Source organism: Mastigoproctus giganteus, chromosome 1 (assembly GCF_048544385.1).
Source record: "Mastigoproctus giganteus isolate SK-2022 chromosome 1, ASM4854438v1, whole genome shotgun sequence".
Lineage (NCBI taxonomy): Eukaryota > Metazoa > Arthropoda > Arachnida > Uropygi > Thelyphonidae > Mastigoproctus > Mastigoproctus giganteus.
The window spans coordinates 248,123,059-248,245,330 of record NC_143575.1 but is presented as its reverse complement, the minus strand read 5'-3'; the positions used below and the strand labels follow the sequence as shown (position 1 = coordinate 248,245,330).

The following is a 122,272-nucleotide window of genomic DNA, read 5'->3' as shown; positions in this document are numbered from 1 at the left end:
TTCAAGGGCTAACCCTTTCAATGTATCAACCATAATTAACGAGCTATCCGTTACTGTAGTCATCGTCCAGCATAACTTGTCCAAATGATAGTTAAAAATTAATGAGATAGAGGGCCATAAATATAAAAGGTATTTTTGTTGATACATTCCAATTTAGCAGTAAGCTGGCGAGATGACTGTTAGCCAAAGTCATCTCGCCAGCTTACTGCTAAATTGGAATGTATCAACAAAAATACCTTTTATATTTATGGCCCTCTATCTCATTAATTTTTAACTATCATTCGGACAAGTTATGCTGGACGATGACTACAGTAACGGATAGCTCGTTAATTATGGTTGATACATTGAAAGGGTTAGCCCTTGAAAAAGTCCCTTTCAGTGTATCTGATCGCCTATAATTAACTTTTTAATTGTACATTTGTATTGCTTATTTTATGTTATTTTTGGCATATATGTATTTTTTCCAGGCTACGTTTAGCACCCGTATAGGTTTTTGGTTTTTTTTGAGTAGCTATTTTACTAGCTTTCATTTCATGTTATACATTACAACTTAACTCAAATATATATATATATACACACACACAAACACATTCACACACACAGTTCCTAAATTACACCAACAAAATTATAGGGATAATTCTATATATCAAAACCAGTAAAAAGTTCATATAAATATATGTACGGTTCTAGAGCTAAGGCTATTGAATTATAAAAAAATTATAAAGTTTTCAACAATAAAAAATGTAAGGCACCATTTGAATAGCATTAAACTAAAGGTAGTTCATAATGAGAAACTACTAATAACTAGAAACTAATAATGATAAATATGAGAAACAAGTAGGTGTAACTGTACAGTCCAATGTCAATGGTATAGAGAAACTTTGTGAAAGAAAAGCAGTGATTATTCCAATGGTTATCAATGGTTAGAACATGTCTCAAATACTACATAGAGGTTTGTAAACCTCATTTTAAGAAAGATATTGCTATTGGAAAGGGATTTCAAAGAAGAGAACATGATTAGCTGGGGAGACACAAAATGTTATCCTTACCAAGAAAGATAAGTTAGTAAATTTAAACATCTTGAAACTAGCCACAAATGTGATAAAACTTAATTGGAGTGTTTTAAGGATTTCAAAGGGTTGAGTAACCTAAATGCTAATGCCATCTTTCCTCTTTTTCGAACTACACACACAAGGGGACATGAATTTAAATTGAACAAGGATGGTTGCAAAACAGATGTGCAAAATTTTTAGGAACAAAAGGATGGTCACAAAATAGATGTACAGAAATTTGCTACTAGCAAGAGGGTAACTGAGTGTTAGAATAAACTTCCACTTAATGTTACAAAAGTGGTTAGTTTGAATAAATTTAAAGAATGAATGATAACTTAACAGAAGGGATAGGCGAATTAAGTGGATAAAATGTAGTTTGGGAAGGATGTTATGTGGTTGTTCAATGGAAACAGTTAAGAAAGAAAAAACTCTCATATAGCATATGGCAGAGGTCGGCAACCTGCAGCTCGCATGTGGCTCTTTAGCTTTTAGTCCACATGAAGCACAATTCGAAATGGAATTAGAGGACTTAAAAATCAAGGACTTGTGTAGTGCAAGATTAAAATGCCTTAAAACTGAAATTGAGGATTTGGAGAGGCAAAAGGCTGCCCTTCTACACAAATGGATGCGATTATATATGTTACCGGACACATAAATTTGAAAATATTTGCATTTGGACTTCTCTCAGTTTTTGGTTTGATGAATTTCTGCTGGCAAATATTTTCGAACATGAACTGTATTAAAAATAAATCAAGAAACCGTCTGAACAATGTGAGTCGCCCAGCATGTTTAAAGATGAAAATTACAGCATGCTCTCCTGATGTTGAGAGACTTACTCAAGAAGTTCAGCAGCAAAAATCATACCTAACTAAATTTTTGTTACATTTTTTCAGTATTAATAAATATATATTTTTTTTTACTAAAACACCTTTCTACTCTCTTCCATTTCTTAAAAAAACTCCTCCCTCTCCTCCCAGCTTGAGCTGAGGTGCGACTCTGCTGATTCTCTCTTTTTTTTAATTAGATCAAAAATGGCTCTTCACTCAAAAAAGGTTTCCAACCCCTGGCACAGGGAATAACAGTACAATAAACTAATCTACCTTTTCCAAAACTAGCCTCCCTTTCCTGTGATAAAGTTATTTTTTGTTTATAACTATTTCCAAAGTGGAAGATATATATTTTTTTTTTCTGGTGCAGTATAATCTTGTCCCCTTCATTAGCTTTCAATACCAACTGCCAATGACAAACATACCATTGCCCACAACATCAACAACATGGGTGTGCCAAGCCCATACTCACCAGATTTTTTTTTTTTTTTGGTAGTTGTTGGCGCATAGGCTTCTGTGGCCATAATGCACCTCCCAAGGTTTTTGCAGTACTCTGATCCAAGCCCGAGGCGGGAATCGAACCTGCGACCTTTGGGTTGCCAGGCAGGCACTTTACCCACCTGGCTAGCCCCGTCGGCTCTACTCACCAGATGTGAGCCCCTGGGGTCACATCTGGTGAGTAGAGATGCAAGAAAGCAAGCTTATACAGCATCAGCCAAAAAAAAAAAAAACTTCCCATTTCACCCGTCCATTCGCTCCAAAAGTTTGCGCATTTCCTCCTCGAATTTATTTAAGCTATCAACTTCCACGACAGATGGAAGTCTGTTTCAGCAATCAACCACCTGCTGGCTAAAGGCAAATTTCCGCACATCTATTCTGCAACTGCCTTTCCTCAATTTCAGTTTAAGCCCCCTCAGATGCATAATTTGAGCAAGAGGAAGAATCCCATCAGCATTGAGCTTGCTCAAACCATTCAAGGCCTTAAACACCTCAATCAGATCACCGCACAGGTGCCTAATCTCTAGATGCTGCAATCTGCAGAACTTAAGGCTTTCTTGGTAAGAGGTAACCTTTTGTTCCCCTCACCAATCTCATTGCCCTTCTCTACACTTGCTCCAGCAGCTCTACATCCTTCCTAAAATGAGGCCTCCAGATCTGTATACAGTACTCAAGGTGTGGCCTTCTTCATTAAATTTATTCAAACTGCCTCACAACGCCAAATGGAAGTTTCTTCCAACAATCAATTACTCTTTGGCTGAAAGCAAATTTTTACACGTCTAGCCTGCAGCTATGCTTTTTCAGTTTAAGTTTATGTCTCCTTAAGCACATTGTTCAAGAAAGAGTAAAGGATGCCATTGGCATTCAGTTTACTCAATCCTTTTAAAGTCTTAAATGGGGTCTCCTCACAGGTACCTAGTGCAGAATTTGAGTATTTCTTGGGAGTATCCTTTTATGCCACTGACTAATCTGTTGCTCTTCTTTGCACCCATTCAGAATCCACATCTTTTTAGAATGCAGTAGTCAAGATGTACCTAACCATTGCCTCATACAATTGGATAATCATCTCCTTGTCCATGCCAGCAAAATGCCTGTATATCATTAACAGAATCCCATGAACTGTCCTACAAACTGTCTGAACTGCTGAGGATTTCATGTACATTCTACAAAAAAGTCCAAGTTCAAAGGAAGTTGTTCAGAATTGGTTAAGGCAATTAAAGACCTGATGCATCAATTTATGTCACATGTCCCCCTTAACCAAAAATTTTAAATTAAAGAAAAAGAATGCAGGGGCATTCTAAAAAAAAAAAACTCAAAAGCCTGGTCATCATGCCCCCCCTTACAATGATACCTGGATACCCCACTGTTTGAAACAATGATATATGTGTTTACAAATTAAATAAAAATACCAATAATAAGAAATTTTACAGAACACTGACAAAACCCTGCAATTCAGCAGAATTTAGGTGAACACACTGCAGAAAACATGCCTATTTAATAAAAGGAATCTAAAAATAATAATTTGTATAAACTATCCAGGTACAATAACTGGCTACTTCCATATCTATAGAATATATGAAAGTGAAAGTTAATAATTCTTAACAGGTTTAAGAATATAAACATATACGAAAAAAAAAATGCACATTACTATTATTAGCAAATTGGGGTTTCCTTCAATCACTCCACATGCACTGCTAATTATGTTTTGCTATGTTTGGTTCTTAGCACCTAAAATTAGTATTATTCATAGTTTAATTGATTAGAAGATGCCACGGATTAAAATATGAAGGATTTCAATTTAAAGAATAAAATCAAACAGGAAAAGCGCAAACTTCTTAAAATGCTTAATACTGTGCTATCCAGATTTCGAAGCTTCTCTGGATAGCACTAAATTAAAACATTTGAAACCACGAAGCAAACACTTTCGTGCTGTGGACAGTTAATATTCTTATACATAGGCATATGTTCAACATTAATCATTTCGTATAAAATTATGAAATAATTTCATAATTTCAAAACTTCAAGTTTGATCAATTTAAAACGATCTAAGAAAAGGATAAACAGATAAATGATTGGAGCCTACTTTACAAACAAGAGGCTAAAGGCTATTATTTACATTCATTTGTCATTTTGCTTTCCTCGGTTTACGAAATAAATATGGGAAAAATGTGCATTTAAATCAATATATGTAACACCTACAAAAAATAACTCGGTATTATTATAGCTGAAATAGTTACCATGACGAATAAAATTTCCAGCCTGCTGATAAATACCTAACATTCACTTTTATCAATGATGTCCAGAAAGTTTATTGTGGAAAGATATGCCAGCTGAAATGCTTCTCCCGAGCAGCGACGTGCATGGCCGCTCTGTCAAAATTGACTTGTCACCAAGATGAAAATGTTGCTTAACTTCTTAAAACAGGAACAACAAAAAAAAAAAAAAAAAAGGATGCGTTGTCATTATATTAACAAGGTGCATGTCACTTCAGCAACATATCATTTCATATATTTGATACTGCTACATCAAACTATTTTTTATATCAACGCATGCTGAAAGATCCGTTTCACCATATACATGTACTTGTATATAGTGTACTGACCTTCCCGAGGTAAACATCAAAAAAAAAAAAAAAAAAAAAAGATAACGTGTCTTAATATATCATATATCACCTGACACCTAAAGACATTCCCAACTCTAATCTGCTGTAAATTCAGTATTCATATTGCAGTTTGGTAGGGTATAGCATATACAACTGCGCATTATTTCATAAAAACACACCCAAGAGTATGCGCTTGAACTCACAAACAGGAATTGTGAAACAGATGATTCACCTTCTTTATCAGATAAACGCAAATAATAACTGCACTACTAATTTGAAACAAAAAAGGCCACACAACTGGTAACCTACAGATGAGCTGGTGCAGTTTTCCTTTAATTTTATTCTTGACATAAATCTCTATTCCAACAGTCGGAGTTCAACTGCATTTATATAAGAACCTCTTACAAACATTGAATCTTTATTTTATCATGTATTTATTGTTGCACATAATAAATTGCATGTTGTTATTCAGGGCGCACACAACCAGACTTGATGAAGCAAACACACAAAAACATCAACTACAACATCAACAAATTTGTTTTCATATAGCATTATGGCAGAATCCTTCGTGTTTCGAGAAGGGGCCAACAACATAGGAAAGCAAGGAAGAACGATTGTGCGATGGAGTGGAAGGGTGGTTAATGCAGAAGCATAATATTTAAGAATGTGCACATTTGGAAGAGGAGATACTCCTTTATGATTAAACTGGTTTATGATTAATAATAAATTTATTATTATGAAAGAAAGTACATCAATTCACCACTTACTCCTTCTTCATATAGTGTTCATAAGCGTATTGTATTTTTCCAAACAATTCTTCCCACATATAGATATATATGTATAAACATACATATATATATAGATATATATGTATGATCTAAACTTCTTTACTTTGAAACATTACTCTTCTTCTGTTATTACTTATAAAGATTTGAAGTTATCATTTACTAAAATTGAAAATAACTCTCAAATTCCATCTCAGACAGAAATTGAAAGTTTATTCCAGGGGCTCATATCTGGTGAGTATTGGCTTGGCACACCCAGGGTCCTGGGTGTACCAAGCTGGATATCATCATTCTTCTCTTTCTTAGTGATTCCTATTCAATTGACTCTCTCTCTCTCTCTCTCTCTCTGAGTAATTCAGAAATTTTAGGCTGGTGCAGCATAACCCTCAGGCTTTCTGTGCGCCATATAGCTAATAATAATAATAATAACAATAATAACAATAATATTATTAATATTAATAATAAAATGGGTGGAAAATTAACGGGCTTTTTAACACTGTCGAGGATTGCATAGGGTTTTTTTTTTCATAAAACTTTTTTTATTATTATATATTTTTTTTAAATCTTGCAATCTCGCTGCCAAATTCTGTGACCTGAATATCCGGGAATCGTTCCAACTATTTAGCATTATGCAAGAAAGCAAGCTTATGCAGTACCAGCCAAAAAAAAACGTTCCAATTCACACCTCCATTCGTTTAAAATACCTGTCCAGCTGAGCCTTAAATTTATTTAGGCTATCAACTTCTACGAGAAGGGTGGAAGTCTGTTCCACAGACCAACTGCCCGCTGGCTAAAGGCAAATTTCCGCACATCTATCCGACATCCGTCCTTTCTCAATTTGAATTTATGCCCTCTCAGGTGATTATTCTGAGCAAAGGGCAGAATCCCATCGGCATTGAGCATGCTCAAGCCATTCAAAGCCTTATACACCTCTATCAGATCACCTCGCCGATGCCTAGTCTCCAGACTCTGTAATTTGCAAAACTTAAGCCTTCCTTCGTAAGAGCAACCCTTTGTTCCGTTCACTAATCTTGTTGCCCTTCTCTGTACTCGGTCCAGCAGCTCTACATCCTTCTTGAAATGAGGTCTCCAGACCTGTATACAGCATTCAAGGTGTGGCCTAGCCAATCCCTTATACAAAGGAATAATCACCTCCCTATCCCTGCTAGAAAAATTCCTATATATCATTGACAAGACACCATGAGCTACTTTTGCAGGCCATCTGCACTGCTCAGAGAACTTCATATCTGCCTGCACAATTACCCCAGGTCCTTTTCATTCAATACCACTGTCAGTGTAGTACCACAGAGTTGATACGTTGCTCTGGGGTTGCTGTTTCCCACATGTAGTACTTTACAATTGTCAATGTTAAACTTCATTTGCCACCTCTCAGCCCATCTGCTCAACCTTTCCAGATCCTGTTGCAGCAGCATAGCATCAGTAGTGTCCTTGACAACCCTGCCAACCTTTGTATCGTCTGCAAACTTGGACATTAAGCTTGATATACCATCATCTATATCATTTATAAATACAGAAACAACAATGGACCCAACACTGAACCCTGAGCAACTCCATTAATAACATTAGTCCACGTTGAGCAGTGTCCATTGATTACCATTCTCTGTCTTCTGCCACTCAACCATCCCTTTATCCATAGCAGCAATTTGCCTCCAATGCCACACTGCTCCAATTTGTGCAGCAGTCTTCCAAGCGCAATAGTATCAAAAGCCTTTCTAAGATCCAAATATATAATATCAAAGTTATTCCCTGCATCCAGTTCTTTTGTGACTACATCATAGTATCCAATCAAATTGGTCAGACAAGACCTGGCCTTAACAAAACCATGCTGTGTCTGAGCTATAACTGAATTCTTGTCCAGATGATCCTGCAGTGCTTCTTTAACCAGTGCCTCCATTAATTTTCCTGGTACCGAAGTTAAACTAACAGGTCTATAATTACTTGTGTCAGCCTTTGATCCTCCTTTGTGAATTGGGGTTACATTTGCACATCTCCAGTCTACGGATACCTCCCCTGAGTCCAAAGAAGCTCTCATAATTATGGCTAGGGGTTTGCTTACTTCCTTTGCTGCCTCCTTTAATATAACTGGATAGATCCCATCCACTCCGGGTGCCTTTTTTATGTTTATCCTCAACAATTTCTCCTCCACTTTCCTCTCAGTTATTAGAATAGCATCTAGCTCATTGCCAATGTTTACTTCACCTACGACATTTCCCTTCCTGAATAACTCCTCATGTGTGAATGTAGATGCAAAATACTCGTTTAGATTGTTAGCCAACTGAGCAGGATCCTCAACTGTTGAACCATCAACATCCAGTGGACCAATCTAATTCATCCCTTTCCTTCTTGAGTTTAAATAGGTAAAGAACTCTTTTCTGTTTTTCTTTGCATCCTTTGCCAAGGATTTCTCATAATCTGCCTTTGCCTGCCTAATCTCCATTGTGACTTGGTTACAGACCAACTTATATCTATCATAGGCTTCCATGTTACCCATTAATTTGTATGTATCCATGCATTTTTCTTCTCTGCCATATGTCTCATTAGTTCATCTGACAACCATTTAGGCCTGAACCTTGAACAATATTTCTTGGTTGGTATGTAAAGCCTGGTAGCTTCCAAGATAAGTTCCTTGAATGCTTCATATTTTGAATTTGCTCTTGGTAACATCATCAGTTGGTCCCACTGTATAGAATTTAAATACTGTCTCAGCCCATCATAGTCGCCTTTACGAAAGCAAAAACCCTTCCCTTTACCTCTGATGGTAGTTACCTCCTTGAGTAAATTCCACTTCAGCACACTGTGATCACTGCCACCTAGTGGTTCCTTTATCTGATGATTCTTAATGGATGAAGAATCACTACTGATAATCAGATCAAGGGTATTACTCCCTCTAGTTGCCTCCCGAACATGCTGGTGTAGAAAACAATCATCCAATAAATCCACAAAAGCCTTGCTAGTGTGTGAGTGACCAACCCAGAAATTCCAGTCAATATCTGGGAAATTAAAATCCCCCATTATAAGACTCTTTGATTTACTGACCCATTCTATTTCCCTGTACAGTATCTTATTATACTCATCAGACTCATTAGGCCTATAGCACACTCCTACTCTCAATTTTGATTTACCCATGCTTATGTCACACCAAACTACACTGCCCTGTCCATCGATGTCGACTGGCTTCACTTCCTTCGATTTTATGTTTTTTAACTAATAGCATAACCCCTCCTCCCTTCCTATCCTTTCTGTAGACGTTGTACTCCCCAAATTCCAGTTCTGCATTCCTTATATCTGTGTGACACCATGTCTCTGATATCCCAACAATATCTGCCTTTGATGTTTTGAGCAAAACCTCAAATTCATCAAATTTATTTACTAAACTCCTAGCATTGGTGTACACGCAAGTATACATGCACCTGTTCTTTTTCTTAGCTACCCTAACAGAACCCATGTGTTTACTTGTACCGCCATGACTTCCAGCAGTCTCTGAAATATCCTGCATATTGTTTTTCAGGCTTCTTCTCATTCCAATAGAAGCAGTGCAAGAATCTCTTTCACCTCTGCCAGTGGCTACTGTTAATCTATTTGTCTTTGTCTCCCCCCAAGCTAGCAGTTTTCCGACCCATCTAACACTGCCTCGATAGCATCAGCAAATATTCTTGCACCCTTTCTATTTAAGTGTATTCCATCCCTGTAGAAGCAATCTCTCCTGTTAACAAGTACAGTCCAGGCTGAAAAAAATTCTACCCCTTGAGCCTTGCACAATCTTTCCAGGGCCGAATTGATCGACAAAGCTCTCATCATATACTCCCTCCTATCGTGTCTGGGCAGAATTGCAGACACTTTCAAATTGAACCCTACTTCACGGCTTTTTTTCAACAGTGACCTGTACTTGTTAAGTAATTCCGCTGGTCTCCTACTCTTAATATCATTAGTGCCAACGTGTACAACTATATCACCTTTTGTGCCCTTAAAAGATGATATCCGCTCTACAACGTCATCAACCTTTGCCCTGGCAGACATACCCTGGTCCTGTTCCACCTATCCCTTTTACAAAGCATGTTCCCCGTTTCCCTGACAGTAGAGTCACCAACAACTACTAGTTCCTGTGGGACAAGCGCATTCTGCCTTGGGGGCTGCCTCTGTGTTGAAAGATGACCAAGTGCAAGCTCTGGCGTTGATGTGGGCAGCTGAGAGCTTGATGGGCCCTCAATTTATTTCCTTCGAGAGCATCCACCCTGTCCTTCAAGGTCTCATATAGGCCCATAACAACGCTGAGTTGTCGCCTAATTTCCTTGCACTCCTTGCATCGTGCACTCACAAAGACATCCCCCATGGCAGTATCATGTCCCGTACCTGAATGCTCCGCAAACATCAAGCAAACAGTGCATCTTAAAAGGCTGTGATTCAGAGGGCAACTGCACCCCTCAGTTCTCCCCTGAGCCACAGCACTCCCATTAGCTTGAGCCTTTTGCTTTGCTGCTCTGGTTTGAGTCATGATTTCGATTTAATGTCAATAAAATTACAATTTCAGAACAAAATTAAAACCTTAAACTTGTATCCTAACACAGTTATAACGCTATATTTATATTTCAGTATCGAGTGTTATCTACGAGTTCCCTTTATATAACTTCCGTATCAAGGTATGTATTAATTATTTGTTACGTTTGTATTCTAAGTCGTTATATATATATAGTTAAAAGTACAATTTAATTGACAATGAAGTTTAACAAGATTAATAGATTTACTGATTAATTGACAATATTATATTATGCACTATACTATACTATACAACGCTAATGCTATCGAATTCGGGATATGCTGTATCGTGTTACAATAGCGGTAATTACGAACGGTACTTCTACGGACTCTTTTAAGTATTGATTAACTTCCAAATCTCGCTGTCTCAATTTAGAATAAACTAAGGATCCGGATCCTGACTAGGTCTATAGCTACTTATAGATAATAATTTGATATAACAATTGGTTAATAAATTGGCTAAAAACCTCTCGTTCAACGGAGCTGCAATTTGTAACACGTGGATTTGATACCGTTACCGATACTAAGTAATACCCACAAAATCTCTATCAAGTTAAACTTTAAACTAAGTATCGTAACTACGAATATAAAAACTATCTAGAAAATAAGTAAATATGCCAATTTAAGCTAATAAAACAGAAAAAACTTCTCTTCTCCAGGAGCTGCGAAATAGCTGCGGCCGCACACGCTACCCTCGAACCCAAAACCTATATAGACATATCCTAATCAATGCCTTATACAAAGGGATAATGACCTCTTTATTCCTGCTAAAATATTCCTTTATATCCTTGATAAAACCCCATGAGCACTCCGATCAGCCTTCACCACGGCTCAAAGAAGTATTGTTCCAACTGATCCTTACATTTACTATACTTTCATCGACATCATTAATAAATGCAGAAAACAACAACAGGCCCTGGGGGAACTCTGCTAATAACATTAGTCTGAGAAAAGTATTGCCCACTGATAATCACTCTCTGCACTTACCACTCAACCTTTGCCATAAGAAGATAAAGGGGATGGCACAAGCCACAAGAAGAACTTTCCCTTGATGCCACACTGCTCCAATTTGTGTAGCAGTTTTTTATGTGCAATAATATGAAAAGCTTTTCCGAAATCTAATTATATAACAAATTTATTTTTTGTATTCAGTTCCTTTGTTATTTTGTCACAGTATCCAATGTGATTGGTCAGACAATATCCCTCTTAACAAATCCGTGCTGTTATTACAGTATGCTAACATTCCTGTCTAGATGGTACCACATTACTTCTTCAACCAGTGACACCCATTATTCTTCCTGGAACAGGTTTCAAACTAATAGGACCTAATTACTCATATCACTCTCTTATTCCCTCCCTTTGTGAACTGATACATTTGCATCCCCACTTTCCATTTGCACTCTTATGGGAGGAAAGTTCCACTTTCCTGCCATTTATTACCAAATAATTTACCTACGTGTTAAAATTTGATACAGTTTTGGCATCCCCATCCCTAAAAAGTTCCTTATGTGTAAATGTAGATGCCAAATATCTATTCAGTCATTTTATACAGTTAAACCATTCACATATGAATGGTTTAACTGTATAAAACTCCACTAATAACATTAGTGGAGTTCCAACCCTGAGGAATTCCACTAATGTTATTAGTGGAGTTCCTCAGGGTTCAGTGTTGGGTCCATTGTTGTTTTCTGTATTTATAAATGATATTGATATGGTATATCAAGCTTAATGTCCAAGTTTGCAGACGATACAAAGGTTGGCAGGGTTGTTAAGGACACTACTGATGCTATGCTGCTGCAACAGGATCTGGAATGGTTGAGCAGATGGGCTGAGAGGTGGCAAATGAAGTTTAACATTGACAAATGTAAAGTACTACATATGGGAAACAGTAACCCCAGATCAACGTACAACTCTGTGGTACTACGCTGACAGTGGTGGAGAATGAAAAGGACCTGCGGGTAATTGTGCAGGCAGATATGAAGTTCTCTGAGCAGTGCAGACGAGCTGCACGGGTAGCTCAAGGTGTCTTGTCAAAGATATACAGGAATTTTTCTAGCAGGGATAGGGATGTGATTATTCCCTTGTATAAGGCATTGGTCAGGCCACATCTTGAGTACTGTATACAGGTCTGGAGGCCTCATTTCAAGAAGGATGTAGAGCTGCTGGAACGAGTACAGAGAAGAGCAACAAGATTAGTGAATGGAACAAAGGGTTGCTTTTACGAAGAAAGGCTTAAGTTTTGCAAATTACAGAGTCTGGAGACTAGGCATCGGCGAGGTGATCTCGTAGAGGTGTGTAAGGCTTTGAATGTCTTGAGCATGCTCAATGCCGATGGGATTCTTCCTCTTGCTCAGAATAATCACCTGAAAGGGCATAAATTCAAATTGAGGAAGGACGGATGTCGGATAGATGTGAGGAAATTTGCCTTTAGCCAGTGGGCAGTTGGTTTGTGGAATAGACTTCCATCACTTGTTGTTGAAGCTGATAGCCTAAACAAATTTAATGCTCAGCTGGACAGGTATTTCGAACGAACGGAGGGGTGAAATGGGAGTAGTGGTGGTGTTTTTTTTTTTTTTTTTTGGCTGATGCTGAATAAGCTTGCTTTCTTGCATCATATGCCTCTACTAATGCTGATGCTAATATTGAACCCCAGGGGCTCACATCTTGTGAGTATGGGCTGGGCACACCCAGGGTCCTGGGCCGGATTGGTGATTGGAAATTTAGGTGAGTTCCTTTTACTTCTCTCTCTCTCTCTCTCTCAGGGTAACTCAGAATTCTTTTTTTTTTGGCTGGTGCAGCATAAGCCTCAGGCTTTCTTGCACCATATGGATAATAATAATAATAATAATAATAATAATAATAATAATAATAAATTTGGCAGAACAATGGGTTCCATCCCCTCCTTCTAGCCTTTACATGAGGAATGAAGGCTGTCAATAAATAAATGAAAGTTTTTTTCCTCCCTTATCGGGACAGATGATGGTATTATCGGGAAGCGGGACTTGAAATTCTAAATCGGGACGGTCGTCCACCCTGCTGTACAATATTTGATTAATAAGTGGTTCGGGAGAAGTTTTTCAGGGATAATAAATGCGGCTTTAATGATATTCTAGTTCATATTCTTAGAGGGCGCAACGTGTATGATTTGGTAACTGTGTCGCACAGAGTAGTGCTATGTCGGTAGCATGTTATTTGTTGTATAATATGCAATCGTTATCAGCTGCTTTTAGGTGCTCGAGGCGCTTCTGGGTTTGTGATTTATTTTTATTTCTCACATTCAAAAACGACAGAATTGGTAAAATGCAGTTGAAATTAAATATAGATGTAAAAGCTTCTAATGTATTTCAACCTGCACCTGAGCACCCAAAGTTAAAAATCGGCGTGTATCAAATTGCTTCTAAGTTATGAGTCTGGTGTAAGAGAATAGTTTCCAGTTTAAATTTTGGTAAAATATCGGGTAAAATATGCTCCAGATTATGGGTACACCTCCGGAGGAAGTGGCTTCTTTTGATTGAATTCGGCCCGAATTACTGGCCTAAACTAATCTAACCTTTTTTCACTAGCGAAAAAAAAAAAAAAAAAAGCTGGATATCATCATTCTTCTCTTTCTTGGTGATTACATTGTAATTCTCTCTCTCCCAGGGTAACTTGGAAATTTTTTTTAGCTGGTGCAGCATAAGCCTCGGGCTTCCTTGCACTAATGGCTAGTAATAATAATAAATGAAAGTCTGTTAAACCCACACTTCTTTTGCTTAAACTCGTCCCGGATATGGCCATGCCCAGGGGCTCACATCTGGTGAGTATGGGGTTGGCATACCCAGGGTCCTGAGCTGGATATCATCATTCTTCTCGTTTTCTTTCTTGGTGATTTCCTTCTACTCTCTCTCTCTCTCTCTCTCTCTCTCTCTAGGTCACAAGGTAAATCAAAATTTTTTTTTGTTTGGTGCAGCATAAGCCTCAGGCTTCCTTGCACCATATGGCTAATAATAATAATAATGCCCACAATGTGGTGACAAGGTGTACCCATAACTGGAATTCAGCCAAATATTGTATCGTTAACTGGTAGTGTAAGCTGAATTTATAATATTTGTCAATATTAAGGGTACAATTCATTTTGGCATTCAGCAGTAATCAGTAATGTCTCCGCAGTGGCTTTTACCGAACATTGCTTTCCTGGGGGAAAGCTGTTATATTGCAAGTTTTAATAATTTGGCTTTTTTAATTGCTTATGAATAAGGGAGTGACTGATTGCTAAATATGGTCTTACAGAAGGCATAACTTAGTAGTGTGTCTGATTTTTATTTTTGAAAAATAGTTATGTCACTACAGCAAATTATCTGATCAATTGTTGAACGTGTGCAGGTATTGACTGTGAAGAAATAGTTATTGTTTGATGCAGATTTGTAACACCAGAGGAGACTTCAAAATACTGTACGTATTTATCTTTCACTGTATAAATGTGGGGGTGATGTCCAGATTATCGGTACACCTTGGGTACTTCAGATTATGGGTGTCACCATGTTGTGGGCATGGCCAAATTCGGGATGGATTCAAGCAAAAGAAGTGTGGTTTTTTTTTTTTAATAGACTTTCATTTTTGACTAGTGAAAAAAAGGTTAGGTTAGTTTATGGCAGTAATTCGAGACGGATTCAAGCAAAAGAAACCACTTCCTTCGGAGGTGTACCCATAATCTGGATTTTACCGAAACAGGAATAAACATAAGACAGTACTTTTCACAGGTAACGGGAAACTTTATATTTTTCCATTTTTTTATACAAATATTTAAAAAATGTTTTAAAGTATTGCCTAGATGCTTAGGGTAGATACAAGTACATAAATAAACTAGCATTGTTCTCTGTCAGTATGATGGTTTTGCTTATCACTCCTTGGCGCCTCCATAGCCAGGTGGGAAGGAGCAGCAGTGAGTAGCACACGCTTTTTGATTAGACCGGGGTTCGAGCCCGTCACCACCAAATACGGAGGATGCGGAAAGGTCAGGAAATGACCACCGCATATCCTGGAGCAATATGGCCTTAGTTGCTAATGCTCCTAAAAACCAAATAACACAGCTTATCACTCCTTAGTTGCCCCTGCACCATAAAAACCAAACCAAAAGCTTATCACTCCTTTTTAGAGGTTTCAGTTCAGTTATCATAGATGAGGAATTCTCAGAGGATTTTTTTTTTTAACTAGGATGGCATTTAACTAATCTCAGGCCAGAGGGAATAAGGTCTCCTCTTCCCTATGAGCTCTGAGTTTTTTTAGAATGCACAACATGCAAATTGGCCTGTGAACACTCTCTCATGCAGACATATGTTGGACAATATTGTCTAAGATGCTGAAATACTATCATCTTTGGTATCATGATGCAATCAGACTTGAAGTGCAAGCATGTGTCCAGGAAGGTGCATGGTGGCTTATCAATGATTTACCACACCTTTGCATTTGGGTAGGAGGCAATTGTTTTATTTTATTATAGAAGTCAGTGGTGAAACTACATTTTGAATATTCTGTCTGGGTTTAGAGGCTACATCTAAAAAAAATTATTGAACTTCTTGAAAGGGTCCAGAGACTTAAAAAAAAAAAAAATTGTTATTCTCACCTGACAAGATGGGCAACATGTCCAATGAGAATAAAGGGATGTCCATAAAAGGAGAAACTATAAAAAATGTAGGTTTTGGGCTCTTGGAGGAAGGGGGGGTATCTGATTGAAATAAGGAAGAGGGAGAGAATAAAAATGAATGTGAATTTCTATACTAAAATGAATATGACTGTGTGTGTGTGGGGGGGGGTTAAATATAAACTGTTGTGGAAAGCTAACTGACTGGGCCTGTGGAAGTTTGTTTGGCCTGTATGTTGTCAGCTATTGGAATGTGTACTACCTTCCTAGGTGGTTGAAGTTGACAACCTGGAAAAATGTAAGTTATGCATTTTTTATATGCTTTTCCCACTACCTTGTTGGTTGTGGGAAAAGCATATAAGAGTAGATACTTGTGTACTTAGGTTTGTTTAACTAAGAGATACTAGTTTAATGTATCCCTTAGTTAAAGTTTATGTTAGTTTAATGCATCAGTTAAAGAGCTTAGGATTCAAGCTCTGTATATTAGTCCAGTCCTTCAGTGTAGATGACATTGAAGTGTCTGAAAAGTTCAGTGCAATGAGTGATCACAACAGCAATATTCTCAAGCACATTCTCCCAAGTAGGATGTGCAGATCCATATTTACTATATAGTACTATCAAAGCCAGCACGTATTCTGTGGATCAGGGAGCCATACTGAGCTCCCTGATATAATATAAAATATAAAGTTTCTATTGAAGGAAACAGCTAAGGAGCATTTTTTTTTTTTTTTTTTGATGATGATTTCAACTGTGTCCAGGACAAAAGAGAAGAAAAGACAGTTGCCAATATTAAAAATTATAAAAAATGCTATTTGTATGTGGGCTGTAAGTTGGGCTGAAATTGCTGTTGTTAATTTAGACAGGTTCAAAGGTGACATCAAAATGTATTACATAACAGTGGCAAAATGGATATTATTATTAGCACTGGAAAAATGTAAGGAAGAAAGTTTATACAGCATCAGCCAAAAAAAAAAAGAAAAAAGAACCTTTTACCCGCAGCATCGTTATGCAATTTAATGAAAATTAATTAATCAGTCTTTCAAATTTCTTCAAACTACCCACTTCCACAACACTAGGAGGTTTATTTCAACAATATATTACTCTCCAGCTAAAGACAAAGTTCCACATATGTGGGCTTCACCCATCTTTTTTACAATTTAAATTTGCCCCCTCATGTACCTTTATTACCTCAGAAAGGGTAAAGACACCATAAGCATTTAGTTTATCAGCCTTTTAAAGTTAAGCACTTCAAATAGGTCACCACATTGATGCCTAGTTTCTAGATACTGTAGTTTCAGAACCCTGGTCTTTCTCAGTAAGAATAACTTTTATGTTACCAACTGATCTTTTTGCTCTACTCTTTCCATAAACATGAACTTCCTAAAATGAGATTTCCAGATGTGTCTATATTATTCAACATGTGTGACGTAACTATTGCTTTATACTGAGAGATAGTCTCTTTGTCCCTGCTGGAAAAGTTATTAATATTAGCTATATAGTGCAAGGAAGACACAGGCCTTTTCTCCACTATCCATAAAAATAAAATAAATCATTAAATAAAAATAAATAAAACAATAAAATTATTTAAAATTTTTATTTAAAAATAGAAAACAACCTATATGTTTCCCTCTTTAGGTATCCAGCTGATCTCTGAATTTCCCCAAGCTGTCAGCCTGAACCACCCAAGGAGGTAATTTATTCCAGTAATTAACAATTTTCTGGTTAAAAGAATATTTCCTACAATCCAGTCTAACCTCTTTCCCCATAATTTGAATTTATGATCCCTGGTTATGCAATCATTTATAACAATTAACATTTCCTCCTCATTCACACCGACCGGGCTAGCCGGGTGGGCAAAGTGCCTACCTGGCAACCCAAAGGTCGCGGGTTCGAATCCCGCCTCGGGCTTGGATCAAAGTACTGCAAAAACCTTGGGAGGTGCATTATGGCCACAGAAGCCGATGCGTACCAAAAAAAAAAAATCCTCATTCACTTTACTTATACCTCTCAGAGAATTATACTCCTCACTTAAATCTCTAGTTGTTAGTTTGTTATTTGGTTTTTAGGAGCATTAGCAACTAAGGCCATATTGCTCTGGGATATGCAGTGGTCATTCCCTGACCTTTTTGCATCTTTCGTATTTGGTGGTGAGGGGCTCGAACCCCGGTCTATCAAGAAGCGTGTGCTACGCACTGCTGCTCCTTCCCACCTGGCTACGGAGGCGCCCTTAAATCTCTACCAAGGTGCCTAGTTACCAGGCGCCTCCGTAGCCAGGTGGGAAGGAGCAGCAGTGTATAGCACAGGCTTCTTGATTAGACCAGGTTCGAGCCCATCACCACCAAATACGGAGGATGTGGAAAGGTCAGGGAATGACCACCGCATATCCCGGAGCAATATGGCCTTAGTTGCTAATGCTCCTAAAAACCAAAAAACTAACTGCCTAGTTACCAAGCTCTTTAACCTACATATTCAAAGTCTTTCCTTATATGAGTGCCCTTTTGTCAATCTTGCCATACATGTTGTCTGTCTTTGGACCATTTAAAAGAAACTCAAGTCTTTTTTTTTTTAGATGCATTCTCCATACTTGAACATAGTGTTCCAAGTGCACATAGTATTCCATGTTTACATGCATGACAATTTTCAGCGTAATTTTCTTTTCATTATACATTTGTATCCAATACCATTTAAATTAGCCTGTCTTGCTGAATTGGGAATAAATTTGCTTGTTTTTATAAGCTCATCTTAAAAAAATATTTTTTTATATGTTGTTATATTCTGCAATTCAGATGTTTTTCTATTTTTTTACTCCTATTAGGCCAAATTACTATGATTTTATCATAGATGTTATCTGTAAAATAACATATCACTTAAATGTTTTATATATATATATATATATATATATATACATTCATTTACAGTAATATATATATATATATTACTGTAAATGAATAAAAATTTCTTCTTTGCATTTTATAAATTAAATTCCAGTAAGTAGATTTGTTTTAAACACTTGAAATGTGTACTATTTACAGAATTTAGAATGTTAATATTTTCAATTTGTGGCATTGGTAATGTTTGTTTGTCCCTCTTTTTCCCCTTTAGCTCTCTCGAATGGTGTGTACACAGCCAACAAATAGTGAACAGAGTCTTATTAAAATATTACAAGAGAAATTTCCTAAGGCAAATGAAATTAAAGTAACTGACATTTCAGGTAAGGAAAACGTTTGCGGATAAATATTTTTTTAACTGAATCAGCAGTAATTTTCCCTTATTTCGATATATGAGAATAGTTATATGAGTAGTTATTTCAGTGTGATCATATTTTAAAGGAGGGTTGTCAAACATGTAGGCTGCATGTAGCTCCGAAATGTTTGTTGTGTAATCCAAGCTTGTCAGTTGTATCACCTGAGTGGCACAATTGACAACATTTGGATTACACAACACATGGTAGAACCTTGATAAAATTTCAAGGTTCTACCATGTGTTGTGTAATCCAATATGAATTTCAATAAAATTCCATAAATAACCAAATCACAGGCAACTCCCATATAACATGGTACTTCTACAACATGGTTTTGTTCTAACACAATTAATAAAGTGCAGCAATCCTTGCACAATACAGTACTTATATGACATGGTTAGAGAATTGTGGCAACCTCTCATAACACGATATTTTTGAGCTTTTGTGAGGGGGAAAACTCTGCTATTATGTTGGATGTAATTTTTCAACATTTCCATTCTTTTTTGTGAATCCCCGCTTTTGGCTTGCTAATCGTTATGCAAAAAAAAAAAAAAAAAAAAATTATTGGAAAATTCCTGTGTTAGGTAAAATTCTGTGCTTGTTGAACTTGTGGAAAAATCTAGATTTTAAAGTTTTATTACTATTGGATAACGTGCCAGGCATCCAAAAGATTTAAGCCATCCAAACTAGTACAACTAATGTTCCTACCACCTAGTACAACTTCTAGGTGGTAGTAGGAACATTAGTTGTACATCAAGGCATTATATCTACCTTTGAAACTCATTACATCAGAAAACTGTTACAATGGATTTTGAAAAAAATTGAATTGAGGGAAAATTGAAGTGATCCACATTTTTCAATTGTTACTGTATTGGAATCATAGCTTTATCACTCAATGAAGTAAAACTGTCAACATTAAATGCATGTTGGCAAAATGTATGGCCAGAGTCAGTTCATTCAGGAAATATGGTTGAACCGACAGAAAATGGAATCCATGCGATAGTAGAACTTGCTAAGTTGGTAGGAGGAGGTTTTGACGATATAACTACTGAAGCCCTCGTGGGTAGCACAGTTGGTAGAATCGCCATCATCCCCACACCAGGTGGAAAAGACAAGTTTGAACCCTGTCGATGACATGAGGAATTTTTATGGGTCTTTTTTACAACATGGCTGAGTTAGTTGGGTGAGGGTAGTATGATTTTTTTTCTCCTGGAAACTCGGATTTTTCTTCAAGAAAAATAGAAAATTGACCGCAGAACACGCAATTTGAACACACAGAGCAATGTAGCTTTAGTTGGGGATGCTCCTAAAAAAAAAAAAAGATATGATTACTGAAGATGCCCAAGAATTACTGGTAGAAAAAGAGGCTGGCGAAGTGGATTTGGTGGTAATGGCATCGGAGGCAAATCAAATCAATTCAGAGGATGATAGCACAGATGAAAATTCTGAACTTTCAAATTTTACACTAAAAAGTATACAGAAAGGCATAAAGTTAGCCAAGCAAATGGAATCTTATTTTTTTAATTCAGGTTCAAAAATGCTTAGTTCCATACAATGAAATTACAAAGGTCTATCAAGCAAAAGCAAACAAACCCAGATTACTGATTTTTTAAAGAGAGCAGAAGCTACACAAAATCTAGAATGATGTATTTTTGTTAGTTTTCTTAACAAAATGGTGTATTTTTGTTAGCTCTTGGAACTCACCCTTTTTGTTTGTGCCCAAATACGGAGGATGCGGAAAGGTCAAGGAATGACCACCGCATATCCCGGAGCAATATAGCCTTAGTTGCTAATGCTCCTAAAAACCAAAATAACAAATAACCCTTTTTGTACTGGTTCTTAGTCCCGTATAACACAGTTTCGCACTACACAAGATTTTATTGGAACTTAACTACTGTGTTATACGAGAGTTACCTGTATTAAGGCTTGCTTACCTAAGTTGTAAAAGTATGGTATTTCATCATTATATACGTGGCATTAGCAAGCTGGGTTGACTGCGTACTGCATTGATGCGAGTTACCTCAGTATTGTACTACTCTAAATAAAAAGCACTGCTCCAGTGTTATTTATTTAAAATGTGTGCCTTTACCCACTTGAGTTTTTTTTTCATCCGCTGTATGGGTAGTGGCATACACTTCAAATAAATAGCAAAGTATTTCTCCGTTGGAGCAGTGTTTTTTATTTGGTGAATTAATTCCACAATATGAAATCACTAAGTAGCAAACCTAGTTTGCTTGTTGCTATGTACAGAATGAGGCTATTCTCCTTCTTGCACAAGAATATTTTATAGTTCTTATAGCATGAGGCTTTCATCCTAAATTTACTTGAGCCTTGCTTATGAATTGTCTTGTTTGTGTATTCTTGCCTAACAGTCAGTATGCTAAAATATGATAATTTCTTTCAGTAATGCCACATTGATGTGCACATCAGTGTGGTATTGCTAATGTATCAGTGTGATATTACCAATGTGTGCATGCATGTGTAGCTTACAAGCCTTTCTGAGTTTAGCATCATTTCTGTTCACAATAAATAAGTTTTAAGACCTTTTATATGCTAACGAAGATTAAGTTAGCAATTTTTATAACTCTGGAAAACTGATTTATTGGCATTTTTGAGAGGAGATCAAATAAAAGTTATGGCTTATGGACTAGTAGATAAATTCTGGTTTTTTTTAAGCATTGATATATCTGGTGATTAGATAATTTAAAGCTGATCAGAAAAATTTTGTCAGTTTATAATTTAATATGTTAGAACCTGTTAAATCCATTAATTGGAACTTTGCTCTTGTTGGATTTTGGAAAATTCTAGATGTTTGTTGAAACCTAATACTGTACAGCTCTGGACTTAATTACCATATTTTCCGGCTTATAAGACGCAGCATACAAGACGCACCCTAGTTTTGGCCACATATTTTGGAAAAATATATATATATTTCTCCAAAATAATAAAAATAATATTTTGGAGAAAATAATAATAATAAAATTAAATATGGTAATATATTTTTCTCAAAATAATGGTATATGCTTGGGTAAATGTTCAACCAATAATGAAATGTTTGTTTCTGAAAAAAGCTGATAGAAGTAACGTAACAGAAATTCTTACTCACCCTAAGACAAATACGGGCGTCACTTTCTCTTCGTAAAAGACGGTTGGAATTGAAAAATCCTGATCCAGTCTAATTAGCCCACTATACCATAAAAGCATGAGATCATAGAGGAATACCATAAAAGTGCGAGATCATATTATAGAGGAAGCAAACACATGGGAAAATGAAACAAGTTTTTACTTACGTCTGATTGTGAGATTCATATCACGCAGATTTCAACAAATTTTTCCACGAAAAAAGATTACTAGTATGTATTGTTGCCATAGATTGTAACCACTGATAATTGTTAAAAATATATTTCAACGGATAAATCTTGAGTAAAATTGGTATGAATTTCAAAGGGAAGCTTTCAGAACTCAGTTTACCGGCACTGCGTCATCGAAAATGCATTGCCGGTAGTCTTTAGGCCTACTCTGACATTGACCATATAAGACGCAGGGTGATTTTCCGAGTATTTCTTCACGAAAAAAACTACATCTTATAAGCCGGAAAATACAGTATCTGGGAGGCTGAACCCACAACTTTCTTACTTGTGGTTGCACATGCTATGCACTGGACCATAGCTTATTTGGCTTGAATGTAACTATGCATTTGTGATTTCATGTGGCCTGCTTGCCACCATTGAAAAATGTGGCTTTTAAGCTTGTTAAGCATGTGATGTATTTACTTGATATAGTCCTTTCAGATCTCCCTTTTAAGGACCACTACTATGTTCAAGGTGTCTGAAAGATCTGAAATTGTATGGGAAATACTTTACATGCAAAATTTGTTTTGTATGTGTACCCTCTATCTAAAAATATGTTTGAACTCTTTGCAGTATTTCTGCTGTAATGGATTTGCAGACTTCTTCGGTTCTTTGTTGAAGATGATTTGTGTTAGAAAATTTCACCCTAAACTTATGGCTTTATGTAGCCTTAACATGCTAAATCAAGTTGTTTAAATCTAATGATCTGGGAGCCCACTCTACTGGTCCCCATTTTATCAATCCAACATCCTGGAAGTGTTTCATCTAGCCAGTGATGAACTGAGTGCACATAGTACAGGCAGGCCTCGCTTAACGCGAGTTCGATTAACACGGTTTTCAGTTACCGCGATTGGAAAAAATGATACCACTTTTTACTTTACGCGATTCAAATTTCCAGTTAACGCGATCTTTTATTTCTGATAGTTGAAAAAGATTCAAATCGCGCACTAAATGTCTGACTGTCAATAAACAAGCGTTTGTCCGCTTCCTGCCTCAGTGTGTTCCATCAACTAAGTAGACGTGTTACTTGTTTGTCTCCACCTAATAAAGTCACGTGCAGACGTATTTAAAAATTCTAATTTTCTACCCCTGTTAATTATGGATAAAAGAAAGAGTGAAAAACAACGTGATTGTAATAAAAAAAAACAAAAAGTTATTACTTTAGCTGATAAACTTGAAGTTATTAAAAAACATGAACGTGGTGCAAACCATGCGAAAATCGTAAGAGATCTAGGATACAGTGAGTCTACCGTACGAACTATCTTGAGCCTTAAGAAAAAATATAAAGAGAAAGGTAAAGTTTCATCATCTTCTTTTGTCTTACAAAATACCAGAAACAGAACTCTAATAATGATTGAAATGGAAAGTCTTTTATCAATTTGGATAGAAGATTGCAATCAAAAAAGAATTCCATTATCTAAGGACAATATTCAGAGCAAAGCTATTAACCTTTTTACTAAGCTCAAAGAAACAAAATATCAAGGGGAGACTGAAATGTTTGTTGCTAGTTCAGGGTGGTTTGGACGTTTCAAAAATCGAGCACGACTGCATAATGTTAAAGTAACAGGGGAAGCTGCTAGTGCTGATGAAGATGCTGCAGCCAAATTTCCTGCAGAATTGCAAAAAATCATTCAGGATGCTGAATACGACGATCGGCAAATATTTAATGTAGACGAAACGGGCGTATTTTGGAAACGGATGCCAACTAAAACTTATTTGGCTGCAAATGAAGCATCACAACCTGGGTATAAAGTCTCAAAAGATCGACTAACACTTTTATTAGGAGGTAACGCTGAAGGTGATTTTAAATTGAAACCCATGCTTGTGTACCGTGCACAAAATCCTAGGACTTTAAAAGGATACAGCCATCGCACTCTTCCAGTCATTTTTCGTTTAAATAAAAAAGCATGGATGACCAAAGCCCTATTTGAAGACTGGTTTACGTCTTATTTCTGTCCAACAGTTGAAGCCTATTGCAAGAAAAATAATCTTACTTTTAAAGCTCTGTTGCTTTTAGATAATGCACCTGGACATCCTTCTGCACTTGGTGACTTAAATGAAAATGTGAAAGTTGTTTTTTTACCGGCGAATACGGCTTCGTTATTGCAACCCATGGACCAGGGGACGATTGCAACTTTCAAGGCTTACTATCTCCGCAGAACCTTTGCACAGGCACTTGAAGCTATAACAGGAGATAATGCAATTTCTGTACCAGAATTTTGGAAAAAATATAACATACGATTGGCCATTGAAAACATTCATGCAGCATGGGAAGAAGTGACAGCCAGCAATATGAGAGCAGTTTGGAAGCATCTTTTACCCCGCGCAAACGATTTTACTTTCTTCAAAGATGCAGTTCAAAAAGTTATTGAAGACATAACTAATATTGGTAAAGAACTTGGTTTCAAAGGCTTGGATGCGGCTAACGTTCGAGAATCACTGAATTCGCATTTAGAACAGCTAAGTGACAATGATCTCCTTCAAATAGAGCAACAGCGTGCGCACGAAGAAGCTGAAGAAAAAGAGTGTGAGCCAGATGAAAATGTTACCTCAAAGGAGATAACGGTAAAAGAACTAGGCAAAATCTTTCGTATCACAGAGAACCCTAAACAAAAGGTAATGGATGTTGATCCTAACATCGAAAGAAGCATGTTATTTCGCCAGGGCCTAGAGAAGCTTGTTGTCGGCTATCGGAAATTGTATGATGAAAAAACGAAAGCCAAAACTGTTCAAACGACTGTGTTCAAATATTTCTGTAGCAAATAGTTAGTTTCTCCATTATATATTTTGAACAATAAACATTTAATTCTATAATTTTTATTATCTTTTACATGGCATGCAGTTAAAAAGTTATTTAAAAGGTATTATTTAAAAGTTATTTAAAATTCTTTATGGACATTCCAGAAGGTCAAGTACCAATTATAATTTTTCCTATTGGTTATGATATTCGATTAATGCGTTTCCGTTTTGCGCGATTCGCTCGCGGGACGAATTAATCGCATTAATCGAGGCCCGCCTGTATAACAGAGCATTGTCTTGAATGAACCAATCTGGCTTTCCCTCCAAGAATATCAGTTTCTCTCATCAACTCACCCCTAGCATTTGTAAATAATTTTCTACACTCACAGTGCCAATAAACCACTGTGAGTGTAGAAAATTGTAGTAAGAAAAATTAAGAAAATAAAGTAAAGCAGAGTTGACTAATGACTTTTGTATCCCAAATGCCATACTACACTATTATTCTCTAGGCTCCTTGCTCTTTGCTACCGAAATGCCAATGTGAATTTCTCGTGAACGTTATCTGTGGTTCTGTTTGTTAACTTCTTAATTTACACAAAATTTGCTTCATCCAAAAACAGTGCATCACATAAATATTTTTTTAAAAAAGATAATTTTTGTCTTGTTCATTGTTCTTGGGGAACTATTTGCATAGTTCTAATCACTAGTCAGGATCATCTTCTGTGAGGTGTTGCAATAGTAGCATTTTCGTGTAGTTCAAATTTTTTGTTCTTTAGAATGGCATTACTCTATTTCTTTCAGGGTAACATTTATTGAATTTATTTTCCATAATTCTGTGGAGCAGTTATAATGTCTACATAGAAGAATAATCTCTGTACATGCTTGTAAACTTAATTCAGTCATTTATAGCTATCCTGAAATAGAAGAGAGAGAATTAATTTCTTCTTGTTCAAGAGGAGTGTTTCCATTTACAATGGGTTTCCTCAGCCTACAAATTATTTTTTCGTAGGAATTTTTTCCCACCATAAAGTACGGTTTAAGGTGTCTTGGTCAGTTAAACCTCAGACTGTCATGCACTCCGTACTACATCCATCCATGTCCTCCTAGGTCTTCCTCTTCTTCCTGGAAGTATCCATTTCAGGATAGCCTTTGGATATCTGGTTTCTGGCATCACCTAATTTTTTAGAATACTAAATATAATAAATGGGATCTTAAGATTACATTTCAAATCAGGAAGTCTCTTACATGCCCATACAACATTAAATGCTTTTCTTTGATAGTATCAATAGAATTAATTTTCATTATAAATTAAAAATTAATTTAATTATAAATTATTTTAACCAACTTCTTATGGTTCAAGACTTTTCGGACACCTTGAAGTGCTCGAACTACTCTAATGAAGGATTTCCAGTTTTTTTTTTTACTTTTGATGAATTAAATAATCATTTTACAGGGCTTATTAAAGGATAATTTTTGATTTTGATCTTGAATTAATAATGCAAAGGTCTTGGATTTAATATTATTTCATATATATTGAGAGAAGTAGTTTAAATAGTTATCTTCAATAGATTAAATAATCTATTATTGGTATTAAACCACTTCTTTATTATTGCATTCCAAAGAAATGGAGTACGCTACCAGGCTTTTACTTTCTCTCTCTCTCTCTCTCTCTCTCTCTCTCTCTCTCTCTCTCTCTCTCTCTCTCTCTCTCTCTCTCTCTCTCACACACACACACACACACACACACACACACACACACACACACACACACACACTAGTACTCAAAAAATTGCATCACCTCATTTTTAGAATACTAAATATAATAAATGGGATCTTCAGATTATATTTCAAGTCAGGAAGTCTCTTATCTGAGGTATTTTCCAGGAATAACTGCATCCACTTAAGATGTAATCAGAATAAATGGAAATTGTTTCAAAGACCTGCTTAAAGGAAGGGGGAAACCTTTCAACAAGACAAAGGAATAAAAATAAGCTTTTACCCTTCATCCATGCATGGCGAATAATTGAGAGTATAGTAGGAGAAGATTACCCGAAGCTTGATGGGGCTTTTCGTCTTCAAAGGGGAAGCAAGCACGTGTCGAAGGTGGTATATATAGCCCTGGTACATTCCATTGTTGTATTTTGTGCCGGGGCTATATATAAAGCCTTTGACATATGCTCGCTTCCCCTTTGAAGATGATATAGATGGGAACCCTCCATCAAGCTTTGGGTAATCTTCTCCCATTATACTCTCAATTATTTGCCATGCATGGATTTAGGGTAAAAGCTTATTTTTATTCCTTTGTCTTGTTGCAAGATTTTTTTTTCCCTTCCTTTAAGCAGGTCTTTGAAACAATTGCCATCTATTCTGATTACATCTTACGTGGATGCAGTTATTCCTGGAAAATATCTCAAGTAAGAGATTTCCTGACTTGAAATATCTTAAGATCCCATTTATTATATTTAGTATTCTATTTTTATTTTTGATTTGGTTAAATTTCAAAACCTTGATTTAAATTCAAAATGAGGACTCAGCTTCTCTACAAGGGAAAATCACAATAGTTTAGCATCTGTCCGATTTTACGAATATTAGCAGGTCTCGATCACATAAGTTGTCTGTCCAACACGTCTAGTAAAGTTTCGAGACAACAGGATTCCCATAATGTTTTTGTACAATCTCATTTTTTAGGTTGTTTATCCTTATATACTGGCAGCTAATCTTTTAAAAATAGCTGAAAGAACATAAGTAATAACAATACACACATGAAACTATTAATTGTAGAAAAATTTACTTTTATGCCTTATGAGTAAATATACAATGAAAAATGAAATAAGTACTTTATTAAAGAAGTGGTGATTTTTTCAAAGTAATGAAAGAAAATGACGAAGCAGTGATTTCCCCCCCCACATTACTTTGCTTGTACTAGGATGACAGGCAGCTATATAACCAAAAAACCACAACAAAACACACTAATATTTTGTTGGCCACCCCTTGCTTTGATGACTGCTGCCACAAGCATGTTTAACTGGTTCTGTCAAACAGGGCCCCACGCTCATATGGTCTAAATAATAATATCATCTACATTTCTATTAACAAGCCTACTGCCGTCTTAATGACCCACATTATTATCACTCCAAGAGCGCTTGTGCAAGTCGCTTGAAAATTGCTAGAAGTAGAGTTTATACTTCATTTTCAATGTGTATGTTTTGTGGGATATTGAACATAGTACATTATTTAAAAATGCCATTTTTATGTTATACTCACTTTCAGTAATATCTGTATTGTTTTTAAATTCTGGAAGTATAGGAAATAATAAGTAATGACTGCAGTTGTTAAATGATATTGTTGATTAATGTATTAAATATTATTCATATTTAAAATTTTTGTTCAGTATAACATAAAATTATTTATTAGTTACTGGAAAATTTGGAAAAAATTAAAAAATCATTATTATAAAAATACCCCGTTTTAAACAGGATCCCAAGGCCCGTAAGTAATTCTTGAACAGGGACCCCTCCCCAAATTTTGGGACTGGCCCTGACTGCTGCACATCGTTGTGGCATTGACTGGATAAGGTTCTGAATGCATTCCTTGAAAATTTCATGGTACCAAACATGGATTCTCTAAATGTTTTTGGTTTCTTTTGCATTACTAAAGCATCCATTTTATTCCAACAATTTTCAACTGGATTGAGGTCTGGACTGTTCCCAGGCCATGTTATTGTGTGAATTGATTTATCATTTGACCATTTTTGCACCTATGGATAGTAAAGACAGCGAAATAAATTATATTTATTTAAGCAAGAGTGCGATGTTTCATAAATTTAAAACTTTTGCTAATTTTATGAAATAGTACTTACGGTTTGGCTCTATGACATGGAGCAGAGCTGTCCTGAAAAATTAAATTGGCAACATCCTCATAGTGATCCTTAATTATGGGAAGTAATTTTGTCACAAGAATGTTCTTGTACACCTCAGCATTCACTGTATCCTTCACAAATTGAAGATGACCAACTCCTCTATATGAAATACAGCCCCATATCATTTCAGATGCAGAATGTTTCATTGTGGAGACAATGCAGTCAGGATGAAATTCTCCCCCTTCTCTTTATCTAACAGTCTGCTGGCCGTCCAAATCAAAATAGCACATTTCCACTGATCCTCAGACCTATGGCATGCTCTTTTGTCTACTTAGATGCTGGTCTTCCATTTTTTTGGTAAAAAAAGTGCCTTTTTTCTTGGGTGATGTGCTACTAATCCCAATGAGAAAAGGCATCTATGTATTGTAGCAGTACTCCTCTAGTCGCCTCCTCCCATGCTGTTTTGAGATCTGTTGATGAGGGTTTTTTGTTTTAGACACACAGACAGACCAAAAATCTATCCTATTTAATAACCTGCGTTTCAGAAAATATTTGTGAACATCTATTTCCTTTCTTTCTGTTTAGACTGCCAGTTTCTAATATTTTTTTGAAATAAACATGCCACTGTTGACTGTGGCATGTTTATTATAGAATTATGGTGAATCCTTTTAGCAGTTTCATGCATAGAATGTTCCTCTGCATTCAGTGCAGCAGCCAAACTTTTTCTACGTGGTGTTAATTGTGAAAAACTTAGCCATTGCAGTAGCACAGAGTACTCAGCTTGTGGCATGTGCACTGTGTTTATACTGCTGCTAGGGTGATGCAATCATGTATGGCACATGGCATCATCTAAAAGAGTTTGCTGCGCCTCTGTAGCCAGGTGGGAAGGAGCATCTAAGGAGCAGTGCGTAACACACGCTTCTTGATTAGACCGGGGTTCGATCCCGTCACCACCAAATACGGAGGATGCAGAAGGGTCAGGGAATGACCACCGCATATTCTCGGAGCAATATGGCCTTAGTTGCTAATGCACCTAAAAACCAAATAACAAACAATAAAAAAAAAAAAAAAGGGTTTGCTAGAGATGGATGATACAATAGAGTAATGCTATTACAAAACATATATGTAATATTGCCAAATTTCACAGAAATTTGGTTTGTGTGTTTGTTTGTTATTTGGTTTTTAGGAGCATTAGCAACTAAGGCCATATTGCTCCAAGATATGCAGTGGTCATTCCCTAACCTTTCCGCATCCTCCGTATTTGGTGGTGACGGGCTCGAACCCCTAGAAATTTGGTAAATTTTGCAAGTGATGCAATTTTTTTGAGCACCGTTGTATATCTATGGCTGCTTCATGATGAATTGACTCTAATGGAGATTGCATAAAGTGACTATAACATACAATAAAGTTTATTTTATTGATAATATGGTTTTGTAATAATATGCTTCAAATTAGGACTTTTTTAATATTGTTTTTTAGGTGGTTGTGGGTCAATGTTTGAAATTTTAGTGGAGTCTGCTGAGTTTCAAGGTAGAAGTAGGGTTCAACAGCATCAGTTAGTTAATGAGGTGAGGTTAATGATTTGTTTGATAAAAATAAATAACCAGGGTGTGAGATTTCACATACATACAGTGAAATCTCAAACAGTGCCTGTCTAGGATTGTGTGATTCTAACACAAAACTGTTTGATATGCTGCGTTTTTCTGGAAATTTTTACTGTCCACAACAGCTACATGATACGAGGAATTATATTCTGGTTACAGCTCTTTATTTGTAGCTTGCAAGAATTTTTATTAATATAACCTCTAAAATGGTATATATTTTTGCCATTTCTAAATCTTGATGGGCCAAGACTAATCAAGTCTTTAGACTAAAACAAAATTATTTAGGAACATCTAAATTAGATGTTCCTAAACAATTAATGAAATTAATGAAAAACAAAATTAATGTTTCTCAAAAATGTTGTCTCAAGTGAAAAGTTTTGCTCTGACATCCTAAAAAACAAAATTAATAGGCTCCTTCCTTTCTTGTCAGCATAGTTCTAACAGTGCTCCAAACTGTGTTATAAAATTTGCTAGCATGTATATTATTGACCCTTTCCTCTGTCTTCAAATACTGCAAATAGTGACTGACTTATTAGCTTTTTTTTTCCTGTGCCAATAATCTCTTATCCTAGGGTCTTCAAGGATTAATGCCATATCTTCTGCATATTCTCTCTACTAAAATATTTCAGAGATCTTTTTCTTCCTTCTCTCACTCAGCAAGTCTTGCCGTTTCACTTTTCTCATGTTCATTATGAAAAGGGGGAGTTTCCACTCTATCTGTTCTCTAGAAACACTTTTTTAAGGCTCTAGTTCCATCATTTGCAGAGGCCAGTTAGATTGTTAATCACCTCAAACACTTCTTGCATTTCTGGTGATGCAGTTTATTTGTTCTTTGTAGATAGGATCAGGCTCATCTATAGTCCATATGTTCTGAGGATATCTCGGTGAGAGGGGGGGGGTGGTCATTTTTTTTTTTTTTTTTTTTTTTTTGCCTTTATTCTTAGCATTCTTTTATATGATGTGAAAATCTGAGCAATACCTTCCACATCTGAAAAAGCCTAATCAAATAACCCCATTAATGAACCATTTTTCCTATCTTAACTGTTTCAGAGGATGTAGTCATTAATAGAATAGAATAGAATTCTTTAAGAAAAAATTCCATTCCAACTTCTGCTGATTGAGACAACTTATTCAATCAGTTCATGAGAATTAAGAGTATTCTTCGTTCCATATTAATCGGTTAAAAATTAAATAATTGAAAACTAGCTTCTCAGAATTTGTTGCTTCTCAAATCCCTCTGCCTTCCTGAAATATTTAACCTCTCACCTCTCTCTCCATGTGTGGTGCTGAAGTCTGGTTGGAAGTTGTAAAATTGAATCTTACAGAGCATCTGACAGTGGAATTTCTGATGTTGCAAAGGACTAAATGAAAATATGCTTTTATCCCTCATACCATCCCTAGATCAGAAATGCACTGTGATTTCAACTTGATCCCCATTGTTAAACTAATTGAAATAAAAATCAGTTCTTTTGGAGAAATGCTCTCAGGTTTATACCAAACTCGTTCCATCTGGGATAAGTTTGGATGGCATTACCACCTAAACAAATCAGACAAAATTTTTCTTGTCCAGCTGGCAATAGAATATCATTACTAGATCCTCTTCTGTATTCTTCTCTTAGACTTGTTAATTGGCTAATCTTGCTTTATTCTTCTGGATCAAAGATATAAGAATGAAATTACAGAACTTATTCTTTCTCTTTATTTATTAATTCAGATCTCTTTACCTTTTATCTTCTTGGCTTCCTTCAAATGTTTTAGTATCATGATTATATGTGGTTACTATTTCTGATGTTAAAATGATGTGTGCATGTGTTAAAATTTAACTTGACTATATGTTAAATCAAATTTTGTACACGCTTTTATTTTATTATTATTACATCCAGTTTGTTTTCCATCAGAAATAACTTTTTTTTTTAATGTTTAGTAGTTTAAGTGGTAAGGTATTCTTTTTGCAGCTTCTGTTCTTTGACACAAAGGTATTACTTAGCTTTCTATTTAGCTTTATTTACATTTTAAAATCCTATCCTTTGATTGGCATCTGAATTGTTAATCTGCTTCTCAAATAACGAATAGGGCAAATAAAAATTTTGTTAAGTGGTTATTGTAAAATTTGATAATAAATAGTCACCATTTTTGTTTTGTTTTGTTTTTTTATTTGGTTTCATAATGGAAACATTTAGTTTAGAAGTTAAGTGTATGATTTTGTTTTTACTACATATTTTTGAAGTTCTTAGTTAGTTCAATATTCTTTTAGTGGACGCTATTATTATCTCCTTAACAAAACTTTCCATCTTTTTATCTTATAAAAAAAAGAAACGGATTAGTACTTTATTGAAATCATGGTTAATCGCATTCTTTAAATAGTGGATTTTATAACAACTGTATGTTTTTTCATTTTTTTTACAGGCTCTACAAAATGAAATCAAAACTATGCACGGGTTGAGAATATTTACATCTGTTCCTTTATCAAATGAAAATCAAACATAGAAAGAGCAGAATTTAATTTTAATAGGTAGGGTTGTTATCCTTGCACTTGGTTCTGTGATAGCGGTTTTAGTGCAAAAGAATAAATGTGAAATAATGTACTGTAAAAATAAATATGGGCATCTATTTTCAATACTTCATTATACAGTAATATTTTCTTAACATTAGAATTAATCAAAACCACTAGTCTGGTGCATTCACCAGGCTACTGCATGAATGTGAATTTAAATCAGCGACATATACTGATTGGCATGGGATTTTGGAAATGGGATATTGTTAAGTGTTTCTCCTTCCACGTACAGTGTGCTGGATCTCATTAGAGCTGATTAGTTATTCCCAGTATCAAAAGTACTTTATTAGAATAAAAATTAATGAAAATTGGAAATTTTAACAAGGCTGAACGTACTTCTTGCTTTTATTAAGGGGACTAAGATTTAAAAAAAAAAAAAAAAAAAAATCTGCACATGGAATAGCTCAGGCATCAAACTCATGATCTACTTTTATGTAGTTTACAAAATGATATTTGCCCAAACTAGGGCAAGTTAAATGAAAACAGGATTAATTTTTACCAATAACTTATTGTATTTTTCAAAAAAAAAAAAAAAAGTATGCCAATGATTAACTAAATGTCACCGCAATTTGGACCCCCTATCCCATTTATATACCATATTTATTTATACCCTGCTCATAAAGGTCATTTGGTTGTTGTTGGCGGCACAACTGTTTGACAATTTCCTGTGCTTCATCAGTATGAAATTAACATTGTGCTAGATTATTTTCCATTCTTTCAAAACCATAAAACAAAAATCTGGGTTAAAAAAGACGTACAACTGATATACAGCTCCCTTGCCACATCATCATCATCAACTGCTGTACACCATCCAACCAACAGTATCTGCCAAGACAACATTTTTCTTTGACAACTATGTGAGCTTATGTTATTTAATGGGTTTTTTTGTTCAGCAAACAGGCAAACTAACCACATAACACAGCTACAGACAATATATACCAATGCCTCATAGCCTCAGTTGTTTTTGCTTAATCTACATCCCAGTTTTTTTTTTTTTTTTTTTTTTTTAATTATTAACTACTTTGGTTTTGGTATATTACCAAAATGGTATGTTTTTTGCAGATTACTGCTTTTGTGCCTTGTATTATTTTTAAATACAAGGTACTGCCTAAATGTAGTACCTTACATTTAAAAAAATATATATTAGTAACAATACAATGCTTTTCAACAAGTTCATTCCATTTTTAGTGAGGTGTCTCATTATCCCAACAAAGGCGAAACGGTGTCAAATAGTTCTGTTTTCCTATGATGTCATTTTATTTAGAAGATACATTTAAATTTTACATTAACCATGCTTATCCATAGTAGTATGTTTTTTAATTTTTGTATTTCACTACTAAAGGCCTTGAAAGGAAAAAAATCATTATGAGCAATAAATTGGGTCTATTGAGGGCACATACTGAATTCGCAAATGTGATTGTTTGCTGATTCAACGTCTCTCCTCAATAGACACAAATCTGCAACCCACAACAGCAACATATGTCAATGTAATCATCTGTGATAGCCACTGTTCCTAAACCAATAAATTGTTCCAAATTAAAAATGATCACAAGCTGTGGCCATCAAGCCTCAGAGGGAATAGGAAGCAAGAAGTTGTATTTTCTAGATTGCGGATTGGGCATACCCACCTAACTCACAGTTACCTACTCACATGGGATGATCCTCCAGTATGCAGCAACTGCCAAACTCAACTCACAGTAAAACATCATATTCTTCATTGCCCATTATACTTAAGAGAGCAACAAGCAGCTTTCTCTTCAGATCTGTGTTCCTCTAATCAACTTACTTTACAGAAAATTCTTGGAGACAAACCAGATATAAATGATCTCTTTACCTTCCTGAGACCAATAAACAAATTCCATCTAATCTAAATCCACCTGTTTATCAAGCCTTTACCAAATAATATTATATGGCCTTAGTAGCCCTTGCACCAATAAATCAAACAAACAACAACAACACTGTATGTTCCTAGAATATCTTATGCAGCTCCTATGTTAGTGATTTGCCTGTGCATTATACAGTATCACGTGTCACATTGACCTCATCAGGTGTCTCTTTTTTTTATTTTTTAACTTTTTTCTCTATATTGCAATCAGCAAGGGTTGCATGACTTTTTACTCCAGAAAACTGATTTTTCATCTGAAAAAGCCAGCAAACAGATCAAAGATTACACACAGTTATAGACATGATATACAATGTCCTGTGGCCTTAAATGCTTTGGTGCTTAACATAACTAACCCAGAGAATACGTAGACAATTATTTGTGATCTAGGTACTTAAGACCACAACTTGATATTGCTCTTTTCTAATACAACTCCTTGGCCTTAGTTCATTGCATTTTGAATCTTTTTAATGTTAGATAACGTGAACTTGAGAATGGCCGTGGATAAAAGCTGTATTTGAAAAGTGCATCATCAAGTGATCTGAAATACTTAGAGAAAAATTAACTTAGAGTACTTCAAAGAGTTGAAGAATACATCGAGAGTGCTTAGTATGCAAGTAGGATTGCCTGGTATGGTAACAGGTAAATAAGTTAAGTCATTAGTGATGGCAGAAGGCTAGCCGAGTGGGTAAAGTACCTGCCCGGCAACCCAAAGGTCGCGGGTTCGATTCCCGCCTCGGGCTTGGATCAAAGTACTGCAAAAACCTTGGGAGGTGCAATATGGCCACAGAAGCCGATGCGCCAACAACTACCAAATCAAAAAAAAAAAAAAAAAAAAAGATGGCAGAAGCCTGAGCAGTTCCACTGGCTGGGTCATTGATAGCAGCTGGAGTTGTGAATATTAAAATTGGGAAGGAAATTTTTTTTCACTGTTGAGAAAGTTAAATTGAAGAAGGCTAAGTTTAAAATGTTTTTGAGAGATATGTTGAATTAAGAAACAATGGGACAACAAATGAATTTTGCAGAATGTCGTAGAGAGTTTTAGCCAGAAGTTAAAAGGAGGATATTCCAGATAAGGAAGGGTGTTACTTTGTGGTGTGCATTGTTATTCTTTTAACTAGAGAAATGTGTGCCTGGCAGACTAGATGGAAATCTATGTTATTGAGATTGAAACAGATCACATATACAGTTAACCCCCACTTTATGATATACATCCCTTCCAGAGACACCATTGTATTATGAAAATATTGTAATGTAGACTCAATAACACATTGTTTTTTGGTAATTTGTACCAAGACCTTGGAAGTTGAAAATTTCTTCTTACTGCAGTTTACACAATGTTGTACGTACATGAATTAAGAACAGCAAATTTAAGTCAAGCACAACACAAAAAATCACTTCAACTAAAGGATGCAAAAACAAAAAAACAGCCAACACGTTTACAAATGCTATTGGCTGAGAGGAAGGACCACGTGGTCTGGTCAGAGACCATTGTAAATCGAAATAAGTAGGCACTGGTTAACATGATTGTTGGTTAATAGAATCAGCTGCTTTATAGAAACAAATTTCAAAAAACCAATTGAAATCATTAAAATGCACTACCCTTTCATCATATGTTCAGTTATAAGAATCAATTTTGAACGCCTTTGTGATATTTTTCTAAAGCACATTTCTGGAGGTCAATACCATAAAATAAAAACAATTTGAAGTTTCCAGTTTATTGGGCTTTTCTGTTAGCGCAATCTATTATAAATGGATAGTACTGAGGCTGGAATAATACTGATAGCTGGAATTCTGTGGTTTTTATGTTATGGTGAAATGTGTTTCCCCTTTCTCTCCAATCATAAACAAATTTTCAGAATCTTCTCTTCATCTCTATTTTTTTAAGCTTTGTCAACTTGTTACTCCGTATCTCACTTGCGCATATTGTGCAACATTTGCAATTTGTGCATGCCACATTCTTTGTTTTTGATCACTTATCTTTTTTACTGTTTTAAATTTTACACCCCATCCCCCAAAAAGTCAGTGAACAGAAATATCAGTTCATTTGTATATATATTACAGTATTAATAAAGCTATATATGTAAGCTTAAATTTATTTTAATTTGCTCAGTGATTGCCGTTTACTACATATCGTATAGTGAATGGTATTTTATTATGAAGAGTCCATCGTAAAGCGATTTGATTGTATGGTGATCCAATCGTAAAGCTCCACTGTATTTGCAAAATAAATTGGAATTCTTCAGGCTTAGTTTTTTTTTTTCAGATGAGTTTATTAGCTTAACTATTCATGATGTTTGATGAAAATGAGGTAGAAGTAAAGGTGAGTTGTAGGAGGAGAAAGCAACATGTATGAATTAATAAAATTTTTACATATTGTGTACACAACAGCCCTCGTGGTAGCACAGTTGGTGTAATTGCCATCCTCCCCACACCAGATAGAAAAGACCCGAGTTTGAATCCCGTTAACAACCCCAGGGGCTCACATCTGGTGAGTATGGGCTTGGCACACCCAGGGTCCTGAGCTGGATATCACCATTTTTCTCTTTCTTGGTGACTCCTTTATTTTTCTCTCTTTCTTTCTTTCTTTCTCTCTCTCTCTCTCTCTCTCACTCACTCACTCATAGTAACTTGGGAATTTTTTTTGGCTGGTGCAGCATAAGCCTTGGGCTTCCTTGCACCATATATCTAATAATAATAATAATAACAGGAATTTTTATGGGCCTTTTTCATAACTTGGCTGGGTTAGCCTCACATGAGGTAGTGCTTTTTTTATCCCAGAAATTCGGTTTTTATCCAGCAGACAAATTGACCACATTTACAGACAATATTACAGCACAATATGGACTTTGCTGATGCACCTAAATCAAATGTACAAGATATAACACTCCTTAACATAGGTTGCTTTGGTAGTGTTTACATTGTTGGGATATCAGAGACGTGGTGTCACACAGATATAAGGAATGCCGAACTGGAATTTGGGGAGTACAATGTGCACAGAAAGGATAGACAGGATAGGAAGGGAGGAGGTGTTATGCAGTTAATAAAGAAAAACATAAAATCAAAAGAAGTGCAACCAGTTGATATAGATGAACAGTGCACTGTTGAGTCAGTTTGGTGTGACATAAGCACTGCGAAAGCAAAAATAAGAGTAGGAGTGTGTTATAGGCCTAATGAGTACAATGAACAATTGTACAGAGAAATAGAGTGGGCTAGTAAATCGGAATGTCTTATAATGGGGGATTTTAACTTCCCAGATATTGACTGGAACTTGTGGGTTGGGCACTCACACACTAGTCAGACTTTTGTGGATTTATTGGATGATTGTTTTCTGCAGCAGCATGTTCGAGAGGCAACCAGAGAAAGTAATACTCTTGATCTGGTTATCAGCAGTGATCATTCATGTATTAGGAATTTGCAGATAAAAGAACCACTAGGTGGCAGTGATCACAGTGTACTGACGTGGGATTTACTTAGAGATTTAACTACTATCAGGGGTAAAGGAAAGGGTTTTTGCTTCCGTAAAGGCGAGTACAGTGGTCTCCGACAGTTTTTAAATTCTGTACAGTGGGATCAACTGACGATGTTACCAACAGTAAATTCTAAGTGGGAAGCATTCAAGGAATTAATCGTGGAAGCTACTAAAACGTTCATACCTATTAAGAAATATTGTTCAAGGTTTAGGCCTAAATGGTTGTCAAATGAACTAATGAGACTCGTAACAGAGAAGAAAAATGCATGGGATGCATATAAATTATCAAGCGACTCAGAAGCATATGACAGATATAAGTTAATCTGTAATCAGGTCACAAAGGAGGTTCGGCAGGTGAAGGCAGATTACGAGAAATCCTTGGCAAAAGATGCTAAGAAAAACAGCAAGGATTTCTTTACTTATATAAATTCTAAAAGGAAGGGGATGAATCTGATCGGTCCACTTGACATCGATGGTTCGACTTGATGATCCTGTGCATTTGTAGTGATGCAATTGCCCCCGCCCCCTTGTACCACGTGATCCGTGGACTTTAACCAGCGGTGTTTGCAGGATCGACACCCAACGAACCCTCCACATGGGCCTTCAGCGTAGGTGCCTGTTAAAATAGCCATGCTTATGGCCACCCATTGCCAAAATTTTTCAACTAAACGAAGTCATTCAACCAGTGAGAACTTAAAAAAAAGTTTTATTTTCCGGTGAATCACGTTTTCGTGTGCCGTGTAGATAGTAGATGAGCATACAGCGAAAAAGCGGGGAGGAACAATGACCTGGTCCAAATAAAAACTGGCAGTGCCTTGAGATCGGAGATATTTTCTTGGTACTTTTTTGAGCCCGCCTCTCCCTAAACCATATGAAGGCTAAAAACTACTTATTTATTGTGGCTGTTAAAGTACAAGTATAGTGGTGTGTATAATCATCCAGGTATGTTTCAGAGGATGATGCGCGCTGCCATGTTATACTATTGTTCAAGAGTGGTTCGTTCAACACGAGAACGACAATATTGCTGGTGGCGAATTCAAACGACGGATCTGTTGAACATGACATATCTGGCGTTTGGATCCACCAACACGCACTATCGCAGATGCACGGAACGCAATTCTGGCTACAGAATAACATATTTGCTGCAATATTAAGAAGTCTTTATAGTCCGTGCCTCACCCTGTGTGTCGATCTTTGCGGCCCCACTATTAGGTAGGTGGTTAGGTTTTCACTTGACAGTGTATGTACGCACGCACACACACACACACACACACACACATATGGACTGACGCAGTTATTTTCATAAGCACACTTTGGTAATTAAATATTTCGTCTTTTATATCCTGCCAAGACGTGTTTAAATTTTTTAGTATTAGCATTAGAATTAACAGTGGCAAATGTTGCAAGAAAGCAAGCTTATATTGCATCAGACAAAAATAAAACGACACCTCTCATTTCACCTATTCATTCCATCCATAGTTTGTCTAGTTCTTCCTTGCATTTATTTAAACTATCAACTTCCACCACCCGTTAAGTCAACCACCCGCTTGCTAAAGGCAAACTTCCGCACCTCTGTTCTGCAACTGTCCTTCCTCCATTTGAATTTGTGCCTCCTCGTGTGCAATTTGAGCAAGACAAATAATCCCGTCAGCATTGAGCTTCCTCAATCCATTCAGACTTCAAACACTTCAATCAGATCAAGTCGCAGGTTCCTAGTCTCCAGATGCTGGTTTGCAGAACTGAAGCCTTTCTTACCCCTTTATTTCGCTCACAAATTTCTTTCCACGTTTATGTGTAAGTGTTTCAGCAGCCCTGTATCCATCGTAAAATGAGGCCTCCAGATCTGTATGCAGTACTCAAGTGTGGCCTGACCATTGCCTTATACAATGGTATAATCACTTCCTTATCCTTGCTGGCGAACTTTCTGTATATTTTTGACAAAATCCCATGAGCTATCCTGGCCGCCTGTATGCATTGATTGCTCAGAGAACTTCAAATCTGGCTGCACAATTACCCTCCCTGTATTTCTCATTTTATATTCATACAAGTTATTCAGACAGGATAGAAGGGGGAATCATAAATCCCCCTCCTGTCCTTTCTGTATACATTACTTCCCATATTCAAATTCTGCATCCCTTATATTTGAGTGACACCACGTCTCTGCAGTCCCAACATTGTTTGCATTTGATGTCTTGACGAGTATTTCAAATTCATTAAATTTATTTTCTATATTTCCAACAGTGGCGTAGCTACCATGTAGGCAGGAAAGACAATTGCCTCCGGGCCCGAATATGTTCTTTGCCTCCGTGCCCGAAAAAGGGTAGCTACGCTACTGATTTCCAGCATTGGTATACATGCATCTGTTCTTACCCTTAGTGACCCCTAACACAGCACACGTATTTACTTGTTTCACGATAACCCTCAGCAGTTCTTGATATTCCCAACGCCTTGCTTTCAAGGCTGCTGCTTATTCTAATAGAAGCAGTTCTATAATCACTTTCACACCTCTTCTTGTGGCTATTGTTAATCTACGAGCTTTCTAATGCTAATGTGGGTTTTACCTAATTTTGCCTTAAATTGAGGTTTTACCTCAATTTAAGGCAAAATTGAGGTTTTACCTCAATTTAAGGCAATATACTCCCACCCCTTATTTGTATTTGCGTAATAACTATAGAACAACAGTAACGGTTATTTGGGTGTGTTCCTTCCCATCTAGCTAATGGCATTGGCAGAATTTTTCCACCTCAATATTCTATAGGAGATATGGCCACCCCTAATTTCGATGCAGACTTTGCACCGCCTGTCCATACTTAGAACAATGTTGTTCATAAGTTCTTGCGGTAATATCATCCATTCCTCTGTCAGCGCAATCTTCAGCTGGTGAACGTTTTCTGGGGGTATGGACGTGCCGCAAGGTCGTCTCCCCAGAGCGTCCCATATGTGTTCGATAGGATTTAGATCGATGGAACGGGCAGGCCAATCCATACGAACATAACACTTTCCATGAGCAGCAGCCTGGAAAACAAGATGCAGGATATTTCAGAGACTGCTGGGAGTCATTGCGGTACAAGTAAACACATGGGTTGCTTTAGGGTAGCTAAGAATACGAACCAGTGCATGTATACTTGCGTGTACACCAATGCTAGGAGTTTGGTAAATAATTGATGAATTTGAGGTATTGCTCAAAGCATCAAAGATGGATATTCTTGAGATATCAGAGACATGGTGTCACACAGATATAAGGAATGCAGAACTGGAATTTTGGGAGGACAACGTCTATAGATAGGATAGGAAGAGAGGAGGGGTTATGCTATTAGTTAAGAAACACATAAAATCCAAGGAAATGAAGCCAGTCGACATCGCTGGACAGTGCAGTGTCGAGTCAGTTTATTGTGACATAAGCATTGGGAGATCAAAATTGAGAGTAGGAGTGTGCTATAGGCCTAATGACTATGATGAGTATAATAAGAAACTGTACACGGAAATAAAGTGGGCCAGTAAATCAGAGAGTCTTACAAGGGGGAATTTTAATTTCCCAGATATCGACTGGAATTTGTGTGTTGGTAACTGACACACTATCAAGGCTTTTGTGCATTTATTGGATGATTGTTTTCTACAGCAGCATGTTCGGGAGGTAACTAGAGGGACTAATACTCTTGATTAGATTATTAGTAGTGATTCTTCATGCATTAAGAATCAGCAAATAAAGGAACCACCAGGTGGCAGTGATCACAGTGTGCTGAAGTGGGATTACTCAAAGATGTAACTACCATCATGGGTAAAGGGAAGAGTTTTTGCTTTCGTAAAAGCGACTACGATGGTCAGAGACAGTATTTAAATTCTATACAGTGGGACCAACTGATGATGTTACCAACAGCAAATTCAAAATGAGAAGCATTCAAAGAACTTATCTTGGAAGCTACCAGGCTTTACATACCAACTAAGAAATACTGTTCAAGGTTTAGGCCTAAATGGATGTCATGTGAACTAATGAGACATATGGCAGAGAAGAAAAATGCATGGGATGCATATAAATTAACACGTGACACAGAAGCCTATGACAGATATAAGCTGGTCTGTAACCAAGTCATAAAGGAGATTAGGCAGGCAAAGGCAGATTATGAGAAATCCCTGGCAAAGGATGCAAAGAAAAACAGAAAAGAGTTATTTACCTATGTAAATTCTAGAAGGAAAGGGATGAATCATATTGGTCCACTGGATATTGATGGTTCAACAGTTGAGGATCCTGCTCAGGTGGCTAACAAACAAAACGAATATTTTGCATCTACATTCACACATGGGGTGTTATTCAGGAAAGGGAATGCCAGAGGCGAAGTAAACTCTGGCAGTGAGCTAGATGATTTTGTAATAAATGAGAGGAACGTGGAGGAGAAATTGTTGAGGATAAACACAAAAAAGGCACCTGGGGTGGATAGGATCTATACAGTTATATTAAAGGAGGCAGCAAAGGAAGTAGCAAACCCTTAGTCATAATTATGAGAGCATCCTTGGACTCAGGGGAGGTACCCACAGACTGGAGATGTGCAAATGTGACCCCAATTCACAAAGGAGGATAAAAGGCTGACACAAGTAATTATAGACCTGTGAGTGTACCTTCTATTCCAGAAAAATTATTGGAGGCACTGGTTAAAGAAGCACTGCAGGATCATCTGGACAAGACTTCAGTTATAGCTGGGACACAGCATGGTTTTGTTAAGGGGAAGTCTTGCCTGACCAATGTGATTGGATACTATGATGCAGTCACAAAACAACTGGATGCAGGAATAACTTTGATATTATATATTTGGATCATAGATACTGTTGCACATGGAATCCTGCTGCATAAGTTGGAGCAGTGTGGAATTGGAGGCAAATTGCTGCTATGGATAAAGGGATGGTTGAGTGGGAGAAAACAGAGAGGGATTAACAATGGACACTGCTCATCGTGGACTAATGTTATTAGTGGATCCCTCAGGGTTCAGTGTTGGAGCCATTATTATTTTCTGTATTTATAAATGATATTGATGATGGTATATCAAGCTTAATGTCCAAGTTTGCAGACGATACAAAGGTTGGCAGGGTTGCTAAGGACACTACTGCCGCTATGCTGCTGCAACAGGATCTGGAAAGGTTGAGGAGATGGGTTGAGATGTGGCAAATGAAGTTTAACATTGACAAATGTAAAATACTACATATGGGAAACAGAAACCCCAGAGCAAAGTATCAACTGTCTGGTACTGCACTGACAGTAGTCGAGAATGAAAAGGACCTGGTGGTAATTGTGCAGGCAGATCCGAAGTTCTCTGAGCAGTGCAGACAGTCTGCAAAAGTAGCTCATGGTGTCTTGTCAATGATATGCAGGAATTTTTCTAGCAGGGATAAGGAGGTGATTATTCCCTTGTATAAGGAAATGGTCAGTCTACACCTTGAGTACTGTATACAGGTCTGGAAGCCTCATAATCCCCAGGGGCTCACATCTGGTGAGTATGGGCTTGGCACACCCAGGGTCCCCAGCTGGATATCACCATTCTTCTCTTTCTTGGTGATTCCCTTCTCTCTCTCTCTCTCTCTCTCTCTCTCTCTCTCTCTCTCTCTCTCTCTCTCTCTCTCTCTATCAGGTAATTCAGAAATTTTTTTTTTTTTTGGCTGGTGCCGCATAAGCCTCAGGCTTCCTTGCACCATATGGCTAATAATAATAATAATAATAATAATTTCAAGAAGGATGTAGAGCTGCTGGAACGAGTACAGAGAAGGGCAACAAGATTAGTGAATGGAACAAAGGGTTGCTCTTACTAAGAGAGGCTTAAGTTTTGCAAATTGCAGTGTCTGGAGATTAGGCACCGGCGAGGTGATCTGATAGAGATGTATAAAGCCTTGAATGGTTTGAGCATGCTCAATGCCGATGGGATTCTTCCTGTTGCTCAGAAGAATCACCCAAGAGGGCATAAATTCAGATTGAGGGAAGACAGATGTAGGATAGATGTGCGGAAATTTGCCTTCAGTATTAGCATTAGCATTAGTAGAGGCATTTGATGCAAGAAAGCAAGCTTATGCAGCATCAGCCAAAAAAAATAAATAAATAAAGTAAAATAAATAAATAAAAAATAACCACTTCCACTTCACCCCTCTGTTCGTTCGAAATACCTGTCCAGCTGAGCCTTAAACTTATTTAGGCTATGAACTTCTACGACAAGGGATGGAAGTCTCTTCCATCTACCAACCACCCGCTGGCTAATGGCAAATTTCCGCACATCTATCCTACATCTGTCTTTCCTCAATTTGAATTTATGCCCTCTCAGGTGATTATTCTGAGCAAGAGGAAGAATCCCATCAGCATTGAGCATGCTCAAACCATTCAAGGCTTTGTACACCTCTATCAGATCACCTCGTTGGTGCCTAGTCTCCAGACACTGTAATTCGCAAAACGTAAGCCTTTCTTCGTAAGAGCACCCCTTTGTTCCATTCACTAATCTTGTTGCCCTTTTCTGTACTCGTTTCAGCAGCTCTATATCCTTCTTGAAATGAGGCCTCCAGGCCTGTATACAGTACTCAAGATGTGGCCTAACCATTGCCTTATACAAGGGAATAATCACCTCCTTAACCCTGCTAGAAAAATTCCTGTATATCATTGACAAGACACCATGAGGTACTCTTGCTTCCCGTCTTCACTGCTCAGAGAACTTCATATCTGCCTGCACAACCACCCCCAGGTCCCTTTCATTCTCTACCACTGTCAGTGTAGTACCACGGAGTTGATACGTTGCTCTGGGGTTGCTGTTTCCCATATGTAGTACTTTACATTTGTCAATGTTAAACTTCATTTGCCACCTGTCAGCCCATCTGCTCAACCTTTCCAGATCCTGTTGCAGCAGCAGAGTGTCAGTAGTGTCCTTGAGAACCCTGCCAACCTTCGTTTTAGCCAGCGGGTAGTTGGTTTATGGCACAGACTTCCATCTCTTGTTGTGGAAGTTGATAGCCTAAATAAATATAAGGCTCAGCTGGACAGGTATTTCGAACGAACGGAGGGGTGAAATGGAAGTGTTTTTTTTTTTTTTGGCTGATGCTGCATAAGCTTGCTTTCTTGCATCACATGCCTCTACTAATGGTAATACTAAAAGCATATCATCAGCTGCAGTGCGATGGGGTGTGGCGTTATCATTCATAAATACGAACTCGGGGCCAATGGTACCTCTGAACAGACCCACAGAGGGAAGCATTATCTGAGTACAGTAGTGTGCACCGGTTATAGTACTGCCTTCCAGTATCTGGAGCTGTGTACGTCCATCCAAGATAACACCACCCCCAGACGAGAACACCTCGACCGCCATATCGATCCCTTTTAGTGATGTTTGAGAGGTGATATTGTGTGCTAACCTCTCGCGAGATTAGCTGATGTCCAGAATCGCTGCTGAGACTGAATCTACTCTCATCAGGAAAGAGTACCTTAAGTAATATTTGGTGGTTGTAACCTTTAGAAATAGTGTTGTTCCATAAGTTTTCACACCAGTGTAGTACTGTAATGTTTTTATAGTAAATTTTTAGTAAGAGTTTTTATTTAAATAAGTACTGTACTCTTTGATCCAGAAAGTTTATTAAACGATAAATGACTTGTAGCTTTCGTTGTTAATGGACCCCTTCATCGGCAATTTTAACAGGATAAAGACGTTAGAGACTTAATTTTAACGAATACAGAGTTGTGCGTGCATGAGATTAAACATTCAACTATTAGGTTGCTGCTCATTGTTGTTTCACGGACGTGTGTTGTTTTGCTGCTAGCGTTTATCCAGTTTCATGATAGTTGCCTCTAAGACTCCTGTCTTAGCCTTGTGCATTGCAATCGCGGAACACTTCTGGTCTGCCTATCATGACCTTAATCCCAAGCTCGATTATGAAGTGATTGACCAATTCCGACAATTTCGATTTCGCCTCTGGCTAGAGTCACCTAACATCTTGTGCAAATCAAGAACTATGAATCGCTCCAAGGGAACAAGGCTACACCCTATTCTAGAGGCAACTATGTTGAAACTGGATAAATGTATGCCCCGGGGCCCCTCAAATAGTGAGCATGGGCTTGGCGCACCAGGGTCCTTAGCTGGATATCATCATTCTTCTCTTTCTTGGTGATTCCTTTCTACTTCTCTCTTTCTCTCTCTCTCTCTCTATCTCTCACAAGGAAACTTGGAAATTTTTTTTGGCCGGTGCAGCATAAGCCTCAGCCTTCCTTGTACCATATGGCAAATAATAATAGTAATGATAATAATAACGCTGGCAGCAAATCCACACACGTGCAACAACAATGAGCAGCAACCTAGTAGTGAATGTATAATCTGATGCACGCATCACTGCACGCACAACTCTGTATTCGTTAAAATTTTGTCTCTCCTGTTAGATTTGCCGATGAAGGGGTCCATTTAACCCCAAAAGCTACACGTAATTTATCGTTTATTAAACCTTCTGGATCAAACAGTACAGTACTTATTTATCGTCATGGAATCGAGTACTACAGGCCCATTCACCTACAGTTATTATTATTTTTTTAATAAATATTTTTATTACGTAACAAATCATGAGGTGGCGTGGTTTGTCAAAAGCTAGCAATATGGAGTGCGACGTGGCGTGATGTTCCGATATAATCATGTATTGTTTTTATAATATCATTTCTTTGACAGAACATGCCGTTATGTTGGTATCCGTGTGTATTGTTATTGAAGTAATGTGAATAATTTATGTAAAATGGGCTTGGGACATACAGAGGAAGATAACAATCAGAAAGTAACTGAGCATAAAACTATGATACCTGAAAAAAAACTGAACTACTACGATAAACTCATTTTAGCACCAATGGTTAGAGTGGGTACTTTACCGTTGAGATTACTTTCGTTAGATTATGGGGCAGATATTGTATATACAGAGGTAAGTAATCTTTAAGATAACAAAATAAATAGATAAAAGAAATATCAATTACAGACCTGTGTTTCGAAGAAAATAACGGAGTCACTGCTTAAAGAAGCACTGCAGGATCATCTAGACGACACTGCAGTATAATTCGGTTACAGCATGGGTTTTAAGGGGAAAATCTTGTCTGACACATTTGAGCAGTATGGTATTAAGGCAAAAAATAATTTTGGGTAAAATCACAGATCTTGAGTACTAGTCCGTATTTCGGCAAACGGATAGGAGAATCTTTACCCCCACTTGCCACTGTTTTTAAATTGGGAACTGGTTTTCCGAATTTAAAGCAGTGGGATGGGGGTGATAAACACCCTACCTAAGCTAAGCACCCCCCCCCTCCGTGATGACACAATAATCAGAACGGAAACGACTTCACAATAATCACCCAATCAGAACGCGACCGTATAGATGATAGATGCATAGAGAGGCATAGATGCAAGAAAGCAATCTTATGCAGCATCAGCCAAAATGTCATTCCTCATCAAAATTTCCCATTTCATCCCTCCATTCGTTCCAAATTCCTGTCCAGCTCAGCCTTAAATTTATTTAGGCTATTAGCTTCCATAACAAAAGATGGAAGCCTGTTCCACCAATCAACTACCCGCTGGCTAAAGGCAAATTTCCGCACATATATTCTACAACTATCCTTCCTCAATTTGAAACTGTTTCCCCTCAGGTTCTTAGTCTGAGCAAGACGAAGAATCCCATCAGCATTCAGCTTGCTCAACCCATTCAAGGCCTTATATGCCCCAATCAGATCGCCTCGCAGGTGCTTATTCTCCAGGCAACTGCAATTTGCAGAACTTAAGCCTTTCTTGGTAAGAGCACTCCTTTGTTCCCCTCACCAAACTTGTCCTTCTTTGTACTCGTTCTAGCAACTCTACATCCTTCCTAAAATGAGGTCTCCAGACCTGTACACAGTACTCTAGGTGTGGCCTGACTATTGCCTTGTATAACAGGATTATGACATCCCTGGCCCTGCTAGCAAAATTCCTATGTATCATTGACAAAATTCCATGACCTGCCCTGGCAGCCCATCTGTACTGTTCGGCAAACTTCATATTTGGCTGCACAACCCCCAGGTCTTTTTCACTTTCCACTTCCCTGAGTGTAGTACCGCCCAGTTGGTACGTTTCTCTTCGGTTATTTCTACCATATGCAGTACTTTGCATTTGTCAATGTTAAACTCCAGTTGCCACTTCTCAGCCCATTTTCCCAACTGATCTAGATCCAGGTGGAGTAGCATACTGTCATTACTGTCATTAACAACCCTGCCAACCTTTGTGTCATCTGCAAACTTGGACATTAAACCTCATATATCTTCCTCAATATCATTGATAAATATGCAAAACAACAATGGGCCGAACACCGAACCCTGGGGAACTCATAACATTTGTCCACGAGGAGCAGTGTCCATTGATTACCACTCTCTGTTGTCTCCCACTCAACTATCCCTTTATCCATGTAGCAGCTATGTTAAATAACGAAGAATACGTTAAAAATTTTTAAAAATAGTTATCCCTTTACAGTAGCCAAAAATCCACCGTCCATACTGTTCTGTGATCCCAGCGCCCATGAAGACATGGAAGACTACCGTACAAATTGGAGCAGTATAGTATTAAGGGCAAGTTGCTACAGTAGATAAAAGGTTGAGTAAGAAAAGAGAGTGGGAGTCAATGGACGCTGCTCTTTGTGGACTAATGTTATTAGTGGAGTCCCCAAGGGTTTGGTATTGGGCCCACTGTTTTGTATATTTATTAATGATATTGATGGAATTTGGGCATTGCAGTTGATTAATGATATTGATGTATATTGGGCATTGCAGTTGATAAGTTTGCAAGTTTGCAGATGATACAAAGGTTGGCAGGGTTGTTAATGCAGTAATGGCGGTGTACTACTGCAACAGGATCTAGAAAAGTTAGGCAGATGACTCAGAAGTGGCAACTGAAGATTAACATTGACAAATGCAAAATACTGCATATGGGTAGAAGTAGCTCCAGAGAAATATACCAACTGTGTGGTACTAGGGTGGTAGAAAATGAAAAAGATCTGGGATTAATTGTGCAGTCAGATATAAGGTTTTCTGAGCAGTGCAGACAAGCTGCCAGAGCAGGTTATGGGGTATTATCAATGATACACAGGAAATTTGCTAGTAGGGAAAATTATGTGGTTATCTCTTTGTATAAAGCAATTGCCAGGTCACGCATTGAGTACTGCGTACAGGTCTGGAGGCCTCGTTAGGAATGATGTACAGTTGTTTGAGTGAGTACAGAGAAGGGCAACAAGATGGTGTCCTGTTACTAAGGAAGGCTTAAGTTCTGCAAATTGCAGCATCTGAAGACTAGGCATCTACGAGGTGATCTGATTGTAGTGTATAAGGCCTTGAATGGGTTGAGCAACCTCTATTCTGATGGGATTCATCCTCTTGCTCACATTACAATCTGAGGAATGACAGTGCAGAATAGATGTCTGGAAATTTGCCTTTTGCCAGTGGGTAGTTGATTGCTGGAACAGACTGCCATCTGTTGTTTTGGAAGTTCATAACTTAAATTCAAGTAGAAACTGGACAAAATTTTAGAGGATGGATGTATGAATTTTTTTTTTTTTTTCGGCTGATGCTACATAAGCTTGTTTTCTTTCATCACATGCTTCTACTATTACTATATAGGATTAAAATCAGTTTTGTTGAGATGCTTCAGCAGGATTAAGCATACCATTAGCATTAGTAAAGGCACATGATGCAAGAAAACAAGCTTATATAACATCAGCCGAAAAAAAAAAAAAAAAAAACCCTTCTCATTTCTCCCATCCACTCACTACAAATGTTTGTCTCGTTCTGCCTTGAATCTATTTAAGCTATCAACTTCTACAATGGCAGATGGAAGTTTGTTCCAGCAATAAACCACCTGCTGGCTCAAGGCAAACTTCCGCACATCTATCCTAGATGTGCGGAAGTTTCTTTCCTCAATTTGAATTTATGCCCTCTCAGGCGATTATTCTGAGCAAGAGGAAGAATCCCATCAGCATTGAGCATGCTCAAACCATTCAAGGCTTTATACACCTCAATCAGATCACCTCGCAGGTGCCTAGTCTCCAGACATTGCAATTTGAAAAACCTAAGCCTTTCTTTGTAAGAACAACTAATAACTCTACTAATTAGCATTAGTAGAGGCACACGATGCAAGAAAGCAAGCTTATACAGCATCAACCAAAAAAAAAAAAAAACTCCATTTCACCCATCCATTCACTCCAAAAATTTGTCTAGCTCTTCCTTGAATTAATTTAAGCTATCAACTTTCACAAAGACAGGTGGAAGTTTGTTCCACCAATCAATTACCTGCTGGCTAAAGGCAAATTTCTGCACATCGTTCCTCAATTTGAATTTATGCCCCCTCTGGTTTGTAATCTGAGCAAGAGGAAGAATCTCATCAGCATTGAGCCTGCTTAACCAATTCAAGGCCTTATACACCTCAATTAGATCACCTCACAGGTGCCTAGTCTCCAGACACTAATTTGCACAACTTAAGCCTTTCTTCATAAGAGCAACCCTTTATTCCATTCACTAATCTTATTGCCCTTCTCTGTACTTGTTCCAGCAGCTCTACATCCTTTTTAAAATGAGACCTCCAGACCTGTATACAGTACTCAAGGTGTGGCCTGACCATTGCCTTATACAAGGGAATAATCATCTCCTTATCCCTGCTAGAAAAATTCCTTAATTTTTAGTTTTATTAATTAATTCTGTAGTTTTATTAATTTAGGATTTTATTTTGAAAGCCAAGAACTTTTATAGGCTAATAATACTTATAATATTGATGTGAATAATTGGAGTAATTGGTATCACATTCAAATCTTTCATTCTTCTGCATTAAAATTAGTATCAGAATGAAATCTTTAATTCTCATTGATGGTACACTTTTTTTTTTTTCCCCCTACCAAAATTTATGGTAGAAAGAACTATGACCTTCTACATGTTTGTCACTACCACGGATTTTGGTACTAGTGTTGATCCAGCATCTATGACATCTTCCGTGACATCTTCTAAATCAAAAAGTGGCATAGCATGTGATACAACAATCATGGGGTCTACCAATTAGAAACCAGTTAAGAACACATAGAAGATCATGACACCTTCTAGTGGCATGAAGCTCTGGCCCTGTACCCAGTACTAGAACTTTGCCTTAATCTGTTACTGTGAAGTACAGGGCAGAGTTTATTTTCATGTCATCATAACTGACACACGATCCAGTGGTTCCATGTGTATTTCTCACTTAGGCTTGGGTCATCTTCGCTTGTACATGAACATCTCTTGATTGTCTTTGTTGTTTGTGCTCCGGAAGGCTAGTATCCTTTGTTATTATAGTTTATCATGAGTAATTGTGATAAAAGTGAATATTTTTATAGTTAATGACATTTGTAAAGATAATGAGATTGTATTCATTATGTTCAAGGTTTAGTTAATTCAACAAAAGTATGCTGTTTGCCTTTTGAGTGATTGCATAGCTTATTATCTATAAAAAGATCTGAATAATTTGTTCATTCGGTAGTTGATAACATACATACTGCTTGTGTTTTATTTTGTTAGGCAATTTAATGTCCTGAATGCTATACTAAACAGTCAGTTTTAAGAAATGGACAGCTTTGGATTATTACCAATATTTCAAAGATATTTTTCCTGGAAGCTGGTCAGTATCCATTGCATCAGGAGGAATAAGATGAGAAACATTATCAAAAGCAAATCATCATACTAGGGATTTAGTATTAGTAGTGAAAATGATGCAAGAAAGCAAGCTCATAAAGCATCAGCCAAAAAGAACTTTTCTACATCACCTGTCCATCCCCTCCAATAATTTGCTTAGTTCTTCCTTGAATTTATTCAAACTACCCACTTCCACAAAAACAACAGATGAAGTTTGTTCCATCAATCAACCACCCTCCAGCTGAAGGCAAACTTCTCTACATCTGTCCCGTAACCATCCTTGCTCAATTTGAATTTATGCCCCTTTATGTGTGTGTATTCTGAGCAAGAGGAAGAATACACCTGAAAGGTGATCTGAATAAATACTTTATTCAGATCACCTTTCAGGTGCCTAGTCTCCAGATGCTACAATTTGCAGAACTGAAGCCTTTGTTAAGCAGTATGAGCAAAAATTAATTCTTGCAGAACTGAATTTAGGGAATAAATGTGGATTTTTAGTATTTATGAAGTAGAATATGAACTAGGCTTCAGAACTTTCATGGAACAAAGAGACAGCTCCATTTTACTTCCTGTTATTAGCACTGTGATAGTCATTATTCACCTGATAAAAATTGCACGTATATTATTGAATATACATACTGAAAGTCTCAATTACAGGAGCTCATGCTACTAACCCCATTGAAAACTTTTGGAAAAGAGTGAGGGTGGCATTCAAACAAATGAATAAAACTTCAAGGTTAATGTTATTTGGATGAATTTATGACAAGAAAGATATGGTAAAAATATTACATTCAGCTTCCTGTAATCTTATTTGCTACATAAGGGAAATCCCAATTAACATGCTGTGCTATGTTGTTGTTAACTCTCATGTGTTAGCTGAGAATAAAAATTTTGTAGACCTTTGGACTATTTCATTGCTCGTTTATCCAATTTAAATCATATAGGTCAATTGTTTTCTCAAATTATTTGTCTTATTTAGCATTCATTTTCTAAAATATAACTTTCAAAAGCAAATAATGTTTCATTTTACACTCATTGTTGAGTTAATTTTTTTTAATGCTCTTTAGGAAACATTTTATTTATTTATTTTTTTTCAAAAGTAAAGAAAAATCTTTATGTTGGTGTTCATTGCATAATGATACTTGTTTTAGAAACATGCTTTCAGAAGTGTATTAATTAGTAATAATAATAATAATGCAATATTGTTTTGGAGGGGAAAATGCTGCAACTAAACACCATTAAAATTTGGGCATGTAGCTTAAGTGATTGGAAAGATTCATTGTGGCATGAAAATAAGCTCCACCCTATATTTGCAAGTAAAAGATTACCAATACTGTACATATATAATAATTATAACTAATAATATTATTAGCATTAAGTATTTATAATTATTACATTTGTTCATTCTCCTCTCCCAGATTCATGTTATTCCGTTATCATAATTGGAATAAAAGTGCTGTATGTGTAGTGTAGTGAAGTGAAAGGAAATACATTAACATGTGCAAAGTAGCAATTCAAGAGTACATTAGCCAGAATATAACACCAGGTGAAATGAAAGAGGCTAAAATTTAGGACAGGATGTGAAATCCAGTATCAAGACATGAAACAGTAAAATGAAATAAGCAGAATAAAAGTAACTGATTAATCAAATTAAACACCATTATATCATGAGGAAAATTATTGCAACTACAATAAGTTGAGCTTGTTTGGTGCTACTGATGCTTTTTGGTCATTTTGAACTTGTTTGGTGCTCTTAACAGCTTATCTTGTAAGGTAGCAGTAGCACAAGCAGTATAATAGTGTTTAATTTAACACTATTATACTCATTCATAACACTACACTACTCATGTTTTATTTAAATAATAAATATTAAAAAATAAAGTAAATTATGTAAAATAAATAAAATAAGTATAATAAACAATTCCCCTTGACTACTCTAACAGTGCAACCTGTTAAGAGTAGTCAATGGGAATATATGGCTTCTTCTATCCAGTAAGCTACTAATTTTGCCTTTTTCAGCATGTTCATATTTGTCAGACTATTTCAACCCCTGCTGCATACTAACCCTGTTAACCAGCTGGTATAAATTGATTTATTTTTAAATACTTGCATAACTAGTTGACCTCGACCATTGTCATATCTGCTGATTCTCAGGATTTATGACAGAGAATCCATCCCTTTAAACTTATTTGACTCTTCTTCATCACACTGGGTTGGTACCATATAGTTTCTCTGTCTTTTTTTTTTTTTTAAAAACACCATTTATTTGTGTCTTTATCTTTTTTGCAAAAGATAACTGTTAAAATTGGAATTTTAAAAATATTCTGCAAATTTTTTTTTCTTAATTTTGCTAAAGAATGTAGCCATGGTAAACACCTGAGAAAAATAGTTTGCCATAATTATTCAAGTTATCTGTAAAAAAAAAAGGTGCAAATTTTATTTTACAGGTTTTCATATCCAGTGTAATAACACATACATTACCCAGGGATGATATCCTTTCTCAATATTATTAAAGATTTGTTTTCAAAGAAAACAAATTACACATTTTCATCTCCTAGCTCATGTTGCCAATAGGCTAGAAATATCAGCCAAAACACTGCCTTATCCTGTCAATAAATTAGTAAAAGCCACCATCCTTACCAAAAGACCAATGAGAGACAAGCAGAGAGACAGCACACACAAATGTCAAAACAAGTTGATGTAGTAGAATAATGTGGGCTGTTTAATACATGAAAAAAAAAACAAAAAAAAAAAAAACCAAGTTTACATGTATTGTCGAGGTGATTTATATGCCAGTACTATTCAAAGGAGTGTTACAACTGAAATATTTAATACACTCATAGCAAGGACTGTTATGACTTTATGAATAAATTTGATAAATTATGGACGCCAGCTGACTACCTAATTTTTACGATCAACGTATTTCCTTGCAGCAGGTGAAAGTTTGCCAGCCCCACATAGAATTCATAAGTAGTAATCTATCCAGCTGGGTTATCAGAAGCATTAAGTTAAATATTATTTAACATTAACTTTAATATAATTGTATTTAGAAAACCTGTTCATCATCTAATAATGCTGTTTGGAGAATGAAGTTTTTTGAACCAAATTGAAATGAACCAATTTTGCAAAAAAAAAAAAAAAAAAGAAAAAAATTAGGCAAGCTAATTTTTAAAAGTATATGCATTTTATCAGTGAAATTTAATTTATAGTGTAGTATGGACTTTAAAAAAGTTCCTGCTTTTTCTGAAAAATCTTTTTTTCTGCTGAGAATCCTGCTTTCTTTTTTTTTTTTTTTTTTTTTTTCTTTTTTTTTTGCAGAAAACCTGTTTCCCCCCCCCCCCCTCTGCATTGGCCAAAAAACAGGTTTTCTGTAATACCCATTTTCAACCAATACCCAATCTCCAGCTTTTTGAAAGTCAAACGTTAGCAGTTATGCACTGTTAATGCATTTTGCATTTACTTTTCTATAATAATAATTTATTATTTATTTTCTTATTCTGTACAGGAATTAGATAATGATGCTACCATTGTAGTGCCATTATCTGATTCCTGTACAGAATATGAAAACGAATAATAACTGAAAGATAATATACAGTAAATGCTTAATGAAAAAAGAAATATTTAAAATTTGGTTTACTAAATTCTAATAATAAATATATATAAATATCTGGTATTATTAATCATTTCATATCTAAATAGCTATATACGATCATAGGAGAAGATGAGGGCAGATAAAAAAAATATCTAGATTTGGTTCTTTCTAAATTTAGTTGTAATGTTCATGTACTTATGCTTATCCAAAGTGACTAAATAAACTTACATAACTTGAGTGGAGTCTGGCCTACAAACCAATTTCTAAAAAGTGTTCTTGTTTATACTCTGGTGCAAACACCAGGTCAGAGAAATTTACAATTATTTCAACAGTGAATACAGTCATTAACCATATTTAGCAGTTACGTGACAGGCTTGAACCATGGTCCACTCAAATGTGTGTACATTACTGCACTTTTGGGTTTGACCACTTGACCACCTATTTTTGTATTTGGTTGGTTAGACATTCAGTGGTGGCTGAGTATTGTCATTTCCCCATTCATAATTTACTCAATAATGGATTGTTTTTAATGATGCAAGTGAGAGGTTGCATCATTACATCATATTCATTGTTCGTGTTCACATATAACAACCCCGTGCCGTCACCTTTGGTTATTTTATACACAAAAAATTTTAAGATATCTGATAACAAAATGAATAGTTCTTAAATGAACTCCCCTGTATGTGGTGTCAGACCTGGCACCATGTAGTTTTGCCACTGTATTCAACTTTAACATCTCATACTTACACAATTTGGGCACTTCCATAGCCAGGTGGGCAGGAGCAGTAGTGTATAGCATAAGCTTCTTGATTAGACCGGGGTTCGAGCCCATGACCACCAAATATGGAGGATGCGGTCAGGAAGTGATCACTGCATATCCCCAGAGCAATATGGCCTTAGTTGCTAATGCTCCTAAAAACCAAACAACAACAACTTACACAGTTTGATAAATAATAAAGTATGATACATGCATGTGACCACAGTCATCAAGTGTGAACTAAGAATCTAAAATTAAAAATAGGCTCTGTGTAATTTTTTTGCAAGATTCTTACAGTTTAGAAATATTGTAAACAAAGAAAACAAAAAAGAAACTGAAAATTAAACAAAAGTAAAAAAAAAAAAAAAAAAAAAAAACTGACTGAAAATACTCCAAAACAAAGGTGAATTCTGAAAACAAAAAGTAAAAAAATAATAATAATAAAATAAAAAATATATATAGATGGAGTAGAAGCAAAATACAGTACAGGCAGTTGTCAATATATGTCATTCTAAATTACATCATATTTAATTTAAATTCTAAATATAAAAACTCACTTCTCTCCCTTTGTCAAGATGTATTGAAATCTTAACACAACATTGCCTGCTTTTGACAGTGCATCTGGCCATCCTTTTAATAATATTGAAGATCTGAATGGCAACATACAAGTCGTTTTCATGCCAACAGATATTACCCCTTTGTTGCAACTGATAGACCAATGGGTGATAAGTTACATTTAAAGCCTATTATTTTCAGTAGATATGTGACTAACTGATCACCAAGATGGACAGCTAGGACTTTCCTGGAGTGAATATAATATTAAGAAATACATACATGTATAATATTGTGTTGTAATTTATGCTATGATGAATGGCATGCTTCCCTTTGCATTGCCCAAGAGATTGCCTGACTCCAAAATCTAGTTACAGATTGTGAATTAACTTCAAAGTGGACATTAGTAATGTAATGCATTATGCAGTTTCTCCTGGAATTGCACAGTGCTGGGGCTGGAGTAATCAAAGAGGATCTAAGTTGTAGCAGCAAAGGATAAGAGTGCAGGAGGAAGAGAAAATGCAGCCAGCACCACAGATAAAATAGCTGACCAAAAAGGATGCCAGAACCCTTCAATTTATTCGAGAAAGGGAATGCAATTCTCATGAATGAAGCCTAAACATGGAACAGATTGAGTGATCTTTTACATTGCTTTAAAGAATTATATCAAGAGAAGAAACAAAATTTTGTTCATACTTCTGTCGTGGGTTTCTTAAAATGTGAATAATTTGATGTGACTAATACAATTTATATAATAAATGTTTACATACATAGTACAATATATGCATTTTTTTTATTGCTTTCCTGTTTTAATATTGATTTGTTTAATTTTCTTTTTTAATGACCAGTTTGTGAAGTGGCAAGTCCAAAAATTTGACAACTATAACACATCTTCCCTTAAATGTACATATGCAAAAGCATGCCTGATATTATGTAAATTAATATACTTCATAATTTAATAGATAGGAACACATTACCAACATAACTCAGTGGCTACCTGTATTATATTATGCAGTGAACTAGAAAACACAATTTCTGACAAGTTTTTCACTCTAAAATACAGTGTAAATAATAAATAAGTTTTCTCTTTATTAAAGAAACCAGTTCAAATATCTAAGAGCAGATATACTATCTGAATAGCGCTCTTTAAGAAAAATTAGAAGCAAACAAGCTGCATGAAGCTACATATTTTCAACTATAATGACTTGTAGTTGAAATTTATTCAAAACAAACATTTTAAGATGTTTTCACTTTTGATTTATAATAAAGCTTTCTTCCAATTTTGTTGTAAAGCTCTTGCTAATGCTGAGTTTTTTTTTTTTTTTAATAATTTGGCATGGCCATATAGGATCAAGGGAGTTTAAAATTACAGTGATTTAAAGAATACAATATAGTTTTATTCAAAATTATACTGTATTCCTATAATAATTTTAATTTTTTTGTGAATGATGATTGTGTTACAAAAATACCCTTGTTTATTGGATAGAGAGTTTGATCTAAATGATTTAAAGCATTTTGAACAAACTCTCTCTTTGGTTTAATGATTACTTATGTTTGATTTAAAGTATTACTTATGTTAAAGCATTTTCTGTCCCTGCATATGAAATTCTTTAAAGATTTATTAGCTGTTATTTTCAATAGTTAATAAGTAGTGACAATTCATGAGTAATCAATAAGAAAATTAAATAAATCAAATAATCGTTTTCCTCATTTTTCAGGAGCTGATAGATTTTCGCCTTCTTAAATGTCAAAGAATTGAAAATCGTAAGTATCTCTTTCTTACTTAACAGAAAGATGAATTTAAAACTTTGGCAGCTAGATTTAAATGGAAATGGATAAGCTCCTAGTTTTTATATGTTGTATATGTTTTAAACTTTTAGCTGGATACTTGATCACTATTTCAAACAAAAACGTTCTCATGATTAGTCACTAACAAATTGACTATTCTAAAGCATGAGCCATTTTTAATAAACATACATTGAGTGGAATTAAGCAAATGGAATTAAGTGGAATTGGCAAAGGACAAAGCCCTATAACAATATTATTAAGCAGGGATATTAAGATGATAGTTGGATGACTCGAGCATATTGACATGCTAATTGAAATGCACCATAGAATAAGAGTGTGTGAAAAAGATAATACAAAATAGATGTTAACTGTAGAGCATGGGTTTAAAGAAAATCTGGAGAAATGCCATTAGTATTAAAATGGCAGAAATACAAGGAAGTCAAGCTTATTTTCCATCTGCTGTATAAAAAAAAAATAAAATAAATAAATTCTTTATTGCTAATAAGTACAGGACATGTACTAGAGACAATAATACTCAACACGGCGACATGGCCAGGAGTTTTACATTATAAATGAAATTAATTGGCAAAAAGGAAAAAAATTACCGTTACATGGAAATCAAGAGTTACAAACATGTAAATTGTAATAATGAAAAATGAGGACTAAACGTCATATGGAGGAAATTATCCCAGTTCCACAGATGGAATCCACTCGAGGAGCATGTGACGGTATTTGTAGTCGGTAGCTAATTTCTGAAGGTCGACTCCAAGACGGAGTAGTGCCTGAATTTTGGGGAGTGCCTGGGCAGGTAGGAACCGACTACACAGTTTCAACCGGTTGTATTTGAGGATTAGTGTGGGCTCTGACCTCAAGGATGGCGTAGGATTGTGCCACTGACAAAAATCCCAGATGTTTGGGGCGTTTATTACTCCTGTGTACATTTTTACTGAAGTCATTAAACGCCTGCTGTCAATTAACCTCCCCTTAAATGTCCCCTTATATTTTATCTACTTTGAGATATTTATTTAATTCCTCTCTAAATCTCATACATAAACTCTCTTGAGTGTACATGGTTAGGTGATAACTTGTTCCAGTAGTTGATTACTCTCTAACTATAGGCAAATAGGCAAATTCTCTTTGATTCTGTCTACAGCTATCTTTCCACATTAATTTGAGTTTGTTTTCCTATTTGTGTCATCATAGAAAGAGAAAATATGCCCCGTCATTAAGTTTGCTCAGTCCTTTTAAGACCTTAGACTTGATTAAACTTGATTAGATATTCCCACGCCCTAGTTCCAGACTTACAAAACTGGAGTTTTTTCCTGTAAGAATATCTCTTTTCATCCATAACTAGTCCTATTGCTCTCTGTTGTACCCTTTCATGCAAGTTAATATGGCGCCTCCATAGCCAGGTGGGCAGGAGCAGCAGTGTGTAGCACATGCTTCTTGATTAGACCGGGGTTTGAGCCCGTGACCGCCAAATATGGAGGATGTGGAAAGGTCAGGGAATGACCACCGCATATCCCTGGAGCAATGTGGCCTTAGTTGCTAATGCTCCTAAAATCCAAATAACAAACAAGCAAGTTAATATTCTGTCTGAGATGGCGCCTTGAGATCTTTGTATAATATTCAAGATGTGGTCTGAACATTGAAATTTAACAAAAAGTCTTTTAACATAAGATGATTTTAGAGTTTTGATCACTATATAAAGCACTGAATAGGATTCTTATATACAATCTTTATATCTTGCAGTAGAACGAACAGAACAAATGGACGAATGTAAAGGACAGAAATTGCAATCACTAGCTTTATGAAGGGACCAGAAAGCATGATATCTGACTGTGCATGTATTTATTAGTATTTGAATTTTAGATTTCTGTAATATTAATTTATTTCCAAGTTTGTGTCATATTAGTGATACCTGTATTACTAGATTATAACAATCTTAATATTTTTGGTCAATATACCATATTCAAAATTAATTGATTAATATACTGCTTGTTTGGAAGTTTTTTATTCTAATTTTAAATGTAACCTTAGGCCTTCTGTCACTGATACAATTTCTTTGGACAAAATTCTTCAAATTTTCTAAAAAAAATTTTTGTGCTGATATGGTATCTGTTTCAATCAAGACATCAATTCAAGAATTATAAATAATTTTTTTTCTTTGCTAGGTATATTGGATACTATAGACTTTATAAGTCATGATCAGGCTGTTGTCTTTCGAACTTGTGAAAAGGAAAGAAATAAAGTTGTTCTTCAAATGGTATGTTTTTTATTATTTGGCAGGCAAAAAAATTAAAGTTTTCTTAAGAATAATTCAAGAATTATAAATCATTTCATTGTTATTTCATAGTATACTGTTATATTTTTAAAATGTTCTGCTTTAGTTAGGCATTCCTATATTGTCATTTTTCATACAGAAGAGATTAAGCAGCATCATTCTTAACACATTAAATATTGGTGTGTTGTTTGTAATTTTCATTTTATTAAATTGAATTCCTAGATATTGGAAAAAAAATAAATAAAAGGTATCTGTTTGAATAAAAAGAGTTAGACATCTTACAAAACTGTTATATTCCTGCATATGCCTAAACTTGCTGAGTGAAGTTACTAGTAGCCAGTACCCTTGAAACTTGTGATTGCATATTGGCTTAGGTGAGATTGTATGTAAGATGGGTTTATTGAAATTGGCTCTTTAAGGGTGAGTGACAGAATAAGGGAGTTTAGTAATGGATCCAAAAATGTGTCTTGAACTTGCTCTTTTATAGCGTCAAGTAAAATTTCAGCAAAGCAGTTCAAATGAGAAAGTAAAACATAGAATAACAAAGAAGGAAAATATAGGATAATATTTTTGATGAATTTCAACAGTTGACTATGCATGAGAGAGAAATGGCCTACTTCAGGAAGCTTGTGCACTTTGTGTTGGGTGCTCTGAAGTTCAACACTTCTAAGCCTCAAGTCAAACTTCAAATTTTGCAGAAAATTTTAAACTTCTATTAGGCAAATTCTAGGCATATCTTTCAAAATTGTTGGACACATTTTTCTTGATGTCTTCAGGTACCACTAGTACCTGAAAACATCAAGAAAAATCTGTCAAACATTGAAAAAAATGAAAGAAAAGCATGAAGCTATCTTCTCCATAATATTAACAAGAAATTATGCTATCTGACCTGTTCTCATCTGCTTCCTGGTGATATCCTTTGTCTTGGCATTTGAAGAAATATATGCATATTCCTCAATTCTCAAGTGATAGCTAATGTACTGTGTGTAGAACCAAATGTCTGAATGACTAAGTTTCAAATATTTGTGGGTCAATGAAGTGGAGTAAGTGAATTTAGTTAGAGAAAGTAAATTGAAAATAATTAAAATAAAATTAGTCCATTACTGATGTCAGTAATAGTCTGTTAGTATATCCAGCTGAAAGTAAAGAATAAAATATAAATTTTATTGAACATAATGTATCTGTAACATAAGGTTCTCCTGTAAACATCAAAACACAGGTTCACAGGAACTTCATGGGTTATGTGGGTGCACTAACTGGAAAAGTTGACAGATATCCATAGATGTGTTTTATGAAAAATTTATTTTCTTCCTGGATTTCAATCAAGTACACATTACATTTTTCCAAAAATGGACCTATGAAATTTATCAGAAAGTTCAAAGCTGCTGTTAGGCAGCTGTGGTTCTGTTCATATTTAGCTCAGAAACCAGCATACTCAACCTTCTATGGTCTGGTACTCAGTATGCTCTCTGGTTTTGGCTTTGTTTTTTTCTATTTGAGAGTGGAAACTTTTATCTGTTTTTTTAAAATGTTTTATATTAATCCTCCTAATTGCTAAAAAAAATATTGCAAATGTGCAGCTTACTTGAAGATTAATTTTTTTTCATATAATTTTCTCGAAATGTATTAGGTACAGGTGCAGCTAAGGGTAGGACATCTGTTCTGGGTGCAGCTTGAATGAGAATAACTGATACTTCCTATATTAGAGTAAGCCTGTATATTCAGCTTGAATTGACATCATCATAATCAGTGACTGTTAGTTGAGCAGGAAATACCCAATATATCAATACTTGTATTCCAAATAAATATCCAATATTTTTCGTATTGTATTGTGTTGTATATGTTGATTGATATCAGTTGGCATCTACTTAATTTTCACCATTATTTGTTATCAGCTGTAATTTTTTTCATCCTCTTTTATTTTGTGAAATGTGGAAGGAAATGTGTTTACGGCTCAAAGTTATGACATCCTCGAGGTGTTATTGGGCTTTGTTGTAGGTGTTAGGTGACACAGACAAGGGATGCACTTCTAAGGACTTTCTCTTGTGAAAATATGTCTAGAATGCCTCTCTGTAATTTAAGTAACAATTTTTATAGATGGCAGAATTTCTCGACCAAATCTCTTTAAAGGTGAGAAAGGATCCAAATTGAAAGTAAAATACAGTTCATACATTTTTTAAGTTGATAATTTAAGTAAGTAACTTTTACCAGACCAGTAAATGTAGTTAGAAAGAAAGTGCTGTTTCTTCAGTTATGCAATTTGAAACATCTGAATTATGTAACAATTTGCACAGGAAGTACATTTCTGGCGACACCCCCCCCCCCCAGATATACCTGTGTCTGCTATTAAATTAGAGGCAGATCTAGGTATATGTGTGCCTGGGGAAGGTCTATATGCACTCCCTAACAGTGATATAAGTAAAAGTTGGTCAAATGGAGCAGCTTGAGAGAAAGTGGATGCAAAACACACACACAGGTTTGTGTGAACTGAAACAGGGCATACTTTTAATGACTTGTCTGGCACATAGTTGGAGAGGACAGAGTGGTTATCAATGGGTACTGCTCCTCTTAGACTAATGTTATTAGTTCAAGAGGAGCAGTACTCATTAATAACCACTTTTTCATCCTCTGTAGCAGAGTCCGTCAAGATTGAGTACTGGCCCATTGTTGTTTTCTGTGTTTATTAATGATATCGATGAAGGCATATCAGGCTTTGTCTAAGTTTTCAGATGATACAAAGGTTGACAGGGTGGTTAATTATAGTAATCAGGGTATGCTACTGCAATAAGATCTAGACAAATTATGTAGGTGAACTGAGAGTGCCAATTGGAAGTCTAAAATTGACAAATGTTAGGTACTTCATAATTTCTAAAATGTCTTAGGGTTAGTTGCGCTGTCAGATATTGAAGTTCTCTGTGTAGTACAGACAGACTGTAAGGACAGTTCTTGGGGTTTTTCAGTAAAATACAAGAATTTTGCCAGCAGAGAAAAGGTGATTATCCCATTTTATAAAACAGTTGTTAGGCCTCATTTTAGTAAGGACGTGGATCTGTTGGAATGGGTGCAGAGGAATAGCAAGATTAGCGAGAGGAACAGAATGGTACTGTACTCAGTTCTGCAAACTGCAGCACATGGAGGCTATTACCCTTGCCAGAGATCTGATCAAGACTCCTGCAAGGAAATCTGATTAAAGTGTGTAAGGAAGTGTTTTCTGATTGAAGTGTGTAAGGTAGTGTTTGAATGGATTGAGTAAGCTTAGTGCTGATGGAATCCTTCCTCTTGCTTAGACTATACACATGAAGGGCTTAAATTCAAACTGAGGAAATATAGTTGCAGGGTAGATGTGCAGAAATTGCCTTCAGCAGTTTATCATTGGAACAAACTTCGATGTGGTGTTGTAGAGGTGTGTAGTTTGAATAAATTCAAGGAAGAACTAGGCAAACTAATTAGAAGCAATGGACAGGTGATATGGAAGGTGTTGAATTTTTTTTTTTTTTTTTGGCTGATACTTTTAAGTTTCTTATGTAGCTATGCCTCTGGCATCAGATCATTCCTGAAAAATGAAAAAAAATTGTTTTTTATATATGCAAAAAGTACAGTTGAACTTGGTTATAACGAGCATCAAGGGGCCAACAAATTTCCTTGTTGTAACCATTACTCATTAGCATTAGCATTAGTAGAGGCATATGATGCAAGAAAGCAAGCTTATTCAGCATCAGCCAAAAAAAAAAAAAAAAAAACACCACTCCCATTTCACCCCTCCGTTCGCTCGAAATACCTGTCCAGTTGAGCCTTAAATTTGTTTAGGCTATCAACTTCAACAACAAGTGATGGAAGTCGGTTCCACCAACCAACCACCTGCTGGCCAAAGGCAAATTTCCGCACATCTATCCGACATCCGTCCTTCCTCAATTTGAATTTATGCCCTCTGAGCTGATTATTCTGAGCAAGATGAAGAATCCCATTGGCATTGAGCATGCTCAAACCATTCAAAGCCTTATACACCTCTATCAGATCACCTCGCCGGTGCCTAGTCTCCAGACTCTGTAATTTGCAAAACTTAAGCCTTTCTTCGTAAGAGCAACCCTTTGTTCCATTCACTAATCTTGTTGCCCTTCTCTGTACCCGTTCCAGCAGCTCTACATCCTTCTTGAAATGAGGCCTCCAGACCTGTATACAGTACTCAAGATGTGGCCTAACCATTGCCTTATACAAGGGAATAATCACCTCCTTAACCCTGCTAGAAAAATTCCTGTATATCATTGACAAGACACCATGAGCTACTCTTGCAGCTCGTCTGCACTGCTCAGAGAACTTCATATCTGCTTGCACAATTACCCCCAGGTCCTTTTCATTCTCCACCACTGTCAGTGTAGTACCGCAGAGTTGATACGTTGCTCTGGGGTTACTGTTTACCATATGTGGTACTTTACATTTGTCAATGTTAAACTTCATTTGCCACCTCTCAGCCCATCTGTTCAACCTTTCCAGATCCTGTTGCAGCAGCATAGCGTCAGTGGTGTCCTTAACAACCCTTCCAACCTTTGTATCATCTGCAAACTTGGACATTAAACTTGATATCCCATCATCAATATCATTCATAAACACCGAAAACAACAACGGACCCAACACTGAACCCTGAGGAACTCCACTAATAACATTAGTCCACGTTGAGCAGTGTCCATTGATTACCACTCTCTGTCTTCTGCCACTCAACCATCCCCTTATCCATAGCAGCAATTTGCCTCCAATGCCACACTGCTCCAATTTGTGCAGCAGTCTTCCATGTGCAACAGTATCAAAAGCCTTTCTAAGATCCAAATATATAATATCAAAGTTATTCCCTGCATCCAGTTCTTTTGTGACTACATCATAGTATCCAATCAAATTGGTCAGGCAAGACCTGCCCTTAACAAAACCATGCTGCGTCTGAGCTATAACTGAATTCTTGTCTAGATGATCCTGCAGTGCTTCTTTAACCAGTGCCTCCATTAATTTACCTGGAACAGAAGTTAAACTAACAGGTCTATAATTACTCGTGTCAGCCTTTGATCCTTCTTTGTGAATTGGGGTTACATTTGCACATCTCCAGTCTATGGGTACCTCCCCTGAGTCCAAAGAAGCTCTCATAATTATGGCTAGGGGTTTGCTTACCTCCTTTGCTGCCTCCTTTAATATAACTGGATAGATCCCATCCACCCCAGGTGCCTTTTTTATGTTTATCCTCAACAATCTCTCCTCCACTTTCCTCTCAGTTATTACAAAATCATCCAGCTCTCTGCCAATGTTTACTTTACCTACATCATTCTCCTTCCTGAATAACTCCTCATGCGTGAATGTAGATGCAAAATACTCGTTTAGATTGTTAGCCACCTGAGCAGGATCCTCAACTGTTGAACCATCAATATCCAGTGGACCAATCTGATTCATCCCTTTCCTTCTTGAGTTTAAATAGGTAAAGAACTCTTTTCTGTTTTTCTTTGCATCCTTTGCCAAGGATTTTTCGTAGTCTGCCTTTGCCTGCCTAATCTCCTTTGTGACTTGGTTACAGACCAACTTATATCTATCATAGGCTTCCGTGTCACCCATTAATTTGTATGTATCCCATGCATTTTTCTTCACTGCCACATATCTCATTAGTTCATCTGACAACCATTTAGGCCTAAACCTTGAATAATATTTCTTAGTTGGTATGTTAAAGCCTGGTAGCCTCCAAGATTAGTTCCTTGAATGCTTCCCATTTTGAGTTTGCTGTTGGTAACATCATCAGTTGGTCCCACTGTATAGAATTTAAATACACTCTCAGACCATCATAGTCACCTTTACGAAAACAAAAACCCTTCCCTTTACCTCTGGTAGTTACCTCCTTGAGTAAATCCCACTTCAACACACTGTGATCACTGCCACCTAGTGGTTCATTTATCTGAAGATTCTTAATGCATGAAGAATCACTACTGATAATCAGATCAAGAGTATTGCTCCCTCTTGTTGCCTCACGAACATGCTGATGTAGAAAACAATCATCCAATAAATCCACAAAAGCCTTGCTAGTGTGCGAGTGACCAACCCACAAATTCCAGTCAATATCTGGGAAATTAAAATCCCCCATTATAAGACTCTCTGATTTACTGGCCCACTCTATTTCCCTGTACAATATCTTATTATACTCATCAGAGTCATTAGGCCTATAGCACACTCCTACTCTCAATTTTGATTTCCCTATGCTTATGTCACACCAAACTGACTCGACACTGCCCTGTCCATCGATGTCGACTGGCTTCACTTCCTTGGACTTTATGTGTTTCTTAACTAATAGCATAACCCCTCCTCCCTTCCTATCCAGTCTATCCTTTCTGTAGACGTTGTACTCCCCAAATTCCAGTTCTGCATTTCTTATATCTGTGTGACACCATGTCTCTGATATCCCAACAATATCTGCCTTTGATGTTTTGAGCAATACCTCAAATTCATCAAATTTATTTACCAAACTCCTAGCATTGGTGTACACGCAGGTATACATGCACCTGTTTCTATTCTTGGCTGCCCTAACACAACCCATGTGTTTACTTGTACTGCAATGATTCCCGGCAGTCTCTGAAATATCCTGCATCTTGTTTTTCAGGCTTCTGCTCATTTCAATAGAAGCAGTGCAAGAATCACTTCCACCTCTGCCATTGGCTACTGTTAATCTATTAGTCCTTGTATTAGTCATTATATCAGTGATCAGTTAAATCTACCTCCTATATTTTTTTATTCTCAATAACTTGATAAAAAAAACAAAAGAAATATTAGAGAGAAAAAAATAATATTAGCATATATCTACATATTATTTGTATGATATGCTTGTATAAACTAAAACACACTTAATATTAAACACAATTTATTTGTCAGTAATTTTGAAAACATACACTTAATACTAAACAATTTATTTCTCTGTAATTAAAAACAATACTAATTAATAATAACGTGATTTCCTGTTTCGTCAGCATTGTAGATAAGACATCTAAAATCTTTGAAATCATTCCTGATTTCTGCTCAAATGTGGCTAATCCATTCATTTGCCATTATTGGATCTGCAGATTGAGATTCTCCACTAATTTTTGCATAAACAATGTTATATCAGTTTTTAAATCTATTCAGCCAATCGTTGTTGCATACAAAATCGTTACTTCCAAAATGTTTAGCATATTTTTCTGCTTGAGCCTTCAAGATTGGACCATCTGTTGAAAATCCAGCACTTTGTGTAGTGTGAACCGTTGAAGCAGTGCTTCATCGATGTTTGTAACCTCGCATGTTCTAAAAAAAAATTTTTTTTTTTTTTTTTTCCAGTTATGTTCTTTTCCAGTGTCGATATGTAAACATATTTATCCTTCCACAATGATACTCTTGAAGAGGAGGACAAAGAAAACTTTTTACACACTTCAACATTTTTTGCACCATGTTTGTGACACTTTTAACTCACGAATAATTTCAACTTTTTTGCAAATCGAGAGACATTTTCTTTTGGTAGTAGACATGTTTCTGAAGGAAGGGATTGTTTTTAACTGATTTTACTTTAAAATGACAGTAAAGTGATCTGCATACAAACAATTATTGTTTCAAAAATTCTTAGAAGTCCCAAAATTAATTTATAGTTCAGTGAATACACGACAATCTATTAATAGGATAATGTGACCATTGAAATTACAAGTGGAATGCAAATGCACTATTGTATAGCCCCATCCCCGAAAGGACAAGGTTAGGTCATAAACCGGCCCCTAATCTGATGCAGGTAGTCATAAAAGCTAAGTTGCCCCTTTTATTTTTGTCTATTCCAAGAATTAGGTTTTTTCAACTACTTGAGCAATTAAAAATGTTTCCATGTTTGCATAGTTACAAAAATTTGTACAGAATATCCGTGTAGTACACTCATTATAACAGTGAGTGATTGTATGGGAATACGCATAAATTAAAATCATGACTTTTTGCCCATTACAGCCGTGATCTCGTTATTTCCTTGCTCATTATAACCAAGTTCAGCTGTATTATTAATTTTTATTAATAATACAGCTGAACCAAGAAGTTTTATTTTCAAAAATTGAACAATGAAATTCTGATCAACCATGTTGTATAAAATATATTAGCACCTATTTTAGTATTAAAATAAAAAAATTTGCTACAAGTAGACCTTTATATAGTGGAGTGTATAGAAGTAGGTGAGTCACCTATACTTGTAGTAGGTGAAGAAACAACTCTTGAATTTTGTATGTGTTTTAATAGATATGTGTGCTACGTGTTAATTTCTTTTAATAAAATTTATTGTTAATATAGTTAATTTACATGTTATTTTTTGTATATAACATTAATTAACCATTTTTAATATTTTAAACATTATTATTATCTTATTATTATTATTTCTTTCTTGTCATAATGGGTTTTGTTCCCATCCCATGACTGGTACTATGTGTGGTTATGTCTGGTTACTGTTATTGGTCGAGGAACTCTCTGACTGTCCTATAAGTCTTCAGGATTGAGAATTTCTGGAGTTCCATGTAAGTGTTCACTGAAGGGCCTATTGCTGCCTGCTAGGTTCTTGTAGGAGCTCTTTGCCACCATGCCAATGGTTGACATGGTGATTGGGATCATCATTGTGTGTTCTGTATGCCACATTTCTTTGACTTCCTGTCTTAGGTTTGTGTACGTCTGATCTCGTAGATTTTCTGGAGGTTGGTGGTGTTGGGCACCTCTGTGTCAGTCAGGTAGGTAGCCCTTTCCTTCCTGTCGATTAAGATTGTCTGGTCTGTTGTGCAGAATCATCTTGTCTATTATTATGATGGAATGATCCCAGTATAGTTTAAGGAAGGGTCTCTAGTAGGCTTGAGGTACTTGTAATACGGTATACACTTTCTTTGATAAAGTAGTATTTTGAACTAGCTTCTGATGACCTGGTCATGTCTATAATTAAATTTTAATTCAGCACATGAAATTTAAAAATTTCATGTGCTGAATTGTTTCGGGGGTCAGGTGGCATTGTTGACATGTGTGATCTGCCACTCTGGTCCTTGGCATTGCATTTCACCTGTAGTTCTTTGTGTTGATTACCTGGTCTTGGATGGCAATCATGAGCCATTTGTTGGAAGCCATCTTATCTAAGTAGTTTTGTTGAAGGTCATTGTAGTGTTTGCCATGGTGTGCTTTCTTCACCCAGCTTTGTTTTTCTGTCTTCTGTCTGTGTGAGTGGGGTCTCCTTGTTAAGGTTGAGTGTTGTGTGCCATTTGTCTGTCTTTCTTTATGGCTTGATAGATTGATGCTGTACTTTCCTGGACGTAATTCTACAGGTTCTTAATTGCTTTCTTCTCTTGTTCAGTGAGGTCTGTAAAACAACCACTGCCTTCTTTTCAGTCTATGGTTAGTCTCTTGTTGGCTGACTTCAGGTGGTGTTGGCGGCTCTTGGTCATCATTATCCTGGTTGATCTCGTAATCTCCTCCAGCTCTGTTGGTTCAATCTATTATCCGAAAGAAATATGTTAGTACTGGTACTGCATAGGTGTTTATGGCTCTGACCATGTTTCTACCATTCAGCTTTGATTTTAGCAGTCTCCTCAGAGGTCTGTGATGGTTTTTCTCAGTCAAGCAGGACTTGATCTCCTTGTGTTCTAACTGGTGAGCCTGCATCATCCTCAATTATTTGCAGGTTTCTCCCCTTCTGTCATGGCTTCAATCTTTTCACCAGTATTCAGCTGGTAGTTCCAGCTGACTAGGATTTCCTTGATGCAACCTTGGGTTCTTGCATTTGTATAGGCCAAATTCCATCCTGATATTAGTGCTGAACCAACCCTTTGTGATCTGCAATAGCTGTTGGAGTTAATTAGCATAAGTAGTGGCAAATGATGCAAGAAAGCAAGCTTAGCATTAGGTGAGGCATATGGTGTAAGAAAGCAAGTTTATACAGCATCAGCCAAAAAAAAAAAAAACCTTCCCATTTTGCTCATCTGGTCACTCCAAAAGTATGTCTAGTTCAGCCTTAAATTTATTTAAGCTATCAACTTCCACAACAACAGATGGAAGCCTGTTCCAGCAATCAACTACCCACTGGTTTATACAGTATCATTGGAGGTAGATTTTTTTTTATTCATCAATAATATATACAGAGAGCCTATCTAAATGGTCAACATCTTCCGCTGCCTGACTGTCCTTTTGAGTAAAACATATTTTTCTTGGGCACGTATCAAGTGAATTGGGATAAATATCTCCTTTCTTCATAATAATGAATTATGAATTCATCATTATGAAGAAGGAGGTATTTATTTTTTTTTATGCATATATATTTTTATAAATCTTTGTAGCGTGCACCAATTACCAAATTATTATACATCTGCTGTGAAAAGTTATGAACTCGATACTTGTTGCCCATTGCATATTTTACACGACAAGCCAAGGGATCAAAAAATAGCGAATTGTTGAGAGATACAAGAAACATCAGGCAATTAGCAAAATATACTTGCTGAATTATCACTGATGGACCAGACTCTTCACTTTAGTATTTGAAGTCAGATCTCAGACCTTACTGACTCTTAATAGTTTTGCATGTAGGAATAGTTTTGTTTTTAAAACTTTAAGTGACTAGTTGGAAGTAATTTGTTATTCATTATAGCATAATGCAGTGTTTCTCAAACTTGAACTCACAGGTCACACAGGCAATAGTCATGTCCTACCCACACATTTCTGTTAACAGTGATTAAAGTGAAACAATGATGCAAGTTAAACACAGTACGGTTAGAATCACCATACTATGCTTGAATTGTCTTTTCACAACACTAGTGGGGAATGCTCCATAGCTTGAGAAGCACTGGAGCAAGAATTAGTATATTGGAATTTGATATCTTGGATTTTTTATTTGTAGGGTACTTGTGATCCAGAAAGAGCATTAAAAGCTGCAAAATTAATGTAAGTAGATGTTATTATTATTATATATATATTTTTTAAATAAAATATACCCAAAGAAAACATTTACTTTTTACTCCAAGAATTTCAAAAATAGAAGCATTTTGATTACTATAGTAGAGAGTTGATAATCCAAACTAATTGGGAGCAGGGATAGTTTGGACTTCCGATTTTCCAACTTATCAAAAGTATTGTTCTGGAGACTAAAAAAATGTTTTAGTAAGTTTAGAAATAACAACGCTAAGTTGTACTTATGTATTTTTATCCATAGGTAACAAAACAAATTGAACTTTCAGCTACAATAAACACATATTTATAGGCTTTAACGATAATAATTACTTATTTTTCGCTGCCAGATTTCTCACTCTTTTCATATATAAGAGTAGTTGAGTTGGACAGCATTTTGTTGCTAGCCATCACAGTCTCTAGAGTGATGAATACCTCAGCATGCATAGGCCCAGTGTTGATGTCATTTCTTCATCGTCGTCTTTATCCATATCATTTTCAGGAGCTCCAGTTTCTTTTACATTCGCAATTTCATTTCCATTTAAAACAGGAAACCCTGTAGCATCAATATCATTTTCCAGCCATGCCCTTGCATCACCTTCATTGCAATTGTCAAACCCAGTGATTGTCTGAAACAAGTTGATCATCTCATTCAGTATTTGTCCCTCATCTTCAGTTCAATTCTGCTCATCTCCTATGGTTTCTTCTGCAATAGGCCACAGTTTTTTCCAAGCAATTTTTAATTCTGTGCAGTGAGTGATTCCCACATGTCAGCTAACATATAGCCAGCTGTCCTTGAGACTGAGCTTTTTCAAAAAAAGCTACGATTCTTTCTTCGTTGTTTTCTGCTAAAAGTAAAGATGCAAGATTTATTTTTTGTTAAACTTTTCGATGACTCCCTTGGAGGAGTGAGGTAATGTTTGGTGGAAGAAACATGACCTCGAACCAGTCTTCTATTTTGTTTAATGATTCCACCAAAGGATGTGATGGTGTGTTGTCTAGGATAAGCAAGATCTTGCCCATTTTGCCTTCTCGTTCATGATACTTTTTGACACTCAGAATAAAATCATTGGTAAACCAATCGGTAAAGACTTCTGAGTTCATCCATGTATTTTTTTGCACTTTATAACTACAGAGAGGCAGGAAACATTTTTAAAACAATGGGGTTTCTTTGATTTTCCTGTCAACATCAATGGCAAAACATGAGTCCCATTGGCATTAGTGCAAACCATAGCTTAACTCACTCTTTACTTACTTTAAACCCAGGAGCAGCTGTTTCATTGCGAGATGCAAGAAATTTCAAGGCAGTGACTTCCAGTTCATTTCAGTCTTGTCACTATTGTATACATCATCATTAGAATATCCTTCAACTTTCCATAAGATTGATAAACTTTTTTTAAACGATTCTGCTGCAGCAAAATCACAAGATAAAATTTCCCCTTTGAAGTTCTCTAATGCCATGCTGTGATTTAAATTTCTTTAGCCAGCTGTACTGACTTAAAAATTTGAGGGACTACCTAATTTTTTTGTTAAAATCCAGCGTCTTTTCACACGACAAAAGTCCAGATATGGGTTCTCCTAAACTTCATCTCTGTGTGAACCACAAATAAATAGCATCTTCAAGGGATAGGTCATTAGCTGTTCTCATAGTTTTTTTCTTTTTTTGTACCATCATCTGAATCAAATTTCGATGCAAACTAAAATTTTTTTCCTTGTTGTTTTTAATGTCTGTTATGGTTGACTTTCTTACCTCATAAAATTTTGCTAAGACCTGGTTTTTCTTTTTGAAAGTCTGTTTAAAAATTTCTGCTTCCTTTTAAAAGATGAGGAAGACAATGCCGTAACTACAGTATGGTAAAATAAAACTCTGTAAATAAATGTTCAGAATCTTCTCTTCATTCCTATACCTAAACTTAAACTTTTTACTCTGTATCTCACATGTGTATTGTGTTAGTTGCAATTTCTGCATGCCACGTTCTTTGTTATTGATTGATGCTGATCTTTTTTTAAATTTTACAACCCAAAAAAAATTCCGATTTGACTCTAGATTTTAGCATTAGCATTAGCATTAGTAGAGGCATATGATGCAAGAAAGCAAGCTTATTCAGCATCAGCCAAAAAAAAAAAAGAAACACACACCACTCCCATTTCACCCCTCCGTTCGTTCGAAATACCTGTCCAGTTGAGCTTTAAATTTGTGTAGGCTATCAACTTCAACAACAAGTGATGGAAGTCGGTTCCACGAACCAACCACCCGCCGTCCAAAGGCAAATTTCCGCACATCTATCCGACATCCGTCCTTCCACAATTTGAATTTATGCCCTCTGAGGTGATTATTCTGAGCAGGATGAAGAATCCCATTGGCATTGAGCATGCTCAAACAATTTAAAGCCTTATACACCTCTATCAGATCACCTCGCCGGTGCCTAGTCTCCAGACTCTGTAATTTGCAAAACTTAAGCCTTTCTTCGTAAGAGCAACCCTTTGTTCCATTCACTAATCTTGTTGCCCTTCTCTGTACCCGTTCCAGCAGCTCTACATCCTTCTTGAAATGAGGCCTCCAGACCTGTATACAGTACTCAAGATGTGGCCTAACCATTGCCTTATACAAGGGAATAATCACCTCCTTATCCCTGCTAGAAAAATTCCTGTATATCATTGACAAGACACCATGAGCTACTCTTGCAGCTCGTCTGCACTGCTCAGAGAACTTCATATCTGCCTGCACAATTACCCCCAGTTCCTTTTCATTCTCCACCACTGTCAGTGTAGTACCACAGAGTTGATACGTTGCTCTGGGGTTACTGTTTACCATATGTAGTACTTTACATTTGTCAATGTTAAACTTCATTTGTCACCTCTCAGCCCATCTGTTCAACCTTTCCAGATCCTGTTGCAGCAGCATAGCGTCAGTAGTGTCCTTAACAACCCTGCCTACCTTTGTATCATCTGCAAACTTGGACATTAAACTTGATATCCCATCATCAATATCATTCATAAACACCGAAAACAACAACGGACCCAACACTGAACCCTGAGGAACTCCACTAATAACATTAGTCCACATTGAGCAGTGTCCATTGATTACCACTCTCTGTCTTCTGCCACTCAACCATCCCCTTATCCATAGCAGCAATTTGCCTCCAATGCCACACTGCTCCAATTTGTGCAGCAGTCTTCCATGTGCAACAGTATCAAAAGCCTTTCTAAGATCCAAATATATAATATCAAAGTTATTCCCTGCATCCAGTTCTTTTGTGACTACATCATAGTATCCAATCAAATTGGTCAGGCAAGACCTGCCCTTAACAAAACCATGCTGCATCTGAGCTATAACTGAATTCTTGTCTAGATGATCCTGCAGTGCTTCTTTAACCAGTGCCTCCATTAATTTACCTGGAACAGAAGTTAAACTAACAGGTCTATAATTACTTGTGTCAGCCTTTGATCCTCCTTTGTGAATTGGGGTTACATTTGCACATCTCCAGTCTATGGGTACCTCCCCTGAGTCCAAAGAAGCTCTCATAATTATGGCTAGGGGTTTGCTTACTTCCTTTGCTGCCTCCTCTAATATAACTGGATAGATCCCATCTACCCCAGGTGCCTTTTTTATGTTTATCCTCAACAATCTCTCCTCCACTTTCCTCTCAGTTATTACAAAATCATCCAGCTCACTGCCAATGTTTTTCCGGGATAGATGGTAAAAAATTCACGAATAATTGATTTCTGGTTAATCCAAAAATACATTATAGAATAGTAATACTTATTCTAGTTATTACTTGAATTTTATGATTTCTGGTTGATTTTATTTTTAAAATGGAGTCTTGAAGTGTCCCGGTTAATCCAATCCCGGTAACTCGAGAGTCTGCTGTATATACATTTATATTAGTTGCATATTACTACTATATAGTATAAATAGTAGTAATATACAACTGTTAAGAAGCAAAATAAGCAGAAAAAAAGAAAATAACAAAAGTTATCATAGATAACTTTTGTTTTTGCATATTTGCCATCCCCTGATTCAACCGACCTCTTGCTAAAATTGCCTTCCCATATCTGAATACAGTGTTATTTACTTATTTATTTATTTATTTTTTCCCCTCAGTCCCAGTTCAGTTCATTAGCGCCATCGTGGCCAATCTGGCCATGGAGGAGTTAGAGGACAGGGTTTTTAGTGGATGTCAGTTTCCCATAAAGAAATGGAAAAGGTATGTTGATGATACCTTTACCGTGGTCCAGAAGGGGAGAGAGGATAATGCACTCCATTGGCTTAATAGCTTCTCCCAATTTATACAATTTACCTCAGAGGTGGAAACAGGAGGTACCCTTCCTTTCTTGGATGTACTGGTTTCTAGGGTAGGCCCTAGGCTCAAAACTTCTGTGTTTAAAAAACTATGTGCAGAGGCCAGTACACCCATTATAGTTCAGCACAAGCTGGGCAGCATAAGAATAGTGTAGTGAAAGCTCTACTAGATAGAGCAGGGTCACACTGCACCACCTCTGAGGACAAAGAATGTGAAATTAGACGAATCACAGCAGACCTTAGAAAATGCGGATACCCCCAGAGGATCATAGACAGATTTAGTAGAGGAGTAGAGTCTAACCGTCAGGAACCATTTGTTCCTGTGGCTACCGCATACATTCCTTACTATCCGGGCGTTACTGAGCATCTCGCTAGAGTTTTGCGGGGTTATAAAACATGCTGTGTGCAGCTTCCCGGGCGGAGGTTGCACACAGTGTTGTCTCAGGTAAAAGACCCAATAGAAAAGGACCTGAGTAGTGGAGTAGTATACAGGATAAAATACCCGGATTGTGGGGAATGTTATGTGGGCGAGACAAAACAACGGCTCAAGGATCGTCTGGGGGAGCATGCAAATGCTATAAAAACCGTTGATTACAATAAGTCTGCTGTGGCCGAACATTTTTGGGAGAAGCAGCATCAAATTTCCCCAGATGATGCGGTTATCGTGGATCGAGTGCATGGGTTCTGGAACCGTTAATGGCTCGAGAGCCTACGAATCTGTTCATCCGACCACAATATTATGAATAGGGACAGAGGTATGCGTATTCATCCTCTGTTTGAAACTATCATCCTAAGTACGGATGAACGGTTCTGCTTAACACGTTCCCGAGCTATTTCCGCTTCCAGTTCAGACCATGCGCCGACTGCACCACGTGTATAGGTACCGTGAGCCTGTTATATATGGACGTGCTGCAGGAAGTTTTGTTACTGCTGAGGAAGGAAGCCGATGCTTCCGAAAGCTCCAGAGACTTTTATTGTTTTTATCGCTTTTAATCCAGTTTATTTTAGTGTATTTTATCTTAAGGATTTTATCACAGTTTTAATGTTTTTACATGTATATAATTTAATTTAATATAATAATAGTTTTTGTAAATTTTTATTTTATTTTAATATGTAAATATTTTAGTTACAGTAAATACTTATTCTTATGGTTGGTGTGTGAGCTGATTTAATGCTAAAATATAATTTATTTCAAGGCTTTAAAGTTAGAGCATGCATAGAATAGGCGCTTCCGTAGCCAGGTGGGAAGGAGCAGCAGTGCGTAGCACATGCTTCTTGATTAAACCAGGGTTCGAGCCCGTCACCACCAAATACGGAGGATGTGGAAAGGTCAGGGAATGACCACTGCATATCCCCCGAGCAATATGGCTTTAGTTGCTAATGCTCCTAAAAACCAAATAACAAAATAAAAATGCATAGAATAGTTGTTTTTCTTTGCTTAAAAATTTTGCAACTGTGTTTTCTCTGAAAACTGGTTTTTGGAGATGGTAGGTTGACCTCTGTCATTCATTTTATTCACTTATATTTGAAATTACAACAGTTTCCTGCTTCTCCAAATCATAAAATGTGAAACAATTCCTTGATCCTTGTTGTTGTTAGGCTAACATTAATAGGTAATAGTTATATTTAATGATAGAAATGGTAGTGTCCATGTGACATTTCTTATTCTTTTATTTGAAAATAAAAACTGGACTTTGAAATTATAAAGACTAATGCTTTATTTTTGTTTTGTATTTCTTACAAGATGTATTTTAATATTCTGTTATGAATTTTCAGTGAAAATGATGTGGCAGGTATTGATCTTAACATGGGATGTCCTAAAGAATTCTCTTTGAAGGTATACTATATATTATCCTAATATTCTAAAGAATTTTTATCCTAGTATATTAAAGAATTTTTATCCTAATATATTAAAGAATTTTTTATCCTGAAAATATACCTCTTTAAAAGTATGCCATTAATTAAAATTAAAATGATTATTCTCAGTGCTTTTTTTGTAAAAAAAATAGGTGCCAGTACTCATTCTTTGTTATCAGGAAAAATTGAAAATTAAAACGATATGAAAATCTTAAAAAAATTTTTTTTTCCCTGATATTGTTACTTTAGTACTAATTCTTTTAGAATAAGAACAACAAATTAAATATATTAACACAGTTTATTAACCATAAATTTGTTATTCAAGTATATAAAAAAATAAGTAAAATGTGAGTAAAATAAGTAAAAAATAATAACATAAGTAAAAATAATTTCATAATAAAGTTTTTGTAGAATATTCCAAATTTTTAATAAGTTCTCATCCGATACTCTATGCCGACTTCTTTTCTTCCTCTTTGTGTGTGTCGGTTGCTGAATGACATTTCCGAAGCAGCCACGAATCGACATATTTTGCTGGATCGAAGCAGATCAGCGGTGGGCCTACAATTTTAAGAAACAGTAGTAAAGAAACTTTTTGTCATCAATGAAGTGCTGGTTGGACTGGCGATCAGGTTCATTTGTGAAAATCCTCGTTCACATTCACTCGATGAAATTGGTATCATACTCAGAGTGTCCATTAAATACTTCAATTCTTCCGAAACCTTCTTATCAATTAGGTATCCCCGAAATCCACAAATTGCATCTCTTTCATTTAGCTGTAACCTAATTGACAATTTTCTAACTTCATTTTCACCAATTGCCAACAATTCATGTTTAGAATTTGTTGTCCTCGTTTTCCTTCTCTCATCATCGGTATTGTCACTAGTTCTTAAATTTGAATTTTTTCTTTTTTCTTTTTTTTTTTTTTGAAACTGTCCAAAATGTCGGTGTCATTTGGATATTCAGGTACTGTGACCGCGTAAACAGAGATAGGGAAAATTTACTGGAAAATGTGGATAACGCACTTCCGCGAAATAACAGATGATTATTTGTCGGGATAAAAGAATATCACTCCCTCCTAATTCTTGGATGGGGTGCTTACAGTTGATTCACAGTGGTGTCCAACCTACGGCCTGCAAGGAAAGTGAACTAAAACATCATTTTAAATTTTGTTAATTATCAAAAAAATTTTCTCATTAAATGTTTTGTTCAGTAAATGTAATTGTGTATTGTACTTAATAAAATTTTCGAATATTTTCAATTTTACTTTTACATGCAACAAGTTATGGAAAATGTAACACACTAAAGAAATCTAACTTTGAATTTTTTTGAATATGGCCCCTGTACGGGAAAAGGTTGGACACCAGTGCAGTAGAAGGCGGGTCAGAGCCCATTGGGAATACACCTTGATCTGTTCACTCTTGACAGCTCGACTTCTCCGTATGTGGGACAGGTGGTCGGATAGGTTTTACCAGGTACCACTAAGTTGTAGAATGGTAATCCCTTTAGTTCTCTTAATTCGTGCAGCAGCAATAATTGCCTAAATTGCCTGAAGGCCAGAAATGCGAACAGTGCTTACTGAGTTAATTCTCTCCTAATCTGTTCACTATATGAAAATTTCTTCGCTCAGTGGAAACTATTTTAAATGTAACTTCCAAGGGGCATTCAAAATAATTTGCTATAAAAGGACTTCGTTAACCAGAGGTCCAACTGGAGTAATTTAGAATTATAAAAATGGTTATACAGTTTTATATAGAAAATATCTTAACAATAGACAGTAAAAAATGTAAATTTAGTTAAATAATTTTAAGCTTATTTGAATAGTAGGTAAACATGTGAAAAAAATTTATGGAATATTACAAATTTTGAAGTGCACTGCATCTAAATGTCACACGTTACTGTTAACTGTTAATAAAAGTGCTGGTATGCTGTACCGTTGCATACCTTCCCAAAAAAGCACTGATTATTCTTCTCCCTTACTTTATGAATCAAGTGTAATTTGAACCAGAGGGAAACAAAGAAGGATAATTGTTTTAACCCTCTCTAGAATAATCTTTGAATTCTCAGCAGAAGAGAGAGGTATTCAAAGAATCCTTTCTTTTCTGTTCTAATCCAACTGTCCTTTGTTCAACAAAGGACAGTTGGATTGCTAAGGATTGACCATATGAGGAGCATTTAAATGTGGACTGTTGAGCCTTTTACATGTTAGGGGTGACTTTATCAAGGTGTTCAAAGGCACTTTAAAAGAATAAGCTTAATGAGTGAGGTAGGTATATTCACGCTGGCAGGTAGAAACTAGAACAAGAGGGCATGAATATAAAATTTTGGGAAGCAACAGAAGATTTAATCTCATGAATTTTAAATTTGGGCAGGATGTTGAAGATCATTGGAACAAAGTTCTGAAATTGGATGGTTACTTTTTAGCAATAAGGAAATTGATTGATTGGAGGTGGTTTTTTTCTTTTTTAGCTGTTGTAATGAATAAGTTTACTTTCTTGCACCATTTGGCCTGATTAATATTAATACTTATGAATAAAAATGCATCTATACTAAGTAATTGAGGTGTATTGAGTGAGAGACTTGCAATGAATGCTTTAATTTGTGATGAGATAAGAATAAGTAATTATGAGTGTGTAATATATTGAACTTACTTAATGCATTTTCTTGCACTTTATAAATACCTTATTAGCTTTCATTGTGTTCTTAAAGTAGTCAAATTTATTAACTAACTTTACATGTGAGATATGAATATAGGTAACATTTCATTGCAGTTTATAACTACGTTTTGTTCTTTTTTTTTAGGCATGTTATCATATATGCATAAGTACTTGTTGTCTTCATCATGTATATCCATCTGTCTGCATGTTCCAAATTGACTCCCCGTGTACAGACTTTTATGAAATTTTATATTTTTTATCAGCACTGTCTGTGCTTGTTAACAGCTTGTTAAATGAAAAGGGTGCAAGAATCTTTGCTGATGCTATTAAGGCAGTGTTAGTTGGGTTGGAAAACTGCTAGCCTTTGGGGCGGGGATTCACTGACTAATAGATTAACAGTAGCCACAGGCAGATGTGAAAGTGATTCTTGCACTGCTTCTATTGGAATGAGCAGCAGCCTGGAAAGCAAGTTGCTCGGGATTTCTAGAACTGCTGGGCATCATGGAACAAGTAAATGCATGGGCTGTGTTAGGGTATCTAAGACTATAAACAGGTGCATGTATACTTGCATTTACACCAATGCTAGAAGTACAGTTAATAAATTTGATGAATTTGAAGTGCTGATCAAGACTTCAAATCCAGATATTGTTGGAATTTCAGAGAAATGGTCTCACTCAGATATAAGGGATGCAGAATTTGAATCTGAAAAGTACAATGTATACAGAAAGGACACAGAATGCGGGGGGGGGGTATGCTCTTAGTTAAGAAGCACAAAATCTAATACAGTGAATCTAGTTGACATGGATGGACAGTGCAATGTTGTGTCAGTTTGGTGTGCCATAAACACTGGAAAGCAAAAATGAGGGTAGGAGTGTGTTAATGGGTTATTGATTATAATTAACAACTGTACAGAGAAATAGAGTGGGCCAGTAAATCAGAATGTCTTATAATGGGGATTTTAACTTCCCAGACATTCACTGGAACTTGTGGGTTGGTCACTCACGTAATAGCAAGACTTTTATGGATTTATTGGATGATTGTTTTCTACAGCAGCATGTTCAAGAGGCAACCAGAGGGAGTAATACTGTTGATCTGATTACTATCAGTGATTATTCATGCATTAAGAATCTGCAGATAAAGGAACCACTTGGTGGCAGTGGTGACAATGCACTGATGTGGGATTTACTTAAAGATTGAACTATCATCACAGGTAAAGAGAAAGGTTTTTGTTTTTGTAAAGGCTGACTACAGTGGTCTCAGACAGTTTTTAAATTCTATACAGTGGGACCACCTGATGATATTACCAACAGTAAATTCTAAATGGGAAACATTCCAGAAATTAATCATGGAAGTTATGAGAAGAAATGCTGTTCAAGGTTTAGGCCTAAATGGATGCCAGATGAACTAATGAGACTTGTGGCAGAGAAAAAAAAATAAATGGGATGCATATAAAGTATCAGGTGACACAGAATCTTATTGTAGATATAAGCTAGTCTGTAATCAAGTCACAGGAAGTTAGGCAAGTGAAGGCAGACTATGAGAAATCTTTGGCAAAGGATAAAATGAAAAACAGCAAAGACTTCTTTACTTAAGTAAACTCTAGAAGGAAGGGGATGAATCAGATTGGTTCACTTAATATTGATGGTTCTACTGTTGATGATCCTGAGCAAGATAATTCCAGGATAATCTAACAAGGATCTTGAGGATTTTGTAATAACTGAGAGTAAAGTGGAGGAGAAATTGCTGAAGTTAAACATAAGAAAGGAGGCAGCAAAAGAAGTAAGCAAACCCTTAGCCATAATTATGAGAGCATCCTTGGACTCGGGGGAAGTCTCCACTGACTGGAGATGTGCAAATGTATCCCCAGTTCACAAAGGGGGGATCAAAGGGGTGACATGAGTAATTACAGACCTTCTAGTTTAACTTCTGTTTCGAGGAAAATAATGGAGTCACTGGTTAAAGATGCATTGCAGGATCAACTAGACAAGACTGCAGTTATAGTGCAGATACAGCATGGGTTTGTTAAGGGGAAGTCTAGTCTGACCAATTTGATTAGATACTATGAAATGGTCATGAAGGAACTGGATGCAAAAAATAATTTTGATATCTATATTTGGATTTCATGAAAGCTTTTAATACTGTTGCACATGGAAGACTGCTGTACAAATTGGAGTAGTATGGCATTAATGAAAAGTTGCTGTTATGGATAAAGGAATGGTTGGTTGGGAGAAGACACAGTGGTAATCAGTGGACACTGCTCTTTGTGGACTAATGTTATTAGTGGAGTCCTCCAGGGTTCAGTGTTGGGTCCATTGTTGTTTTCTATATTTATCAGTGATATTGATGAAGTGGAGAAGTTTGCAGAAGGTACAAAAGTTGGCAGGGTTATTAGTGACAGTAATGCTAGCAAGCTACTGGAACAGGATCTAGAAAAGTTGGGCAGATGGGCTGAGGGGTGGCAACTGAAGTTTAAAATTGACAAATGCAAAGTACTGCATATGGGAAGGAGTAACTCCATAGTAACCTACCAACTCTGTGGTACTACACTCAGGATAGTGGAGAATGAGAAGGACCTGGGAATAATTGTGCAGTCAGATATGAAGTTTTCTGAGCAGTGCAGGTGGTCTGCTAGAGCTGTTCATGGAGTCTTGTCAATGATATACAGGAATTTTGCCAGCAGGGATGGGGTGATTATCTCGTTGTATAAGGCAGTGGTCAGGCCACACCTTCAGTACTGCATCCGGGTCTGGAGGCCTCATTTTAGGAAGAATGTGGAACAACTGGAATGGGTGCAGAGAAGGACAACGAGATTGATGAGGGGTACAAAGGGTTGCTCTTACCAAGAATGACTTGAATTCTGCAAATTGCAATGTCTGGAGATTAGGCCGTTGTTGAGATGTATAGATCCCTGAATGGTTTGAGCAATCTCAATGCTGATGGGATTCTTCCGCTTGCTCAGATTTTGCACACCTGAGGGGGCATAAATTCAAGTTGAGGAAAGACAGTTGTACAACAGATGTGCGGAAATTTGTCTTTAGCCAGTGAGTGGTTGATTGCTGGAACAAACTTTCATTGGTTGTTGTGGAAGTTGGTAGCTGAAATAAATTCAAGGAAGAACTGGACAAACTTTTGAAGCTAATGTGATGGGTGAATTTTTTGATGGGTGAAATGAGAAGGGGTTTTTTTTATGACTGATGCTGTATAAACTTGCTTTCTTGCATTATGAGGCTCTACTAATGCTAATTTGGTTCACATGGAAAAATTTGTTGAGCTAACCTAAATTTCATTAAAATTGAACAAATAGAAGTTTTGCTATTATTATTTCTTTTTTTCCTTTCAATTAGGTTTAATGCGGTATTGTTAACTTTAGGTGGCCTGTGCATGAATTGCCTGTATTGTTATGTATGACTTGTGAACATGGTATTGCTTGAAAAGAGATACATATACGTAGAGAAAAAAAAGAGACTTAAAAGTATATGTGAAGAGCAACAAATATTATACAGTTGTAATTAAACCAAATTACTAATTTTTGAGAATGGAAAACTAAATAACTTTATTAAGTGTTCCATAAAGTTATAATTTTAGTAATTAATTGAAAAGAAAACAAATTCAATTAATTTTAAGGAAAAATAAATGTGCCTGAAATATAGCAGGCAGTGTATGTTCCTGAATTGTAACAGAAGTACGTTATTGAGTGTTTAAACATTATTTAATAAGAAAAAGTTCAATTGATATCACGTTTTCAGTGTGTTTTGTTGGTCTCTGGAAAGCTTATTAGATCAATCATACCACCTCCCCCAACTACAAAAATCTATTCATATAAATGAAAGTATATTTTCATATTACTCTAGAACAGGGGTGGGCAACTTTTTTCATCAGCGGGCCGAATGAAATTTTCGTATCATGATGCGGGCCGAATGAAATTTTCGCATCATGATGCAGGCCGGAATAGATTGAACAATTTAATTAAAAAAATCAGAACCTAAAAAATGTTATATTACTTGAATTACCAAATTATTAATGTATTTTTAAAAAAAGTAAATACAATATTTAAATTTGTCAGAGCTCTATCTGTTTTGACAAAATTTTCAAAGTATTTTGTTGCTTACGCAAACCACATTTTAAATTTTCTGCTTCAATTTTCATTTGTTCCGGTGAAAATAGCTTATATTTTACGAAATGTTTTTTTTGAAAAATGCCTTTTTAGATTATATTCTTTAAAAACGGAAATAGTTTTGTTACAAACCAAACAAACAGCTTTATCGTCTATATTTGCAATTAAATATCTGAATGTCCAATTATCATTGAAAATGCGGCATTCGGCATCAATTTTTCTTTTTTTTTTCAATTGGCTCATTTTATGGGCTATAAATTATATTAAATTAAAAATTGTAATAATTAGAAAAGGCATAAAACATAAAATATCTCGCACCAATATTATTTTTTTAAATAAGAAGTCAAACCCAAAGGAACTTCGTTCGATTGATGCTACAATAATAATTAGGAAATAACTCTTTGACGCTGCGTAGAATCACTTGGTTACTGTTGTACTGGCTGCGATTCCCGATTGAACCGAATTAAGCCGAACGTTTACGGCGAGTGTAGTCAGGTATGGATTTTCTATATTTATGCATTTACTGAGGGGGCCGGATTCAACATCGTCGCGGGCCGGATGTGGCCCGCGGGCCGGCTGTTGCCCACCCCTGCTCTAGAATGAAAAGTTGGATTGGGGCCAAATTTTCAACTTATGTTCTGTTGGTCCTTGGGAAAATTTCTCGTCCAGTTAATGATTTTGCAGTCCTTGTTTCCTTCCCCTACAAAAATTGGCATAAATGAAAGTATGTATTTGCATTAGTTCACAAGAAAAATGTGGATTGTTATCCAGTTTTCCTGCATGTATTCTGACAGCCCATGGGATGGTTTTAAGTTAAATTCTGATTTCATAGCATTCTCTCCTCAGTTTCCCCCCTACGGAAATATTGCTATAAACTTGGAAGAGGAGCTCTGATCCATTTCAAAATTTCAGTGATTACTTAGAATATTTTATGAATCATTATAACAAATTTTCATGTCAGTGGGTTGACTTACGGTATTTTGTTATCAATCATGAATTATTACTATTTGTTAATGTGCCTGAAATGTAACACACTGTGTACATTAACTAACTTGTTTAATTTGAATCCCATATGCAATTCATCTGAATCTAGTTTCTTGAAATTTTGTGTAGAAATAAATTAAAAAGTTGACATAGTAGTAGTAAAGGCAAATGATGCAAGAAAGCAAGCGTATATAGCATCAGCCAAAAAAAAAAAAAAAACCTACATAGTTTACCCATCTGTACCCTCCAAGAATTTGTCTAGTTCTTGAATTTATTAAACCCATCCACTTCCACAACAACAGATGGGAGCCTGTTCCAACAATCAACCACCCGCTGGCTGATGGCAAACTTTTGCACATCTGTCATGCAAACTTCCTTCTTTAACTGGAATTTATGCCCCCTCCTGTGGGTAGCCTCAGCAAGTGGAAGAATGCCATTAACATTCAGCTTATTCAATGCATTCAAGACTTTAAACACCTCAATCGGATCTCCCTGCAGGTGCCTAATCTCAAGACACTGCAATTTATAGATCTGAAGCCTTTCTTGGTAAGAGCACCATTTTGTTCCCTTCACCAGTCTGGTTGCCCTTCTTTGCACCTATTCCAGCAAAACTACATCCTAAAGTGAGGCCTCCAGACCTGTATACGGTACTCAAGATGCAGCCTAACCATGGCCTTATATAATGCAGTAATAAGACTACATAGTAGTGATAAATGCTTTGAAAGTTAATAAACTACGCTACTCTATCCATTTGGTGTAATTTTTATTTAGAACAAAGTCATTACTTAGAAGATAAATCTGCAAACATATTCTTTACATCAGCCAAAGCAAAAAACACCTTCAATAGATCACACTATAAGAACTGATATTTTTTGGAAAAATAGTGAGCATTATTTATTTACAAAAATGCTATTTCAAGAGCCACTTTAGTTACAAAGTTTTCAGTTTGGAATACACTATTATTTCAGTCAATATGTAACAAAATATGTAATTTGTTGATATGTAATTATAACAAAATTTCTTTACTGTATCAGTTTCTGTAGTTTACACTGACTACAGTGTAAACTACTGGTACTGGGTTCTAATTAAATGATATTTGATTTCTTCTCCAGGGGGGAATGGGTGCCGCCTTATTGACTCAACCAGAGAAAGTGAAGAAGATTCTCACAACACTTGTTACAAATGTATCTTGTCCTGTAACTTGCAAAATAAGAGTGCTTCCAGAGGTAAATATGTGTACATAAAATAGTTGATATAACTAATATGGAAAGTATGAGACTCATTTCATTAATCTCTGAGAAGTTATCTAACCTAAACTGTCAGCAGGGCTTTCACATTTGATCAGAGAATTTTTTTTTATTAGAAATTTATGTGACTACCCTGCAAGTTTATTTTTATACAGGGGTGTATTAAATACCCTACATGCACACTTAGTTTTGATAAAAAAAGAATATATTCTGGTATGAAAGGGTAATATACCCTACCATTCAGAAACAGTACCTTCAGTACATATTAAACCAGTCTGACTTCAGTGGCAGGGGAAATCATGGAGACAATGAACAAGAGTACTGGATAATTTGATAAAATAGAATTCTAAAAGAAAGCAGCATGGTTTTGTAATGGAAATTCATGTTTAACTAAACAGTAAGCCAATTTTGATAGTCAGTCATGTTCTGGATGTAGGAAATAATTTGGACATCGTTTACTTGAGTTTCAGCAAAGCATTTGACTTAGTATCACATGAGATTCACCGGGGTTCGAGCCCGTCACCACCAAATATGGAGGATGCGGAAAGGTCAGGGAATGACCACCGCATATCCCGGAGCAATATGGCCTTAGTTGCTAATGCTCCTAAAAACCAAACAAACAAACAAACAACATGAGATTCTGATTAATGATTAGTCTTCAAATTGGACTAACATTAAGAAGTGGAATAACATAAGCCTTAAGGACTGGTACTGGAAATTCTGTCATTTCTAATTTTCTTAGATGACATTGATAAAGGGATGTAGGGCATGATGAATTGTCAGATAATTATCAGGAGATTAGTGCAAAACAATGCTTCAGGATGAGAAAATAGTCTTAAGGGATGATCAGAAAAGTGGCAAATAAATGCAGAAAAATGTAAGTTCTTGTGCTTGGGTACATAACAACATCAAAATAACTCATACACTGGTGGGGTTGAATTAATAAAATGTAGATGAGGAAAGGGATGTGGGAGTTGAGTATAAGGTGGACATAAAGTTCTGTGTGCTGTGTGACAGGTGGCAAAGAGGACCCATGGTGTCCTATCAATAATTTATAAAATACTTGTTTGTAGAGAAAAGAGGTCATAATTCCATTGTACAAGGCACTTGTAAAACCACACTTAGAATACTATGTCCAACTTTGGAAACCAAAAAAATAGTTAATACTAAGTTTTTGACTTACCAGTTTCACATTGTTGTTACTGCTATTCACTTAAATAGTATGTTGGATCACCCCTTTGACACACTCCACCCTCCTAGGTAGGCTTCCAATGAATGATAGACTGTAGCAGGTGTAATCCTCCATTCCTCCTGTAGGACTGTCCAGTGGACCTATTGATGTGAGACATGTTGGTCTGCCCATCACCTGGCATTTCCATTCATCTCAAAGGTGTTCCATAGGATTTAGATCAAGATTCTGTTCCAACTTTTGTATATTCATTTTGTAGTTTGTATTCAACAAATGCACAGGTATGGCACAGGGTATTATCTTTTTGAAACACATATCTATACTAAATAGCTGTCACATTGTAGGGAACATGAGATTGTCCTAAATGTTATGGTTGGCATCGCTGTTCGTAGTTCCCTTGGTCCTGGGTCAAACCAATAAAAACAACCTCCCACCAAAACTCTACATCCTTTTTAACTTTGTCATTGGCTGGCACAGTGTACTCCAGACATTCTACTCACCCTGCCATCTGACTGAAATGGAGTGTAGTAAGATTTGTCTCTCCATAGGACTGATTATCACTGCTCTGTGGACCAATTATAGCATTTATTGCACAATGCAAGGTGAGACCACTGATTTTGGTGAACAGTGTTTGGCTTATGCTCCACCACTCTAACATGAAAATTTGAGGCTGTGGAGTTCTGCAAGTATGTGTTTGTACAAACTTGATCTCCTGTTGACATCTGAAACTCCTGGTTGATGTGTTGCAGGGTTGTCTGAAATGACTGCCATACTGTTCTTATATGCTCTAATCATGTTGAGCAAGCTTCTGTGGTCTTCCTTTGCTGGATGGCAGTGGTACTGTCACACTGCCATTTCATGATAGCATCACCAACAGTCAACTTTGGATGTTGTAGGCAGCTGTCAATAATTGCACAAATCACAAATCTACAAGCCAGCAATGTAACATTACGCAATAACACCCTTCTTGAAATCATAGTTTAGCTCTACTTTTTTTAGAAGAATTGGCCATTCTTCCTCACCTGGAGGCACACACACACACACACACACACACACACACACACACACACACACACACACACACACACACACACACACACACACACACACACACATCATGGTAATAAGAACTGGTAACTGTGATACTGCGGGTTCACAGCATGCAATTCATATGAAGTGCTTGATCAAAGTGGGCAAGAGAATTGATCTCATGGGCTTCAAATGGTGATGATTGTTGGGTATCAGTATTACAGATATTGTGAATCTTGTGGGCTGTTCTCAGAGTGCCGTAGTTTAAAAAAAAAAAAAAAAAAAAAAAATGGTGGAATGACTGACCACAGACTCTAACCAGGGGGACAATCATCACTGTTTCCAAGATCATGATCCAATGAACCTTCCTTCCTCCACATAGGCTACAGGAGTAGGTGACCAGTAAAGGTACCCATGCTTACAGTCACCCATTGCCAACGGTGCTTAAAGTTTGAATATGAACAGTATCATTGGTGACTGGAAATGTTACGTTATCCAATGAATCACATTTCCTGCTTTGCCGTGTGGATGGTAGACGGAGGGTCTTGATGGCAAAGTTCAGAGAGGAATCACTCTGGTGTCCTGGTCCACCAGAAACAGGCAAGTGGTAGGAGTGTTATGGCATGGAGGATATTTTCCCAGGAATCTGTTAGAGCCCTCATGCCTCCAGATTGCACTCTGAATGCTAAAAACTACCTATCTATTATGTCAACGCCAGTAGCACAGTGATTATAACCACTCATTGGGTGGGAAAGGGCCAGGTTCAAATTCTGCCAATGGCATGAGGAACTTTTATGGGCTTTTTTGACTCAATGGCTGATTTGGTCACTCTCAGGTGTGGATAGCAAAGTCCAAGGAAACTCCAGTTTTTCATCCAGAAAAACAGACATTGATTAGAGAACTTATCTGCATATTACACATGGGCCGATGAATTCATTCTCAGGTGGCCCTTATATAACGGTTATTTTTTTACCTCATAGTGCTGATCATGTACATCCCTTCATGGTGACTGTCTTCCCAGATGGCACAGATGTGTTCCAGAAGAATGCGTGCTGCCATATTGTTGATATTGTTCGAGAGGGGTTTGCTAAATACAAAAGTGACTTCCAGAGGCTACGCTGACTACCGAATTCTCTGGATGACATGAATTGATAGATCTGGCATTTGGATCCTCCACCATGGACTAGCACAGATTTACAGGATGCAGTCCTGGTGTTGTGATACATCATAGCTCCTGCAAAGTTCAGAGGCCTTATAGAGGTCATGCCTCACCATGTCTGTAGTGTTCAAAGGACTTATAGAGTCAATACCTCACAGAGGCATCTAGATAGCTTTGTGAGGGGAATATATACATTTGATAAAAAAAAAAAACATTCGAGTATAAGTTGATAACAGAGCCTGATATTGATGAATAAGTCATATTTTTGCTTTGCATTTGTATTATATCACAAGAATACTAAACTTATAACCACAGTAAAATATCTTTCAGTACATTTGACTTTTAAAAAATATTAATATTTTATTATGAAATGAAAGACATGGAAAAAATTATCAGCATCACTAGTGAATAGTTCCCAGAATTCAAAAAAACTTTACTCATATTATTTAAAAGCTGATGCACATAAAATGCACTACTTTTCCTTATTTTAATCATAGAATATTTATTTACTTTGTACAAACTTAACCCCTGTTGACACCTTAAATTCCTGGTTGATGTTTTGCAGGGATGTCTGAGAAAATTGTCATGCTGTCCTTTCAAGTATTCTCTGGGCATCCAGACTCAGCTTCTGTGGTCATTCGTGGTTGGCACATTATAGCCTAGGTTGCTGTAAAATCAAATCAAATCAAATCTGTGGTTGTTGTGTACATTGCTGGCCAGTGGTGGCACCATCACACTTCCAATTCATTATATCACTGACAATCTAAAATATTTTAGAAAGATATTACTGTGGATAATACAGTGAAATACAATATGTGGATAATACAGTGAAATACAATATGTGGATAATACAGTGAAATACAATATGTGGATAATACAGCATTGATTGAAATACAGCATGTGGATAATACAGTGTTGATTGAAATACAGTATGTGCATAATATTTTTTTTTTTTTATCCAAGACTCAGCATGATTGCTTTTGCCTACAAACAGAAGACATTTTGATGTAGTCAGATTTGAAAAACAGTAAGTTACTTAAATCACTCATTTAACGAAAATAGTTTGACAAAAAACATTCATGCATGATTCTTCATCTGAATGAACACTTTTGTCATCTGGTGCTTTTCCTGTATAATTTCTTGTTGTGAAGGCAAATTTTCAAAACCATTTTGTTCTCGGAATTTGAGCAGAATGCAATGCTGTTTATCCTATATTTTGCTGGCTTTGTTGGAAGAGCAGCATGCAATCCTTTTTAACTCAACACTTACTTATAAAAGATTGTTTTGGAGTTACAACAGCTGCTAGGAGCAAAAATTTGATTCACCGTGATAAAGAAACAGGGACATTCCTTCATGACTTTTAATATCTTTATCAATCTCTTGTAGAGATATCCCATTTACTTAAATAGAGTGGCTGCAGATACTCTGTCCAGTTCTTGAACATATGAGAAAAGTAACTGATTATCATATAAATGATGGTGGAGGTAAATAATATGAATCTTCTGTTCATATTACTTTGCTTCAGTCCTTTGACAATTCTAAACAAGAAAAAATGGTGCCCAGTGTTTAAATAAATAATGGGCTCTGATTGCCCTTGCTTTGTAGTGCATGAACTGTGATAATTCTTGCTCTGCAATGCATGGACTGTGATCATTCTTGCTCTTCAGTGTGTGGATGTGATCATTCTTGAGCATTAAGCTAATATTTTCCAGGCATTTTATTCTGACTAGTTATTCTTCCATTTTACTAATTGTCGAAAAACCTTTTTTAATGTACCATTAGATGGGAGCTACTGTATTGGTTTAAAATAGACAAAGTGGACTCTGATCATTTTACCCCTGTACACTTCAATTTAATGATATGTGTTTATTATTGTTAGTAATAGGTCACAGAATTCTGCCCAGGAGGTTGGTTATTAGACTGCAACTACAACATTCAGTTCAGCATTTTTTTCCTAAAAGAATCAAGAAATAGAAAAGAAAACAAATTGCATTGAATTTGAAGATTGATAGCTGGATCCAAATGTTTATTCAGAGAAGCAACAGTAGCATACAAAACTTACTTACCTGCCAAACAACATGAAAATAAAAACAGTACAACAGTATGGTGCGTGCCTAGTAAACTTTCAAACCATAAGATGGAGTTGTAGGTAAAATTTTTTGATAAAAAGGTGCATCTTATAGTCTGGAAATAAAGTAGCTGTCTTTGAGGCAGTTGCCTTTTCAGTTACTACAGACTTGATAATCTATCTCCAGAGAGTGTGGACTTGGAAAAATCATCATAGTAGCAAGCTGGCATAAGGTATTCATTATACTTGTAGGTTAATTAAGTTCCAACTGCATTTTGTACCAATAAACTTACAAATTTGCATATATATATATATATATATGTAGCATGAATTGTGATCATTAAAGAAATTATAATTTGTTTAATGATTATTGTTTATAATATTGCATGTATGTACATTTGTTTGACGATCACTGTTATAGCTGTTTCGATGAGTGAGCAATTGTCCCTATCTCCCAATATAAAGAATACAATACTTTTAAGATGCAGTGGCATTAAAAAATATATCCTGTATATATTTAATCAAAAAAAAGGGGGGGAAAGTTCTATAATTTTTTTTTCTCCAGCAATGGATTAAAATTATCCGTTTTGTATCTTTGATGTACAGCTCCAGACATTAGCTCCAGAGAAAATTAAAATTGGATTTTTCTTCCCAGTGGGGGACATCTCCTGAAGTTTATAGAATTAATTTAATAAATATAACTATGAGCATGTTAATTTTTAGCATATCTAGTCATTTAGTGATTGGGCTTCTGAGTTTAATGTTTAGGCAGCTTGGCAATTAATGTAATTATGAAACAAAAGCCATTGCCAAAGTAGATAAATGTATTTATTTGCAGTCATGATTCTTATGTTTTTATGAAAAAATTATTGCTTACAAATGTACTGTTATGTAGGTGGAGAGTACCGTGACACTTGCAAAAATAATTGAGAGCACAGGAGTATCAGCATTAGCAATACATGGAAGGACAAAGGAAGAGAGGCCACAACATAAAAATCGCAACCATGTGATACGAGCTGTTGCTGAGGCAACCAACATTCCTATAATTGCAAAGTAAGTTTTAACTTGCATTGCTGTTGCACAACAGCATTTACTATTTCAGGTGATCATATTGTAGTCAGTAAAAATTAAAACAATGAAATATACACCATTTGCTACTACAACTGATTGTATATAATTTTATTCATCATAAGAAAGGTGGTTTGTTTTTCCTTCCAAAATATAAAGTCTATAGCTGATAAACCAATGACATAAGCTTCACAATCACGTCACCAAAGAGCCACTGTCAAGTTTCTTTAATGCTGCAACCTTTTCCACAATACATTGCCCTTTAGTATTAGAATTAGCCATATGGGGCAAGTTTGGCTTTACTGGCCAAAAAAAAAAAGTAGATAAGAAAATACAAATTATGCACTTCACTTAGATAACTATCCAGTTGACCTTTGAATTTCTTCAGATTGTTAGCCTCAACTACCTGGGAAGGCAACTTGTTCCAGTAATCAACAACTCGCTGACTAAAAGAAAACTTCGTATAATCTAGTCTAAACTTCTGCTTCCATAATTTGAATTTATATCCCCTACTTCTGGAATTCTTTATAACTGAAAATTCCACCTTCATTTATTTTACTAATTACTTAGAGCTTTATAAACCACAATAAGGTCCCCTGGAAAGAATCTGGTTGCCAGATTCTTTAAAGGGACCTGATTGTAGCTCTGCAGCCCATATAATTGAAGTCTTTCCTCATATGGTCGCTCTTTGGCTGATCTCACCATGCATGTTACCCATCTTGGGACCCTTTCAAGAAGCTCAATGTCTTTTTTCAGATAAGGTCTCTGTGTTTGGACACAGTATTCCAAATATAGTTAATGTACCACATCACATATCACAGTTTGTAAGATATTTGTTCAGTTATTACTATTTTTAATAAAACTTAAGTTTCTGATAACAAGAAAATGATGTATTTTTGTTAGCTATTGGAACATAACCTGCGGTTTTGTATTGGTTCATAGTCCTGTATAACAGGGTTTTGCACTACATGAAATTTTATAGGAACCTGACTACCATGTTATACAAGGGTTACCTGTACTGTTATCCATGGTTCAGCCTAAGTTGCTAATATCTTTTTTAAATTGTATAGCATCATCTGAAAAGGTGAACCCACTATACATTTAAAAATCTGTGACTCTACCAGGACAGCTGTTTCAGAGTTTACTCTGTCATCAGCTGGTGGGTAAGTTCTAATAACAAGCCCAACTGTGAATAATGTATTTTGTGTGGGTGAACATGTAAGCACTGTATGGAAATAAAAAACTTCCATTTAGACACTTTTATACCTTTTACTCCAGAACTGAGCTGCATTTGCCTTGCACAGTATAATACCACTACTTCATTACTAGTGAAATTGTAAGAATGTACCAGGAGTTAGATCTCATGTAGGTTAAAATCACATTTCTTCCTTAAATAACTTGTTTATTAGGTACCATTGAGAACTGTTAAGATATAATTTTCCTGTTCAAAAAAAAAAAAAAAAGGTGAATAAAAGGATAACAATAAGATCTTGGACACAAATGAATAGATTCCAGCCAATATGAAGTGGTAACGATGAAATAATGATGGAATAGTATAGAAAGAAATATTAATCCAAAATCAAAGGAATATTAATCCAATATTAATTTAAATAAATATATAATTTACTTTCTTTGAATGATCAGTTAATCTTGTTTTCTTTGAAAATCTTTTAAAAAACTGATTATTAGTTGGTGAAATGAAATGATTAATTATTTTCAGTGGTGGATCAGGAGAAATAGCAACATATGAAGATATATGGAAATTTTGTCGTGATTCAGGTGCATCATCTGTAATGCTTGCCCGTCAAGCAGAAAAGAATTGCTCCATTTTTAGAAGATGTGGTAAATTGCCGATTGATGATGTAATCAAGGCGTATCTTAAATATGTAAGTGTATTTTGTTTGTGTTTTTTACATTGCAGCTAAAACTCACATATGCATTGACTCAAATACTGCACTGACTTAAAGTGATTGTCTACCCATAATTGTCTTATTCAAACTTTACTGTATTTTTTTTTTAAATGCTTTTTTCACTATCAGATCAGTATTTTGTCCCTATCACAGATGTCTCCTTTTATCATAATGTGTTTATTATTGACTCCATTTGGATAGCGTTTGAGCATGTGAGATCACCATATATATGGTGATCCCAAACACGAATAAGTTGTTGGAACTCATAGTGCTTCATAGATTGGTTGAGGGGCTGGGAAACCATAATGAACTGTTAGTCCAGGTCTTGAATTTCTCTAGGTTGCAGTTTTCGGGAAATGAATATGGAAGAATGTTATTCCAGAGAATTGAAGTAGAAAGAAAAAAAAAAAAAAAAAAATAGAAGAAAAGCTAATTTACAGTAAGCTGTAAATGGATGTTGCACATGTCCAATTAGTTTAAAGAAAATTTATGGAATTGGAGATGCCAGTTGAGAACAGATGCTTATGGAAACATCTACAGAAAATGCATGCCAGTTTTGCAGCAGAAACTGGTCATCTGCAATAGGGAATGAAGTAGTTTGAAAGAAAGTTGTTTGATTAACCTGATGTATTCTTTAGAACAAAGCCAATGGGTCTGACATATGTTGGAACAGTATTTCATCATAGAGCAGATTTGAGATGTATACAAGGGCTTAGAAGAAAATGTTGGAAGCAAATTCAGAGGAAGCTATAATTGTAATATTTTTCTGCCAAAAAAAGGTTCAAAACTAAGACTATTTCAATAACGAAATTCCTAAATTATTTCTAGAGATCTCGTACTTTTTGTCATTGTCTATTACAATATATGTCAAACAGGAAGAAAGCATCCAAGGGTACCATCATCAGCAAAATTATTGATATGATTTTTTAACAATTGAAGGAAAAATTATTGATGTACAAAATGGAGAAGAGCGATTAAATGAACAGAACTTTAACCCTTTGAGGAGTGAGTTTCCATGAATTAAAGTGAATTCATGGGGTTGAGTTTTCTGATGGGATGACCTTTTGGAGTGAATTTCTTCGTGGAATTTTTTTAATTTGTAAAAATGAAAACTTGCACACGTTTTTAAATATTAATTTGTTCTTACTTTGACTTGATTGCTGAACAGTAGAGTGAAATTGCTGTCAAAAATCAAATGAGAATTTAAAAATATATATAAAAACAAAAATTCATAAAAAAACTCACTATTTTGTTTTTGATATAATAGCCTTGTGCATCTATTTATGTATCACTTGATTCAATTACATCAACTCCTGAATTTGAATTTCACATAGTTTATAATAGATTTCAGCACCAGAAGGTGCTGCAGTCTATTACAAACTGTCTGCAATTATTTGGAAATACAGATAAGTGGCAGCACCTACAGAAGATTTTCAGAACCGTTCTTACATAAATGGATACATAATCTTGAAAATGTAAATATATGTGTGTACTCCTCAAAGGGTTAGGTGTATTCTAGCACTGGTGAATTTGTCTGTATTGTCTGCTACTAGGCTGAAAAAAATCAGCTGTATGTTCAGTGTTACTCCAAAATATGAAATATCCCACTTTCATCATTTATCATAGCGTTAAAAATAGTCTAGTGATTATCATGCTTACTGGTTATGCCAAGTAACAATTTTTTTTTTTTTTTGCAATTCCTGTTACTGCTTTAATGGAAATTTTTTTGCAGTGTTGTTTTCCTCCATTCCTACCTAGTGTGGATCTCAAGCCATGCGTGTGGGATTCCTTTCCTGTTTCTCCTTCTTACCCCAAAAACAAAATAAACATTTGTTTTCAGGGTTTATATGTAATTGGCATTACACTATAAAATTGTTCATGTTCGTTAAGAGGTATTATATAAATTTTGAGAATATGTGATATTGAAGACGGTTACCATTTTTTTAAAAGTTTGGTATAATTCAGGGGTGTCCAACCCACAGGCTGCATGCTGCCCACTCTTTCACACTGGGTAACCTCCGGCTATGTAGGCAGCCTTTAAATGTTATGCGTCCTCTGTTTAAATTTAGTGTGTCACAAAATATAGTTTCACATTGACTTGAAAATATTTGATTTTTTTAAAATGTTCGACTTTTTCTGTATTATTTGCTCATGTTATGTGTATTGGTCTCAGAATTTAGCAATATTATTATAACCATATGGTAAGAATGTTATTAGTATTATGTAATTGTTGAATTTTCATATTTAATTATTAAATGTTAAAAAAAAAATAATTACAAATGTAGATAACAAAAATTAATTGTTTCGAAAAATGCATAATTAGTGGTAAGAAAGTGGTTTGTGGCCCACGACACACTTGTTGTGGCAACCTTCAGCATTTTATCTGTTTTGGCCTATAGGCTAAAAAGGTGGGACATTCTTGGTATGCTGTCATATAAGAATTCATTGAAATTTTACTCTGAGTACTATTTATTTTGTTTAAAAGTTTTAGAATAACATGTGAATCTTTTTCTGAACTTATACATTGATTCTTCTCTCTCTCTCTCTCTCTCTCTCTGTGTAGAAACATTTATTAATTACTGCTAAGTATAAAACTTGCAGTAAAGAAATTCAAGAAAAGATTTTTATCGTTGTATATTTAAAAGCACTATTATTTTTATAGCGGACTATCACTGTATTTTTTTATAAATCATATTACACTACACAACCATTTTCTGTGATTAACTAAATATTCTGCACAACCATTTTCTAAATTTGATGAAAAAAATTCATCAAATTTATCAAAAATCTATTTATTCATCACTGCACTATTTTGATGGAGACATTTGAGAACACATTCTACAGAATAATTATCTGTTCTTCTTTTTCAATATATATTAAATAATTTGGATAAATTCACTTATCTAGCATTTTAGTTTATTTATGAACATTAAACACATTATAAATCTAAGCACATAGAATACTTAGAAAGTCTACCTGCTGAAAATTAATCCTGAACTAAAAATATCCATCTGAGATCTAAATCATGTGTTGAAAATGCAGGATTGACTTTGAGCTGGTTGATTTTTAAGGTGCTCAGATTTTAGAAATATATTTCATATTTTCTATAGAAATTAGAAGATAGACATGTGAGTATTTATGTTATATATAGCACTGAAGAAGTAGAATGGTATATTATTTTATAGACATCTGTTTTCAAATTTGCTGGGTTTTTTTCTATTCTTAAGTTTGTCTAATATATAACAATGCAGTCAGAGAGTTGATGTTGAAGTGTATAAAATCAGACAAGCTTAGATGGTGTGTAAAATAAAACTGGAAACTTAAGACAGACAAAAATTAGTCCTTTGTATAATTTTTCAGTTAATAATATATAACACCTCCTTAAGCTTGAATCACTTCAAATTCTTGGGTAGGATTCAACTATATATGACTCCTTAAATAGTTTATATAAATATTAGGCTATTCAGGGAAAAAATTAAGACCATAATTCATTCAGGTTTCACAGATGCTGTTGTTGCATTTTCTCTTCTGTTCAAGATAGTCCCATACATTCTCAATAGAATTTAAATCTTGTGACATGGCTAGCCATTTTAAATGCCCCACCATTCCCTTGTGAATTGGACAGTTGCCATACTGGAATACAGTATACACTGCACTCATTTCTGACATTTTACAGAATTTGTATTTAGGAGCTGTTCTATATTAATACTCCTGTATTCCAGTATGAGTTGTCTTCACAACTCATACTGGAATACAGGCCAGGTGGGAAGGAGCAGCAGTGCGTAGCACACGCTTCTTGATTAGACCGGGGTTCGAACCCGTCACCACCAAATATGGAGGATGCGGAAAGGTCAGGGAATGACCACCGCATATCCCGGAGCAATATGGCCTTAGTTGCTAATGCTCCTAAAAAAACCAAAATAACGAACTGGAATACAGGAGAATTAAAATGACGAGTATCCTTCAGATGTTCAGCACAAGGCACAACCTGATTATCCAGAATATTTGTATAGCCAGCCTGATTCATCCAGGTTGGCCTTTCAAGTAGAGGACCCACTTCATAATAGTTAAAACAATCCCCAAAGCATTACTGATCCATTGCCAGTTTGTATGATATCTTGTACATAGTATGGATGAAATGCCTCATTGCTTTTTCTGTGAACTCAGTTATTGTTAGAGTATAGGAAAAATTCGGATCCATATCAATAGTCTAGTTCTTATGCCTTTCAAGTCCCTATTGGCTTGACTTTTTTATGTCCAGTTAACAATGTCCTTTTTTGGTGGGGGGGCCCTATTCCAACATTCATTTTGTGTGATTCTCTTTGCCATTTTCTCTCAGAAATCAGCAGATGATGTCCTTGATTAACTGTTTGTAGTAGTAGTAGTAATTGGCATTACACTATGAAATTGTTCATGTTTGTTAAGAGGTATTATATAAATTTTGAGAATATGTGATATTGAAGACAGTTACTATTTTTTAAAAAGTATAGTATAATTCAGGGGTGTCCAACCCCTGAAATAGTAGTAGTAGTAGTGGCATGTGATGCAAGAAAGCAAGTGTATGAGCTGATGCAGCATCAGCCAAAAAAAAAAAAAAATCACACCATTTCCTCCAAATTGCCAGTCCAGTTCCTCCTTAAATTTATTAAACCTATCAACTTCCACAAAGACAGATGGAAGTCTGTTCCAGCAATTAACCATCTGCTGGCTAAAGGCAAATTTCTGTACATCTATTCTACATCTATCTTTTCTTAATTTGAATTTATGCCCCCTTAGGTTCGTAATCTGACAAGTGGAAGGATCCCATCAGAATTCAGTGTGCTCAACCCATTCAAGGCCTTATACACCTCAATCAGATCACCATGCAGGTGCCTAGTTTCCAGCCCCTGCAATTTGCAGAACTTAAGCCTCTCTTGGTAAGAGGATCCCTTCATTCCCCTCACCAATCTTGTTGCTCTTCTCTGTACACGCTCAAGCAAATCTACATCCTTCCTAAAATGAGGCCTCCAGACCTGTACGCAGTACTCAAGTCGTGGCCTGACCATTGCCTTATACAGAGGGACAATCACCTCCTTTTCCCTGCTAGCAAAATTCCTAGATATCATTGACAAAACCCCATGACTTGCCCTGGCAGACTGTCTGCATTGCTCAGAAAACTTCATATCTGACTGCACAATTACTCCCAGGTCTTTTTCATTTTCTACCACCTTAAGTGTAGCACCACACAGTTGGTACGTTTCTCTGGGGTTACTTCTACCCATACGCAGTACTTTGCATATGTCAAGGTTAAACTTCAGTTGCCACTTAGCCCATCTGCCCAAATTTTCTAGATCCTGTTCAGTAGCACACTGTCATTAACAACCCTGCCAACCTTTGTATCATCTGAAAACTTTGACACTAAGCCTGATATACCTTCATCAATATCATTGATAAATATACAAAACAACAGTGGACCCAACACCGAACCATGTGGGACTCCACTAATAACATTAGTCCACGAACAAACTGAAGATAGCAAACAAACTGAATGAGTATTTTGCATCTACATTCACAGATGAGGAGTTATTAAAGTTTGAAAATGGCATAAGGTTATCAAATTGTTGCAGGGTGCTTAATGATTTTGTAATAACTGAGAGCAAAGTGGAGGAGAAATTGTTGAAGTTAAACATAAGAAAGGCACCTGGGGTAGTTCTTGTCTTGTTTGAAGCTTTTTTCATGTTAGACATGATATTTTTATCTTGGGATAGACTTTTGATCACAATTCTGCCTCTTATATTTGATTGATTTCAACTTGCACCATTCCTTAGAAGCTCTTATTACTGTTTTTTCAGAAACACCAGCAAATTCCAGATATCCTTTAGGCCTGTCAAATGCTATCACTTGTTTTTACCACTCACTAACATATTCTATCACTTGTTTTTACCACTCACTAACATATTCTCTGCATCCCATTGTTCATGGTGAAAACTCTTTCTTCTTCAGCCACAGCTGCTATGTCTGTAAATAGAGAAAACAGGTTAACCTTATACTCTAATTTCAGTTCTGTGTTACCTAACAAACATGAAAGATACACATGTTCAATCTGTTATATGCCCTAAATACCACAAATGACTAAGTTTTTGTCCAGTGTCTGTATAAGTAATTTTGTTATGCATGGTTTTATATTTCTAGGCAGAAAGTGTATTGTAACTATAAATTTTGTTTTTTGTTTATGTATGAATTTTCGTTTATGAATTTTTCAGTTTTGTTACAGTTCACTCAAATAAATCACTTGAAACAGGGATTAATTTTTTAATTTGTGTTTTTATGTAGGCAATTGATTTTGATAACAATGCTATCAATACAAAATACTGCATTCAGCAAATATTGGGTTCCCTTCAAGATACAGACAGGGGAAGAGCATTGCTAAATGCTCAACAAATGGAGGAAATATGGTAAATGAATTTAATTTTAAATGTTTTAATCATATTTGAAATTAATATATATTCAATTATTGCATTGTTAGTTTCAAGCTTTCATAGAAAATTGCCATTTTATAATTCTTGATTGCAATTCTCACTTACCATTAGGTAACTTGGCTTCCAAATCTTATTTTTGCACTTTGTCTCTTAAGAGAAACATGTTAGAGGGTATTTATATATGTTTATATATATCAAATGTACTTAGTTTTGCCTCTGGAGAGCAGAGTTGTCTGATAAAAATTGAAAACTGGTTGCCTTCCATGAAACCTTTATTGAAATAGTATCCATAAGTAATGAGACATAAGTAATCAGTAATGACATCACAATGATTTCCCTCCACCCATACACACAACCGCCAAAAAAAAAAAAAAAAAAAAATCCTAGAACTGGCTAGCATTTGGTATTACTGGGACGTTCTGGAGAAGAATTAGGAGCAGCACAGTACATGGAAATTATGGGTCAAAAATGGCTTTACATCACTGACAGTAATAATCCTCCCTCACCCCCTCTCTAAATTGACATACATAATATAAATGTATATTAGATGTGCTTTTAGATTTACGCACTTATGAGAATGAAAGTGACACTTACTTAAATCTATCTTGAGCGATAGTATCCAGATAGATGTGAAAGTATATCATATCATAAAGAAGAATGTGAGAAATTCATAAACACTCAGTGATCATTGAATTGTGACCACCTACCTAATACAAAAGTTGTGTTGAGAAGTTATTAACATTCATTATTCAAACTGAATACCAATAAAAACTGGTTTGTTAATGTGTGCAGTGTGTTACATTTCAGGAATTTGATCATATCAAAATTGTGACCACCCCAGCCATTACAGATTGGGTAGCATAATTTCAATTTATTGATCACTAAGTGTACATTCAAATGCCTTTGAATTTAGCACTAAGGAAAAGGATTTAAATTATGAATCAAATCTGTTAAAAAAAAAAAAAAGTCCTGAATAGAGAATATGTGCTATCATATATTTAAATAAAGATTTATATATATGGGGTATTTCATTTCATTGTCATTTAGTGTTTAGTTTATGAGACTTGCTTTCCTGACCTTTCATGATAACTAGTCAAAATCAATGTAAAGTTTTCAGGTAAGATTTTGATTTCTAACCTTAAAATTTGCCAAATTAACCGGTTTTTTTTTTTTTTTTTTTTTTTTTTCCCCAATGAGAAAGTTGTTCCCCCTTATTGTTTTAGCCTGCAAATTTTTCAAATGCTCTTTAAGACATCTGATTTTAAAAAAATGGCCTAAAAAGGTGAAAAATTGTATATTCACTATTTTGCTATCTATGCCTTATTGTATTGTTTGATACTATATACATACTTGATCAGTCATTGCCAATAATTTACTGCATCCATATGTTAACTGACAAATATACCCGTGATTATTTGTATAGGAAAAAATTTGTTTTCATTCTTATTTTAAGTTGTAGCAGCAAGTTCAGGAAAATCAACCTGTGAAAGCAACTTTTTTCACAAAGTTAACACATTTCATGTTGAGGTGTAGAGGAGGATACACTTCCATTTGTCTGATAAATTAGGTTTAAAAAATAAATTTGTGTTTTTAGGCTAAACAAATGATAAGGGACAACCTTCTCATCGAGAAAAAGCAATTGATTAGGCAAATTTTAAAGATGAAAATTGTAAAACCTTACCTGAGATTTTACAATATCTTTTACAGTAAGTCTTGTGTCAGTTTTGGCTAAATGTTTTGAAAGTTCAGGAAAAAAATGTAATGAAAAAGGTTTCCATAAAAATCTAAAATTAAAACTAAGCAAAGTAACTGCCAGTGAACATTAAATTAAACACTGTGTGTATTAGAATAGACTGAATGATGGAAAGAAGTTAGATTTATGGAGCATCATCCTTAAAAAAAAAAAGAAAATAAATAAATAAAAATGTTATTTCAATCCTTGCATCTCTCCAGCCATTTGTTTTCTCTGGGTAAGTCATTTGTTTTCATTATTGATTCAATCCCTAGAATCAGTACTAGAGAACTTAAGTAAATTTAAATTTACATAAGTGCTCCAGTACCAAAACCTCATATAACCATATCCTATAATAACATTTTAGACACAATTCCATACTGCTTTTTGTGGCAGTTCTGTGGAATTCAATTAGGTCTGGACTATCCTAATAATAATAATAATAAGAGAAGAATTTTACTTTTAAAATGTTTGTGTGCAATTTGTTTGCATGCCTTTATAATAGATAATAATCACGTATACATTTTCAAGAGTATGGTTTCAGAACAAATAAAAAAATAATAATAGCAGTGAAAATGAAAATGGCCTCCTGTATTTATTTTCATTATTAACATTTCATTAATTAGAAGATCCCAAAAAATTGCCTCAAGACAGAAAGCTAAACTTTAATACCCTAGGACCAGATCCAAACGTGTTTAACCCTTTCAGTAATACATACTTAGAACTATGTTTCTTGTGTGTTGGCCCTGGGCAGTATGTATGTAGATCTGAGTACAGGTGACCCCCACTTAATGCTGATAACTTGTTCCGGAAAAACGGAGTGCTAAGCGAGCGCCGCATTCCCATAAGGTAACATATGTATTTGTAAGTTGCGGTCGGTGCCATAGGATATTTCCTAATCAATAATAAATGGTAGTGAAAAGATGCACAAATGTCGGTCAAGATATTTAATATTCAAATATTTGTACATATAAAATATTCTGCATTACATACATATATAATTATGTGGTAACTACTTACGTATCAAAATTAAACTTAAAATTCCAATTAAAATCATGAATTTAATTGATCTAAATTGATTTAATTTAATTGATGAATTTAATCATGAAAAATGTGTTGATTTTGGGTTGGCACTCTTCTAAATAAACTAAAAGGGGTATTAATTTTAAATCCCCCACAGCGTTACCACCCAACAATAAAGTCACCCGATCCTCGCCGCTTTGAAACCTGGCATGGTTTTTTTTTTTCTTCTTTCAATATGAAACTTCTTTTGTTTCCACAAAAGTCCTGCTTCATCTATGTTATAAACTTGTTGAGAAGTATAACATACAATACCCCTCTTCAATAATTTTAACAAGTTCTTTTTTGAAAGTTTCGGCTCCTTGATCTGCACTTGCAGCTTCTCCCCTAGATTTTAAATCTATTCAACCAACCCTTACCAGTTTTAAATGGTTCCACTTTCTTTTTTTTTTAGGTGAGTTTTCTTCAGATCATCATATTGGCTAATCTCTCTCTCTCTTTTATAATATTTAACTTAACTGAATTCTGCATTGGATATTATCTTCAATAAAATTAGTTAAAGTCTTTCCATTTCAATCCTAATAGTCGGCCTAGCCCTAGTTTCTTGCAGTGGAACAGCTATATTTCCTGCTGCTAAAATTAATTCTTTATTTTTTTATAATTGTTCTTACAGTTAAAGTTGCAAGTCCTAAATTATTGCACACATTCGCTTGTTGTTGACCGGAATCAATATCGATTCACTTCAAAACGTCTAATTTAATTTTCAAATTCAGTCTTTTTCTTACATTTATAGTCTTCGTACTGCATCCAGGCGTTGTTGCTTTTTCATTCTTATCAGCCATTATTAACTTTTTGAAAATGTAACTGCGTTGGTTGCATTAATTATGATTCAATGTTCAAGTAAACTGTCCATTACACACGATGTCTAATACTGTACTGAGTGATGATTAGTCTTTAGATAAATGCATATAACGCAAATATTACAGGCAATATACTTGATAATTTTTTTAAATGTTGATATTGGAACTACATAACAAGTCACTGTACTGCATTAAATTAGCGTGCAAGAAAATTTCACTGAGCATGGGAAAATTTCTCAAGTCGGCATGGGAAACGTTTTAATGCTGTTTTTGCTATTCATTTTCAAGCTATCGACTCCATCAAATGAAACGATTTCGTTGAATATGCCAAAAATGCAATCTGTAAAAGAATGTTATAGTGATCTGTGGCAGCGTTATAGTCAGATACGGGTTATAATATAAGAACAGCATTATAGCGAATCAGCGTAAAGCGAACCGCGTTATAACAGGGGCCTGCTGTACATACTTCCCAGTGCTCACATAAATAATGTTCTCGTAATTTATGAATTGTTTTAATTTTTCTGGATGTGCAAGTTTTCTTGAAATTTTGTTGGCATCTGCATTATCCATGTCTCCAACTAATTGTAGACACAGTTTATAATATACAACAGCATGAAAGTAGCTTTGCAAATTGGAGGAGAAGATTACACCTGTTGAATCTGTTTTATAATTTGGACTTGTGTAATACAAAATTGTAGGATTTCTATAAGATCAGAATTTGATATAAGTGATCAAATAATACATAGACAGACCTAGAGGATATTGTAGCATCAAAAAAGTGACAATGGAATTTATTTACAGTTAGTTTTTTAAAATTCTGATTTGACTTTTTACAATAATTTTATTCTGTTGGGCTATGAGGTCAAAATGAGAACATATTAATATTTCAAAGCATTTATGTACAAAGTTTTCATTTTTCACAAAATTTCAAAATTCCACAAACAAATTCACTCCACAAAGTGCATTTCTGAAAGAGTTAAATAAGCAAAAAAATTAATTAAGTTAATAATATATAGTATACTTTAATTACCTCCCTTTTCCTGTTCAGCTATCTTTAGTTACTGATGAAGCAATGTGTGAAGTACCATGGAATGTTTTTGAGGATTATCTAATTCCTCTAGTAATTAAAGAGAGATTTTGCTCTGTGCAGATTTGAAGTGCTTAAATATTTTCACTTCCCTCCATTTCAGATTACCTGTGCATCATGCCATTAAAAGAAGAACTTAAATAGAAAAGAAGAAAAGTGAAAATTTAAGCACTTCAACTTTCATAGAGTAAAATCTCTTTAATTTCTATAAAGTCAAAATAATTTACTTTTGAAACTCTTCATATTCCTTTAAGTTAGACAGAATTTAAATCATATATATATATATATATTTTTTTTTTCCTAAAGTGCATAACAAAATTAATTGCAGGTTATTTTTATTTTCTTAAATTTTTATAGTTGTCTATGGAAAATGGGTGACTATTATCTCCAGAAACAGAGAGATTTCCAAGAACGTGCTGAAAAACTGAAAAAGCTGCATTTGAGACATAATGATAACACTGAAAAATCATTAAAGAGAAGGAAGGTGACTGATGGTGATATCTGGGAAATGGAAGCCAAGTTTATGAGGTATTATAGTCCATATAAAAATATGGAATGATAAGATAAAAATGTATATTGTAATTTTGTTTATTAAAATTAATAAAAATCTTTAAACCTTTTGTGCAGCTAACTATAGTCAGCACACAATTATAGAATTGCTTATGTTCAGTGTTTGAATGCATGTCATACCAGAAAAATTCTTTCAATCTTCGACATTACAGCAGTAAATGGATATTGTAAATCTGTTCACTGAATAGTACACAGCTTGCCTGGCCTTCACTTGTATACATCTCTCAAATTAACCTGCTTGACGTTTAGCAATTTTCTACATCTTGTATTGATGCACATGCCAAGTGGCCAGTTAATAATACCAAATGCATTTTTTTTTTTTTTTTTTAAATTTTGATGTCTATTGCTATAAACTTTGTTTTTTATTTCAAGTGTATGTAAGTGCAATTATGTAAATATCTCGGGTCGAGCATGCATGTACTCTTGTACATTGTATGTGTGGTTCCTCACACCTCAGTATGTAAATCTCTCACCCTCCTGGCACACTGTCGTCCCGGGGTGACCCACAGTTCCTTGTGGTTAATAAACGGATAATAATGATGATGATGAGTATCACCTCGTTTATCCCTAAGAACAGCTTCAAATCATGGGGTGTAGATCTCACAAGATTTCAGAAGTATTCCTCAGAGATGCCCATGTAGACTTATTTGCATCCCTCATCAGCTTCCTCATATTGAACAGTGGCAGATCCCTGCTATGAACAGCTCATTCTACCTCATCTGACAGATGCTCAGTGATGTTCTGATCCAGTGGCTCAACAGGCTTCTGGAAGCATTCCAAACATTGCAAACCTTGTGAAATATCACATAATCCTGCCGAGAGTAACCATTACTAGATAAATAGTGAGCATGTAGGGAACATCTTGTCAGCAACAGTGTTAGTGTTTCATTGTCTAGTATTCAGACATTTATCCACGGGTGTCAAGTGACCTAATGTGTGCCACAGAAACACTCTTCCACACCAGCCTACATTATTGACACCTGTTATGATAGGTCTGTTGATTTGTGCTGCTGTTACCTTACTGTGGTTCTGCCATCTCATGGGTAAACTGGAACTGTGAATTGTCAGACAAGATTACCTTTTTCCACTGTCAGTTTTCTTGTACCCACTCTACCCATAATGTCTTGTTTTTAACTGACCCAGGTTATCTGCTGCAGTACCCACAGGACATGATGTGTTGTGAATTCCTGTTTACCCTTTTGCACACAAAAGTGTGCAAGCATAACAGTGTCTACTTCTGCAGTAGACATAACAGTATCTGCTTCTGTAGTTTTCTTTGTTAACATGTATTCTCTAACAAAAGCCAAGTATTACATGTGCTATTATTCTATAGAAAAACTATTGTTCATAGATTGAGAATAAATAAGAAAGATAATATTTTTCTTAATGTTTTTAGATGTTTGTATGGACATAATGAACTTCCAAAGACTCTACTCTGGAACTGGACAAAAAATAATAATTTACCTCAACCTGTCTATAATACTGTGAGTAAAGTAGTTTATTTTATTTTTTAATTGCTTTTATGAGCAACTATTTCTTTGATTTCTTGTTCAAATAATTAAACAATTATTTTTAATTATTTATTTCTTAATATTTTAATTATATTAAGTAATTAATACTTAAATTGAGTATTTACATTGGCATTGAGCTTTTATTTAACATTTTAAAAAAGTTTAGTTGTGTTGTGTTTTTTTTTTTTTTTCTCAGGAATTTGGTATTGAATTGCCTCCTTTTACATAATTAAAGTGATTGTCTGTATAAAAGATTATTATTGTATTTTCAAAATTCTGATATGTATGTACAGGAAAAGAAATATAAGACATAAAATATTTATGTATTGTCTTCCTAAGGAAGTAACACTGTAACATAATGATTTGTTACAGTCAAACTAGAGTAAGTTTTGAATGTACAAAGCCAGTGAATTATAAGTTGGAATGTTTGCAGTCCATAAATTACTCCACTGTATGTGTTTGTTTTTAGGATATTGCAGGTTTCCTTCTCACAGTTATTTTATGGATATTCATTCCTTCCATAAGCAGTTGTTAAAATTAAGTGACATTTTTAAAGTAAGACATATTGTTTAATAAACGTTTTCTCCCTGATAATGAAAATTATTTCAAAATATTCCTGCCATGTCAGATTTTTGAAATGTTTTATTATTTTAAATTAAAAACTGTACATACCATAGTAGGAAATAAATTACGTTTGCATATGAAAATTTAATTTTTCTGAATACTAGTAACATCTGTTGGCGTATGATATTAAAGTACCTGACTTATTCTACATCAAATCAGTTTTAAATTCTCAGTTGTTTTTCTACATAACTATAGTGCTGTGCAGTCTCTCATATTAGTATATATTACAGTAATTTTTCTAGCTTGCATTTAGTAATGGCAACAATACTAGCAATCACATTGAGTGTGATCTCTGCAAAGTAAATATCCACGAGGATTCTATTTATCTGATATGTACTGGAATATTCAAGAAACATAATTGTGTGAAATGCAGTGAGTTGTTCAAGAGTATTATAAAAAAAAAAATGGGGATGAGTATCAAAGAGAAATATAAATGTCCTAAATGCTCCAAACAAAGAAGCTTCAAGCAAAGAGTTCACGCTGCTTGTGATCTAACCCCTAATGCAAAAAAGGATAATAAGATGTTAGGACCTAGGATCTGTTCTAAACTGGTAATCATTAATAAAGGTTATTACAACCATAAACTGCCAACTTTCAAGTCACTAAGGTTGGCACAATCATTTAATGATCTCTCTCTCTGCCAACTTTAAACTGTGTATGGAAAGAAATGAAAAATGGTTCACAATTTTCAATGATAAACTTAATGAGAAACAACACACAAATAGCAAACTAGTGGAAGATGACCAATATCTTCAATCTGTTGTTCAGTGCCTTTCAAGCAAGTTAGACCACAAGTAATCTCTGTTACAGTATCTCTGACAACCTTTACTGAACACCAATGGCAAGAAAATGCCAACATCTCAAAATGCAATGATTGCTGCTTTGGAAATCAGTATGGTTGACAATCCTCTAGTCTTGGTTCCACAAAATCACTTTTGTGGCAATTTCAACACATTATGCTACCAGCGAATCTGTACTTAATTGTAGCAAAAACACTACTTGTGGTGAGCCTGCCAGTGTGTGATCATCTACTGAAAATGTTACTGCCCCCAGTAACCCCAAAGAAAATGTTACTCTCCCCAGAGACATGATAGTATTGGGCACCACATGCAGCAACCCTCCTCTACAGGGGAAAAAAAAAAAAAGACATGTTGCCCAATTTCTATTGGTAAGTCAACCTTATCAAAGCTCAAACCTATGTCCATAGAATCTAATAGAAAGGCTGAGTTTATTCATCTCAAGGCCTGTCCCTAAAAACTGTGACCAGAGAAATTAGTAAGGTAGTTGAAGAAATGAATTTCTCTGTGGCAATGCAGCAACTTTGAACCAAGGTATCCACTTACTTATTGTTTAAACTGGACTGTACTTCGCAGTTCTCTAGAGATTTACTCTAACAACCTTCCTTATGGCCACTTCTACTTCGATAAAACCCTTTTACCACAACTCCTCCTTACTCCTCCAGGCACACAGAACCAGACCAGTTCTGCCAGATGACTAATTAATATGCATGGATTTTGCTCTCAGCCCTCACTTTCCCATTCCAACTTCAACTTATTGGAGGAAAAATCTTCTGCAAATGAAAGCAGAGGCCATAATATAGAGATCTTGCCTGAATCCATGTGCATCTCGTGTCGAACCTCCACTATTCCACAAAGGCCTTTCGGATCACTAACATTTGTGACCCTTTGGTGCACTGACACAATAAAAATTTTTTATCAAAATACAGGAAGCATATTAAAACAAATCGGAAACTTTAGACCATATTTCACTGTATGGCTTGACAGATGTCCTATGTGCGTCTGAAATGTGACTTGAACCTGCTTAAGAATCAATTGTGGTCACTCGTGCTGCTGGGTTCAAGACTCTTCACCTCATGTGGCTCTAGGAGAGGAGGTGGTGTGACTGTTTTCTTCAGTGACAGTATTCTTAACCTAAAACATCATTCATCAAGCCAGTCTCAGCATTTTGAGGCTCTGAACACCTTAGTACAATTTCATCATATTTTAATTGATATAACCACTATACATTCCACGAGTCCCAGATCAGGCCATTATCCAGGAATTTGCACATTGGAAAATTTGCACACCTCTGCTGAGCATATTGTTGAAGACTTCAATCTACCACCTCATCTTTCACGCTTACAGAAAATGCTGATCTGGGTAAAAACAGCTCGCCCATTAAATGTTGGGATAATTAACAATTAAGCTACAAGAGGGCAGGACTACCTCAACCTTATTCTTTCTTCACAGCCCACTATTGGATTGTGAGCCAGAAACATGCTTTAATTCTGATCATAGGCCAATTCATAAAGAAGTCATTACACAAGATATAAGTTAGAAATTTGTTGCGCTGTTATTGGGTTTGCATTTCCTGGTTTCGCAAAATTTTTCCACAAAATTGATTTCCATTATACTGTCAAGAATATATTCCTTCTCTTGTGTGAATAGGACAGTAGAGTAAGGGGTTCCCATTACACTGTTAAGAATTGGTCATTTCAAACAGCACATTTTCCATCCACCACTAAGGAGGGCCCCGGGTGCCAAGCGTATTTCGAGGCCAAGCGATATTCTGGTGATATATAGAGCGCTCTTCTAAAGTGATTGAAGTTATTTCCTTTTAAGTTCCTACGTTTCTAGCAAAAGCCTTTCTTTTATAACTAGTTCTATACTTGAAAACCACAAGTTAGAACACAGAAAGGAAACACACCTTTCTTTTTCCTATATTTCTTGTTTTATTAACCAACTAACACTTCAACCGCTTGGCCTCCGAGCGGCACTGCTCCTGCCTCCCCGTGGCGGGGCCGGTAATCTGGGGGAAAAGTTATCCCCCAGGGCTAAAAGGAGCAACGATGGATAAAAATGAATATCCACCTCTAGAGCCTTCAAACTCAAGGCTAGACAAACCTAATGATGAAGACGTGAACCAAGCAAAAAGGCTCCGAAGAGAAGTTCAGTGCAATGAAATGCCAAACTTTCTGGTGATACACTCTCTCTCCAACCAACCTGTAGGCAAATTATCACCATTCGTCATCCAAAGATTTCTGGAATCGATTGCTGGAACACCAAAAATGGTTAAACGACTGCAATCTGGAGACCTATTAATTGAAACAGCCAACTCCAAACATTCCGAGTGGCTGCTCAAAACAACGACATTCGGTGGCCTGCCAGTATCTATTACTCCGCACAACACCTTAAATTCCTCGAAAGGCGTTATAACCGAATGGGACCTACTTACAATATCAGAAGAGGAATTAGTTAAAGAACTGAGTAATCAAAAAGTAACCAACGCCAAACGCATAATGACCAAAAAAGATGGAAATCTCGTCCCAACTAGGTCAATCATTTTAACCTTCAGTACCCCAGATTTGCCATCCTCAGTAAAAGCTGGCTATTTAAACTGCCGAATTCGGGCTTATATTCCTAACCCGATTCGTTGTTTTAAATGCCAAAAATATGGACATTCCCAACAAGCATGCAGAGGAGAAGCTATTTGTCCTATTTGTGGTTCCAAGGAACATACACAAGCAGACTGTTCAGCATCAAGTCCCATTTGCCCTAACTGCAAAGAAAGTCACCCAGCATTTTCAAAATCCTGTGAAATGTGGAAAACAGGGAAGAAAATTCAAAAATATAAAATTGAACACAAAGTCACATACCCTGAGGCACGCAGACAGGTTATGTTGACCATGCCCAGTCGTTCATATGCGTCTCACACTCGAAGCTTTATTTCAACAGCAGTACAAACAGATGTATCAATACCCCCCAGCACATCTATGGCTAATTGGGTTAAAAATACACTATCTAATTCAGGAAAAGACACACATCAAACTAAAACCAGTGAATCGACCAACACTCCAATCAGCATCCCAACTGATACTCGGACAGTCTCGCATGATAAAGAAAAATTAAAAACTACCAAAGACAACAAGAAACCTGAATCATCCACCAATAGTATGGAAGTAGATGTACACTCAGATCTTGAGGAACCCATACTAGAACTTCATGCAAATGACACTATGGATACTGGGCGCCCCAGCTTCCCAAAAAAAGACCGGAAAAAGTGCTCAAACAAAAAACAGTCTGATGAATCATCCTCAACTAAACCTAAATGAACCACAGTATCTTACAATGGAATTGCAGAGGTTTTCGTTGCAACACTGACGATATTCAATACTTAATTAACCGATATTCTCCAGCTGCCTTCTGTCTACAGGAAACTTACCTGACCTCACAAATTTCTCCTTCGATAAAGAACTATTGCCTTTATCGAAGAGATCGAAATACCGCTAATGCTGCCCATGGTGGGGTAGCAATCCTAGTAAACTCGAAGATCCCAACTAGACATATCCCAATCCAAACTGAAATAGAAGCTATTGCTGTTCGCATAACTCTCCATAGTGCAATAACACTTATCTCAATCTACCTACCACCAAACCGTTCTTACTCTTTAAGAGATCTTGAAGACCTGTTTATACAGATACCTCCACCTCTCTGTATATTAGGGGACTTTAACGGGCACCACCCATTATGGGGTTCTCCCAAATTGGATAGACGTGGCCGACTAATTGAAAGCTTTTTAGAGGCACTAAATTTCAGTATACTCAATACTGGTGCACCGACACACGTACAGCTCCCAGCAGGACACACATCAGCAATAGACCTCACAATTTGTTCACCAGTACTAGTCCCAACCATAGAGTGGAATGTAATAAATGATCCCATGGGCAGTGACCACTTTCCAATAGTATGCAACTTTCTGATAGCAAAGACTCCTTCAATTCAACCGTGCAGAAAGTGGAAATTTGTCCGAGCAGACTGGGCAAAATTTCAATCGTCAATCGACCTTGATGAGGAAAAAATCCGCCTCCAACATATTGATGATGCCACAGATTACATCACGTCGCATCTTCTAAATGTGGCTAAAAATACAATACCACTATCAAATCCCCCGGGCCGAAAACATCATAATTACTGGTGGAATGACAAATGCACCACAGCAAAGAGAGCAAAAAATAAAGCTTGGAATTTGTTTCGGCAATGTCCGAGCACAGTCAATCTTATTAACTATAAGAAATTAAGGGCAAAAGCACGCTTCATACAAAAGCAAGCAAAGAAAGAATCCTGGATCCGTTTTGCCTCTAGTTTTCACAGAAATACTGATTCCAAAATAATATGGAAAAAAATTAGACAGCTGTCTGGTAAGTTTCCTACCATACCTTCTCCAATCCTCTCTTGGAATGGGAAAGATCTCTCTAATCCAGTAGATATAGCTAATGCTTTGGGAAATACTTTTGCCGAAATTTCAGCAGCAACAGCCTATCCTACCTCATTCCAAAGAATTAAAAACACTGAAGAAAAGCATGCTATTCATTTTCAAACTGCCCGTCTTCTCCCATATAACAAACCTCTGCAATATTCTGAACTTTTACATGTCATTAAAACTGCCCGCAATGGTGCTGCCGGGCCAGATGGGATTTATTATGTCATGCTACAACATCTTGATGACAAAGCTTTGCGCTGCCTCCTGGTCTTTTACAATCGCATATTTTTAGAAAATGTTTTTCCAGCTTCTTGGCATCACTGTACAGTTTTGGCATTCCTGAAACCTGGAAAAGATCAATCCAACCCGAATAGCTATAGACCCATATCTCTCTCAAGCTGCCTCAGCAAAATTCTTGAGAAAATTATCCACAAAAGACTCGTCTGGATCATAGAGTCGGAACAGCTAATGAGCCATAGTCAATATGGCTTTCGTCAAAACAGGTCATGCCTAGATCTTATGGTCAAGGCTGAATTTGCCGTCCGTAATGCTTTTGTCAAACGTGAACATCTAGTAATGGTTTCAATAGACATAGAGAAGGCTTTTGATACCACTTGGCGGTATGGTATACTTAGTGATCTTTACCTTCTAGGACTACGAGGCAACCTCCCTATATTTATTGAGAACTTCTTACATACTAGATCATTTCAAGTTCGATACCAACATGCCCTTTCCACAACTTTCATCCAGGAAGAAGGTGTTCCACAGGGATCAGTACTGAGTGCCACTCTTTTTGCTCTGAGAATAGATTCTATCACTAAGCAGCTTCCAAATACAGTTGAGACTTACCTTTATGCAGATGACCTTTCCATCTCCTGTCATTCTCAAAACATGAGGTCTGTTGAAAGACAGCTTCAGATATCACTTAATAAAATTCAACAATGGGCAAGCCTCAACGGCTATCGGCTCTCGCAGCAGAAAACAGTTGCCATCCACTTCTGTAGACAACGCAAACTCCATCCAGATCCTGAACTTCAAATTTCTAACATCGTTGTCCCAGTCACCAGCAACATCAGATTTCTTGGATTAATCCTTGACAACAAGTTAAATTTCCTAGACCATATTAAAAATGTACGGACGTCATGTCTAAAAAAGTTAAACATACTCAGAGCTTTATCTGCCCAAACATGGGGTGCAGATCGTACCTCGCTTCTTCGTTTATACAGGGCATTAATCAGATCCCGTCTCGATTATGGTGCTCCTGTCTATGATTCTGCCAGAAAGAGTGTATTACGCTGGCTTGATCCAATTCAGCACAGTGCTTTGAGAATTGCAATTGGTGCATTCAGAACGTCGCCCGCACATAGTCTCTACATTGATGCTCACGAGCCCCCACTAGCTTTACGCAGGAAAACACTGTTACTCAAATATGCTGTAAAGATACAAAGTTGTGCCTCTCATCCCGTTCAGTCATACCTTTTCAACCCACCATTTGAAATCTTATACAGAAACAAACCTAGCATAGTAAAGCCAGCTGGTCTTCGCCTTCTTGAATTGGAGCAAGTTTGGAATATTTCCGTCCATTCCGTACAAGTAGCCACATGTACTCAGCCACCATGGACTCCTCCTCCTCTTCCAACCTGTGACACTTACCTCTGTCAATGGAGAAAGAATACTTTGCAAGCATCAAATGTCAAACAAATTCATGCAGTTCACACTCAAAGATATACTGACTTCTCCCCAATCTATACAGATGGCTCTAAATCTAATTCAAATGTTGGAGCAGCTGCAGTGTTTCCGAATACAACTGTATCAGTTTCCCTTCCATCAGAATTTAGTATATTTTCTGCTGAATTATATGCAATCAAACTAGCTTTAGAAAATCTCTGTTCAGACAGTTCCTTCAAATCAGTTATTTACACTGATTCCCTCAGCTCAATCATGTCGTTATGTAATTCCTCAGATGAAGTCCACCCTATTCTTAATGAAATCAGAAGCTTATTACTGAAAATTAAAAAACGCAACCAACTGGTCACTTTTTGCTGGATTCCATCCCATTCTGGTATTTTAGGCAATGAACTGGCCGATAAAGCTGCAAAAAATCCAACTACTTTTGATTTAACCAATATCCCTGTTCCAGCATCAGATTATGCACTAACAGTTCATGCTGCTTGCATATCACAATGGACAGCACTCTGGCACTCTCAGACTAATAATAAACTCTTTCAGTTTAAACATGATCCAAAAATCTGGCACTCCAGTATCCGTACATCGAGACAAGAAGAAGTAGTCCTTTCAAGGGCAAGAATAGGACATACCCATCTGACCCACCTTCATTTACTCACAGGAGATGATCCACCACAATGTACACATTGTTCTAATAATTTGACAGTAAAACATATTCTTATTGGCTGCCCCTATTATAAACAAGCCAGAACTTCATCCTTGATCTCACTGGTTAATCTCCATAAACCAATAACTCTTGAAAATCTCATTGGTGATAAGGCAAATATTTCTGAATTTTTTGACTTTCTCAGGCAAACTGGGCTTTTCAATTATTTCTGATTTCAGATTTTCTTTTGATTTAGGGAAAACTCATGTTTTAATATAATAAGTGAATAGGCACATTATAGCCTTAGCAGCTTATGTGCCATTAAGCCTCCAGAACAACAACAACAACCACTAAGGAGGAAAAGATTTTATTTCCCCCACTCCATATCAAATTAGGCTTAATGAAAACTTTGTAAAAGCACCAGAGAAAGAAAAATGGAATGAAAGTGGCTTACCCCAAAGGCAGTATTGTCTATGCATGTTGCTGATTATTTACTGCCAACCATGTATGAAGGAAGTTGGGGAGGAGACATATAAGCAGTTGAAACCTAGTTACTTTAAATATGAGCTCATAAATTCACATTTTCTTAAAACTTGTTAATTGATTTATTATTAAATTAGTAAAACAAAAATTTTAATTTTCTCAAAAACCAGAGGTGATAGCAAAATTTTAAATTCATTCATGTTCAGTACAACAAAATACATATAGATAGCTTACTTTATTATAAGGGGAAAAAAAATTTAAATATGTTGGCCAGTGTTAAATTGTGTTTTTGTAATCCCTGATGTAAGTCTTATTTTATTATTGCTCTCTCTCTCTCTCTCTCTCTCTCTCTCTCTTCCCCCCCCCCCAGCTGTTGCCTCTTTTGCATAGTTTTGAGTCATTAATTATTAGGATTTTTTTTAAATGTAATATATCAAATAAGGTAAAAAAAAAAAAATTCTTTTTTTTTTTTTCTGTAAAAAAATTTACAGTATATAGTTACATTCATAACTGTATATATTGTATTTTTATTTGCAGAGTCAGGTAGAGAAGAGCTTTCAATCTGTGGTTAATGTTGGAGGTAAAAAATATTCAAATACATATACGTAAGTAAAATTACTTATTTTAAATATAGTTTTATAATATTCATTTTGATTTGTTCTGTACCCCCCCCCCCCTGGTAATAAGCACAAATGGGTGAATTTGTAACAAACCAGTGCAATGGATGTTCTTAAGGTTAGGAAGAAATGAGTTAATGTTGAACTTGAACTGTAGATTCTAATTTTCAACTAGTGACAGGTAAAATATATGAATGAAGGATTCTTAAAAGAATGAAAGCATAAGAGAAAGAAAAGTTGATGAGTTTGAAGTAAAATGAATAATTATAAACATAACCAAACTAGTTGCCACATGTTCTGATGTTTTTTTTAGGAGAGATTATAGATGCCAATTAAAATTAGCACTTGTGAAAATAAGGTTGCAACCATGAAGGAATGAGAATAATTCTGTAATAAAATACTTTTATCAAAGTACATTGATGAACATTATCTTTTCTAAAGTGCAGTGTATACCTCAGCCTGTCATGCTGCCACTTGAAAGCATTTCTGAAACTCTTTTGGAATTCCTCTCAAAAAACTTATCAAAATCTTTGATAAAAGATATTGTGTGAATTCTTTTCAAGAATTTTTCGAGATTAGAGAAAGAAAAGTATGGGGGGAGCAACAAATGAAACATAAGGCAAAGAAGTATGCTGCATAATCAGATTCTCCCTTCTTCCTCACACATTGTTTTACAGAATTTATTTTGTGTGCAGTTAGTGGTACATGAATTATTGTCATGGTCAAGAATTCATTCTTCAGTTGGCCAAAGGGTTTTCTTTTCCTATTGAATGAAACCTCTTACTGCTTCAGAATTTCCAAGTAGTAAGCCACATTGAATTCTCACGAACAAGGTGAGTGGCTAGGTGAACACATCTTGATGTCGCTGTCTTTTGAGTTATTATAATTCAAAATTGTGAGCTAGTTGATGTTAACACCAACTACCTCAGGTTTTACTGCATTGCAACTTTTAATTTTAAAAAATTTGCTATTCTAATTATAATTGATAGTCATCCTATTCCATAGTAGTAGGAGGAGGTAGCCATGAAACTACACTTCATAAGTCCTTTTCTGGTAATTATGTAAATAATTTATTAATAAGCTCACTAAAGAAGGGCAAGAAAAGTTGCTTGAAACATATGGCTATTAATTATACAGTTGAACTTAGTTATAACGAGCATCGAGGAACTGAAAAAATTTTCTCATTATAACCATTACTCACTATATCAGTGATGAGTTAAATCTAGTTCCTATTTTTTTAAAATTCTCAATAACTTGATAAAAAGATAGATTCAAAAGACAAGAAATACTAGAGAGAAAAAAATAATAGTATATACCTACATATTATTTGTATTCGGTTTTTGTATGTAATAACTTTTGCTGTTACATACAAAATCGTGGTGTCCAAATTGTTTAGCAAATTTTTCCGCTTGAGTCTTCCAGATCAGACCATCCATTGAAAATCCAACACTTCTTTATGTAGTGAACCATTGAAGCAATGCTTCATCAATGTTTGTAACCTCACACTTTCTAAATTTTTTTATTTTTATTATTATTATTATTATTATTTTTTTTTTTTTTCGTTTATATTCTTTTCCAGTACACATGATATGTAAACATGTTTATTCTTCCACAATGTCGCTACACTGAAGAGGACGAAGAAAACTTTTTACACACAACATTTTTTGTACCACATTCTAACTCAGAGAAACTTTCTTTTGTTAGTAGACATGTTTCTGAAGGAATGGTTTGTTTTTAATTGATTTTACTTTAAAATGACAATAAAGTGGTCTGCATACAAAATTCTTAGAAGTCCCAAAATAAATTTATGCTTCAGTGAATACAAGATAATCTTTAAATAGGGGAATGTGACAAGCGGAATGTCAATGCACTACTGTATAGCCTCCCGTCCCCAAAAGGACAAGGTCATAAACTGTGTGCTAATCCGATGCGGGTAGTCACACAAAAGCTGTCGCCCTTTTCATTTCATTTTTGTCTATTCCAAGAATTGGATTTTTTTGACTACCTGAGCAATTAAGAATGTTTGTATGTTTGCATAGTTACTAAAATTTGTATGGTATATCCATGTCGTACACTCGTTATAACAGTGATTTTTTGGGAATACATGTAATTAAAATCATTATGGCTTTTGCTTGTTACAGCCGTGATCTTGTTATTTCCATGCTCATTATAACTAAGTTTGACTGTATTTCTATTTACAGATTTCATCAGAATTAAAAAAAGTTCAGTGAAATGGGGGGAGAAGAAAATAAAGGGTCCTCTTTATTCTTCTATAAATACCCTTCCTGCTTTCCACATGACACTATTTACCGTGCTTTAACTTGGTAGCTTTCAAGACAACTTGAACTTGGTTTTCCTATTAAAAATTTTCTAAATAACTATTGGCATTCCTAATGGGTTTCTTAACATGCACACCATTATACAATCTTTCTTTCATGCATTTGACTAGCAAACATGCACACAAAATTTGCAACCATGTTTCAAGTGTGAAAATCAGTGCATACAGTCATAAGTTATAGGAAATTTTTTTATTACTATATTTGTAAGGGGAGAGTGCTGTCAGGTTTCCAAATAGTCATTAATATAACAGAAATTTTAGACAACAGTTAACAGAATAAGGCGGGGAAAAAAGTTTTATAAATATTGCTTCAGAAAATGTTCATTGGTGATAATGAAGTGCCGCCGACATCATAATTTGAAAAAATTCTATAGGTTTCCACTGAAATGAAATATAATTTTGTTACAAAACATCCTGCAACTTGTGTAAAATAAAATATATTGTTATTTTTGGTTATTCTTAGGGAGAAAAACAAAAAGATGGCAGAACAGGCAGCAGCTTTAGTGGCAGCGCTGGCACTAGGATTGGTTGATGAAAGTAAAATTAAATCATCCAATATTGAGTGTGTTGGAAAAGTGCTTTGCTTACAAATGGAGTCTGTTATAGATTCTGATTCCTCTTCTCCAAGCACCAAACTTCAAAAGAAACAAGATTTACATTTTCATAATTCACATAGTAATCTTAATAGTGAATGTTCTGTAAGTTATATTAGTTGATTCTTGTTCTTTTTAGTGTGTACCTGTACAGAAATTGTTGAAATTTTTCTGTTAAAAAACTTCTATAATAAAGTGTATTATAATTGTACATACATAACTGTAAACAGGTTATACAGTAAAGGTAAGCAGCGCTAATCCTTATTATTTAAATGTAATTTGCTATAAGTTAGTGAGATTGTGCATTGCATTATCACCTTCACTCCAATGAAAATGTATATAATTTATTTTGTATAAGAAAGAACTGAATAATACTTATGAAAAATATATTATCACTTTTATGATAAGACTATTAAGTAATATGTTTGAATTTCTGCACAGTCATGCTTTGTGTTTTCATGTACAGTATTGTATACATCTCTATACACTTATCCATTATTAAAGTATGAATACTTCTGCAGCTCTGAATGATGCATTTGGTAATGGACTGACCTAGCTACATTGTGTAGTGTGAGACAATGTCCAAAGATAATCATAATGATATAATAGACTTTGAAAGGACTATGATTAGGGTGACACTGGCATTAACCATGGGCAGTGGTCTGTTTTTATGCAGTTGTTGAAGAAGTCATGGCAAAACATTCAACAGTCACAAGTGCATTGGTAGAAAATGGAAGGTCACTTCACAGAGTGAGAAAATAATGGGATGTATGGTTTAGAACAGGTGGGTGATAACAGCATAATTTACTTTACAATGTAACATAGCAATGTCAGTGCTCATTTTTTGCCAACACAGTGGATTAACCTGCCATCAGTTGAAAATATTAAAGTAGATACTCTAACTTGACTCATATCATAGAAACAGATTTGCATTATGCCAGAACCATTGTGAATGACCACCAACACTTAGCAGAAGTTTGTTGGTATAGACAATCATACCACGTTTTGCACACT

At 35.8% G+C, this 122,272-nt stretch overlaps 2 protein-coding genes across 3 annotated transcripts; both read left to right on the top strand.

The window, feature by feature from the left end:
* The first annotated feature begins 13,454 nt into the window (after positions 1–13,454).
* On the top strand, positions 13,455–33,350 carry LOC150091737 (bolA-like protein 3). 2 transcript variants are annotated; one of them, XM_090385426.1, is made up of 4 exons: positions 13,455–13,567; positions 19,041–19,149; positions 30,607–30,695; positions 33,138–33,350. In XM_090385426.1, the coding sequence occupies exons 1-4, from the start codon at positions 13,493–13,495 to the stop codon at positions 33,216–33,218; spliced, it is 354 nt and encodes a 117-aa protein (XP_090241552.1). In that variant the 5' UTR covers positions 13,455–13,492; the 3' UTR covers positions 33,219–33,350. The 2 variants fall into 2 exon arrangements, with proteins under 2 accessions (XP_090241552.1, XP_090241561.1); XM_090385435.1 differs by lacking the exon at positions 13,455–13,567 and adding an exon at positions 17,573–17,628.
* Positions 33,351–47,313: 13,963 nt separating this feature from the next.
* On the top strand, positions 47,314–121,381 carry Dus2 (Dihydrouridine synthase 2). The gene is made up of 13 exons (XM_090369537.1): positions 47,314–47,552; positions 58,910–58,955; positions 61,154–61,245; positions 72,146–72,189; positions 78,272–78,332; positions 87,217–87,330; positions 93,692–93,849; positions 95,585–95,750; positions 102,087–102,208; positions 107,289–107,459; positions 108,898–108,985; positions 118,248–118,315; positions 121,129–121,381. The coding sequence occupies exons 1-13, from the start codon at positions 47,373–47,375 to the stop codon at positions 121,379–121,381; spliced, it is 1,563 nt and encodes a 520-aa protein (XP_090225663.1). The 5' UTR covers positions 47,314–47,372.
* Positions 121,382–122,272: the final 891 nt, after the last annotated feature.

What these genes read in the sequence shown, in the direction of transcription:
- LOC150091737 (XM_090385426.1), top strand. Translation starts at nt 13,493, where the DNA reads ATGTCGGTAGCATGTTATTTGTTGTATAATATGCAATCGTTATCAGCT. An exon ending in GGTGCTCGAGGCGCTTCTGG is followed by an intron (nt 13,568 to 19,040) that starts GTTTGTGATTTA and finishes TTTCCCCTTTAG; the next exon opens with CTCTCTCGAATGGTGTGTAC. An exon ending in TAAAGTAACTGACATTTCAG is followed by an intron (nt 19,150 to 30,606) that starts GTAAGGAAAACG and finishes ATTGTTTTTTAG; the next exon opens with GTGGTTGTGGGTCAATGTTT.
- Dus2 (XM_090369537.1), top strand. Translation starts at nt 47,373, where the DNA reads ATGGGCTTGGGACATACAGAGGAAGATAACAATCAGAAAGTAACTGAG. An exon ending in TTAAAAGCTGCAAAATTAAT is followed by an intron (nt 72,190 to 78,271) that starts GTAAGTAGATGT and finishes ATGAATTTTCAG; the next exon opens with TGAAAATGATGTGGCAGGTA. An exon ending in AACATTCCTATAATTGCAAA is followed by an intron (nt 93,850 to 95,584) that starts GTAAGTTTTAAC and finishes AATTATTTTCAG; the next exon opens with TGGTGGATCAGGAGAAATAG.